At 39.7% G+C, this 144179-nt stretch overlaps 2 protein-coding genes and 2 long non-coding RNA genes across 10 annotated transcripts; 1 reads left to right on the top strand and 3 right to left on the bottom strand.

Moving 5' to 3' along the window:
- Window positions 1-8668: 8668 nt before the first annotated feature.
- On the top strand, window positions 8669-11256 carry LOC139078396 (uncharacterized). The gene is made up of 2 exons (XR_011531326.1): window positions 8669-8779; window positions 9075-11256. It is a non-coding gene; the product is annotated as an uncharacterized lncRNA (long non-coding RNA).
- A 16289-nt stretch (window positions 11257-27545) lies between these two features.
- LOC139078701 (uncharacterized) lies at window positions 27546-45808 on the bottom strand. Of its 3 annotated transcripts, none has more exons than XR_011531724.1 (6): window positions 45596-45808; window positions 36897-37016; window positions 35940-36039; window positions 34331-34566; window positions 31111-31236; window positions 27546-30992 (listed from the first exon to the last, which is right to left on the bottom strand). It is a non-coding gene; the product is annotated as an uncharacterized lncRNA (long non-coding RNA). The 3 variants fall into 3 exon arrangements; XR_011531726.1 differs by having other exon boundaries at window positions 45219-45704; XR_011531725.1 differs by lacking the exon at window positions 36897-37016 and having other exon boundaries at window positions 45596-45727.
- A 4251-nt stretch (window positions 45809-50059) lies between these two features.
- On the bottom strand, window positions 50060-82017 carry LOC103543573 (cyclin-dependent kinase inhibitor 2A-like). Of its 5 annotated transcripts, XM_070590522.1 has the most exons (4): window positions 81961-82017; window positions 78946-79141; window positions 52929-53235; window positions 50060-50322 (listed from the first exon to the last, which is right to left on the bottom strand). In XM_070590522.1, exons 3-4 carry the CDS (start codon window positions 53230-53232, stop codon window positions 50312-50314), a joined length of 315 nt encoding a protein of 104 aa, XP_070446623.1. In that variant the 5' UTR covers window positions 53233-53235; window positions 78946-79141; window positions 81961-82017; the 3' UTR covers window positions 50060-50311. The 5 variants fall into 5 exon arrangements, with proteins under 5 accessions (XP_070446623.1, XP_070446624.1, XP_070446621.1 ...); XM_070590523.1 differs by lacking the exons at window positions 78946-79141; window positions 81961-82017 and adding an exon at window positions 76599-76743; XM_070590520.1 differs by lacking the exons at window positions 78946-79141; window positions 81961-82017 and adding an exon at window positions 76224-76574.
- A 5122-nt stretch (window positions 82018-87139) lies between these two features.
- On the bottom strand, window positions 87140-91614 carry CDKN2B (cyclin dependent kinase inhibitor 2B). The gene is made up of 2 exons (XM_008510450.2): window positions 91118-91614; window positions 87140-88842 (listed from the first exon to the last, which is right to left on the bottom strand). The coding sequence occupies exons 1-2, from the start codon at window positions 91271-91273 to the stop codon at window positions 88582-88584; spliced, it is 417 nt and encodes a 138-aa protein (XP_008508672.1). The 5' UTR covers window positions 91274-91614; the 3' UTR covers window positions 87140-88581.
- Between the last annotated feature and the right edge of the window lie 52565 nt (window positions 91615-144179).

The following is a 144179-nucleotide window of genomic DNA, read 5'->3' on the forward strand; positions in this document are numbered from 1 at the left end:
ATATATACACGTTATAGTGTGCCAGATCTTTTTCAAATTAATATGACTTTTTTGGAGGTGATGTCAGGATCATGGCAGAGTGAGTTGTTCCCTTTGTCTCTTCCCTCTAAGTTACAACTAAATGGACGTTCATTAACCAGCAGAGCATTCCCTGCACAGCACAACAGGATGTCTGAAAGATCCACACAGCTGTGCATCTGAAGGTGAGGGGACTGAATCCCTGAGAGGCAGTGGAACTAGGTGAGCACACCCCTTCCTCTCCCCAGTGGCAGCAAGCCAGGTTGCAGATCCTCACACAGTGGCCGGGGCAACTGTAAGAGCAGGCAAAGGCAGCCTGGCCCATGCAAACACTTTCAGAGTTTTAGCCCAGCCTACAAGAGGACCCGCTATGCCATGGCAGGCCCACCAGTGGGAATGCTCTACACTGAGTGGTGGCAGCTCAGCCCCCATGAAGGTGCCTGCCTGCCACACTCAGCACAAGCAAGAAGGTACCCAACCAGTCAGAAGATGCCTCACCCTCAGAACACAGCAGCCATTGTGTAGGCACCTCTCCCACCTAGCATAGCAGCTCAGCTGGTCCTCTGCCAAGCACAGCAGCCCCACCCATACAAGAGTGACCTGCCTGCTCAGTGCAGAGGCTCAGCCCTTGTGAGTCCAACCTGCAGATTGGCTGGGGCCAGCCCTCATGAACACAGATCAGCCCTGCCCACACAACCTCCAGCAGATAGGGTGGGATCAGAAAACACTGTTCCTGCTACCTCCCATCAGGGGCAAGTGGAATCTGTGACCTGATACTACCACAAATGTGCTAGCAAAGGATCAGTTCATCAAACACTGTGAAGAACTACAGTAACACTTCAGAGCAGAAGGAAAATGACAAGTCTCCAGAAACCAATCCTGAACTCACAGAAATTTACAGTCTACATGACAGAGAATTCAAAATAGTTGTCATAAAGAAATTCAGCGATTTACAAGACAACCCAAAAAGACAGTTCCATGAGGTCAGGAATAAAATTAATGAGCAAGGAATACTTAGCCAAAGAGATTGAAACTCTAAAAAAAAACCAAACAGATTCTGGATGTGAAGAACACAATTAGTGAGATAAAAAATGATCTAGAAACCATGAAAAAAATAGAACTGATGTTACAGAGGACAGAATTAGTGAATTAGAGGACAGAAATATATAAATGCTTCAGGTAGGGGGGGAAAGGGAAGTAAGATTGAAAAAAAATGAAGAAATTCTTTGAGAAATATCTGACTCAATTAGGAAAAGCAATATAAGGATTATAGGTATTCCAGAGGGAGAAAGGAGCAGAGAGCTTCTTCAAACAAACAGCTGAGAACTTCTCAAACCTTGAAAAGGAACTGGACTTAGAAATACATAAAGACAATAGAACTCCTAATTACATCAATGCAAAAAGACCTTCTCCAAGGCATATATTAAAACTGGCAAAACTCAGTGACAAAGAAAAAATATTAAGGGCAGCAAGGCAGAAGAAAATAACCTACAAAGGAACCTCTATCAGGCTTTCAGCATATTTCTCAGCAGAAACCTTACAAGCTAGGAGAGAATGGAATGATATATTCAAAATATTGAAAGACAAATCTTTCAGCCAGACATACTCTATCCAGTGAAACTTTCCTTCAGATACAATGGAGAAATAAAAGCTTTCCCAGATAAACGAAAGCTGAAGGAGTTCATTGCCAATAGGCCTCCCTTACAAGAAATGATAAAGGAAGCCCTCTAACCTGTAGCAAAAAGGCAAAGGTTTACAAAGCTTTGAGTCAGGAGATAAATAGACAAAATCAGAAAATTGAAGCTCTCTATCAGAACAGGTTAGCAAATGCTTAACTTTAACATAAAAGATAAACATAAGGAAAGCATGAAAAGTAATTATAAACACTTTAATTTAGTCACCAACAACACAAAAAAGAACAATTTGTGACGATAATAACTCAGAAGGAGAAAAGGAAAGGGATTGAACCTGCTTAGGCTAATGGAGCTAAGATGCTGTCAGAAAATGGACTATCTCATTTATGAGATCTTATACAAACCTCATGGTAACCACTAAACGTAAAATCAGAGCAGACCCACAAATCATAAGTATCAAGAAAACTGAGAAAACCATTACAGAAACTCACCAAACTGAAATGGCAATCAGAAATACAAGAGAAAATAAACATTAGAAATATAGAATGCCTGGAAAACAAGATAAAATTACAGTAGTAAGCCCTCATGTATCAAAAATCACTCTAATTGTTAATGAGTGAATTCTCCAATCAAAAGACACAGAGTGACTCAATGGATTAAAAAACAAGAACCACAATACCCTGGCTCCAGGGAACACATTTCAGCTCTAAAGACAAATGTCAGCTCAGAGTGAAGGGATGAAGACAATACTCCAAGCAAATGTCAAGCAAAAGAAAGCCAAGGTGTTGCCTGAGATCAGGCAAAGCAGCCTTAAAGATAGAAAAGACAGTGAGAAACAAAGAGGGGCAGTATATAATGACAAGAGAGACATTCCTCCATAGGAAATAACACTTATGAATATATATGCACCTAACACAGGAGCACCAAAGTATATAAATCAACTACTAATAGACCTAAAGGGAGAAACTGATAGCAACGCAATAATAGTAGAGGACCTCAACACCCCATTTTCATCACTGGATAAATCATCCAGATAGAAAGTCAAAAAGGAAACAGTGGCCTTAAATGAATCACTATACCAGATGGACTTATTAGATATATATAGAACACTCCATCCCAAAACAGCAGAATACACATTTTTCTCAAGTGCACATGGAACATTCTCAAAGATAGACCATATGTTGGGAAACAAGGCAAGCCCCAATGAATTTAAGAAGATTGAAATATCACACATCTTTTCTGATCACAATGCTATGAAACTAGAAATCAACTACAAGAAAAAAGCTGGGAAAGGCACAAAGCACAAATATGTGGAGATTAAACAGGATGCTACTGAACAACCACTGGATCAATGAAGAAATCAAAGGAGAAATAAAAAAATACCTGGAACATGGAAGCAACCTAAGTGCCCATCGACTGATGATTGGATAAAGAAGATATGCTATATATACAATGGAATACTACTCAGCCATAAAAAAGGATAAAATTGTCCCATTCACAACAACATGGATGACCTTGAGGGTATTATGTTAAGTGAAGTAAGCCAGATAGAGAAAGACAATCTCTGTATGACTCCACTCATATGTGGAAGTTAAACATGTGGACAAGGAGAACAGGATTAGGGGTTACCAGAGGAAAGGGGGAGTGCGGGGTGGGCACAAAGGTTGAAGTGGTGCACCTCTAATGTGACTGACAAATAATAATGTACAGCTGAAATTTCACAAGTTGTAAGCTATCATTACCTCAATAAAAAATAAAATAGAAAAAAAGAACAAGAAAAAAAATACCTGGAGATGAATGAAAATGAAAACAATGTACCAACTCTTATGGGATGCAGCAAAACCAGTGCTAAGAGGTAAATTTATAGCAATACAGTCCTACTTCAACAAAGAAGAAAAATGTAAAATAAGCAATCTTTAACTACACCTAGCAGAACTAGAAAAAGAAAAAACAAACAAAGCCCAAAGTCAGCAGAAGGAGGAAAATAATAAAAATTAGAGCAGAATTAAATGAAATAGAGACTAAAAAAGCAATACAAAGGATCAATGAAACTAAGACCTGGTTCTTTGAGAAGGTAAAATTGACAAAGCTTAGCCAGATCCACCAACAAAAGAAGAGAGAAGGCACAAATAAATAAAATTAAAAATGCAAGAGGAGAAATTACAACAGATACCACAGAAATACAAGGCATTATAAGAGAATACTATGAAAAACTATATGCCCACAAATTTGATAACCCAGAAGAAATGGATGAATTCTTAGACTCATAAACCTCCCAAAACTGAACCAAGAAGAAATAGAGAATCTTCACAGACCAAAATAAAGAGATAGAAACAGCAATCAAAAACTTCCCAAAAAACGAAAGTCCAGGCCCAGATGGCTTTTCTGGAGAATTCTACCAAACATTCAAAGAAGAGTTAATACCTTTCCTTCTAATATTCTGAAAAATTGAAGTAGGTGGAACGTTTCCTAACTCATTCTGTGATGCCTACATCACCCTGACACCAAAACCAGACAAGGACAAATGAAGAGGGAGAATTACAGGCCAATATTGCTGATGAACATAGATGCAAAAATCCTCAGGAAAATACTGACAAATAGAGTACGGCAATACATTAAAAGGATCATACACCATGACCAAGTGGGATTTATACCAGGGACACAGGAATGGTTCAACATCTGCAAACCAAAGTGACATACCACATTAGCAAAATGGTGAATAAAAACCACATCACCATCTCAATAGATGCAGAGAAAGCATTTGACAAGATCCAACATCCATTTGTGATAAAAACTCCCAATAAAATTGGCATAGGAACAGAGTACCTCAACATAATAAAGGCCATATATGACAAACCCACAGCCAACATCAAACTTAATGGTGAAAAACTGACAGCCATCCATCTGAGAAAAGGAACAAGACAAGGGTGTCTACTCTCACCACTCCTGTTTGACATAGTACTGGAGGTTTTGGCTAGAGCAATTAGGTAAGACAAAGAAATAAAAGGTATTCAGTTGGAAACAAAGAAGTAAAACTCTCGCTTTTTGTGGACATCATGATTCTATACATAAAAAACCCTAAAGAATCCACCAGGAAACTATTAGATATAATCAATAACTACAGCAAAGTGGTGTGGTATAAAATCAACCTACAAAAATCAGTTGCATTTCTACACACTAGAAACAAACTAGCAGAAAGAGAAGTCAAGGATACAATCCCACTTACAATCACAACAAAAAGAATAAAATATCTAGGAAAAAATTTAACCAAGGAGGTGAAAGACCTTTGCACTGAAAACTATAAGACGTTATTGAAAGAAATTGAAGAAGACATAAAGAAATGGAAAGAAATTAGATATTCCAGTCCATATTCATGACTGGAAGAATAAACATAGTTAAACTGTCCATACTACGTAAAGCAATCTACAGATTCAATGCAATTCCAATCAGAGTCCCAATGACATTCTTCACAGAAATAGAACAAAGAATACTAGAATGTATATGGAACAACGAAAGACCCCAAATAAGCCAAAGCAATCCTGAGAAAAAAGAACAAAGCTGAAGACATCACAATCCCTGACTTCAAAATATACTACAAAGCTATTGTAACCAAAACAGCATGGTCCTGGCCAAAAAACAGACACACACAGATCAGTGGAACAGAACTGAAAGCCCAGGAATAAACCCACATATCTATGGGCAGCTACTCTTAGACAAAGGAGCCAGGAACATACAATGGAAAAAAGAAAGTCTCTTCAATAAATAGTGTTGGGAAAAGTGGACAGCCACATGCAAAAGAATGAAAGTAGACCATTGTCTTACACCATACGTAAAAATTATCTCAAAATGGATTAAAGCCTTGAATGTAAGACCTGAAACCACAAAACTCCTAGAAGAAAATATAGGCAGTACACTCTTTGACATCAGTCTTAGCAGCACCTTTTTGAATACCATGTCTACTCTGGCAAGGGAAACAAAAAATAAGCAAATGGAGCTACATCAGACTAAAAAGCTTCTGCAAGGCAAAGGAAACTATGAACAAATCAAAAAGACAACCCATCAACTGGGAGAAAATATTTGCAAGTATATATCGAACAATGGGTTAATTTCCAAAATATATAAAGAACTCATACAATTCAACAACAACAAAAAACCTGATCAAAAAATGGGCAGAGGATATGAAAAGACATTTTTCCAAAGAAGATACACAGAAGGCCAACAGGCACATGAAATATGTTCAACATCACTAATTATTAGGGAAATGCAAATCAAAACTACAATGATGAAGACAAAAAATAACAAGTGTTGGAGAGGATGTGGGGAAAAGGGAACCCTCATACACTGCTCATGGGAATGCAAACTGGTGCAGCCACTATGGAAAACAGTATGGAGATACTCAAAAACTTGAAAATAGAAATACCTCATGATCTAGCTATCCCACTACTGGGTATTTATCCAAAGACCACGAAATCAACAATACGAAGAGATTTATGCACTCCTATGTTCATTGCACCATTGTGCACAATAGCCAAGATGTGGAAGCAACCCAAGTACCCACTGACTGATGAATGGGTAAAGAAAGTGGTATTAATACATACAATGGAATACTACTTGGCCATAAAAAAGACCAAATTGTCCCATTTGCAACAACATGGATGGACCTTGAGGGTATGATGTTAGGTGAAATAAGCCAGACAGAGAAAGAGAAGAATGTTTATTTCACTCATATGTAGAAGATAAACACTGGGATAAAGAGAAGAGATTAGTGGTTACCAGAGGGGAGGGGGTGGGCAAAACAGGTAAATGGGCACATATGTATGATGACAGATAAAAAATAGACTATTCATGATGAGCACTATGTAGTCTATACAGAAACTGATATATAATAATGTAACCTGAAATTACACAATGTTATAAACCATTATGACCTCAATAGAATAATTTTTTAAATATTTGACTTTTGTTTCTACTGCTTTTTATGAATTGATGTATTATTTTACATGAGTTGGTAATTTTTGCCTTTAATAATGAAAATGGAAGCTAGCTTCTTAACTTTTTTACTGTTAATTTTATAGGAATGTGTTTTGTTTTCTATCACAGGGAGATTTTTTCCTCAGATAAATTATTACCTTTCATCGTGGTGTATTACTAGATCCTTTAGTGATTATCTCTTGTCTGTTTAAAGAGTCCATAAAGCCGATCTGTTTGTGTCTAGGGGGCTGTCTTCAAGATAATAAGCTGCTAATTGTAAACAGTAAAATAAACCAGTTACCCTCCAGCATTAATGTTCAGCTGTTTGCGTTGCATCTGATGTTGACTCTTGGATTCTCTGATGCAGTGGTTTCAGCTCTGGCTGCACATTAGAGATCCATTGATGCCCGAATGGATCTGAAGCCTGGGTTCTCTGGCTCTGTAACCGGTGATTTGTTTCACTGTGCTGTGATAGATACTATACCTTACTTTCCATCATTCTCAGTAGATGTCTGAGGATGTCAAGGCAAAATCATGTGAGCATTTTTCTTGTTGCCTTCAGAAAGCACAGATCTCCCCAACTTACAGAGGTTCTTTTCTTCATCCAGTTGCCTTTTAGCAACCTCATTTTCAGGCTTCTCAAATGGAGCATACTCCTGTTTTCTGTTATCCATCATTTGCTCTTTATATAAAGCTGATATAATTTTCCTCATGCCTCAGTCTTGAGGACCTTGCTGACCGTTTCTTCCTGGAATGCTTCTCACTTCTGTCATGCTTCACCACAGGGACTTTTTTTTTTAAGCTACAAAATTAAGTGAGCACTGTATTCAGTTTTGAGCATTTCAGAGTTTCCCCAGTGGATTATAGGCATAATGGAAAAGCTCTAGCTTAGTGACAGCCCCTTGGAAGAGTGCCAAGATATTGATTAGTGGATTTGCATCTGCCTAGAAATCTTTATTGGCATTATAAGGCCCTTATTTTTGTTTTGCATTGGTTTTCATTATTTTGAGGATGACACAACCAGAATAGTTCATATGCAGAGTGTTAACCAAAAGAGAGTGGAGAACATCTTGCAGCTACAGAATGACATTTCCTAATTTCATTTACCTACTTGGATACATTGCTTGTGGGATTTAAAGTGATTTATTTCAAATTTCCCATTGTTAACACTTTTCCCAGTTCTTAGTTGATTATAAGCATGCTGTCTTGTGGGCATATTGTGTGTGTGTTGGGTAGGGAGATGTATGCTTGTTTGTGTGTGTGTGCTGTGTGTAGTAAAAGTTAAAGTTTTGTTTTTCAAGAGTATGTGTTTTGTAAATTTAATTGTGTCTTTATCTTACTGTATTACTGTACCAAACACAGTCCTACTTGTAGTAAATGGAATGTATATTACCCTACATTGTGAAGATCATTGGTAAAATCAATATACAGTATCTTTTGAATTTGGTAGGTGAAAGATACATGCCATTGTTTTAATTGTTGTATTTTTATTTTTAGTAGTTGGAACTTCATTTAATAAACTTTAAAAACAAAAAAAAAGACTGGAGAAGAGTAGAATAGGAGGGTTGCAATTGAGACCTGACAATATTTTGCAATTAATATCAGTGCATCCTGGAGTTGTTTATAATAGGCAAAAGCTTACAAAGGGCTGAAATTCTCAGTGGTCAGGGGATGTCTAAGTAAAGTGCCTCAATTCAAATAAACAATGCATCTCTCTGCACCAGTATGGAACAATGTCTGTGATAAAGGTGGAAATCAGAAAAATACATACAGTAAAATAATGCAGTTTGTGTGGGTGCGTAGATAGCATATTTATGCTTTATGTTCATAGCAAGTTTCTGGAAGGAAGCTTAGTAATAACCTCTGAGGTATGACTCTGAGACCTACTACCTCATACCTTTATGTACTGTTTTAACTTTTTACCATAAGCATCTACTCTTTTAACTTATCATTTTAAGGCACGGAGACTAGAGGAGACTGGCTTTGCAGCAGTTCATGTAAAATGATAAAATAATGTCTTCCTTAACTCGACATTGAATTCTGTTAGGTCGTGTCTGGGACACTGTATCCAGTTCTGGGCTCAATGCCTTCAGGGGAACATGGACCATCTCAAAAGCACCAATGGAAAGATGTGGAGGCTGGGAACACCATGCCACGTAAGTAATGGTTAAAGGAATTGAGAGTATGTCTAACCATGTAAGAGACAACCCTGAGTGAGAATTTCAAATATTTAAAGGGCCGTCGTTCAGTTATGGACTTATCTATCTCCCTCACTATTCGATAAGCCTCCATAAAAGAGGAACCATGTCTTTTTTCACTTATCAGTATGGGATCCTCTGTTCCTTGTACTTAGCAGAAGTTCAGCAAATATTTGTGTAAATGAAAATATGATCATTCCTACTTAAAACCCTTTGTCAGCTCTTCAAACAACTTCTCCGTCTTCACTTTCAGCAGGTGGCTTCAATTCCTTCTTCACTGACAAAATTGAAGCATCGGCAAAGAACTTCCAAGGACATCTCCCCATTATCTTCCCCCAAACTCTGCAGCCATTTCCAACAATGCACGCCAGCATCACCCGGAGGACTTGTTAAAATAAGACCGCATGGCCCTGCCCCAGAGCTTTCTGGTTTTGTTTTTGTTTCTGTTTTTTATAAGTCATCAGTTTGGGGCATCTTAATCTGGGGTTCATGGCCATCTTGAAATTGTGTACACGTTTCTGAACTAGTGTCACAGTGCCCCTTTCTATGTCTTTGCATCTTCCAGCCTCTGTTAAGCTTGTTGATTTCTGCTCCCAGTATAACCCATATAACCCATTCCATTGGTGAACAGAGGGAATTCTTAGATCTTTTTTTTTTTTTTTTTTGATTTTGGATTAAAGTTAATCTTTCTGTAACTTTCATTTGTCTTTCTCTGGTCTTCTGGACCTACTAACAAGCCATCTGATCTCTTTTCCACACGATACAGTTCTAATATTTGATGGCAGTCTATCTGTTCCCCCAAGAAACCTTTTGCCTGAGCATCTTTAGCTTTTTCTTCTCCCAGTGTTATTGAGATAATTGACATACAACACTGTAAGTTTAAGGTTCACAACATAATGACAACATAAGTATAAATTCTGAAATGATTATCACAATAAGGTTAAACATCCATCACCTCATATAGTTACAGAAAAAAACTTTTTCTTGTGATGAGAACTTTTAGGATCTACCCTCTTAGCAAAACTTTCAAATATACCATACAGCACTGTTAACTTTAGTCACCATGCTGTACATTACAGCCCCACTGTTTATTTATCTTATGACTGAAAGTTTGTATGTTTGACCACCTTCGCCCAATTTCCCCATCCTCCACCCCCTGCCTCTGGGAACCACAAACCTGATCTCTGTTTCTTTGAGTTTAGTTTTTTTTTTTTTAGATCCCCCATATAGGTGGGAGTGTGTGTCTTTCTCTGTCTGACTTATTTCACTTAGCCATAATTCCCAGAAACTCCAAACATGTTGTCACAAATGGTGGGATTTTCTTCTTTTTTTATGGCTGAATAGTATTCCATTGCATATACACCACAACTTCTTTATCCATTCATCTGTTGATGGACACTTAGGTTGTTTTTATGTCTTGGCTATTGTAAATAATGCTGCAACGAACATAGGGTTGCAGATATCTCTTTGACATTGTGATTTTGTTTCCTTCAGATATATACCCAGAAGTAGAATTGCTGGATCATATGGTAGTTCTATTTTTAAATTTTGGAGGAACCTCCATACTGTCTCCCGTAATGGCCGTACCAACTTACATTCCCACCAACAGTGTACAAGGGTTCCCTTTTCTCTACATCATCACTGGCGTTTGTTATCTCTTGTCTTTTTGATGATAGCCATTCTAATAGGCATGAGGTGATACCTCACTGTGGTTTTGATTTGCATTTCCCTGATGATCGTGATATTGGGCACCTTTTCATGTACCTGTTGCCCAATTGAATATCTTCTTTGGAAAAATGTCTATTGGGGTCCTTTGCTCATTTTTAATGGATTATTTGGGTTTTTGCTCTTGAGTTGTATGAATTCTTTATATATTTGGATTTTAACCCCTTATCAGATAGATGATTTGCAAATATTTTCTCCCATGCCATAGGCTGCCTTTTCATTTTCTATAGGAGCTTTTAAGTTTGATGTAGTCCCACTTGTTTATTTTTTATTTTGATGCTTGTACTTTAGGTGTCATATACAAAAAATCATTGCCATGACCTATGTCAAGAAGCTTTTCCCCTATGCTTTCTTCTAGAAGTTTTATGATTTCAGGTCTTACATTGAAGTCTTTAATCCATTTCGAGTTAATTTTTGTGAGTGGTGTAGGTGTCAGACAATGTTTCAGAGTTTCTGATTCAGGAGGGGTGGTATGGGGCCTGATTATTTACATTTCTAAGTTCCACGTGATGCTGGAACCACACTTTAAAACTGCTATCATAGACGTTGCTCATCCACTTAGCACTGGATCCTGTAACTCTCACTTCGTCAAAGTCATCACCCTAAAAGCTACCCCTCTCTCCATAATCAAATTTTTCCTCATTATTGAATCATTTTTCTCAGTGCACAAATATGCTGTTTCTCCCATTAAACAATATTTCTTGACCACAGTTCTGTGTGCTATTTGTTTTATTGCTTTGCCTTTCATTGGAGTATAACTCCTCTTCTCACTGCCTCCAATTCCTCTTCATTCTTTCTTCAGCCCACTCCAATTCAGATTTTGCCAACACCGCACTTCCAACACCACCAAAATTATTCTCAAGGTTACTGCTTTACTAACTCTCCTGATCAATTCTCAGACTTCATCCTTTTGTTCCTGGCAGCAGCATTTGATACATTTCATCCCTCCCTCCTCTTTGATAAACTTTCTTCGTGGCCTCCATGGACACCACAGTCCATGTTCCTTCTCTCTCAGCGGTTGCTACTCAGTCTCCTTTGCTGGGTCCTCCTCTTCTCCCTGATCTCTTAACTTTACCTGCCACGGGGCTCGATCCTTGGACTTCTCTATCTTCCCCCATTCCTTTGTGACCGTTTCTCATCTTCTGCCCAAATCTTCCCTCCCAGCACTCTCCCATCTCAGTTGTTGGCTGTTCCATCCTTCCAGTTCCTCAGACCAAAAGCATGGAGTCATCCTTGACTCTTCAAAACCCACATTCACACCAGGAAACTTGTATTCACTCTACCATCAACATGCACCCAGAAACTAACTGTTCCTCATGGCCTTTGCTCTTGTCTGAGCTGCTCTCATTTCTTACCTGGATACTGCAATAACCTTCTACCTGTGCTTCCTGCTTTACTCTTTCCCTTACAGCAACCCAGGAGCCAGAATGATAAAGTCATTCCTCTGGTCAGAACTTCATTTCACTCAGAATAAGAGCCCGAATCCTCACAACAGCCCATGAATCCCCATGGGATCTGCACTTGTCCCTTATCTCTCTGACTTCCTCTCTCACTACTGTCCCTCTAACTCACTCTGCTCCGTACCACCTACCTTCTTGCTTTTCCTAGAACACACCAGATCCTCTCCTGCCTTTAACACTAGAGTATTTGCTTTGTGTTTCTTCTACCTGGAAAACTCTTCCCCCAGATAACCATCTGGCTCACTCTATCACCTCCTTCAAATCTGCTCAAAAATCACCTCAGTGGGTCAACCCTGGCCATCCTACTTTAACAGAAGGCATTGATCCTCACTGCACACCCCCAGCACTCCTGTGGACTCTTACCTGGCTCAACTTGTTTTCCCCACAGCTCTTAACACCTCCCAACATACTCTAGTATTTGTTTGCTAGTTTGTTTTATTATTGTGTCTGTTGTTTGTTGACCCCTCTGCTCCCTCTAAAATGTCAACTCCGCGAGGGCAGGAATCTTGTCATTCCCTGATGTATATCCCAAGTGGCCAGGATAGTGCCTGGCAATCGGTAGGATTTTAGCCAGCACTGTTTTGAATGTACAGCTTCCCACTCATCACAGCTTGCAAAGCCCTGCATGTTCTGACAGGCTCTGACTTATTCTAGCCTCTTCTCTCACCTCCCAAACCTCATGGCACCCTAGACCAGAGCTGTTCAATAGAAGTAAAATGCAAGCCGCTGTGTAATTTTAGATCTTCTAAGAACCACATTTAAAAAGTAAAAAGAAACAGGTGAAATTCACCATAATAATATATCTTACTTAACCTAATATATTCAAAATATTATGTCAATGTGAGATCAATATTTAAAGTTATAAAATTTTACACATTCTTTTTCAAATACTAAATCTTTGGGATCAGTTGTATATTTTACACTAACAGCACATTTCAATTCAGATACTAAATTTTCATCTGAAATATTTGATCTGTATTTCAATTTCATGAAATTCACTTTGGAAAAGTAGATTCACATACCCAAGTTGTTTCAAGTATATTGAAACAGATAGCAATTTTTGAATTTAAGTTCATTAAAATTAAGTAAAATTGTAGATTCAGTTTCTTGGTCTCATTACTACATTTCAAGTGTCAACAGCCACATGTGGCTCATGGCTACCATATTGGACAGAGCAGCTCTTAGACTCCAGCTCCAAGGAGGCTGGGGTCCCTTTTGCCTCTGGCCCCTTGTAGCTGTTGTCTCTCCCCCGGGAAGACTGTCCTGTTTGCTCCACCATCACCCGCCTTTATCTGATTCACTTGCTGTCTGTCCTTCCTCTGTGTTCTGCAAACACCCTGTTCTGTTATAGTACTTGTCACACTGTATTCTAATTGCCTGACTCACTGTCTACTTAGCAGAGTGACTGACACATTAGAGTTACTCTATGTATTTCTTAGATAAATGTATAAACCCATGACATTTCTGTCTATTGAAATTTCAGTCATCCTTCCATTTCCAGTTCAAATCACTTTTCTCTAGGAACCTTGCCAGGCCAGCCCACAGTAAATATTCCCACCTTTGCACTCCTGAACCACTTGAAGTTCACATTACTCACAAGCCACTTACTGTAATGATTTTACTTGTGTACATATTATAACTCCCCACCTAGATAATGAACACTGGAAGAGTGGGAAGACTGGCAAAGAAAATTACTTACCTGTTAGGTGTTCAATACAAATCTGATAAATTATTAAATGTATTGTCTGGTTTGCATCTTGTGTCTAGTGATTGCTTTTCCCTGGATAATCCAAGGAAACATTTTTTTCCTGTTTTAATTATGATGTTAAAACCTACCTTCTCTCAATCTTTTGATTAGATTTTAAAACCAGTATTTCATAAAAAAAGGAAAAGTGCTTTCTGAGTGACTCCATCTGCCTGTGTGTATATGTAGACAATCATTCATCAGAATGTCATATATATCCCAAACTTTTTCATTTCATTCAACTCTGACAAGCTAAATCCCTTCTTCCTAGGAACTGGTCAGACCTGATTCATCGTCTATTCTATTGGCACAGGGAATGTGTCCCTCTCTCTGAAGATATGCATAATGAATCACTCACCAAAGTGTTGTTACCTACCAACCTTATTCATTCCATTTATCACCTATGAGCTAGGTCCTAAACAATCATCTAAGAACAAAGCTTATTTTTCCCTTTTGCAAAGAGGTATCTTTCAATAGTCAAGCTAAAGGGGAAAATAGTAAATTGAACTGTAAACCTGCTGTCAAGTTCTGTTCTATGTAATTTACAGCATGCATTAAAAACCCTTTCTTTGTTTCTCTACCAGATTAGAAGAGACAAGAGATGAGTGGGCACAATTATTCTAGATACATCAGAGCTTCTTAGCCTCTCATATGTTTTATGAACATAGTCCTAATGATAAAGAACCCCAGAAGCAAAGTGGGACCTGCCTGTGGGTGGAGGTGAGCCTGGAGTCTGGCTCCTTGTAACAGTTCAATTCACAAGAAGGATCGTGGCTTGGCAGAAACCCAAGTCCACATTTTCTGAGAAGGGAATGAATACATTTACAGATATTATGTTGTTGCCTGAATTAATGTTACTAGAGCCCTCTTCCCTTCCTCTCCTATTTTCCCAATTCTTATTATCTCAGTAGAGGTGGGGGTTTACCATGATACAGTAGAACAATACCTAGAATACAGGGAATTAGGATTTCTGAGTACTGAATTTTGAGTTGGCAAAAAAAAAAAAAAAAAAAATCACATAAAATATGTTCTGTTGCCTTGACAATTATTTACATCTTTTTGTTGTTTATCTTATCATGTAATTTGTCTTCCCAAGGAGAACATAGTTTCTATAAATTGTGGACTGATTTAGGTGCCACTCCCAAGGGCCTGGCACATGCCCTTAATGAGCAGCCAATGAAAAGTTGTTGGTTTTGCCTCAGTCAGTAGTTTAAACTGAGCAGACATGGAAATTGCATGACTGTTCCTATCGATAGGAACCTGAGGAAATGGTTTTTGAAAAACTGCAAACACTGAAACACCTGTTTCAGAATTCAGTGTCTCGCTGAAAAAGAGATATGTGCTTGATTTCAAAGGCATTTTGTTGTGGAGTACATTATTTCAGCATAAAAAACAAAAGCATTTGATGATTTCATTTAAGGGAGGTTAACAGGAAGTTGTCAGTGTTTTCAAACTATGTCCTCGGTTTTATAGATGATTCAGGCTTAAAAAGTCTACACATCGGAATGTGATGATGTATTCGTTAACTGCTCTTTTTGACCTCACTTTAGTTTACAAATTCCCTCCCTATAAGAATCAAGATTACAAGGCTAAAGAAGTAATATGAAAGCCAATTCCAAATATATGCAAAAACACAAAGAACAGTGATGAGCCCTTACTCAACCCTCAGCTTCAAAAGTTATCAACTGATAGCCACTGTTTCTTTTATACTCCCACCCACTACCCTCTTCTCACGTTATTTTGAAGCATTTCACATAAGTCATATAATTTCATCTATGAATGTTTCAAAGTTACTTCTAAAAGATGAGTATTTTATGATAGACACAATACCATTAGCATGCATAAAAATCTTTAATGTCATCAAATATGCACTGAATATTCAAAAGTTCAAATGTCTCATAAATGCTATTTTTTTACACATTGTTTATTTGAATCAGGATCCAGTTAAAGTCCACACATTGCAATCAGTTGATATGTATTTTATGTTTCTTTTAATCTCTATGTTCACTCTCCCTTTCTTGCTAGCTCTTTCTCCTTTCTCCCCTCTCCCCATCTTTCATGTACACTCTCTCTCTCTCCTTACAGTTTATTTGGTGAAGAAACCCAGTTGTTTGTCCTCGAGAGTTTCGCATAATCCAGATTCTTGTAACTACATCCCCATAGTGTAGTTTGACATAATCCTCTGTCCTCTATTTCAACTCTATTTAAGTTGAATCTAGACAGATTTGTTTTTCAAGGCTACTTCAGAGGAAGTGGTGTGTTCCTTCATCAGGAAGCATATAATGTTTCATCTCTCTTGGATGTTAACAGCCATCAGCATTTAATGCCTCTATCCATTATATTAATATGAGTTTCAAAAAGAAATGGTATTCTACGGGGCCAGCCAGGTGGCGTACTGGTTAAGTTCATGTGCTCTGCTTTGGCAGCCTGGGGTTCACCAGTACAGATCCCGGGCATGGACCTATGCACCACTCATCAAGCCATGGTGTGGCAGGCATCACACATACAAAATAGAGGAAGATCAGCACAGATGTTAGCTCAGGGACAATCTTCCTCAGCAAAAAGAGAAGGATTGGCAGCAGATATTAGCTCAGGGCTAATCTTACTCAAAAAAAAAAAAAAAAAAAGATATTCTAATTCAAACTTACCTCCATTTAAAAATATGAGAAGTAAGGTGACAGCCTCCCTGTTTTAATTAAGATTGAAAAATTTTAATACACACAGAAAGAGTATTTCATAAAATTCAACAGTCATTCATGGCAAACAAGCTGTCAAAATTCCTTAGAATTTAAGACTAGATCAGATATATACATATTGAATAAATTATTAGGAACAAAGCAACCAGAAGAAAAAATGTAAGAAAACAATGAGATTACTTAAAATACTAGGCAGATTCTATAAAGAACTGAAGTACTGAAGGAAATTTAAAATATAGTTAATAAAATTAGAAACTCAAAAAAGAGTTATTCAGAACAATAGACAGAGTGGAAGAGAATATTGGTGAGGTGGATAATGAACTAAAGAAAAAACCCATGATGTATAGAGAAATAAAGAGTGGAAAATATGATAGAGAGCTCAAAACACAAAGTGTAGCAGAAGTTCTAACATAAATCTTATTAGAGAGAATACATGTTCCGGAAAGAGGAAATCAAGAAAAGGGGTGGTGTGACTCTGACTTTCACCATGACAGCATGAGGAACTCTGTGGACTTGCTCACCAGTAAAACTAGTGAAAATTATTTTAAATCAAACAGTTAAAATTTTTGGATATGGTTGAAGGACATACAGCAACTAAACAAACACACATTCAAGAAAATTTACGAGACGTCAGCAACATGATGGAGTGAGCTGTTCCCTTTGTCTCTTCCCCTTTTGAACTACAACTAAATGGACATTCACTGACCAATGGAGGAAGCTCACACAGCACAACAGGATGCCTGAGAGACACAGGCAGCCATACATCTGAGGGTGGATGGACTGGGCCCCCAGGAAGTGGCAGAGATAGGTGAGCATGCCCTGCTCTCTCCCAGTAGCCCTGTGCATGCACACAATTGCCTTCCAGCCTGGCACAAGTGCCCCGAAAGTGGGAACATGCACTGGGGCTACTGGAGGAGGAATTCATGGTAATCCTCAGCCCATGTTCATGATCAATCTCCCAACAGGGAGGGGGAGCCCCCCCATGCCCCTGTGCCACCAAGGAGTGGTCCTAGCTCAGTCCAGTGAGGAAGCCTCACCCACCATGTACAGTGGCCCTGCAGACCATAAACAGAGACTGCAGCAGATCTATACACTGGGGCAAGCACACCCCAGGCCCATGAGCATTCATAGTGTGCTGAGCCCCAAAAGAGGGAATGTGTCCTGGGTGGCTGTGGGAAGAGGCAGTAGTAGAATTGAGCCTGCTCAAGTTCACTTTCCTGGCAGGGAGAACTAGCCCATAGTGCCCCTGCAGCACCAAGGACTGCCCCTATCCTGGATCCCAGTGAGGAAGCCCCACCCACCAAGCACAGTGGTCCCACAGACCTCAAGGAGAGACTGCAGCAGATCTGTGCTGGGGCAAGCACACCTCAGGCCCACAGTGTGAGTGCTCATAGTGCCACTGAGCCCTGAAAGACAGAATGTGTCCAGTGGCTGTGGGAAGAGGCAGTGGCAGCTTTCAGTCCATGATGATCACTTTCCTGGTGGGGAGGGGGAGCTCATAGTACCCTTAAGGCACCAAACAGTGGCCCTAACTTGGTCCAGCAAGGAAGCCCCACACAAGCACCTGAATACACCCCAGGCTGGGGCAAACACCCATAATACCCCCACATCTTCCAGCAGACAGGGTGGGGCCAGAAACTCTGCTCCTGCTTCCCCCTAGTGGTAATAGGTGGAATCTGCGTCCTAATTATACCACAAACGCCCTGACAAAAGATTAGTTCATCAAACACCATGAGAAACTGCAGCAACATTTCAGACCAGGAGGAAAATGACAATTCTCCAGAAACCAACCCTGAAGACACAAATTTACAACCTAAATGAAAGAGAATTCAAAATAGCTTCCATAAGGACACCCAATGCCTCACAAGAAAACATGGAAAGCCAATTCATGGAGCTCAGCAATAAAATGAATCTCTTCACCAAAGAGATTGAAACTATTAAAAAAAATCAAGCAGAAATTCTGGATATTAAAAACACAATTAATGAAATAAAAAATAATCTAGAATCCTTAAGAAATAGAACAGATGTTATGGAGGAAAGAATTAGTGTTCTAGAGGATAAAAATGTAGAAATTCTACAGGTGGAGGAGGAGACAGAACTAAGATTTTTAAAAAATGAAGGAATTCTTTGAGAAATATCTGACTCAATTAGGAAAAGCAACATAAAGATTATAGGTATTCTGGAGGGAGAAGATAGGGAGAAAGGAGCAGAAAGCTCGTTCAAAGAAATAATTGCTGAGAACTTCCCAAACCTGGGGAAGGTTCCAGATTTACAAATAAATGAAGTTAATAGAACATCTAATTTCATCAATGCTAAAAGTCCTCCTCCAAGGCACATAATAGTAAAAATGGCAAAAGTCAATGATAAAGAAAAAATATTAGGAGCAGCAAGGCAGAAGAAAACAATCTACAAAGGAAACCCTATCAGGCTTTCAGCAGATTTCTTGGCAGAAACCCTACAGGCTAGGAGAGAATGGAATGATACATTGAAAATACTGAAAGACAAAAACTTTTAGCCAAGAATACTCTATCCAGCAAAATTTTCCTTCAGATACAATGGAGAAATAAAAGCTCTCCTAGATAAACAAAAGCTGAGGGAGTCCATCACCACTAGACCTCCCCTATAAGAAATAATTAAAGATGCCCTCACATCAGCAACAAAAAGGCAAAGGTCTGAAAAGCTCTGAGTAAGGATATAAACAGACAAACATGATCAGAAACCTGAAGCTCTCCACCAGAATAGGGAGGCAAAGACTCAATTACAACTTAAAATAGCAAAGGAAAGAAAGCATCAAAAGTAATGATAAACACTTCAACTTAGTCACAAACTCACAACATTAAAAACAGAACAATTTGTAACAACAATTACTCAGAAGGGGAGAGGAAAGGGAAGGAACCGGCTTAGGTTAATGGAGATAAGAGGCTATGAGAAAACAGACTATCTCATCTCCAATATCTTTCATACAATCCTCACGGTAACCAATAAACAAAAAATCAGAGCCGAGCCACTATTCACAAAAAGAGAGAAAACTGAGAAATCCCACTTAGAAAACTACTATAATGAAACAGCAGTCAGGAAAACAAAGGAAGAGGAACAATGGAAACATAGAACAACCAGAAAAGGAGATAAAATGGCAGTATTAAGCCCTCATATGTCAATAATCACTCTAAATGTAAATGGATCAAATTCTCCAATCAAAAGATACAGAGCAGCTGGATGGTTTAAAAAACAAGACTCAACAATATGCTGCCTCCAGAAGATGCATCTCAGTTCTAAAGACTTAGAGTGAAGGGATTGAAGACAATACTCCAAGCTTATGGTAAACAAAAGAAAGCAAGTGTTGCCATACTTTCATCAGACAAAGCAGACTTCAAGTTACAAAAGACAATGAGAGACAAAGAGGAGTAGTATATAATGATAAAAGAGACATTCCACCAAGAGGACATAACACTTATTAGTATATATGCACCTAACACAGGGGCACCAAAGTACATAAAGCAAATATTAACAGACATAAAGAGAGAAATTAACAGCAACACAATAATAGTCACAGACCTCAACACCCCACTCACATCAATGGACAGATCATCCAGATAAAAAGTTAACAAGGAAATAGCAGATTTAAATGAAACACTTGATCAGATGGACTTAATAGATATATAGAGAGCATTCTACCCAAAAACAGCAGAATACACATCCTTCTCCAGTGCACATGGATCATTTTCAAAGATAGACCATACGTTGGGAAACAAGGCAAGCCTCAATGACTTTAAGAAGATTGAAATCATCCCTACCATCTTTTCCGACCACAATGCTATGAAGCTAGAAATCAATCACAAGAAAAAAACTGGGAAAGTCAGAAATATGTGGAGACTAAACAAGATACTATTGAACAACCATTGGATCATTGAAGAAGTCAAAGGGGAAATTAAAAAATACCTTGAGACAAATGAAAATGAAAATACAACATACCAACTCTTATGGGATGCATCAAAAGTGATCATAAGAAGGAAATTCATAGCCATACAGGCCCACCTCAACAAGCAAGAAAAATCTCAAGTAAGTAATCTTAAAATGCACCTAACAGAGCTAGAAAAGAAGAACAAACAAAGCCCAAAGTCAGCAGAAGGAGGGAAATAATAAAAATCAGAGCAGAAATAAATGAAGTAGAGGCTTAAAAAACAGTAGAAAGGATTAATGAAACTAAGAGGTGGTTCTTTGAGAAGATAAAGAAAATCGACAAACCCTTAGCCAGACTCACCAAGAGAAAAAGAGAGAAGGTTCAAATAAATAAAATTAGAAATGAAAGAGGAGAAATTACAACAGATACTGAAGAAATACAAACGATTATAAGAGAACACTATGAAAAACTATATGCCCACAAATTTTGATAACCCAGAAGAAATGGATGAATTCCCAGACTCATACAACCTCCAAAAACTGAATGAAGAAGAAATAGAGAATCTGCATGAACCAATCACAAGTAAAGAGAGTGAAAAAGTAATTGAAAACCTCCTAAAAAACAAAAGTCTAGGACCAGATGGCTTCTCAGGAGAATTCTAGCAAGCATTCAAAGAAGATTTAATACCTATCTTTCTCGAACTATTCCAAAAAATTGAACAACATGGACTGCTTTCCAACACATTCTGAGGCCAACCTTACCCTGATACCAAAAGCAGGCAAGGACAACACTAAGGAAAACTACAGGCCAATATCACTGATGAACTTAGATGCAAAAATCCTGAACAAAATATTGGCAAACTGAATACAGCAATATATTAAAAGGATCATACACCACAATCAAGTGGGATTTATTCCAGGGATGCAGGGATGGTTCAACATGCACAAATCAATGAATGTGATACACCACATTAACAAACTGAGAAATAAGGATCACATGATCATCTCAATATATGCAGAGAAAGCATTTGACAAGATCCAACATCCATTTATGATAAAAAAAAAAAACCTCTCAATAAAATGGGTATGGAAGGAAAGTACCTTAACATAATAAAGGCCATATACAACAAACCCACAGCCAACATCATACCTAAGGGTGAAAAACCGAAAGCCATCCCTCTGAGAACAGTAACAAGACAAGGGTGCCTACTCTCACCACTTCTATTCAACATAATACTGGAGGTTTTGGCCAGAGAAATTAGGCAAGCAAAAGAAATAAAAGGAATCCAAATTGGAAAGGAAGAATTGAAACTTTTGCTATTTGAAGATGACATGCTTCTATATATAGAAAACCCTAAAGAATCCAACAGAAAACTATTAGAAATAATCAACAACTACAGCAAAGTTTCGGGGTACAAAATCAATTTTAAAAGATCAGTTGCATTCCTATATACTAACAATGAACTAACAGAAAGAGAAATCAAGAATACAATCTCATTTTCAATCACAACAAAAAGAATAAAATACCTAGGAATAAACTTAACCAAAGAGGTGAAAGACCTGTATACTGAAAACTATAAGACATTATTGAAAGAAGTTGAAGAAGACATAAAGAAATGGAAAGATATTCCATGTTCATGGGTTGAAAGAATAAACATAGTTAAAATGTCTATACTACCTAAAGCAATCTAAGGATTCAATGCAATTCCAATCAGAGTCCCAATGACATTCTTCACAGAAATAGAACAAAGAATCCAAAAATTTATATGGAAAAACAAAAGACCCCAAATAGCCAAAGCAATCCTGAGGAAACAGAGCAAAGCTGGAGGCATGACAATCCCTGACTTCAAAACATACTACAAAGTTATAGTAATCAAAACAGCCTGGTACTGGCACAAAAACAGACACACAGATCAACGGATCAGAATTGAAAGCCCAGAAATAAAACCACACATCTATGGACAGTTAATCTCCAACAAAGGAGCCAAGAAAATACAGTGTAGAAAGCAAAGTCTCTTCAATAAATGGTGTTGAGAAAATTGTACAGCTACATGCAAAAGAATGAAAGTAAACCATTATCTTGCACCATACGCAAAAATTAACTCTAAATAGATTAAAGATTTGAATGTTAAGACCTGAAACCATAAAACTCCTAGAAGAAAATATAGGCAGTACCCTCTTTGATATTAGACTTAGCAACATCTTTTCAAATACCATGTCTACTGAGGCAAAGGAAACAAAAGAAAAAGTTAACAAATGGGACTAGATCAGACTAAAAAGCTTCTGCAAAGTAAAGGAAACCATGGACAAAATGGAAAGACAACCCACCAACTGAAAATACTTGCAAATCATTTATCAGACAAGGGGTTGATCTCCAAAATATATAAAGAACTCATACAACTCAACAACAACAACAACAAAAAACCCAATAAAAAAATGGGCAGAGGATATGAACAGACGTTTTTCCAAGGAAAATAAACAGATGGCCACCAGACACCTGAAACGATGATCAACATCACTAATTATTAGGGAAATGCAAATCAAAACTACGATGAGATATCACCTTACACTGGCCAGAATGGCTATAATTACCAAGACAAAAAACAACAAATGTTGGAGAGGATGTGGAAAAAAAAGGGGAACATTCATACACTGCTCATGGGAATGCACACTGGTGCAGCCACTGTGGAAAACAGTATGGAGATTTCTCAAAAAATTAAAAATAGAAATACCATATGATCCAGCTATCTCACTACTGGGTATTTATCCAAAGAACTTGAAATCAAAGATCCAAAGAGATTGATGAACCCCTATATTCATTGCAGCATTATTCACAATAGCCAAGATGTGGAAGCAACCCATGTGCTCTTCTACAAATGAATGGATAAAGAAGATGTGGTATATGTATACAATGGAACACTACTCAGCCATAAAGAAAGACAAAATTGTCCCATTTGCAACATGGATGGACCTTGAGAGTTAAGCAAAATAAGCCAGGCAGAGATAAATACTGCCTGATTTCTCTCATATGTGGAAGATAACTAATACATAGATAAAGAGAACAGACTAGTGGTTACCAGAGAGGAAGGGAGTTGGGGGATGGGTGAAAAGGATAAAGGGGCACATATGTATGGTGATGGATAAAAATTAGACTACTGGGAGTGAGCACAATGAACTGTATTCAGAAATTGATAAACAATAATATACACTCGAAATTACAAAATGTTATAAATCATTATAATCCAAAAAAAATTACTTGAAAAAAATTTACTAAAATTTGTTAAGAACAATGAGAGTCTGTGGTATTTGAACTGAGATCTGCTTCCTCCTTCCTCCATCCCAACTCAGCAAGATGGAAACTTCCCTTCACACTGGTATAGCCAAGAACACAAGGCTCCATCTCCCCCAGTTCCCAGCTGGAGGGCTATCACCCCAGGAGGGGCAAGATGTCTGTATTTCTCACCCTGCCCCTACCTACCTGTTTCTGAGGCTAAATTATGGGCAAGTGTAGGTGACCGGTGCGGTCTCTCTTCTTCTGCCCAGCCCCCAAGTAAGCTCTACCCTGAGTTTGGTTCTGCTGAGAATATTGGAAATTGATAATACCTCCAATCGTCTTTCTCCCAGCTTATAAAGCAGTGGGAGAGCCAAACAAAAAAGAGCTGAAGGTACTGTCTCCCCATGCCCACCCCTACAACTGAGCACTCAGCTCCTTAACTGGGAGTGTCACTCAGAGAGAAGCATGCGATTGTTCCCACTTCCAGCTCCATAGCCATAACTCAAAGATTTTGCCTAGAGGTAGAGCAGGTCATAAACCAGAGGGCTCCTATTCTCTTTCTAAAGGAATTGACTTCATTTGCAACAGAGTGTAGAGACGTTCAAGCCTAAGGGTGCTCTCAAGAAAATGGTTGTAGTGAAGGGTAATTGGGATGATATTGGTGGAAAAATTGGACATATAAGCTAAACTGTAGGCTAGCTAGTTTGCATGAGAGAACCTGGAAAGGACATAGCTAGGAGGAGACTGTCTGGGGTCAGAACAAATCTCAATAACTGATTTCCAGAACTATCTCTTCAAAGGAGTCTGAATTTCCTTGGCTTAGTTGGTGAGCAGTTTATGCCCCAGGGCATCATTAAAAGTAATAAGGCAATTGCCCAGCAATTAGTAGAGTTTAACACTTGAGTATGGTCAAGGAAAGAGACATCCAAAGAAACCCCCCAAAAAAACACTGTTAACCAGGGTGACTGTGGGAAAACCCCATGGATATGCTCCCTGAGGAGCACTATCAGAAGCTTACCAGTGTAGTAGAGAAATAGACTCTACTAAAATAATCCAGCCAGTTACTAAACAAATAAACTTGCAAATAAAAATAACAAGCACCAGAGGGGAGGTACCAGTATCCAGAGTTGCTACAATATGTTATCTTAAATATTCAGTTTCCAACAAAAATTATTAGTCATGCAAGGAAACAGGAAAGTATGACCCATACCTTGGAAAAAAATCAAGCAGCATAAACTGGCTTTGAGAGAAACCAGATGTCAAATTTAACAAAGTCTTCAAAGTAGCTATTATAAATATGTTCAAAGAACTAAAGGGAGCCTTGATTAAGGAGTAAAAAAGGTGTGATGAAAATGTTGCAGCAAATAGAAAATATCAATAAAGAGATAGGGTTATAAAAAAGAACCAAATGGAAATTCTAGAGTTGAAAAGTACAATAACCGAAGTGAAAAAAAATCTTTAAAGGGGCTCAACAGTAGATTTGAATTAGCAGAAGTAATTAGCAAATTTGAAGAAAGATCAATAGAGATTATGCAACCTGAAGAACAGCGAGAAAAAAGAATGAAGAAAAATGAACAGAGCTTCAGAGAAATGTGGGACATTATTAAGCGCAGCAATATTTGAAGCAATAATGGCTGATAACTTCTCAAATTTATTGAGAACAATAATCTACACATCCAGGAAGCTGAGCAAACTGGAGACAGGAAAATAAAAAGAGGTCCACAAACAGAAACATCATAATAAAAATGCTGAAAGCCAAAGACAAGGAGACAATCTTGACAGAGCAAGAAAAAAATGACATCACTTACAAGGGAACCTCAATAAGCTTCAAAAAGAATAAAATGTTTAGGAATAAACCTAACTAATGAGGGGAAAGACTTGTATACTGAAAACTTTAAAACACAGATGAATGATATTAAAGAAGACACAAAATAATGGAAAGCCATCCTGTATTCATGGTTTGGAAGAATTAATATTGTTAAAATGTCCATACTACCCAAAGTGACATACCAATTCAGAGCAATCTCGATCAAAATCCCAATGGCACTTTTTTTCAGAAATAGAAAAAAATCCTAAAATTCATATGGAACTACAAGGGACACAGAATAGCCAAAACAATCTTGAGAAAGAAGAACAAAGCCAGAGACATCACATTTCTTGATCCCAAAATACATTACAAAACTACAATAATTAAAACAGTACTATACTGGCATAAAGACAGATGTATAAACCAATAAGCAGACTACAGAGCCCAGAAATAAACCCACATATATACAGTCAATTGATCTTCAACAGGGTGCCAAGAATACACAATGGGAAAAGGATAGTCTCTTCAATAAATGATGTTGGGAAAACTGGATATCCACATGCAAAAGAAAGAAGTTGGATCCTTACCTTACACCATCTACCAAAATTAACTCAAAATGGATTAAAGCCTTAAACATAAGACCTAAAACTATAATACTAGAAGAGAACACAGGGGAAAGACTTCATGACGTTAGATTTGGCAATGATTTCTTATATATGATACCAAAAGCACAGGCAACAAAAGTAAAAATTGACAAATGGAACAACATCAAACTTTTAAACTTCTGTGCATTAAAGGATATAATCAATAGAGTAAAAAAAGCAACCATGGAGCCGGTCCCGTGGAAGAGTGGTTAAGTTTGCGCTCTCTGCTTCAGTTGCCCAGGGTTTTGCTGGTTCAGATCCTGGGCGCAGACGTGGCACTGCTCATCAGACCACACTGAGGCAGCGTCCCACATGCCACAACTAGAAGGACCCACAACTAAAACATACAACTATATGCTGGGGGGCTTTGGGGAGAAGAAAAACAAAAGGAAGATTGGCAACAGTTGTTAGCTCAGGTGCCAATCTTTAAAAAAGCAAAAAACAAAAGCAACCATGGAATGGGAGAAAATATTAGCAAACCTTATATCTGATAAGGGCTTAATATTCCAGAATATATACAGAACTCCTACAACTCAACAACAAATAAACAAATAACCTAATTAAAATATGGGCAAAGGACTTGAATAGACATTTCTCCAAAGATGACACATAAATGTCCAACAAACACATGAAAAGATACTCAACATCAGTAATCATTAGAGAAATGTAAATCAGAAACACAAATGAGATATCACCTCACACCCATTAGGATGGCTACTATAAAAAACAAAACAGTAAATAACAAATGTTGCCATATGATACAGCAATTCCACTTTTGGGTATATAACCAAAAGAATTGAAAGCAGGATCTTGAAGAGCTATTCACACACCCATGTTCATAGCAGCTTTATTCACAAGAGCCAAGAGGCGAATGTACCCTATATGGCCATCAAGAGACAAATGGATAAACAAAATATGGTCTATACATACAACAGAATATTATTCAGCCTTAAAAAGGAAGGGACTCTGTCATGTGCTACAACACAGAAGAAACTTGAAGTGATTATGCTAACTGAAATAAGCCAGTCACAAAAATACAAATACTCTATGGTTCCACTTATACGAGGTATTTAAAGTAGTCAAATTTACAGAAACAGAAACAGAAATGGTGGTTGCCAGGTATTAGGGGGAAGGGGAAATGGAGAGTTGTTGTTTAATGGGTATAGAATTTTAACTTTGAAAAATGAAAAAGCTCTAGAGATCTGTGGCACAATAATGTAAATATGCTCAACACTACCAAACTTGTACATTTAAAAATGGTTAACATGGTAAATTTTATGTAGTGTATTTTTACCACAATTTAAAAAAATGTATACTATCAAAACTACAAAACATTGTTGAAAGGAATTAAAGATCTAAATGACTAGAAAAGCATCCCATGCTTATGGACTTAATATTATCGGGATGGCAATACTCCCCAAATTGATCTACAGAGTCAACACAGACTTATATGGAGAAATTTATAAAACCATAATCAGGTTGAAAGATTTTTATTTTTCTCTCTCAGTAATTGATGCATCAAATAGACAAAAAACTAATTTATACATAGAAGATTTAAACAACATAATTATCAAACTTGATTAAATAAACATTTCCAAATGTGACAATTAGAAATTACACATTTTTTTTCAAAAGCACATGTTACATTTACAGGAAATGATGACATTTTAGTGCACAAATCATGTCTCAACAAATTTTAAAGTAACTGTATCAAAGACTTTACCTTCTGACCACAATAAAAAAATGGAGTTTAATAAAAATAAAAAATAAAAAGCAAATCTTATCATTTATAAGTTTAAAAATACACTTCTAAATAATTCATATGTAAAAGAATAAAGTATAACAGGAAAACTTGATTACCTACCAAACTGTGAGATGCAGCTAAATCTTGTACTTAGAGGGAAATTTATAGCCTTTAAATGCTTATGCTTGAAAAGAAGAAAAACAAAAAATTGCAAGTAGAATCAATCAATCAGTGGTGTAAGGATTAAAAAGAAGACTCAAAACTATTATTAACAGAAGTAATGTAAAAATAGAAAGTTCAAGATTTAAAGACAAATTACTAGAACTATTGTGTGAATTTAGCAAGTTTACTGGATATAAGATTAATATTAAAAAATCTAATATAGCAGACTGGTGATTACCAGAGGAGAAGAGGGTGGGAGGAGGGCAAAAGGGGTAGAGGAGGACATTTGTATGGTGATGGATGGAAACTAGACTTTTGGTGGTGAACACGATGCAATGTATACAGAAGTCAAAATATAATGATGTACACCTGAAATTGATATAATGTTATAAACTACTGTTACCTCAATAAGAAAAATCTATTGTATCCCTATATGCAATCAAGAAACATTTTAAAATATACTTTAAAAAGATCATGTTTATAATAGCAACAAAAATAAGGTCTCTAGGAAAAAAGCTAAGAAAAAGTGTATAATAGATTTATGGAGAAAATATAAAAGTTTATTGAAAGACACTAAAGAAAACCTAAATAAATGGAGAGGTCTTCATGGATGGAAAGACTCACTGTTAGAAAATCATCAGTTTTCCTCAAGGTAAACTATCCAGTGCAATTCCATTAAAAATGTTTTTGGACAGAGTTGAGCTTTTGACAAAATTTTGTACTATTTCATAACAAAAACAATTTTAAGTTCAATATAGTAGAACGGAGTTTAGTGAAACATGAAAATTAAAAAGGAGACAGAGGCCTAAGAGCTCTTTGATTGACTATTTCAGACTCATACATCAAGCACACAAAATTGGCAGATTTTAGAATCTTGACTGTTTATAATTTGCTATAATTTTTCCTATTGTTATTCATTATAAAATCCTTCAATGAGCTTTTATTAGGAATCAAAGAGAAGAGAGTGAGCGGCTGAGGATGCTATGTCACCCCTTTGCCAGGTGTGTGGATGAAAAAAAAACAGGTATTCACAGCCACGAGGACAAGGACAAAGGATCAAGACCCAGAGGCCTGCCACAAGGAAGGAATGAGAATTTAGGGAACCCATGTGGGCTTGAAAAGACCTGTGGAGTTTTCTGATTGGCTACTTACAACCAATGACATCACAATACAAATAAAATTAATTTAAAAATGAGGGGAAAAAGCAAAAGTAAATAAGCTAATTGTACTAGTGGTAAGAGTTACTCTCTGTACTATGATCAAGTTCCAAATTAGATTCTGAGATTTCTAGCTGCCAGGAATAATAAAAAGGAAAGTATGACAAGTATTATGGTGCTTATTTCTAGAAATGAGAGAACACGCTAAGTCCATAATAAATCCCTAAGTGTATAAGAAATAACTGTCTGAATTCTTACATGCAAGAAACAGATGCCATCTCCAGCTAAATTAAGCAAAAGAGTAAGGCACTAAACAGATATTGGGCCAGCTCACAGAATTCACTGTAAGGGAGAGAGATACAGGCTCAAGGCTAAACCACCAGGGAAAAGGCATGGAAGCATGTTCTAAATTGGCGTAGAGATAAAACTGCTCCCTCCAGTGCTGCAGATACTGCCACTTCTACGTGCAGAGCAAGTGTAGCTGGAAAGTCAAATCCTGTCTGGCAGCTTCTGACTGGTAGAGCCTAGGTCACAGGGTCTGTGTCTTAGCCGCAAAAGAGGAAGGGAAAGTAACTATCTGGCATTTTAGCTCCTGTAGTGTACCCCTACCATACAAACCAAATAGTTTTAAGATTAGGAATTCTGCAAACATACATAAAAGATGGTTCTGCAGCTGGGCAGCCAAAACAGGATGACAAACGTCCTGACAATAACCATACATCTCCCACTTCAGAGTTTGTTGTATAATCAATGAAGTCCGTCCTGGGAGGGGCTTAAACTAAGATCACAAATTGTAACTTGTGGCCATATTGACTTACGGACCTAACAATTCTCAATTCAATGATGTATTTATAGCCCTGCATTTATCTACTGTTTTTAGTAGAGGCTCTTACATCCACATATGTAGCTTTCTTGGATCAACTTAACTTGATCCAAGAATAGAACCCAGAATGTCCAGAGGAGTGGATAGAAGAGCAAATCCTTTTTATTATCTCTAAGGGGTCTTAATAAAACTGAATTTATCAGTTAAAAAAGCAAATGATTAAGTTAAGAACAGAAATATCAATACACAATACCTGTTTACTTTAAAATGAAATTAGCAACTATATGAATAGATATAGAAATTCTCATCCAAAATATAAATTTCAAAAGTGACAGAGGTGCATATGAAGAATTGAAATTTGCAATAATTATTAAAAAACTACTGGGGAGAAGATTAATTCAACTACATACACAACCATCTCAAAACAGACTCTGTTGTGGGGCTGGCCCCGTGGCCGAGCGGTTAAGTTCGCGCGCTCCGCTGCAGGCGGCCCATTGTTTCGTTGGTTCGTATCCTGGGCGCGGACATGACACTGCTCGTCAAACCACGCTGAGGCAGCGTCCCACATGCCACAACTAGAAGGACCAACAACAAAGAATATACAACTATGTACCGGGGGACTTTGGGGAGAAAAAGGAAAAAATAAAATCTTTAAAAAAAAAACCAAAAAACAGACTCTGTTGTCTTCTCCCCAAGTACCGTGAGTGCAAATGAGGAAGGAGGATTCCATAATTGCCTAACTCCTTCTGTGGCACTGAGTGGATCCTGCTTGGTTAGGCGACTTCAACTGCAGGCTATCTCAGAAGGTGGATACAAGGGCAGTATATGTAGAGTATGGCTGCCAGTGAGCATGGGAGAGGCATGCTGAGGCTTGCTGCAGAATGATGATCCTTGGCTTGTATGGTCAAATTAGCCTGAAACACATAAACTAAGATGGCCAAAAAAACCCACAAAAATCACCAGGTCCAACTCTTAACCAGTATCTAAAACGTCCTCTACTGATAACATAATGTGTGGAATTAGAAGGAAATGCTCCTGGAAAGAGAAGAGATGGAAAATATGAAGCAGAGTCACTAGGAGAAGAAGAAAGCCCTTCTCAGCTGCTCACAGAGCTGCCATCTGTTCCAGGGGTGCTTTGGGCTTCTCTCCATACCTTCATCAAAACCACTTTTCTGTGCTCTTGTTCCATGAACCAGCCACCGCATGTGAGTCACTTTTACCAGCAATGCAGACAGGCTTTGGTAATTGTTGAACAGCATGAACAAACCATCCTGACTCACTGAAAAGAAAAAATATACATTAGACATCACAGCCACGAGGAAGCAGAAAAAATAATTCGAGCAGAAAGAAAGTTATCTGATGGTGAAAGAGATTATTTTGGTCGTTGTTGCTGTTAATTAATAAGGATTTATTTTTAATATCAGATTTTCAGCATATAATTGTCTCAACCCAATTAGAACATCTGAAGGGTCAGCATTGTTCAGATATTGTCATTTTATGGTGGAAAATGTAAAACTCCTTAGAAATAATAATATGAGATTTTGATCTACTTTTTATTCCTTAGTGACTAGAAGGCAATAAATTAAAGCCAACATACCTTCTAAAAAAGCTATTGTTCAGGTTGGTGATGTTTTTTCCCTCGACTTTCTGTTAATATTCCTAATTACCACACACACACACACAAAATCACTGCCTTTTCCAAGAATATGGAAGATTAGAAAATGTGAAAATCTTTCACCAGAGAAAGTTAGAAATGCTGGAAAAATGTAATGAACATTTTGTTCAGTGCATAGGTGAGGTTTCAACAGAGTGAAAGAATTTCCAAGGGCCCCAAAACAAGAGGGAACTGAAAAACAAAGCAGTAAGAGGATGGGGAGGGGAGCTTCTGATGTCAGTAATCAAGATTTGGCTTCAAATAGCCATTCACTGATGGAGACAAGACCTTAAGACTAAGAAAGCAAGAAATCAGAATTGAAATCTCCACACAGAATCAGATCTCTTGAAGAGCTATAAAATGATAGCTAGGAGGTCCTAGAAAATATTGCAAAGGGAGATAATGCACAAGATGGTGTCACTTGCTGCCATAAATGGCTTTGGATGGGGAGAAACATCTTGTAAGAAAGTCTGCCTTCAAATTGGATTGGTATTTATTTTAGTTGCATGGTCTGGGTACCTGCAAGCCAAGAAATTAACTAATTATAGGCTGGAAATATTCTTGTGAGGCCTGATAGAAACAAACAGAAGCAAAATGTTCTAGAGGGATGCACCTAAAACTCAGACTACACAAGATTTTTATGGATAAATTCCCACTTAAGATGAAGTCATTTTCCAAAATACAAAACTCAGAAGGCAGAAAATGTCACCAGATGAAGAGATAGCCAGATTAAATACCTAAGAACCTGAGATAATAGAGATATCAACTCAAATTGTCAAATAAGTATAAGATTTCAAAGAAGGAAATGAAAACATGATAAAAAGTAAAAATATAAAGGTGTTTTTAAATGTACTTTAGAAAACAAAAAATTACAGAAATGAAAAATACAGCGATTAAAAATAAAAATCATGGGGCTGGCCCCATGGCCAAGTGGTTAAGTTCAAGCGCTCTGCTGCAGGCGGCCCAGTGTTTCGTTGGTTCGAATCCTGGGCGCGGACATGGCACTGCTCATCAAACCACACTGGGGTGGCGTCCCACATGCCACAACTAGAAGGACCCACAATGAAGAATATACAACTATGTACCAGGGGGCTTTGGAGAGAAAAAGGAAAAAATAAAAAAAATAAAAAATAAAGTAAATAAAAATCATTGGAACAGTTAAATATCATGTAAACACAACTGAAGAGAGAGTTGGTAAACTGGATAATAGAGCTGAAGAAATTACCCAGAATGAGAAGGAGAGAAAGAGAGAATATGCAAGAGATGTTGAGAGACATGGAGTATAGGAGGACTAACATAAAATCTAATAGAAGCACCGGAAGGAAAGAACAGAGAGAATGAAAGAATGGAGGATTGATAGGCAATGTTTGAGGGAAAGATAAAAGCTGAAATGTTTACCAAAATTATAGAGAAACTCAAATACTTAGCTTCAGAAAACAAAATAAATTCCAAGCTGGAGAAATTAAATTCATACCTAGACACATGGTAGTGAAACTGCAGAATTCCAGATAGAGTAAAATTCTCAGAAGCAGCTAAAGATAAGAGATTACCTCCAAAAGAATACTCATCAGTATAACAGCAGATATGTCATCATCAGCAACAGAAGTCATAAATCAGTGGAAACAGTTACCAGAATATGCAGTGAACTATGCCCTTTGATTTCAAAAATGAATTCTTTTTGAGAAGAAGAAAAGAAGTTGAATCATCTCTTTTCCTGTCAAGGAATGCTTGGCAGTAAGCCAGGAAATCAGCAGGATAGCCTGGCAACTGGAAGCTGAATCCAGCAATTGAAACTAATGTTAAATTACAGGTATTTTCCACTGATTAAGGCTATGTCATTCTATGAAGGAATGTGGTTGGGTGAGGGTCAAGTGGGGAGTTGGAAATGCTTATTGAAGAAACAGTATGTGATAACCAAGCACAATGCCACATGTTGGGGTCAACTAATCAAGAGTTTGGCTATTAAGACAACAGAGACACAATGATAGTCAGCAGTGTTTAATTTGCATTAGGTTCTAATGCACTGACCTGTAAAGGATGTCATGTAATATTCTTAATGCTTAATAGTTTGTATATAATAAAACAAAGCTATCAGTGTATTTCAAATGGTTTAGTTAGATTTCAGGGCTATTCTTTCTCATAAATGATACTTTTACTTTTTTACTACAAAAGTAATTCCTGTGTGTTGCAGAAAACTTTAAAGACATATACAAGTTGCAAGAAAAAAAATTAAATTTCTTTTAATCTCATCACCCAAAGAAAACACTGATCAGCTTTTTAGAATATTTCAAGTGTATTTTGTTTTATTATTTTTTAATTAAACATTTTTATTTTGAGAGACTTACAGATTCACAATGCAATTCTAGGAAATAATACAGACAGATCCTGGGTACCCTCTATCCAATTTCCCCAAATGATAACATCTTGCAGAACTATACTATGATATCACAGCCAGGATATTAACATTAAAACAAAGTACAGAACATTTCCTTCACCAAAAGAATCCTTCATATTGCCCTTTAATGCAAAGCCTGAGAATTCCCTAGTTCTGTACTGAATAGCAAAACCATAAAAGAGTACTCCAGTATGACATGAATTTAATTCTATTGTGGATTATATTCATTCCCTCGCACTCTCTCTCAATATTGGACATTTCCATTATTCCTCAACATCAACAATAAAAATGGCTTCTACGTTTGTAAATAACTGATCGTCCTACCTTCACCCTTGGAGGGGGGAGAAGGATCCATGATAAGCATAAAAATACTATGTGGCGGGCTGGCCCCGTGGCCAAGTGGCTGGGTTCATGTGCTTTTCTTAAGTGGTCCAAGGTTTCGCCAGTTTGGGTCCCGGGTGCGGAGATGGCACTGCTCATCAGGCCATGCTGGGGTGGCATCCTGCATGCCACAGCTGGAGGGACCCACAACCTAAAATGCACAACTATGTACCGCGGGGCTTTGGGGAGAAAAAGGAAAAAACAAAAACCATGTGATAAGCATAAAAACAGCTAACATTCATTCATCACTTTCCATGTGCCAGACAGTATAATTGTCATTTAATAGGCATTAAATATTTTGATTCTCACAACACATATGTGAAGCAAATACTATTAAATTCCCCATTTCATAGATGAGGAAACTGAGGCTCAGTGATGTTAGGTAACTTGTCCAAGTCACACACAGTTAACAGTGGCTTCACAGTCAAATCCATATGGTCTGTCTCTAGATCCCAAGCTTTCAATGCTGTTTACCCTGTGCATGAGAGTGATGTCTTCTGCAGCATTACATTGTACCAGAGTGCTCTAAACCTTCCTGCCTGGCTCAGAAAAGGGACATCATGGGTGACTTTTAAGTATTCAAAAATGATATTTGTTTCTTTCATTCATTCATTTGCTACGTAGCAATTACCTTATATTCTCTTCATAAAGAGACTAACTGAAAGAACATATATAATCTTCATATATTTGAAAGGAAACCCATCATTTATTTATTGAAAGGTATGCATGAAATGTCTACCATGTGCCAGGCATTGTTACAAGTATTTAAGGTACATTAATTATCAAAACAGACAAAGATGGCTGCCTTTAAAAAGTTTACATTTTAGCATGAAGGAAGCAGAAAATAAACAGCTAAAATAAATAAGACATAAATGAATTATGTAGTATATTTGAAAGTAGAGGTACTAGGAGAGAAAGAAAAACTAGTGTAGGTGAGGGGAATCAACAGAGGGTTGTACAGCTTGCAAGCAATATTAAACAGGATGGTCAGCGTAAGAAAATGATACGTGATGTTGAGAGAATTAGTCTTTGGGGAAGAGGATTCCAAGTAGAGAGAACAGTTCTAAGACCCTAAGTTGGGACAGTGCCTGGCATGTGTGAAGAATGGCAAGGAGACTAGTGTGGCTGAAGCAAAATGATCCATTGGGACAATAGTAGTAGATGAGGGAAAAGAGACATGTACAGCCATGAAAGTCACTGAAAGATTTTTGGATTTTTTTGAGGGATGGTGGTGTCTTTGTTTGTTTTTAATAAAAGCTTTATTGTGATACAATTCACATCCCATAAAATTCACTTATAAAGTGTACAACTCAAAGGTTGACAGTATATTCACAGAGTTGTGCTACCATCATCACAATCTAACTCCAGAGTATTTTCATCACTCCAAAAAGAATCCTCATATCTTAGCATTGGCTCCTCATTTCTCTCTGTCCCTGGATACCACTAATTTACTTCCTGTCTTTATGGAATTGCCTATTCTTGACATTTCATTTAAAAAGAATCATACAGAGCCAGCCCTGATGCCCTAGTGGTTAAAGTTCGGTACTCTCACCACTTCGGCAGCTTGGTGTCGTTTCCCGGTCGTGGAACCACACAACCCATCTGTCAGCAGCTCACACGGAAGACCTAGGATATACAGCCATGCATCGGGACTTTGGGGAGGAAGAAAAAAGAGGAAGATTGGTAACAGATGTTAGCTCAGGGCAAATCTTTCCCTGCCAAAAAAAAAGGAAATCACCTACTTTAAAAAAAAAAAGAATCATGTAATGTGTGGCCTTTTGCATTTGGCTTCTTCTGCTTGGCATGATATTTTCAAGGTTCATCCACAGCATGTATCAGTACTTTGTTACTTTTTAGGGCTGAATGATACCACATTTTGTGTATCAATTTGTTATTTGGCTATACAAATGACAAATATGTTTTCTGGTTTATCATAAAGGATACACCTCAGAAACAGTCAAATGGAAGAGATGCATACAGTAAGGTATTAGGCATAGAGTGGGTGAGTATGTGTGGGGGAGTCATATAAAGATTCCATACCCTCTCCAGGCACACCACCTCCCAGAACCTCAATATGTTCACCAACTTGGAACCTCTTTGCACCCCATTGTTTGGGATTTGTATGGAGGTTTCCCTGCATAGATATAATTGATTAAATCACTGGCCATTTGTGATTGAATTCAATTTGCAGCCCTCCTCTCCTCCCCCGAGCTGGGGAGAGGGACTGAAAATTCCAACCTTCTTATCATGGCTTGATCTTTCCAGTGACTAGCCCCCAAAATGAAGCTATCTAGGAGCCCCAGCCATAAGTCATCTCATTAGTATGCAAAAGAAACTCATCACTGAGAAGATTCCAAAGGTTTTGGCAGCTTTGTGTCAGGAAGGGGGATGAGGGGACAAAGACCAGATATATTTCCTATTATACCACAATATCATATAGTAATATTTGATTGTTAAACCCTGCAAATATAACAGGTACTAAAATTTTAAATCAAATGCTAGAATGTACCAGTTTTGCAGCTGAATTCTGATATTTTCTTCTCTGGCTTTGTCTAGTATCTTAATCCACCATCATGTCTGAAATCCCTGCACAATATCTGCCATTCCAACTCCAACTGGGAAGATACACCTATAAAAAAAAATCCAAGAAGTACCTCATAGGTTGTCACTCCCATGTTTCTGCATTTATCCACAAAGCGCTGTCTGCCCCAAGCAGCATAATGGTGCATCCTTGGCTAACTTCAAGATAGCACTAGCTATCTGTGGCTACCATTTGAGAAAGAGCAAGTTACCTCTACCTGGGCTAAAAATAATGGGAAGCCATCAACCTCTTAATGTTCTAAAATTTTCATTAGAAAATAAACATAGTCAAACATAGGAATATGGCCAAGATGTCATGTAATGGCTACTAATTAAAACGTGGCAAACACTGCCAAGAAACTACCCCAAAAGTATCTGAGGCAACTGCTGCTAAAAGACTATGAAGAAGATTCTGGAGACCACAGGACTGTCAATGAAAAATTCAAATAAATAAGTCTCCCTCACACAGTCAATAAAATGTTGGTCAAAGTAGACAAAAGCAAGAAATAGGACTCAAAAAGAAGTCAAGTGTCATTTAGGAAGCAATTATCTGATAACACAAAACTCAGAGCCCTCTTAGGCCTAAGCTTCACGTACATATTAAATATTGGATGACTGATAAGGCTTGGTGGATTACATTTGCCAAAGGTCATTTGTATTTCAAAAAAGAATTAACTTCTAGAACAACAGAATGCTCTAATTCATTCAACAAATATTTACTGAGCATCTACTCCGGGGATATGGCCATACAGGCATATATGCTCCAAAAAGAAGGAAAATTATTCTGAGAGAGCTTATATTAAAGACTTTGATCACAGAAGTATCCTGGAGGAAATAATCATTAAACTGAGATCTGAAGGATGAATTGGGTTGAATGGTCTGAGCCTTAAAGTGAAATAGGGTTTTTACCAGAGGGTTGGTATATCAGTTTACTAGGGCTGCCATAAAAAAGTATCACAAACTGGGTGGCTTAAACAACAGAAATTTATTGTCTCACAGTTCTGAAGGCTAGAAGTCTGAGATCAAATCAATAACTGTGAGGCACCACATTAACAGAATATAGGACAAAAAAATCACATGATCATCTCAACAGAAGCAGAAAAAGCATTTGACAAAATTCAATATCATTTAGTGATTAAAAAAAAAACCTCTTAATAAACTAGGAATAGAAGGAAAGTACTTCAACATAAAGGCCATATAGGAAAAGTGCACTGCTAACATCACACTAAATGGTGAAAAACTGAAAGCTTTTGTCTAATATCAGGAACAAGACAAGGATGCCTGCCTTTGCCACTTCTATTCACCATAGTACTAGAAGTCATAGTTAGAGCAATTAGACAAGAAAAAGAAATAAAAGCCATCCAAATTGGAAAGGAAGAAGTAAAATTGTCCATGTTTCCAAATGACAAGATCTTATTTATAGAAGAGCCTAAAGACTCCACCAAAAATCTGTTGGAACTAATAAATTCAGTAAAGTTGCAGAATACAAAATCAATATACAAAAATCAGTTGCATTTCTATATACTAACAATGAACTATCTGAAAGAAAAATTAAGGAAACAATCTCATTTACAATAGCATAAAAAACAATAAGATACTTAGGAATAAAATTAACCAAGGAAGTGAAAGACCTGTACATTGAAAACTATAAGACGTTGATGAAAGAAACTGAAGAAGACATAAATAAATAGAAAGATATCCCATGTTCATGGATTGAAGAATTAATATTGTTAAAATATCCATACTACTCAAAGTGATCTACAGATTCAACACACCCTAACAAAATTCCAATGACGTTTTTCACATAAATAGAAAAAAGAATCCTAAAACTTACATGGAACCAACAAGGAACCCAAATAGCCAAAGCAATCTTGAGACAGAAAAACAAAGCTAGAGGCATCACACTTCCTGATTTCAAAATATATTACAAAGCTACAGTAATCAAAACAGTACTGTACTGGCATAAAAACAAATGGAACAGAATAGAGAGCCCAGAAATAAACCCATGCATATTTAGTCAACTGATCTTTGTCAAACGTACCAAGAATATACAATGGGGAAAGGACAGTCTCTTCAACAAATGGTGCTGGGAAAACTGGATACCCATATGCAAAAGAATGAAATTGGACCCTTACCTTGCACCGTACACAGAAGTCAACTCAAATGGATTAAGACTTAAAGAAAAGATCTGAAAGTGTAAAACTCTTTAAAAAAAAACATAGGGAAAAAGCATCATGATATTGGTCATGGCAATGATTTTTTGGCATATGACACCAATAGCCCAGGCAACAAAAGCAAAACAAGTCAAGTGCAACTACATGAAACTAAAAAGCTTCTGTACAGCAATGGAAACAATTAAGAGAGTGAAAAGGCAACATATGGAATGGGAGAAAATATTTGCAAACTGTAAATCTGATAATGGGTTAGGAGCAAAAATATAGAAGAAACTCCTACTATTCAATAGCAAAAAAACAAAACCTGATTTAAAAATGAGCTACGGATTTGAACAGACATTTCTCCAAAGAAGACATAAATGGCTATCAGGTATATGAAAAAATGCTCCAGGGGCCAGCCCGTGGCTAGGTTTGCACACTCTGCTTTGGTGGCCCAGGCCGGTTTGGATCCTGGGCGCAGACCTACACACCATTCATCAAGCCATGCTGTGGCAGAGGCCCACATAGAAGAACTAGAATGACTTACAACTAGGATATACAAGCATGTACTGAGGCTTTGGGAGAAAAATAAAAGAGGAAAAATAAGATGGTTGGCAACAGATATTAGCTCAGGGCCAATCTTCCTCATCAAAAAGTATACCTTTAAAAAAAAGAAAAAATGCTCCAACATTACTAATCATTAGGGAAATGCAAATCAAAACCATAATAAGATATCATCTCACACCTGTCAGGATGGCTACTGTCAAAAAAAACGAAAGAAACAAGTGTTAGTGAAGATGTGGAGAAAATGGAACCCTTGTACATTGTAGGTGGGAATGCAAAATGGTGTGCCATTGTGGTAAACAGTATGTAGGTTCCTCAAAAAATTAAAAATAGAACTACCCTATGATCCAGAATCTCACTACTGGGCATTTATCCAAAAGAATTGAAATCAGGATCTCCAAGAAATATTAGCACTCCCACGTTCTTTGCAGCACCATTCACAACAGCCAAGATGTGGAAACAACACAAACATCCATCAACAGTTGAAAAGATAAAGAAATCATGGTATACACATACAATGGAATATCATCCAGCCTTTAAAGAGAAAAAAATTCTGCAATATGCAACAACATGGATAAACCTTGGAGACATTATGCTAAGTGAAATAGCACAGTCACGAAAAGACAAACATTGCATGATTTCACTTACAGGGGTATCTAAAATAGTCAAATAGAATCAAAATATATAATGGTGGTTGGCAGGGGCTGGAGAGAGGGTGAAGTGTGAATTATTAATCAACAGGCACAAAGTTTCAGTTAAGCCAGATGAATAAATTCTAGAGATCTGCTGTACAATATTGTACCTATAGTCAACAATACTGTATTGTACACTTAAAACTTTGCTAAAAGGGTAAATCTCATGTTAAGTGTTCTTACTAAAGTTAAATCAAAATTTTTAAAAAGAATTCTAAGATGTGTCTCACTGGGTTAAAATCAATGTGTTAACATGGCTGTGTTCCTGTTCGAGGTTCTAGGGGATAATTAGTTTCTTGCTTTTTCCATCTCTAGAGGCTACCCACTTTCCCTGGCTTATTGTCCCTCCTTCCATTTTCAAAGCCAGCAACATCAGGCTGAGTCTTTTTCACACTGCCACCTCTCTGGTTCTCTTTGTTCCGCCTCCCTCTTCCACTTATAAGAATTATGATTATACTGGGCCCGTCTGCATAATCCAGGATAATCTCGCTATAAATGGTAGACTGAATAATGTCACCCAAAGATATCTAGGCCTGAATTCCTGGAACCTATGATTGTCACCTTATACGGAAAAAGTAAATTTGCATATGTAATTAAATTAAGGATCCTGAAATGGGGAGATTATTCTGGATTATCTAGGTGAGCTCTAAACATAAACACAAGTGTCCTTATAAGAGGGGGACTGAGGGAGATTTGATGACAGAGAGGTAAAGGAGATATGGTGACAGAAGCAGAGATTAGAGAGGTGTGCTTTGAAGATGGAGGGCCCCCAAACCAAGGAATGTAAGTGGCCACTAGAAGACCAAAAAAGCAAGGAAAGGGACTTTCCCCTCAAAGCCTCCAGAAAGAACCAGCCCTGCAAACATTTTGACTTTAGCCCAGTGAAACTGATTTCTCTCACAACTGTGAGAGAATAAATTTGTGTTTTAAGCCACTATTTGTGGTAATTTGTTACAGGTGCAATAGGAAACTGATGTGCTATCTCAAGGTCTGCTGATTACCAATCTTAATTCTATCTGCAACCGTAATTTCATTTTGCCTTTTCACCTAACATATTCACAGGTTTCAGGGAGCAGGATGTGGACATCTTGGGGGGAGGGACATTAAACTGCCTACCACAACTTCACACACACTGAAAACAAATACCAGGTCAATAAAATACACAAAAGCAAGTATTAACAGAAAATATAGGAGAATGCATATATAATCTTGGGGGTGTAAAAGACCTTAAACAAGACAACAAGGTTGTAAGACATCTTTTTAAAAGATTGTTACATTTATTTCTACCAGAATTTTAAAATTCTGTCAGTTGAATAATACTAGCTACAAAGTAATAATACAAACAAGCTGGCAGAATAATAATACAAGGTGGCAGAAAACATTTGTAACATATACAACCAAGGATTAATAGCCTAAGAGAAAAAAAGAGAGAAAAAAGGAACATTTGAATGTATGAAACACATATAACTATGTTCTTTAGGGCATGCTATACTAATAAAAACAGAAAACAACTTACATGCCCATCAAAGGGGGATGATTCAATAAATGGTACATTTATCCATACAATAGGCTACCTGCAGCAATTTAAAACAATGAGGAGGAATCTCTCTCACTTGCAAAGTTCTCCCAGACATATTGACATTTTAGCCAGTTATAGAATAGTGTGTACTGTATCATGCTATTTAAGGGGGGAACAATATGCCCCAAACAAAAGCATAAGTCATAAGGAATCCCCCTACTTGATGAGGATATCAGCAGTTACCTCTGGGGAGAAGAGTAGCAAGCACAGGGAAACATCACTTTTGTTCTGTATTATCTGAATGCAAGTGCATTCATGTATAAACTGCATAATATTTTTGAAAGCACAGTTTTGTCTTGCTCATCATTGTATCCATGCACTCAGGACATCCACAGGTAATGTTTGCTCAGTAATGAAGTCCAAGAGGATGGGACTTACTGCTAATGCTAAATCCTGTGCTGCTGAGAAGATGAGCTGGTTATGCCTAAATTCTTCCTGCTTCAAGCCAAGCTTGGTCTTTGTCTGGAAACTGCTTTGGAGAAACTAGAAGCCTGAGCCAGAGGTGTGTGTGTGTGTGTGTGTGTGTATGTGTGTGTGTTTGTACTAGTATGTATAACAATTTATACCCTTTATGTCGAACCAGACAACAACCCTCAAAGTAGTCACCCTCGTTCCCATTTTGCAAATGAGGAAACTAAGGCTGAGAGAAAAGATTAACTGAAACACTTACCCTGGTGTATTCTCTTTTTTCCTTCCTGTTAATGCAATTTTGACAGTTGCAGAATTCTTATGAAACAGAATGTGGTCAGTTCTAGGAAAACTTCCTTTCGCCAGTAATTGGCTTATTAGTTATTTCATTTGTATTAATAGTTCATACACTTGTTTTTGCACTGGTAGCAAATTGTATTCAGTACAAAGCAAATCTCCCTCCACACAACCCCCAGCCACCCACTTTCCTCCTCTGAGGAGTCAACAACTCTTGTGGGTCTTTCCAGAAATATTCCATGCATACGCAAGCACATATACAAATATTTCTAAAATTTAATTTGAAGTCTTTCACACACATTGTCCTGTACCTCTCTTTTTTCACTCAACAATGTCTCTTGGACATCATTACATATTTGCTAGATCTGCCACATTCTGTTTAATAGGTGTATATTATTAATTTTAGGGAAGCCTCATCATTTAATTAATCCCTCGTTTATGACCATTGAAAATGTTTCATATCTTTTGTTATCACAAAGCTACAGTGACTATTCTTATACATGGGCCGTGTTGCACATATGCAAATGTACCTGCAGAATAATTTCTAAAGGTGGAATTGCTGAATCAAAAAGACGTCCCTTGGGGTCGGCCATGGCCAAGTGGTTAAGTTCATGCACTCCCCTGCAGGCCAGGGCTCACCCGTTGGGAACCTGGGTGCACACCTACACATCCCTCATCAAGCCATGCTGACACAGCCTCCCACAAAGAACTAGAAGGACGCACAACCAGGATATGCAACAACAACAACAAAAAGAGAAAGATTGGCAACAGATGTTAGCTCAGCGTCAATCTTCCAAAAAAAAAAAAAAAAAAAAGACGTCCCTTTAAATTTTTCATAGATATTACAAATTTTCCTCTATAGATGTTATATAAATTAACTCCCCTCCACAATGTTTATCAGCACCCTTTCCAACTCTATGGGAACATTTTCTTGTACAAAAAGAAAAGAAAGAAAATAAATTGAGAAGAGAAGTCAATTTTACTTGCATATAGGCATATGCATAGCCTTGCCCAGTAACTGGCTTTGCATTCGCATCAAGCCCCCATTTCCTGGAACAGTGGTACCTTCCAGTTAAAACTGTGAAATCTCTCCCCTTCTCTTTTACCTTATATGTGATTGTTCTACTTCACGTAAGACTGGGCATGGAAATTTTTAATTCTGCTCTTTCATAGAAAAGACAACTCTGCCTTCAAGTTGATTGTCCGCTCACAACCCTGGGTCACTTTCTGATGGCACTTTCCAGAAGTATCCACCTTTGGTTCTGTGGCTGGCGGATCCAGGGGACTACTTCCCCTTCCTGAGAACTATTTACACAAGCAAAAAGAAACACACTCTCCCCATTTCTCTTCCCTCCTTTCATCAATCTCACCTCAAAGGTCCTTAGCCAAACACTTTGGTTATCATTTAGCTTTATGTAAACTAGTTTTCTCAGTTCCCCTTCTATAAAGATAGTCTCCTTGATTTCTAAGGTCAAATCTATCATGTCTTACTATGCCTATCGAAAGCTTAAAACTTTTTACATGTCAAAATAGCTTTAAAATTAAATAGCAATTACTCAGCCTTGGTAACTTAGAGGTTGGCAGGTAGAAGGATCCTGAGATTTACTTCTTGGGTTGCCAACGTCAATTTTCATCTGTAACAACAGTTTTCTCACCTAAGTCATTAACACCAACAACAAAAATCATTTCTTTAAATGGTCACAATGACTGGAGCACTATTTCCCTCTCCTCTCCTCCAATAAAGAAAAAATACTATCAATAGCTTCTTCTAGGTAGAGCTAACATGTTGATCTGTTCTCTTATTCATTAGGAAAACAAGCTTTTTGGCAATCTTCACCAAATCAAGAAGGCTCTGCTTGGTTAGGGAACAGATGAGGGTTCAGCCTGTTAATAAAATTTTCTTTCTGCCACGGGGAAGACTCTCAGGAGGCAGTTAGAACAGGACATTGGAAGATTTATGAACACCACCAGCACTTTCTGTTTTGTTTTCATCTTTCCTTTGAGATGGCAAGTCCTTTACTCCTATTGCTAGCACAGTGCCTGGCATACAGGAGGCACTCAATAATTACTTGAGTGACTTAATGAATGAGAAGATTACTTACAGAGTTAGAACTTGACTTCCCCCCAGATCTCACATGTCTTTTTCTAGTAAACGGGTGTAAAAAGGATCTGGTGCAGCTACATTATCCATCTGAATGGAGACAGAGGCTAGGGAATGATTTTTCCCAATTAGGTTCAGAAATACCTTAAAGATATTAACAAACAGAGGAGACAACTGAAATAATCTCAGATAGGAGCCCACAGACAGAAAAGCGAGATGTCCTCAGACTTGTTCTCGGCTGCAATCTCAAGAGAAACCATTCTCTAACACCAAACTGTCTGCAGAGAGAACTGGGACGGCACTCAATCACGATGTCAGCTAGTTGAGGAAAGGACAACTGAGAACTCAGAAAACGACTAAATTGCTGTAAGACAATTCAAAGAAAAATTCAAATAGAAAAAAACGGGAATAACAGTAAAAGATTTATTTTTTTTGAAACGTCTGCTTCTGTGCTCACCACGTGAACGTTCCTGCCCTAATGGAGCCCGTGGGTGTGCGAGGAGGCGCAGGGGCGAACCCTGCCCGCCGGCGCCCCGGGCTTCGCGGGGACCCGGGAGGGTCGCAGCCCGCGTCCGGTCCGGTGAAGCGTCCAGTCCAGGGCCGCCCTCGGGCCCGCGGGCTCACCGGGCGCCGCACGGGGGCCTCGTCCGAAGGAAGGCTGCGCGCCGGCTCTGCCCGCTCCGGGGGGCGGGCTCCGGGTTTTGGCCGTTACGGAGGGAAAGCCCCCGCCTCCGGGCACGGACCCCGCAGCCTGCTGCGCAGCCTCGGGCAACCGGCCGGACCGCCCGGAACCCCGCCCTCGGGCCTCTGCCTCCCTCCCTCCCTCTCGCTCACCCTTTTTCAAAGCAGACGCAATCGCCCGGGAATCCCCCGCCAACCCCGCAGCCCCAGGTCCGAGGCCGCGCTCCCCTCGAGCGGGCGGGAAGCCGGCGTGCGTGTGCTCGGGGAGCCCCGGCGCGCGCGCGCACGTGGAGGCCGGCGGGCGCCCTGCAGACGCGCGCCGCCGCCCAGACCCGGGGCCTCCAAGCAGGCGCCTGCACCCTCCCCGAGGAGCAACCCCCCGCGCGGCGGAGCCCGCTGGCAAGGGGTGTGGGAGTGCGCGCGCGCGCGCGCGTGTGTAGGAGGAGAGTCCAGAACAGGAGAAGAGCGAGCTCCTACAGTGGGGAGGAGAGCGGAGAGCGGAGGGCGGTGGAGAGAATTTGGAGGGAGACGGCTGGAGCTAGAGCTGTTCGGGGAAATGCTGGGGGTCTCACTCCGATGCCCAGAAGTGGGAAGGCCGGGCGTGAGGCACTGAGTCCCAGTCACGGGGGTGTACGGAGGAGGGAACTTGGCACATCAGAGGCATTTGGCCAATCTGCTCTAAAACAAAAAATAGAAGTGACATCAGTGAAAATGGCAGAGTAGGAAGCTCCAAGGGCCCATCCCCACACAGAGACCAAAAAGATAAGCGTCAGAATTGACTTTGGGGACTCTGGAAAACAGTCAAAGGTGTAGCAAGCAAGTGAATGCTCAATCAAGAAGGTGACTGAAATACAGTATAATAGGGACATTACTAGCCACCTTAAGGGAATAAAAAGGATAAGAGAAAACTATGAACAATGTACACTACAAATTAGGTAATCTAGATGAAATGGACAAATGCCTAGAAACACACAAACTACCAAAACTGACTCAAGAAAAAAAAATCTAAACAGACTCATAATAAGAAATTGAATCAGTAGTCACAAGCCTCCTGACAAAGAAAAGGCCAGGACCAGATGGTTTCACTAGTGAATCCAATCCAAGGTTTAAAGAACAATTAACACTGGTCCTTCCAATAGTCTTTTAAGAAATAGAAGGGTAGTGAACAGTTCCTAACTCCTTCGATGGTGCCAACACTACCCTGATACCAAAACCAGAAAAAGACATCACAAGAAAATTACAGACCAATATCCCCTATGAATATAGATGCAAAAAATCCTCAACAAAATCCTTGCAACCGAATCCAGCAGAATGTTAAAAGAATTAAACACCATGACCAAGTGAGATTTATCCCAGTAATGCAAGGGGTTCAGCATAGGAAAATCAACTTATGTAATATACCCTATGAACAGAATGAAAGAAAAAAACATGATCATCTCAATTGATGTAGAAAAAGAATTTGACAAAGTCCAACAGTCTTTCATGATAAAAACATTCAACAAACTAGGAATAAAGAGAACTTCCTCAATCTGATTAAGGGCATTTATGAAAAAACTATAGCTAAAATCATAATGATTGGCGAAAGACAGAAAGATTTCCCACTAAGATCAGGTACTAGAAAAGAATGCCTGCTTTTGCTCCTTCTATTCAAAATTGTCCAGGCAACATTGTCTTCAAAGTTCTAACCTGAGCAATTAGGCAAGAAAAAAGGAATACAAGGCATCCAAATTGGAAAGGAACAAGTGAAACTATCCATCTTTGCAGATGATGTGATCTTACATATAGAAAATCCTAAAGAATTGACAAAAACTGTTAGGACTAATAAATTCAGTGAAGCTGTACAATGAAAGGTCAACATGCAAAAATCAGTTGTATTTCTATACACTAGCAATGAACAATCCCAAAAAGAAGTTAAGAAAACAATTCCATTTTCAATGGCATCAAAAAGAATAAAACGCTTTGGAATCAATTTAACCAAGTAGGTGCAATACTTGTACACTGAAAACTACAAAACATTGCTGGAATTAAAGACCTAAATGGATGGAAAGACATCCTGTGTTCATGGATTGGAAAACTTAATATTGTCAAGATGGCAATAGTACCCAAAGTGATCCACATATCTAATGCAATCTCCATGAAAATCCAATGGCCTTTTTTGGGGCAGAAATGGAAAAGCTAATCCTAAAATTTATATAGAATTATAACAGACCCCAGATACAAGATTGAAACAGATCAAAATAATTTTGAAAAATAAGAACAAAGTTGTAGTACTCACACGTCCCAATTTCAAACCATCCTACAAAGCTACAGTAATCAAAATGGTGTGGACCAGACAGAAAGATAGACACATATCTCAGTGGATAGAATTGAGAGTCCAGAAATAAACCAATACATCTATAGTCAACTGATTTTGACAAGGATCCCAGACTATTCAATTGACAGGGAATAGTCTCTTTAACAAATGGTGCTGGGACGATTGGATATCTACATGCAAAAGAATAAAGTTAGAACTCTACCTTATACAATATGCAAAAAAATAATTCAAGTGGATCAAAGACCTAAGTGCAAGATATAAAACTATAAAAGTCATAGAAGAAAACATAGAAGTAAATCTTTATGAACGTGAATTTGGCAATGGATTCTTAGAGATGACACCAAAGCACAAGCAATAAAAGAAAAACAAGATTAATTAGACTTCATCAAAATTAAAATCTTTTGTGCATCAAAAGACACTATCAAGAAAGTGAAGTGATAGCACACAGAATGAGAGAAAATATTTATAAATCATATATGTGATAAGGGCCTAGTATCCACAATATGCGAAGAACTCTTACAATGTAACAACAAAAAGAAAAATAACCCAATTTAAAAATGGGTAAATGACTTGAAAAGTCATTTCCCCTAAGAAACTATACAAATGATCAATAAACACATGAAAAGACGCTCAACATCTGTAGTCATTAAGGAAATGCAAATCAAACCTACAATTAGCTACCACTTCATACTCACTAGGAAATAACAGGTGTTATTGAGGTCGTGGAGATATTGAAACCCTTGTACATTGACAGTGGGAATGTTTAATGGTGCAGCTGCTGTGGAAAAGTTTGGCAGTTCCTCAAAAAGTTAAACGTGGAATTATATGACCTAGCAATTCCATTCCTAAGTATATACCCTGAATAATTGAAAATAAATATTCAGACAAATACTTGTATATAAATGTTCACAGCACTATTCCCAATAGTCAAAAGGTGGAAACAACCCAAATGTTCATCACCAGATGAAGAGCTAAACAATGGAGTATTATTCAGCCATAAAAAGGAATGAAGCACTGACACATGCTACAACATGGATGAAGCTCAGAAACATTATGCTAAGTGAAAACAAGCCAGACACAAAACACAATATATTGTATGATTACAGTTATACGAAATGTCTAGAATAGGTAAATCCATAGAGACAAAAGGAGATTGGTGATTGCCAGGGCCTGGAAGGAAGGATTTAATGAGTATGCTTAACAGGTATAGGGTGTCCTTTGGAAGTGACGAAAATGTTTTGGAACTAAATGGTGATAGCTGCACAACATTGTGAGCATACTAAGTGCTACTAAATTGTACAGTTTAAAATCGTTAATATTATTTTACATGAATTGCACTTCAATAAAAATTAAATAAGTAATGCAGGTGTGGTACCCAGGCCTGGGCGGAGGCAGCGTGGCCTCCTGGCCCCAGCTGAAGTTGGAGCCATGCTCCTGCAGCATCCCTGCTCTGGCAGAGAAGTGGGGAGCAGCTTTGGTTTAGGTGACAGTCAACAGCAACTTCACAGACCCCTGGAGCCACTGCTGGCGGGTCTCAGAGTGCTGGGCCCGGCACTGGGCGGGGGGCCAGCTCAGGAAGACCCCCAACAGGCTGCAGGGCCGCACTCAATGGTTGTGGGCCATGCTCTGTGGGCTTGTCACCTGCTGGATGTGGGGCCTTGGGCAAAACACCCAAAAACTTCTGGGGCTGGGTCCTGGAGCAGCATAAGTAACAGAATGCCAGGTGGAAGAGAGTCTGTCCATCTGAGATCTCCCTCGAGTTTCCATTCATCACTTGCTACAGCATTTCATAGATCCTAAGACCCAGCTTTTGATATATCATCTGAGATCCGGAAGTGTCTTATAATCCATTTTGTGTACTTACTGCATGGATTTCTAACAGATACATGAAACAAGGAGGAGTCTAGGAAACAAGGCTGTCTTTAATTCAATGAAATTGGCGTTAAAATTTTTAGTCATGTCTTTGTGTGTTTATTAGTTGAGGTCTGTTTCCCTCCCACAATACCCCTGGCACGGTGTTATAATAATTGCTCAATAACTGTTGACTGAATAAAATGAGTAAGCGAAAGAACACATTTTTTTTTAAAAAAATTGAGCCTTGGCTCTGCCATTCGCTGGCAGTTTGACGCAAGAAAGGCCACGTAACCCATTTAAGCTTCGTTTTCCTGATTCACAAAACGGCTGTAAGAGCAACAGCACCTGGCTTTGCGAGGCTTGAAAGAGGAAGTGCCCGCATAGATGTGTTCTCAGAGGTGGGTTCTCCCTCCTGAAAACTCCAACCCAATGAAAAGGCAGAAGCAGTGTTGGTTTTTTTACTTTTTATAACAACATATAAATGGGGCTTTAGGGGAAGAATCCATGCGAAGAAGCAGCATACAAAAAAAGCATTTTTTTAAAAAGCATTTTTTAAAAAAGTATTTTAAAAAGCTCTATTTGATAAATTGGAACTAAGCAGGGAACAACTGGGTGGGGCGGGATAGTTCTTATCTTCAAACTTCGACGATTGAAGATCCAAATGTGTCGAAGTGTCTCCGGATATCAATGATTGTTTAAAATCACTTAACGTCTGCAGATGACAGAAATTAAAAAGGACATTAGAATCCAGAAGTCAAAGATGTGCGACCCCTCCCCCTCCTCTCTCATAGTCCCCCACTGGGTGCTCAAATTTATAGACAAGGTTCGCGGATGGCTTCGCCTGCATGGACACCTCCTCTCAGTATCCGTCAACCACAGCACAGGGTCGGTCCATGAGTCTGGACCCCGTCCGCCGCCTCCGCACTCCGGGGCCTCGCTCACCTCGCAGCGCGTGCCCTGCACGGCTCGCTGCTCCGGGCTCGCCGGCCGCTCTCGAGCTCTGGGCTCGCCTGGGCGAGGGCAAGGAGAACGCGGGCGCAAGACCCCGCGCGGTGGCGAGAGGAAAACGGGTACATACATAAGGAGTGCCCAGTGCCTGCCACACACAACGCCAGGCGCAAAGACCTGAAGACGTCGCGTCGCCCTTTGCGCGTCACCGGACATCTCTTGCATCTCACGCCACTCAGCGAACTCGCGTAACCAGAGGGAACCTCTAGCTCAGGCGCGACTCCGCAGTTTGTGAAACTTCGGTTCTAGTCCCATCGTCTCCCTCCCCAGACCCCTTCTCCCAAACCTGCTAATGGCTTCCTAACGTTTCTAGAACAAAATCCATGTACTGACCTAACATCCTTTCTTTGACCCACAAGGCCCTCGCATCATCCGCCCTCTGCCCTCCTCTCTGATCGCGTTGTGTACACGCTCCAGCCCGCCTTTCCGTCCTCCTAACCCGCCACTGTCATTCCCGCAGCAATCTTTGCACTTGAGATTTCTCTGCCTCCAGTGGCTAATCTCTTCCACTCTTTCTAAGATAGCCTCCCCTCCTAGTTACACTTCACTCTTGTCCATCACGTTGGTTTTACAGACTCACTCTCTGAAAATACACTGTTATATTTCTTAAAGTCTATTTCCCAGAATGTAAGCTCTATGAGGGCAGGACTCCTGTTTTGTCTCGTTCACGTTTGTGTCCCGCCTAGAACGGGGCACATGGTGTAGTAGGATTCTAATTAAAGAGAAAGAAGGAAGGATGGAAGGAAGGAAGGGAGGGAGGGAGGGAGGGAGGGAAGGAGCAAGGGAGGGAGGAAGGCAGGCAAGATGTGAACTTGGGTTAAACATCTTAGGTTTGGTTTTAAAGGGTTTCAGTTTATTCTTTGGCTCCTCCCAGTTCTTGCTCCGCCCAACAGCCCTGTGACTGGGCCCTCGTCCTATGCTGCATCCCTGACGCACGCTTCAACTGGAGGAGGAAGAGGGTGGGCAGGCTCAAGGAGATCGCGCTTCTCAGACCCAAGGCGCCGCACTCGCCGCGCCTCCCAGCCGAGCGCCCATAGCGTGTCTCAGCAGTCTATCCTCCCAGGCTCCCCTAAGGCCCATGGAACCTAGTGCCCCAATTCTGAGCTAAAATAGGATAGATTTCAGCATCTTCAAAGTCGAGGTTTACCTTAAATATTCGTGTTAATATCGTATATTGCTTCAAATATATATATTTTGATAATAAAATGGCTGCCCTTCAGAAAAAAAGAGTAAAGTTGGTAATTTAGGCAAGCAGGAGTGCAGTGCGGGGGGGGGGGGGGAGGGGGGAGGGGGAGGGTGGAGAAGAAGGCCTTGTGATCGTAGAAGGAGAAGGCAAGGAGGACCACATATCCATCTCCCTGTCTCAGCGATCTCGGAGAAACGGAAAGCTTAAGAGAGGGTCTCTGTTCCCCGGAGCACGCAGCAAATTCCGGTGTGTAGACTGCGAGGGTTGGAGAGGTCTCCATCCCACATCCCTCAGAAGCCCCAGGAGCGCTCTGGAAAACTCCACCGCATAGAGCGGCGAATCGGATTTAGCAGAATTTTGCAATGGAGCCAGGTATGACAGATCTCTGCCACATGATGCCACACACAAGTGGCTCTGGAAATCGCAGGACTGGTCCAATGACCCACGTAGGCGAGTGGAGAGGCTAAGGGCAGCCGAATGGATGCAGTTAGCCAGCCAGTTGGGAAGCAGGGCCGCTAGACCTCTAGCCTCGAGTCTTCAATGCTCCACAGTCTAGGCCTTGAGCTGCGGGCAGGGGAGTGTTTGGGGGTTGGGGGGCACGGTTTATGGGATGGGCTTTAGCGCGGGGACGCCCTTCTCAGGCTATTTCCTGTCCTCAGCCCTGGCGAGGCTGGAGACTGGGACTGTCCCACGGGGTGGCAGTGTGTGAGCTGAGGCAAGAGACAAGACCCTGCTCTCCCAGGACAAAAGTTCTCTTCTGAGAAGGAGCGCGCTGGGCTTTGGAAGCTGAGTTCAAATGCTTTCCTTTTTTAAATAATCTTGAGCAGAGGATTTTATTTTTTTAATTAATTTTTTTTGAGGAAGATTAGCCCTGAGCTAACATCTGCTGCCAATCCTCCTGTTTTTTGCTGAGGAAGACTGGCCCTGAGCTAACATCCATGCCCATCTTCCTCTACTTTGTATGTGGGACGCCTGCCACAGCACGGCTTGCCAAGCTGCGTCATGTCCACACCCGGGATCCGCCGAACCGGCGAATCCCGCCCCGCCAAAGCAGAACGTGTGCACTTAACCGCTGTGCCACCGGGCAGACCCCTGAGTTCAAATTCTTAAATCGGCCACCTCACCTGCGGGGCCTTCCGCGGGGTCGGTACCAGCGTGGCCACCGCCCTCTGTGCCTCCTGTGGCCGCGCGCAGATACCGGGCAACCTCCCGGTGGCCCCGCTCCTCAGCCAGGTCCACGGGCAGGCGGCCCCAGGCGTCGCGCACGTCCAGCCGCGCCCCGGCCCGGTGCAGCGCCACCAGCGTGTCCAGGAAGCCCTCCCGGGCCGCGTCGTGCACGGGTCGGGTGAGGGTGACGGGGTCGGCGCGGTTGGGGTCGGCGCCGTGGAGCAGCAGCAGCTCGGCCACGCGGACGCTGCCCATCATCATGACCTGCGGGGGAGAGCAGAGTGGTGAGGACGATGGCAGGTGGCAGGGGCAGGATGAATTTCAAGGAAGGATTCACGAAGCCCCCACCCTGCGCAGACACCGGTACAAGCCAGAGGGTATCTGGTTACTCTTTTATTTGCTTTCAGTTACCAACTCTCTTAGCCAGTTCTCCTACCCATTTCACTTTTCTGTACACAGTAAATTCCATTATATTCTCCAACCTATGCGGAGTTCCACCCACACACACAGCACTGCCAGAGGCATGACAACAGTGAAGGGATGAGGGACAAACTGGCTTTTGCTACAGCCTAACCTGTATTTTCCCCTCATTTTGATATAAAATTACATAAGGCCCAGAGATTTTGTATGGTTCATTGTTGTATATTCAAGCCCAGAATGTGGAAATTGTTAAAAAGTGAAAATGGGAAAAAAAACCCAAAATCTCAATTCTTGCAAAACTTTTAAGGTACCTTTAGCTTCCCAGCATGTTGAACTTGAATTTTTTAAAGACAAAATGAGAAGGTTTGTGTAACCAGCCCTAGAATTCCTTCCTATGGTAACTAAATAATGCCCCCCCCAAAGATGTCTACTTCCTAACACTCGAAAACTGAATATATTACCTTGCATGGCAAAAGGGACTTTGCAGACATGATTAAAGTAAGGATTTTGAGGGAGATTAACTGGATTGTCAGGGTGAGCCCAATGTAGTCAGAAGTTTCCTTAGAAGAAGGTTACAGTCAGAGAGAAGACATAAGAATGGAAACAGAGGTCAGAGAGAAGAAGCAGGGGCCATTAGCCAAGGAATGTTGATGGTCGCTAAAAGCTGGACAAGGCAAGGAAATGGATTCTACCTTAGAACTTCCAAAAGGAATGCAGGCCTGTGGATCCATTTCAGATTCCTGACCTCCAGAACTGTAACATAATAAATTTATCTTGGTTTAAGCCACTAAATTCGTGGCAATTTGTTACAGCAGAAATAGGAAATTAAGACACTTCCAAAGTTTACACCTTGGAAGTTCATTAAACTGGAGGTGCTCACCTCATTTAGTTCCTAAATCATCTTTGAGACAAAGCCATCACCAAAGAGGAATTTTTAAATAGTGTCCACAGCAACCTTGCAATTTAAGTGTTGCAAGGTGGGTGGTGGTGGTAAAAAATTCTTTGTTAGGATAACCATTATTTGGTTATATTGGCTGGTTGATAGTGACTGAATAAAGAGAGATTACTTATTTTTAGTTGCAGTCTGTATTAAACATGAATTGCTTAATTTGTCCAAACCAAGGAACCATAATAAATCATACTATGGCTGTTGATTCTTGTCCTGGAGAAAGTGAAACTGATTTAACTTTCAAAAAGACACAGAGAGCAAGAGAGAGAAAAAAAGACAAGATATAAATAAAGCAAATTACAGCTACAGAAAGAAAGAAAAACTATTGCAGTGCATTAGAACAATGTACTGTTTTAAAAGAAAAACTGGGAAAACTTTCACAGTATTATTAACTACTTATTTACACCAGATTTCTAATAGATTATGGAATCAATAATCTTTTGGGAGCATTATTGTAAGTGCCAGAGCTAATATATACATGTCTAAAACCATGTCTATACAACCTCCATATCTCTATATAGTGCAGGTGAATATAATAGATGAAAATAGGATAAACAGAATATTTATACAATGAAGTCCTACATCTTGGACATAAAACTGCTTTTAAAAGTTTTTATTATATTTTACAGTATTAAAGACTGAAAAGTAATGCAATGTTATAAACCAATATGACCTCAATAAAATAATTGAAAAAAAGACTGAAAAGTAACCTAACATTTAAATATTTAAATCATAATAGCAGCCCAAAGCAAAAAGAAAATGAATCAGTTAAAGGAATATTTATAGGGTACTTAAATCCATTTGATAAGACATTAAATTTAATTTAGTAATTTAAAATAAACTATTAATAAAATATAATAATACATAGTAGCAATTTCCATAAACTAAGTATTTTTACAGTAAACACAAATTTGGTTGGGGTCCTAAACCAAAATCATGCCTCTTTTTCCCTAGGCTCTTATGGTTCCTATTTTAAAAATTGTGAAAACTAATTATCCAACTTTCTTTTTTCCTTTTGTATTTAAACCAATGAGGTCTCTTCTAACACATTCCAGAACTGCAAGTCCCAACTCCCAATGTCCATGCTGCTGGCAGAATGTTTGAGATCAAATTCTGAACCATGCTTTCATTACCTCTAAAGGACTCATGTCAATCTTCTACCCTCACGAGACCTCTCTGGTCTCAACACCTCTTCACACTTCAAATCCCAAATAATCTCAAGTTTTAAGGCATTTTGGTTTTATTTTTCTATCTGTATTTTAAAGTGTATGGAATCTATCCTATGTAGCATAGTTCTAAGAAAGGAAGATTCACTTTCGAAATTTCTGAGGTTCCAAGTGGACAAACTTTCCTTTGTCTTGTTATACTGGAGTTTTTGCAATGTGCCTTTGTTTCCCACAACTTTTATTTTTCAGAATCAGAAATGATTATCGACGCTGGGAATAAAACTAGGGTAGCGACTACCAAGAAAAATTCGTTTTTAGCCTGAGATTTAGGAAGCTAGTGAGGGCGAACAACAAAAAAGAACACACGACCGCTCCCCCTCCCCCCCTGGAATGGGGGGGGGAGAACCGACATTTCTCAAAATTGAGGAATTGAGAACTCTATCCCACACAAATTTATCTCTCTCAAATAAGCTAAAAATAGCCAAAAAATAGGAGATACCTCCAAAATGGCAATTAAATTGATATTACTTCAGGCCAGGTCAAGCTGTTTTTCTTCATATACGTCTGTCTGTATTTCCTAATTTCTCACACGCCTATATTTTCCCTAGTCAGTTAAAATAAAAGTAAACACAATATGTAGTTGCTTCTGAATAATTTCAATCGACATTTATTCCAACATATATAGTAGTAGATTTCCACTGAAATCTCCCCCTCGGAAGGAAGACGATCAGCTGCATTCAGGAGTCTGTGAGTTCGGAGCTAAGGCGTCCCAGAAATCTCACATTTCTTTAAAATCTTGCGTTTTATTTGAAACGTTCGTACATTTTATGCCTGATAAAGAACACATCTCAGTCTATATTAACACAAATAGGCTCTCCCCTCCAGCTCTTCCCGCTGTTATAGAGCTCTGCACCCCACGTGCCTCCTCATTCCTCCCGTGGCTTCCTGAGCCCCCGCGGCGTCGCCGTGGAGTCCCCGACTCCAACCATCTGAAAACGGCCCAGGAAGACTCCCCTTCACTGGGAATCTAAACGTTTATCTGGCTCCGACTCCCTTGCAAACCTCGTCCTCTAAAGCCGCCCCCATCTCCTCCTCCCGCGCGGCCGACCGGCCGACCCACCTGAATCGGGCTCCGACCGAGACGGTTCAGCGCGTTGGGTGAGGTCCCGGCCTCGAGCAGCGCCTGCACCAGCTCGACCCGGCCCCGGGCGGCGGCGGTGCACAGCATGTCGGCCAAGAGCTCCGTGCTGCTCCCCATCGCTCGCCCCTCGCTCTCTCCCCTCCTCCCGCCGCCGTGGAGAGCCAGCGGCCCGCCCCAGCCTCTCGTGACCAGCCCGCCCCTGCGCTCTCCTCCGACGGAAGCGGCCCCCAGACTCGGCCTCTCGACTCCCCCGGCGGCAGCGCCGTTCATGTGTTCTCCGAGGAGGCACCCTAGGCTCGGCACGCGCTGCAGATGTCACCCCCCCGTGAAGTCGCCCCTCGTGGGGCCTGTGCTGTCACGGCTGGGTAGCTCACCTGGGGGAACCGGCCAGAAGCAATCCGCGCCGGGAGCCCGAGGAGGTGGAGGGGGGAGGGGGGAGGGAGCCCTGGCCCCCCCTCGTCCCCCGCCCCGCGTCCCCGCCGCCCCTCCTCCCCGCGCTGCGCTCCCCACCCCCAGAACAGGCGCACGCGGGGCTCGCGCGAGTTGACTTCACTAAGGCGCAATTTCTCCCTTGTTTCCTTCCTCCCCTGTACAACCCCCTCGCATTAGAAAGCTGCACGGGATTTCTAACTGCCATCTTCGAACCAGGGGGTTTGAACTTATAGGCAAAGTATTGCTTCCTCTTTTAATCGGAAGAAACGGCCGAGGATCGGTATCACGGTGATTCTGAGGCTTCCCTTCTTTTCAAGGACACACTCCTTCTTCACCCCTCGATACTTGGTTTCTCCCGCCGGGTCCACTACGTCTGAAATGCGAACTCAAATGCGTTCCTTTTGGAAAGTCTGCCCGCCTGCAGCCTGTCCCCTCCCCCTGCCCACACACGTGTGAAACATGTCCGGAGAGAGTGTTTTCTAGACTCGTGCAATGGTTGGTACTAGTGCCTGGTATAAGGGCTGGCCCAAGAAGATGAGGTCTAATTAACAGGGATGGTGGAGATTTCTGCCCATAAGCAGATAGGAAAGTGGAAAATGGGTCACTGGGCTGGTAATCGCCACTCTTTTTTTTTTTTTTGACGTGTAATTGACATACAACATTATATTAGTCTTAGATGTGCAACATAAGGATTCAACATTTGTATACATTGTGAAATGATCACAATAAGTCTAGTTCCCATCTATTACCATATAAAATTATACAAAAACCTTTCTTCTAAGAACTTTTAAGATTTACTTTCTTAGAAACTTTCAAATTTGCAATATTACAATATTATTGACTATAGTCACCATGTTATACATTACATCCCCATGACTGACACTTTTTAACTGGGAGTTTGTACCTCTGGGTCTCCTTCACTCCGTTTGCCCACCCCTAAACCTCCCTCCGCTCTGGAGACCATCAGTCTGTTCTCTGTATCTATGACTTTTGTTTTGTTTGCTTGTTTGTTTTGTTCTTATACTCCACATATGAGAGAAATCATACAGTATTTGTCTTTGTCTGACTTACTTCACTTAGCACAATACCCTCAAGGTCCATCCATGTTGGTGCAAATGGCAAGATTTCATTTTTTTTCTTTTCTTTTTTAAGATTGGCACCTGAGCTAACATCTATTGCCAATCTTCTTTTTTTTTTTTTTTTACCTTCTTCTTCTCTCCAAAGCCCCCCAGTACATAGTCGTTTATTCTAGTTGTGTGTGCCTCTGGTTGTGCTATGTGAGACACCACCTCAGCATGGCTTGATGAGCAGTGCCATGTCCGTGCCCAGGATCCAAACCAGGGAAACCCTGAGCCACCTAAGTGGAGCACATGAACTTAACCACTCAGCCATGGCGCAGCCCCAAGATTTTATTCTTTTTTATGGCTGAGTAGTATTCCATCGTATATATACCACATCATCTTTATCCATTCATCCGTGAATGGGCACTTAGGTTGTTTCCATATCTTGGCTATTGTAAATAATGCTCCAATGAACATAGGGGTGCATATATCTTCTTGAATTAGTGGGGTTTTTTTTCCTTTGGATAAATACCCAGAAGTGGAATTGCTGGATCATATGGTAGTTCTATTCTTAATTTTTTGAGGAACCTCCATACTGTTTTCCAAAGTGGCTGCACCATTTACATGCCCACCAACAGTGCACGAGGGTTCCCTTTTCTCAGCATCCTCACCAACACCTGTCATTTCTTGTCCTTTTGATAAAAGCCATTCTGGCAGGTGTGAAGTGGTATCCCATTGTGATTGTGATTTGCATTTCCCTGATGATTAGTGATGTTTAGCATCTTTTCATGTGCCTGTTGGCCATCTGTATGTCCTCTTTGGAAAAATGTCTATTCAAATCCTCTGGCCACTTTTTAATTGGGTTGTTTGATTTGTTGTTATTGAGTAGTATGAGTTCTTATATATTTTGGATATTAACCCCTTATTGGATATATGATTTGTAAATGTCTTCTCCCATTCAGTAGGTTGTCTTTTTATCTTGTTGATAGTTTCTTTCACTGTGTAGAAGCTTTTTATTTTGATGTAGTCCCACTTATTTATTTTTGCTTTTGTTGCCATTGCCTTTGGAATCAGATCAAAAGAGAAATTCCAAGAGCAATGTCAAGGGGCTTACTGCTCCTTGTTTTATTCCAGGAGTGTTATAGTTTCTGGTCTTATATCACATAGACTCCATTCTTAATAAATAATTCATCCTAGACCAGAAAAAGTGCTCAACACTCTAGAGGCAGAGTTGCATAGTGATCAGAGACCAGGCTCACACACTGTCCTGGGGCCACTCCTCCCCATCCCCCTATACCTCTCCTTCCTACTGGAAAGATCTTACAATTTTCTTAGTTATAAAACAGGGGGCTATGGGCTGGCCCAGTGGCCTAGTGGTTAAGTTTGCATGCTCCACTTCAGAGGCCTGGGGTTCCTGGGTTCAAATCCTGGGCACAGACCTACACACCGCTCATCAAGCCATGCTGTGGCAGTGTGCCACATACAAAAAATAGAGGAAGACTGGCACAGATGTGTCAGCTCAGGGCTAATATTCCTTACCAAAAACAAAACAAAACAAACAAACAAACAAAACACCAGGGAGCTGAGTGGTCCCTACTTCGTGGGACTGTCGTGAGCTTTAAAGGAATTGATGTACATATAAGCATTTAGAACAGTGTCACACATCCTAAGCTAATACCTGTTAGCTCTTACACTATCCATTTGGAGGATTCTCTTGCAATCTTGTTGTGGGGCACAGAGAAGAAAATGCTTTGGATAGAATTATTGATAGTATATAAAAGGGAAGGCCAGAAGAACTGGATCACTGAAAAGATGATGGACACCTCCACCACCCTCAGATGTAATGAAAAGTTAAACAGAACTCAAAGCATAACAAGTGAAAGAAAATCCAATAAGGTTCTAAATTCTTCCTGTGGTTATGACTTTTACACTCTTAAAAAATATATACTATTTTTTTAAAAAATGGATCACTCAGGCTTTGCTGATGCCTTAAGCATATGCTTAGTCTGCCTACTAGATAACCGAGCTCTATTTAAAAGGTATGTTTCAATTCCTGGTTAACTTCTCTTGAAGATCCAGGATACCTGAGTTTACTTTCAGTTGCTGTTAACTCAGGCAAAATATGAAGTTTTAAAATGATGCCAATTAAAACACTGATGGGATATCAAATCTGTTATAAAAAGGTGCTGTGCATTGCTGTACTATCTATATTTTCCTCTAGATACCTTTTAATTATTGGGACAACAGTGGCATGGAAGATTCCAACTGTGGTAGAGAACATAAAATTCTTTTAATGGAGCTTAAGCTATTGATAGGAAGGAGGGAACAGATTTTCCTTCTAATACGTCTGGCTTTTGGATCAATATCAAAATTAGCTTCCATCACTAAAATAATTGTTCTTAATTTTGGGGCAGGGGCAGTAGGCCCCTTTGGGAATCTGTGGAAAGCTATAGATCCTCTCCTCAAAAAATAAAGTATGCAGTAATTTTTAAAAAAATGTGTTCACTTGCACATGTATTTCTGAATATAACCTACAGGGAATTCAGAAATTCATCTAAAACTCCACTATGGATCCCTATATCAAGAACTCTTTAAACTCTCATGCAATATATTGGACTGTTCTTGAAGGACAATGATGGGCAATAGGACCATTTAAAAACATCCCTTGGGTGCCTTATATACAGACATAGACTTGGCTTCTCCCAAGAACAGGTTTTAGACATGTGTACCTTACCAGCTCCAGCACTTGCAGTAGTTTCCAAAACATTATGGTGTCCTTGGGTGTGGCCTCTTTGTTGTGGAAATTGACCCAATACTCCATTAGAAATATTGCATGAAAAGTAGTTAATTAAGAGTGTGAAAGCTTTCCTAGTTTTGCTCTTAAAGAATCTACCATACTCCCAATTTACCCATCCATATCAGCTCATACCTGAGGCGCAAAACCTCAGAAGAAATAAAATATAAAGCCCAGGATCCCAGTGCTGGTTATGCCAGCCTCAGAAGTCCTCGCATGTAAAATGGAATCATAATATGTTTCATGGGTTGATAAATAAGATGATGTATGTCAAAGAGATTTTTAAATTTTAAATTTTGTGGGTTATTATCATCCCCAAACTCACTTTTCTTCTTCTCTGAGAAGGTCGTGGCCTTATTTAGGTTTGTACTGAGTTGGGAATTTTGAAAATCTATACTATGAAATTTAAACTTGTCTCACTTCTGATCAGTCTTTTAAGAAAAAAGATCACCATTGTTCATTCATTCAACAGGCTAAGAGGCTAAGGGTGGAGCAGGGGGCAGGGTAGGTATTCAGTGTGTGGGCTCTGGATTGGACTGCCTGGATTCAAACCTAGACTTTTCATTTAATTGCTCTACAACTTTGAACAAAGTTACTTAATGTATCCGGGCCTCAGTTTTCTCATCTGTATAATTGGAATAATAATAGTACTTGCTTCAAATAGTTGTTGTAGGGATTAAATGAGGCATTACATATAATATTTGTGGAAGAGCAAAAAGAAGCAGAGGGTAACAGAAGAAAATGAAAGGGAACCAAACTCATTCTGGTGGCTTAGCCTTCATGGATGCTGAAGGGTGACGCTGGTCTTGAAGAAAGATGTAGGAGTATAGAGCTGCAAAAGAAGGAGAAGGATGTTACAGACAGAGGTGAGAGCATGTTCAAAGACACAGAAGTGTGGGAACACTGTGTGAATTACTTCCCAAGTAATTCACTGGGATGTATGGTGTATGGTGAAAAGCTGGAAAAACAAACTCTGGAAGAAGAGCCTGCAAGGGCTGCCCAGATTGTCAGAAGGAAAACCAGGAGTGAATAGGATGGCAAAGAAGTGGGGGACACTGTGTGTAAACTACTCTTTCACAGCTTAACTGTGGTAGTTCAAGGTGACACATGGTAAATGGAGGCAGAGGGAAGGAGGAAGAGACCTGAGCACACACATACCTTGAAGGAAAACTGCCAGGTAAAGAGAAGGAAAGCTAGAAGAGAAAAAAGTGTAATTGAGGTCACAGGCAAGATAGGGTATTTATTTATTTTTTTCCTACCCTGGTCACTCTCTGGCATCTTAGGACCCAGGCACAGCTGTCCAGAAGGCCCTGGTGTGGGGCAGATGCCCAGCCCTCGGTTTGGAACCAGGAAAATGCCCCCTTACATGACAGCTTAGGTGGAGCAGATCATGCCAGGGTCTATTCATCATGTCTGCCTGCAGTGGCCTCCACTGAGTGCCAGGGCTGTCTGTTCGTCTTGTTGGCTGTCTTGTGGGCTGGGGTGGGGTGATGGTCTGGGAGTGTGTGTGTGCATGTGTGCTTGGTTGTGTAATTCTGCATTATAGACCTAAGAGTCTGAGTTTCTCTGTCTATGAGTATATAGATTATGCACATGAGTTTTCCCTGTGTGTCTATGTATATTTTAAGTGATGTATTTCTTTTTTTTTTTAATTGAGTTAATGATAGGTTACAATCTTGTGAAATTTCAGTTGTACATTAACGTTTGTCATTTGTATTGTAGGTGCACCACTTCACCCGTTGTGCCCACCCCCTACCCCACCTTTCAAGATAGGGTATTTCTGAGGACCTGTGGTCCCTAAAAAGTCAGGAAGAAATGGAATGCAAGGCACAGGGAATGGTCATAAATTTGGACACAGGAGATACAGCTAGATTTGAGAAGGGAGAAAAAGTCAGGGCAGGGAGGAAGTTGAAGTACTTCCTTCCATGAATGAAGAGGCTGGCTTGTTTGCAGTGGGGATAAGATGGTGAGTAAGGAAGTGAGAGTGGTGAGTGTTTAGAAGAATATCTGTGATGAGGAGAGAAGGATGGGCCGAGCAGGACTTAGAAGTCTGAAGAACCCAGATGAGGGGGGAGATCATGGCACTATGTGACCACCTGACTATTTCATTTAAACTAAAGAAAGCCTTGCAATGGTGCTACTTCAGAAACTCTACAAATCAGAGTAATTCTAGATATGACTATTAATTCAACACCAGAAAGAGACAGACAGATATTGAGAAGGTAGTATTCTGCAAACACGTTCTGGTTCTGCTATGGCATTGCAGGATTGGCAAGTTATGATATGCATGATATGCAAATATATTACATGATAAGCAACCTTACTTCATTGGGAAAACAAGAGGTATTGGAGAAATAGCTCTGGATTGGGACAAACTGACAGTCCTGATGTATCTAATGAACTGCATTTTGACCGTGAAATCTTTTGAGACTATTTTTAGCTTCAATGTCCATATCTTTAAAATGGGCTCTATCCTGCTCTATCCCTTATACCTCATGAGGTTATTATATCAAGTGAGACACACACAAAAGCTGTCTTAAAAGCATACATCTCTTTAACATATTCAATATTAGTATTGTTATTAAACAATGGTTCAAAATATCGTTTGAGGTTAAAAATAAAATATACATACATAGACTATCTCTGGAGAGATACAGAAAAGTCTGTTAACTGTGGGGAGAGGAAATGTGGAACTGAACCCAGTTCACTGAACTGAACCCTGAGACTTTCTTGTCACATTCTGCAACTTGTATTTCACATGCTGCAAGATTTGTTTGAATTTTGTACTATGTGCACATATTAGTCATCCTAATTAACTAAACATAATAAATTTCTTAGACAAGAGTTGCTTTTCTGGAAACCATCATTCATAACTTTATTTGACAAAGAGTGACTGGGAACATACCATATGTCAGGCACTTGACTTTAAGTTGTGGATACAAAAAAGGAAGGGGCCTCAGTCAAGAGGGTGTATTGGTAACAACCATCAACATGTATGCCTCTCTGGAGGAGGCGGGTGGTCTTGAATTGGGATGCGCTCTTGAGGGGGGGCCTACATTAACAGTATGGAAGGGGGAAGATGCATTCTGATAACTGACACCTCAGACCTGTGTTACCAGGAAAAAGATGCTGTATTCCAGGGTCTGGAGAGGATCCCATAATTAAGGAGAGTTCCTTAGGAAATAGGTTATCAGAGCAAGGTATGCAGCCAGTAATGGAACTTCTGGACATAGCTGGGTGAAGCGTGAACAGATGGGCTCTAGGATAGAATGCTGGGTGCAGTAGAGGATTATTTGAAGACTGAGGCAATGGAAGAATAATTTCATGCCCGCCTTTGAATTTGGAAAGAGTTAATAACATAAGGAAGACAGGGCCCCAGGCCTAACCCCACCACCTATCACCCTGAGCAAGTGATACTTTATTCTAATTTCAATATTCCCATCCACAAAGTGGGCACAATAACAATTGTGCATCAGGAGGCTGTTGTTCAGCCAAGAAACGTGCCCCTCGAAGTGCCCCTGGGTAAGAATTCTGACGGCTCAGTGTCCAACCTGGGCATTTTAAGTGAGAAAGAAGGACTTTCTTAGGTGAAACATGGCAAAGAATGCAAGGTATTCCTTAGTTATTTATTTTTGCACAAGGAGAAAAGGTAGCTTCAGCATGAAAGGAAGATCTCTGAGAAATCAGAGCAGACCTCCGAGCGGGTTTGTTGAGAAAAGGGAATGTGTCCCCAAGATTAGATCTATGGGAAATTCAAGATGGATGATGTTTCCTTGTTCCTTTTACTATTCTCTAAATTCAATTCAATACAGCACAATTATTGAGGGTTTGCTATGAATAAGGCACTCTTTTAGGGACTCTGTGACATCTCTGTTCACTTAGAATTATTGGAAAATTTCTCTTCCTGCATAAACAGGACTTTGGCAAGGAGCACAAAACTCAGAATGCCTCAATATACTATAAACCTGATGCATAATTATAGGCAAGTTACAATTTCTGGATCTCAGTTTCCAAAATATTACCTAGGTATAGAATCTGCAATACCTATCATCATCTTCTCAAGATCACTTTGAGGATAACTTAGAAGGGTATTACATGTTATATAGCAGATGTCTTTTCTAAATTGTGTGCCAAACAAATATAATTTTAAATCTATAAAAGAGTTTACTATTAAAAGTATCTCTAGAGTGGACTCTCGTGAAATGAGCAATCTTTGCACCTCATGAAAACAATCAGTCATCTAACTCAACCGTTTTGTAAATGTCTGCTTTTGTGTATCGAGAAGTATCTTATGGTGAGTCACTTAAATCTATTTTGTGGCTATTTGGCCAGTTGATAAAACTAATGATTAGCACAGTATGTGTGTGTATGTGTATATATTTATGGTATGTATTTGTGTATGTATGTGTATAATTTGTTTATATGTACACATATTGAGAATGAACCTCATCCTGAGGCTCACAATAAGTAATAAGGCATATAATTAGAAGAGACAGACAGACAGAAATAGAGACAATAGGAAATTCATTCAAAGTTGCTAAGAAAATCATAATGGCTACCATTTATGTGACAAGCATTAAGCAGCTTTACATACATCATTTCTAACCCAACAACTGTCCTGTGGGATAGAGAGTATTACCTTTCCTTCATAAATCAGAAGAAAAAAAAAGCCCAGAGTGCTTAAGTGACAGTGAACAAGGAGATGGAATTCACACCCAAGGTTCTCAGTTCTGTTTTGAGTGTGAGGTCCACACTGTCTTCCTGTTGAGTGATGCACAGTGCATGGGGGACAGCTCAGCACTGCTTCCTTTTCTTGAGAAGTGTGCCCTCAAGCAGATCGCAAATCCTGGACCAAGGTGACAGGAGCTCTACTTTCAGGAACTACAGTACTTCTGTGTGATTATTCTTGGGTAATAATACCCATAGTGATAGAAATTTGGATCTTAAAGTTCCCTCAAAGTCACTTAATCCAGTCCCATAATTTTTGAATGATTTTTAAAAATTATAGTTCACATATGTATAAAAATTTTAAGGAATGAGCTGCATAAAGAAAATGAAAAATTATATTACCCACAAGCAATAACTGTTAACATTTTGAAATATTTCTTGTCTTTTTTCTTGCTCAGGTCTTGTGGATCTAATACAATTTTGAAATGAGTTTTTCCTCTCACTTATCATTAGAGCATTTTCCCAAATTCTTCAAAATCACATCATAAATACTACTTTTAACAGCTGTAACACATTCCACTGAAAAAATGTTATAATTTACTTAATAATGCCCGTTGTCAGATATGTAAGGTGTTTCTAATTGCTACAATTGATAGTATTGCAGTTTTTCAGAGTATAAGGCTCTTGACACATATTGGAAAACTGCTTTTCAAAAAGCTACCCCTTTGATTTATAGATAAGAAAATGGAGGTACATTGCCATGGTTACCCAGTTAATACATGTTTACCGCAGATGTTGAACTCAGTCCTCTCTCCACATTCAGTCTGTGGTCACAGCTGACTTGGACTCTGACTTGGAGAGGTGTGGTTGCTGAGAATGTCAACCATATCCTTAATAATAATCTTGGAGGAAACACAAATGCAGCATGGGTAATGGGAACATCCCAGTCTTTACACTCAGACCTAATCCTTCATGTTCCAGCTCTGGGGGCTTAAATAAATTATGGAAACTTTCTGAGCCTCCATTTCCCCACCTCTCAAAGGGAGGGGTCACCTCTCATAGGGTTACTATAAGGAATTAAGAAAGTCAGATATATAAAAATCTAGGCACGTAGTAGGCTCTCCATAAATAAATTTAGTTTTTTTGATAATAAACATGACATTTACTAACATGTTATTCATTTAGGTCATCAAAGTCATTCCTCTTGGGTATTTTTTTGATTATGACTGTACATTCTGGCAGGTATCTGTGGTTTGAACCAGCAAACTCCCTCCCAAAAGGTGTGATTAGTTCTGTCTTCTTTGAATTCTAACCCCCTGAAAACAGAGCTTCTTTGTAATAAACTTGACTGTGTTATAGCAAGAGAACTTCCGCAAAAATCTTCATTAAATCATGGGAAGTGACAATGGAGTGTGTCACTGTTCAATGTTTCCTCTGCATTCATTGCCACCCACCACCACCCTTTGGTGTGCAGTTCAAGTAGGAGGTATAATGGGGAAACTATAGGCAAAATTGAGGGACTGTAAAGTTTACCTGCTCTAAACCTCTATTCCCAACTTCCCTCTTTTTCCTCCTTGCTGGGATAGATTTTCTCCTTTCAAATACATGTTGCCTTCTAAATTGCTAGCCATGAAGACATATAATATTTCATTTCTGCTTATGCTGCTGACACATGTTTGTGCTATGAGAATGCAGATACTGTTGAAACTCACGTAGAAGTGATATTGTATTCAGTTTTCACTCTTGGGGTTGGGGGTTGACTGTTCATGGTTGACTGAATGGCTTTAATGATGATTTAGGATAGCATAATTTCAGGGGAATCATCTATGTTGAGGCTTTCCTCTTCAGATGGAGAACTGGTTGCCTCCCTTCCCACAACTATCCTTTAAAGTAGCCTGACTTCTTGGGGCTCTCTAGTTTTACTGATATATTCAGTTTTTCCTTTTTTTTTTTTTTTTTCCCCCTGCCTTTCCTGGACTTCTGAGAGTTCTGAAGCCAAACTCTCCTCTGATGTTGTAAAAGATCATAAGAAAAGTTTCTTGTTTTGGACCACTCTTCCTCAGGTCCATTCTTCACCTAATATGGGATTAACTTCCCCTGGAAGGAATCAACTTCATGATGAATATACACCAACCCTGAATAAATCAGGAAATGCTTCCTATTCATGTTTTAGCACTTTCACTTACAGAGTTAACATTTCCACTCGTGTTTTCATTTGAGTCTCTGGGTTGAGGGTATAGTTTCATGTTTTTCTGTCTTTGGTTAAGATTATAACTTCCATACTTCATTTTTTTAAAGGCAATGATAACAGAATACACTTTATGTTTACTCTGCACCAATTGTATACACCCAAGTCAATTTTGCCTTAAGGAAGTGTACTTAATATACTTTGTCTCTTTCATATCCTACTAAATGTGAGTAAGAATAATTGAAGGTCACCTTCCAAGGCAGACAAGGTTTTAAGGAAGACTTTAATGTTTCTGTCTCTCCTTCCATCACACACACACACACACAATTTTTTATAGTAAAGAACTTTTAGAAAATTCTGTGTTGAAAGTATTGATTTAGATGTTAAGTCTGCAGTAACCATTCAGGAATTAAGAGACCATTACCTGAGTGCTCCCTCCAGAAATTATTATTCTGGGTTATTGAATTTTTTGATAAATTGAAGACAAGTTAATAACATTTTTTTCAGTTTTTTAAAAACTAATTTGATTTCTTATTTTCAAAAACAGAGGTTCATGAATATTGTTTGACGTCTATTTAATGACTGTGATACTAAAAGAGTTTAGAGTCACACTGTAAAGGCCATCATATAGGGCTTCTGGACAGATGCGGGCAACAAGGTAGGCAAATTTACATCGACTCTACAAGACACCTTGGGATACGCCAGGGATTTAAGTAGGTGAATATATTTCTATTGTGATAGTATATTCTTTAAAATGGAGCTCAAGAATTTCCAGGTACTCTGAATAATTAAATTCTAATTAAGTAGGTATTTACTATAAAAGTGAACTAATGTGCTTTTAAGGTCACAGTTTAATTAGGCACTTCAACAATAAATGACAAATGTGTGCCAATTGAAAGTTTATCTTTACATATATATCTTTACATATACTTTTTTATCTAGTTCTCATTAGATAAATACTATAGGGTACCATCTCAGTTTTACAGATGAGCAAATGGAAACACTGAGTGTTTTAGGCACTTAGTCCCAACACCACACAGCTCATCGTAAGTAAAGGACACAGAATCTGTATTCCCCAGATCATGTATGCCAAGAAAGAGAATTTTCTACTTCATGTTTGAAGTGATTCATAGGTTTCCCATTTATTGCTCTTAAATCATAGTGGGAATAAGTTATTTATATTTAATTTACAAGGGAGTTTTGAATTACTTTTATTCTGGGCAAGAAACAAAGTTAATATCTTTGTTTCATTATGAGATCAATGGCTTTTAGAGCCCATGAGGACACTTACATTATTATTACACTGCCTTATTTTTCAGAACTTTTTCATTCACTCAATCAATATATATTTATTGGGACACATGTGTCTGATGCTGAGTAAAACAGAGATCCAAAGGAGTTAAGCAACTTACAAACAGGAAGAGATGAAACTAAAACTCAAGTGGCAGTTATAAAGTGGTAAATGAGAGCATCTGGGGCATGAAGCACACCCAGTTCAATTATACACAGATCACTAGTCAAGGATTTTTCAGAGACAATGCAACAACTTATCTAAGCCTCAGTCTCCAGTCTATGAAATGAGAGAATAAAGTTCCTAAGACATAAGGATAATCTGACAATGAAATGGGATAATGTGAGTTGACAGACGCTACTACTGTTAAGCTCCACATAATTATTTTGGGGTAAGAGAGAAAGCAAATTTGACCATATGCTTTAGGAAAAAAGTTTCAATAAACTTCTTTAGAAAATCTTACATGACATAAAAAATATTCAACTTCAGCTATGCAGCATGTAAACTGAATGGAGTAAAATTCAAAGTGGCCCATGTTATTTAGATATTTAACAATCATTTCAAAGTTAAAAGGTACAATTTGTTGTACAGGGTGGGAGAGATCTGCAATGGGTAGGGGGAGTCACTATTCTTTGGATAGCTGCTGTTTCTTTAAATTGGTTGAAAGAGTTGTACAATTGCTGAGTCAGAAGATCTGGCAGCCTGAAAGATTCAGAGCAAGAAAATGGTGGCACTCAAAAGAAAAAAGAAAGCAAAACATAAGCTTTTTTCTCTAATACACTAGCAAAGTAATTGGTGGGACATTAGACAAATGGTAGTTTAAAAGTAGAAAAATTATGATTATAATTTGGAAGGCATAATATTTTAGTTTCTCTTATAATTGCAAATTATTTTTTAGCTTGCATTATTCATATATATTTCCTCTCTCATCAACGTGCTTTTACAGAGGCACAAAGACCCATCATTTTGTCCATAAGTGCTTTATTTCTGCTATGGCTACATTGTACTACGATTTTGCCTTGGTGTTAAATAAACATAATTTAAACCTGTGAAACACTTCTATGTTTTGTTTTTCCTCTCTTACATAATTTTAGGTTGTCATGTTGACCGACCTGGTTTCTGTTTTGGATAATAAAATGAAATGAAAGAAATTCCTTATTACTTATCCCTTTATCTATCTGTCTACCTGTCTAGCACCATTCACCCTATGTAAACAGGGGTAAGTGTACATAGTGTTTCAAAAAGATAAGATATCATAAATGTCTAATGTAGAAATTTTCTGTCTGGTGCTACAAGGTTTAACACACAAGTATATCCTGTTACATCCTTCCCCCTAAAATGTGTTCTGATCAAAAAAAATCTGGCATCTAAGAGATAATCCTTTCTAATTCAGATAAAAGATCACATAATAACAAAAGATTTCCTCATTTGGTAAAATAGCTTCTCCCCTGATTACTCAGACTCTTGGTGTCCTTCCTGGGACCCAAACTGTGATTGACTGACTGTAAAATTTTAAATCTTACCTAAAAGACTGGATCTCAACTTAAAAAAAATAAGGAAAAATAAGGTTAAAAAAGCAACATTGGCCATATTTGTTAAATGATGTCCCTACAAGCCACCTGTAACAGAATCCCCCTCAAATACTTATTTAAAATGCAGATTATTGGGACCTACAAGGAATCTACCAAATCAGATTTTCTGGAAGTGAGATGTGTATTTTAAACAGCAGCCCAAGTAATGATGCTCTGCTTTACTTCTTTGACTTCTCATTTCCCTCATGCTTAAATTAAGAAGGTAAAGCCATATTTATTTACATCACTCTGATTGCACGATTTTATTAGTTTCAATTTGCCTAAGACTTTATATATCTTTTTTCATATAGTTCTGAACGTCTACAAAACCTTTCTTCATTTAAAAAAAAAATCTCTACCGGCTTTGCAACTATTTAAATAAATTCTGAGATTTTTCTTTTTTGAAGATGGAGGGGAAAACAAAGCTAGATGAAGAATTAAAGTCATTTGTGATAGAATATATCTTCATGAAGAAAGCCCTTATGTTACTTATAATACAAAAAAAATCAACTTATTCTTTTTCAAAGAACCTCTGATGCATTGAAAATTTAAATCTTGTAGTTGGTGGTTTTCGGGTTTTCCCTTTTCTTACTTCTTTGTGATTATGTAGTTCTGCCTAGCTGCAACAATCATTCCAGGGCTCATGGAATAAACAACAGCGCTGACAAGCAGAGATTTTCTTCAATCCTCCCTTCTTTAAAAAATAAATGCTATTGACACCTAGGAAGTTCAACAATTGTAAATACACGTGGGATTGCTGAATACACATCGAAATAGCATGAATTAGGATATGGTGAATCTGCTGAGGTCCTAAATGGGTGGGCGTTTTCTAGGATGGAGCAGAGCCTTTAAAAGGACCTTCCTTCCCCTTACTGAACAAAGTATTTATTCCCAAGGTTGTCTCCATCAGGCTTGGCTTACTGTCATAGAGTTTGATCTTGTTTCAATACTTACTGAGGTTTTTTCATTCTAATAAATGATTTCATTTGAATGTTTTAACTGACCGGGACAGTTCTCAAACCTGAGGAAAGCCGCAGTATAAGAAGAAAACAGTTGAGAGGCAACATCACTGGAGAAAGACTATGGGCCATTCTCCATACCATCTTGCAGCCCAGACAGAAACAAAGAGGCTGAGGCCTTTCAACACTCTGGTCGCCACCTGGCGTGGAAGGGAATGGAATGGAATAGACGCCATCTTGAAAGTGCACTTTCCCCACCGTCCCTCGGAGTGAACCTGACCCACTTCGCCCCCCCCCCCCCTCTAGAAAAAAGGCCTAGCCAGTTCCAAGCTGGGGAGGCGACTTAGAGATGTCCCCTGTCATACCTTGCACCCCTCCCAAATCCACGAGGCCCACTCAGACTCCGCGTGCCCCCACCCCTTCTCCACCCATCAGAGCCCCAGTCCTGCTCTATGCATAACCCCTGGTCTGCAGTTACTGTTACTCTGATCAAGTCCTACTTGCAGAAATAGTTGGGGTGAGGGGCGAGGACCAGGGAAGGCTAAAAGTAGAAGGGGTGCGTTCGCGGAGTGGGGCGATACGCGGGATCGCGTCTAAACTCTTGCTGGAGGGTCCTACCGCAGGTGCTAGTGAAATCTCCGGGATGCGCTGCGTCTCTAGGAATTAAGAGGGCGGGGAGATAAGGTTCCAGGAGGAAGGTCTGAGCTGGGAGGTGGGGAGGAATGTCCGAGAAGCTTTGAGTCTCACCTCCTACCTGTGGGCTCTCTCTGGGGTCCTGGGGGCGGCGAACCCCAGCCTGATGGCTTTGGGAGAGGACTTGTGAGAAGGGATCCCGAGAAGGGGGCACGTGCTGTGACCAGAGGCCTACCACTCAGGCGTCTGGGAAACAAACAGGAAGAGCTACGCATTTATCGTTGATTTACCGTTTACTTTAAAACCAACTACGTTGCGCACAGGCGCAGCGTGCGAGAGTCTGAAGTCAGAACCCTCTCGTGCTTTCCCCAGACCTTAAAGCCACCTTCTTATACATGATCCCTGCACAACTCAGGTTCCTCACCCTCTCTCATTCCCTCCCCATCTGATGCTTAGCAAGCTCCCCTTTCATCAGTAATGTTGCCATTCCTTTCAGTGGCAAAGGCTTTGAAAATAACACATTTTTTATTGGTGATTTTCATAGCACTTTGGAAAACTCAAAGGTATAACGAAGAAATTAAAGATCACCAGCCCCCATCCCTCCACCCTGAGGAAACCACTATAAATATTTTGGAACTTAAAATGTGTGTGTGCGCGCGGGTGTGTGTAGAGAGAGGAAAAGAGGAAAAGCTAGAAAAATAATTGTTTACTGTTTTGAATCTTGCTTTTTAAAAAAATCACCTAACTTTATAATGTACTTATTCTTACATTCTATTAAATATGCTTCAAAAACATGATGATCATCTGTAATATTCCAGAGTTTTGAATATTCCAGACCATAATTCCAGAGTATAGTTGTACCACAGTTTAACAACTCCTCATTGCTGGAATTTTAGGCAATTTTCAATTTCTTGCTACTATTTACCTGTCTTTATTGATCTCTGTCAGAATCTCTCTTTCCTTAGGATGGTGCCTACATATAGAAAAACTGGATTAAAGTGTATGAATAGTTTAGGACTCCTTGATACATACTGTAAAAATGTCCTCGCCAGTGAGGCATTTAAGAAATGCATTACTCTCTTCAATCAATAAATAGACACAACATTAGTGATCAAGTATGTGAGAATCAGAATATAGAGAACTGTAGAGTTTTTTTTAAAGCTATTCAATACTACAATTTAATATTTACAAAATGAAACTATACTTATTGCTTGCATAATTTAAACTGTAGAAATAAAGCATCACAAAAACTTTTTATCAGGTTTGATTTTGCTGCAGACAGAAGGATTCCCTGGCCAGGGTGTGGGGGTGGGGGGGAGGTGTGGGGGTGGGGAGTGAGGTTGTTATGCTTCTCAAGAAGGTTTTAAAAGAGTAAAAACACTGGGCCAAATGTTTAGCCTTCCTTTAAGAAAGTATTTTTGAGATGACATGGACCGCTTAGTAACAGGAGTCATTCATATGTTGGGAAAATGGTTTAGCTTAACTCTGCCATGGTAGCTACTAGTGACAAACTAACATGTAATTAGCAGACCTGTAAAATATTATGGACATAGACAGCAATAGGCTATGTTATAGCTACCTTAGGATGACAATGGACTTTTCAAAATTCAAGAGCCCCCAAAGAAGTAAATGAATATTAAGTCTTGATTTCATAATACAAGCTAGGTATCATGTACACATTAGGAATAATGATTTATGCTAACTGTACAGTGCTTACCTTGAGGGGACACTATGCTGTTAAAGGGGGAATAAAACCCTAAGAGTTCCCAAACAGCAGTAAACCAATAAATATATTAAGTTCATAAAAATGTGACCTTTTTGTGAACATACTAACATAGAAGTAACAAATCAATTAATGTAATTCATCAGGCACGTGTGGATAAGAAACTAGCAATGTGGAATTTTATTATATATATTTTCCAGTCATATAAAAACAGAAAGTCATAATGAACATATTTGCAGAAACTTTAAAAATACGTTAAAATAATAACACCTTACATATTGCATTAATATTAAATAATCCATACAAGTTATTTTTCAGCACTATGGCTCTCAAGGAATTGTATGAGTCCCAACGTAATTACCATCCACATGTATTCTTAAGTCAGTATAAGCATAGATTTAATATATATTAATGTGAAATATATAATTAATATAATTTATAATTAATATTTCCAGATGTTTACATATGTGTATAATTTCACATATGAAGTTAGAGAACTGCACATATTATCAAGACATATTCTATTCTATCCAAGTTATATATTCTGTCTTCAGATAACTACTGAAAAATGGGCTTTTTGTAAGGTCAATGCATTTTTAAATAACTTTACACATGATTCCTGAAAATTAATTCCTAGCTAAATAACAAGAAATAAATGCCTACTTTCAATGAACCTATCCGTTTTATATTTTTGACATTTTATACAATAAATATACTATAAAATGAATATTTTCTCTAACTTAAAGTAATCACAATATTATACTGAATAAATCCTAAAATAGAAAACACATAATTATAGTATTTAATAGGTTAAAAATTTCTACCTTGTTACTATAGATTTCTGGAAGCAGCCCAATAATTTAAATAAAATAGCTTTATACAGAGAGTAATATTAACAACTCCGATTCTCAAAAAAATAGCTAAACGATTGCTAGTATGAATAAAGCTCCATTAAAAAAAAACAGCATCTGGTTAATGTTTTAAAATGAACTAAAATCAAGTCCAGCAACACGCCATGAAATCTTTTACAAGCTCCTTCTACTAATTCTTTTAAAAATTGAACTTTCATAATAATATGAAACAGAAAATGTGTATTTACTCTGTAAATGGTTTGTAGATTTTCGCCAATAAAATCTGAATAGAAACTAAACACCAGTAGTTATAACAGTTTGTATTCATGTGTAAAAAAGCCTATTGCCATTACAATAAAAAATAATTCCCCTTCCGCCGGCCTTTGCTTTTTCAAAACGTATATACCCGGGGAAATGAAGCCACAAGGAAGGTCACAAAATGAAGCCTCATTAAATTGTTTTTAGACTTATTATCCAAGTTCTAATTAGGATGCTGCACGTTGTAACTATATAAATTTTTTCAATTATTCTGGTCATAGGAAATTACACCAATGGTGTAAAGATTTATCTGATATGAGAACAAAACTATCTAGGATTTTGTTTTTAAGAAGTAGGCCTCATTTAAAACAATGGTAATTGTGGCCTGAGATGATTAAAATATGATCAGTCTTTACTTGTCAGACTCATCACTGTAGTTGTAGCTAAACTTATGAGCTTTGTCCGGAGCAGTTGCAATGTGTGGCTGCCAAATAAGAAACTATGAAACAAGTCACTGTGAAAGTCCATCTCTCTATTGACTGCAAAAGCTCCTCGTCACAATTACTGTTCTTGGGATCAATGTTACTATTTCGAGAAGTCAAACCATGTGTGAGCCTCCACCCTCGCATGTCCTCCACTACTGGAAGGAGGGAGGGTATACCCGGCAGGAAGGCTGGGGAGAAAAACGCGGCCTCCAGAAAACTAGGACCGTTAGTAACACTTTCCTCCAGGGCGAATAAGGTGCCCTAGAAATACACCTTGTGTATTTCACAGTGTGTGTGTGTGTGTGTGTGTGTATGTGTGTGTGTGTTTACCGACTCCCACCCAGGAAATTCAGGAGTGATTGACTTCTACGGTGGGTTTAGAATCTCCAGGTTCCCCCCCAAAGTTTCACCGGATTGACGAGGTGTGTGAAGGCGGGTCCGGGCTCAACAAATTGGGAGAATCGCACCTCTGAGTAACTGTAACCCGAAGCGGGAAAGGGGGAAAGAGCCTACACGCCCCCCCCAATACACACCACCCCCCCCGCCCGGTAACCTCCTCCTCATAACCTCGTCCGGAAGATGATTTATCTGTATATTAAATCACACCAAACAAAACCATCCAAGGAACGATTGCACCCGGGACTTGTCGAGGCCTTTCATACCTGGTATTCCAGGATGCGGCTGCTGCGCTCTGCGCTGGTTCCTCAGTAGCATCAGCACGAGGGCCGCAAGGGCCCGCACGCTCGGCGCCGCGCACTCCGCCGCCGGCCGCACGATTCGCACCACGAAAACCCTCTCTCGCGGCCGGCCCCACGCGCGCGGAGTTCGCACGGTCACTAGGAACCTGGCGCGCACCATTTCTTGCCGCCGCCACCTCCGCCGAGCTCCGCGGCCGCTGCGCCGCCTTTTGGTACCGGTGGTAGCCAGCGCCGCGCCCGCCCCCCGATCGCAAAAGGAGACCCACGCGCCGCCCCCCGCCCATCCCCGCCCCGTAGGCGCGCCCCCGCGCCCCCTGCGCGTGCCCGCCCGCCCCCTACCTCCCCAGATCGCAGAACCGTTCAGCGCCCAGCGCGCGCGGGAAAGGCCGGCCGAAGCGCCGGGGGTGGGGGGGGGGGCGGGGGCGCGGCGCGCGCGCGGGCGGCTAGCGCCCAAGGTTCCTCTCCTCTTTCCCGCCCGATACGCGCTCCCTCCCCCCGCCCGCCGCCTTCTCAGCCTCCGCGCGGGCGCCTCACGCCGTGACAGCCCGAGAACACAACGCCGGAACGCATCTCTAGGCAGCCCGCCCCCACGCGACATCCGTCACCTGACACGGCCAAACCAGGAACCGCCGCGGCCCGGCGGCTCCCAGTCCCGCTCGCGTCCCCGCTGCCCTGGACCCCTGCCTTTATTTCTCACGCCCCTCGCCGAGGGGCTTCCAGTGCTGCAAATCGGAGAGAGAAAAGGAAAAGGAAAGCAAGGTCATCTCGTCGCTCTATCCGCCATTCAGTTTGAAAGAAATGGCGCTCCGCTCCGCTTCTACATTTGGGAGACCGGCGAAATTAAGGGAAGCCGCTGCGTGCGGCCGACGCGACATCTGGACACTGCGTGGCGCTGGCGCCGCTGGAGCGGCGGGCCGGCCGCCTGATCAGGTAGGCGGAGCCGAACCCCAACCCCGGGGTCGCTGCGGGGTGCAGGCGCCCCTTCCCCTCCCGGCTGTCGCTGTTGCCGAGGGCGCCGGGCTGGGCCTAGAACCCAGTCCGCTCACCCGGGCCGTTTTTATTTTCGGTTTTAACTTAAGAGACGCGCGGAGCATCTGAACGCTTCTTCCTCTTTCGTCCTTGTGCGGCGCTCCCCGCCCCCACCGGCTGCTCCCCGCGTTCACCGGCCGCCGGCCGCAGCCTCCTCCCAGCCCGGCGTCCGGACACCCTTACGTCTCGCCGCCTGCCTTCGCAGCGTGGTCCCTCTCCCCCCACCTCCCCTCTTTCCTCTTCCCCCCTCTTTTCTCCCACATCACTGATCCTTTCTTTCTGGACACCCTCCCTCCCCCTTCCCCGCCGTGGTCCACTCAGAACAGGAAAAGCGGGGGAAGGAAAGGAAGGAGCAACATAAAGGAGGGGTGAGTCCAGGACACGGAGGCGGCCCGAGGACATGGAGGAGCCCGGTTCCAGAGCGCTGTCTGGCGGGTCCCGGCTCTCGGGTTGGATGGAGCTCGGACGCGGGCTCGCCGGTCCCCGAAGGCGGGAAGTCGAGCCCAGGACGCCGCTTTCAGGCGGGCGGCGCTGAGCCAGTGTCCCCACCTCCGGGGCCTGCGGGCAGTCTCGATCGGTCCAGCGCCTCGCGGGCTGGAGGCACGGCCTGGACAGCCGCGCGTGTAAAAGAGAATGTGGGACCAGGCCCGGCTTCGGAGCCCGAGAGGTGGCCCGCCCCACAGCGGCGTCTTCCACATGTGCCCGGGCCTAGTGGCCTAGCTGCAGAAGTGGATCCACAGCGGGAGAGCTGAAACGGCCTTATCGATCCGACACCCAGACCCTCACTCCTTGGAGGAGGAAAGGGAGGCTCGGGGATTGTCTCAGCCGCCGGTACTGTCACTGAGAGGCCAGGTCTAGCGGCAGGCTTCTTCCACTTCTGCATCACATGACTCGCGATTGGATGAAATGAGGCTTAGGACCACTTTTCAATAGGCACTCTAAATACGTACTTAGATCTTTACAAATGCACCCCTCCTCTCCTGGTAGGATTCACTCAGAGTTTACCGAACAGAACATCGTGCCCCGTGCTGAGGCTGCTTGCCACTCCTCTGCCTAGAATACATGCTCTTTCTAGCTCTTCACAAAGCTAGCTCCTTCTCCTTCACGTCTCTTCTCAGGGATCCCTGCTCAGAGACTTCCTCTTTCAGGCGCCATCATATCACGATGTTTGTACATATATAGCACTTAGCATACAGAAATTATCTTATGAAACTGTTTACTTGTTTCTCACAGTGGTATGTAAACTCCCTGGGAGCCAGACCCTGCTCTGTACTGAACTACACCGATGACTCCCTCTCTCCCTTAACAGAATCCTTATAGGAGCAATGGACTAGTAAAAACGAACGATTGTACCGAGGGATTTCATTTTATGGCCAGTAGAGGAGGGGCCCTTTAGAGGGTGGGTAGTTCAAAGAAGGCATCCTGGAGGAAAAATGCTGCCCACTTCCAGCATAGAATCGTTTAAGGACCCTGGGGGAATGGAAGAGTGAAGGGTTTCCTGGGCCCAGGCAAGGTGATTAGCTGTGGCAATAAATAATGGTGGGTGAGGGTGAGTAGACCTGTATTACACATCTCTTGAAATTATTAGAGGTCTCCGGGGAAACAGAACCAATAGAATGTGTGTGTGTGTATGATTTATTGTAAGGAATTTTCTTACCTGATTGTGGGGGGTGGCAAATCTGAAATCTGCAAGACAGGCAGGCAGGCTGGAGATGCAGGGAAGAGTTGATGTTGTAGTTTTGAGTCCGAAGGCGGCCTGTAGACACAATTCCTTCTTCCTTGGGGAACTTCAATCTTTTCTCTTAAGGCCTTCGACTGATTGGATAAGGCCCACACTCATTATGGAGGATAATCTGCTTTATTCAAAGTTGTGGATTTAAATGTTAATTATAACTTAAAAAAAAATACCTTCACAGCAAGGTCTAGACTGCTGTTTGACCAAACAATTGGGTACCATAGCCTAGCCAAGTTGATACATAAAATTAAACATCACATTATCCCATTATGCCTGAGGGGTCTGCCGAGCCTCAGTTTCCCAGCCAAGTTTAAATCCGGGGATCTGTCTGTATTATTGGGCCTGTATAGCTTAACCAATAACCATTTCCTCTCCACCCAAACTTGTTCTGCAGCTAAGGGGAGTCATCCACTTCAGAGAAATGCCATTTGAGTAAGAGCACTGAATAAGATCATTATACAGACAGCTCTGTATTCAATGAAGATAAATTTTAAAATTCAGACTTTAAATTCCATCTTGGATTTCCCCTGCTGCCCAACACCTGTGTTTTGTTAGTTGTGGTATGCAGGGGAATTCTATCTAATTTTAATATTAGACTAAGCAAAATATAATTATGCAGATGAACCTGTAGCAAAACAACTAATTTGTGGCATTCCAAAGGCTTTTGGAATTCCAAGCGACTTTTTGCTATGTGCTCTTCCAAAAAGTGTATGATCAAGAATGGAGCAGTATTATGTGCATGGCCTTTCACTTATGTTACTTATTTTATTCTCACAGTGGCCCTTTGAATCTGGGATTACTACCCCTACTTTACAGGTAAGAACAGTGAGGCCCAAAGGGCTCAAATCTTGGACACTTTATGGCCCGCAAGTGCCAGGGCTGCAAGCATCACGAAGGTCTTTGGACTACAGGCCCTGTGCTCTTTCTGCTGCACTAAAGGCTGGAGTTGATAGGTGTGAGCCGTCTGTGGGTCATCTGTGCAGAGAGAGAATCACTGAATGTTGGAGTTTTTCTTTGCTCTCTTCCGTGGCCTAAAAAACTGACTCTGCAGATGTCTCGGAGTTTTTGAGTGGAGGATAATGATTTTCTATTTTGGATCAGCAAATTTATCCACAGGCAGATAGGAGAGGGCACTTAACATACTTTGTCTTGTGCCACCTTCTCCTGCCCCGCGATCTCCCAGGACACTAGCTTTTTCCCGCAGGTGACTCTTGATTATCAAAATTCCAGGAGAAACTTTGCTAATATTGTACACACTCAAATTGAAAACCCCAAAGATGTAAGACAAAAGACATCATAAGCAAGATTTAAAAACTATTATTTGAACGTTTATGTCAAAAAGTTAACTTCCAGAATATATAAATAAATACATAAATGAGTAAAAAGATAACCCAGTAGAAAAATGAGCAAAGAAAATAATGGGCAGTTTATAGTAGAGGATATACAAATAGTCAAAAAATATATGAAAAGATACTCAGTTTTACTCATTAGTAAAGAAATGTAACAGAACAATGACATATACCTATAGTTGTGGCAAAAATAAAAAAGAGTGATAACTTTGGCAAAGTTGTCAAGAAACTCACTCTTACACAGTATTGTAACTTGGCGCAATTGTTTTGGGAGGCAATTTTACACTATTTAACAAAATTGTATGGGCATATGTGGGCATATGATAGAGTTATCACATATGGATCTATTCCATGATTTCAGGAGCCTCTAGATCTGTTTAAATCCCACCATAAACAGAAGAATTTAAGTTCATTCTCTTTATAAAGAAAAATTAAATGGCATTTTATTTGACATTCACCCCCAGGTATATATTATGTCTGTATAATGACCGTGCTGTCCCCACCAGTCATTTGAGACCAACAGATAGGGAAGTGGTTCTCAGCCTGGCTTCATATCAGAATCACCCATGGATGTTCTAAAATCTAGATTTGCTGGCCAATTTCAGGTCTAAGAATTAGCATCTCTAGGTTTGGGGCCTCAAATTTCTGTGGTGGTTACTTTAAAACAGTACAGAAAATAAACCGAATTAGGTAAAAATCTCCTGAAATCTCCCTACCCGCCATTCTCACTACCCAGGAGTAACCACTTTTTTTAAAAATGTTTAACCTTCCAGAAATATGGATACATATAATTGTAAACACCCCTCCCCCAACACACACATTTCGAAAATGTAAATGGGATCATGCTATTCTGCAACGTGTTGTGTTTGATCAGTAACAGATCTTGGACAACTTCCATTTTCAGGACATATATATGCACTTCATATTTTTATGGCTGCATAGTTTTGTATTTTATGGATGAACCAAAATTTTTTAAAACCAGTCTCCTGTTGACAAACATGTAAATTGCGTCCTTTTTCCTGTCCTGCTTTTCCTTTCCTTTGCTTTTTCCTTCCACATACATGAACAGACACCTTGTGTGTGTGTGTAAAATCTTTCCATACTTATATGTGTGTGTATATATATGTGTTTCTTTATATCTTTAATATTTACATAGATGTGTATATATATACTTATATATGTTTTTCATACTTATATGAGTTATAGCAGTGGAATTGCTGAGTCAAAGGATACATATATCTTTATATATGTATATGTACATGCACATTTCTTTCTTTCCACAGACACACACTACATATATAGTATATATATTTCCATACATATATTTACGTATGTGTCTTTGCATATTTATATAAGTTATAGGAGTGGAATTGCTGTGTCAAAGGCAGCCCAGAGATTAGACAGTAATAGAGGATGAGAAAATATTTTAGGCAAGGTTATAGTTTATAACTCCAGGTGGCATGTTGAGAGGGGACACAGAGGACTGGAAAGGGGACTGCTGTACATTAGGAAAGGTGATAGAGCTTAGTAACTCATAACCTACAGATGGAATGAGGAGCCATTGAGTATAAATATTTCCAACACTCACCCTTCAGAAGAGAACTCCATGTGTTGTCAATAATCTGTTGACCTATCTGTGGGTTTGTGAACAGAATAAATTGCTTACTATTTTATGTTTATATGTTATTTCTTATAAACATATAATAAAATATGTAATAACATACAGAAGTTATTTACAGCTTAATCCGATAAAGAAAACAAAATGCAATTATTCATACTAAGAGATGAGTGAGATCTGAATAACAATGGATAATGCTTATGTATTGGGTTTGAGATTATGTTGAAAGCCACTCAAACAGCAGACACTCATTACTGGCCCTGACTCCCCCTCTGTATTCACAGTCCAGTACCCAGTATCTGGTGCGGAAGGAAGTGGGATTCTCAGGGAGACCTAGTTTTCAGCTAAGGCAAGGAGATACCGAAATTTGTGAAGGGATAAGAAGGTAGAGGGGAGTTTGCTTAAAGTGAAATGGAAACCCAGAGGTCACATCAGAAAGAGTTCAAAGGAAGTAGCACCAACCCTATCATAACAGGTTATTTGAATGAGAGGATAGATAAATAGAAGATTATACATTTTGGTAGGAAGCCAAATATGAAAGGGAAATGAGGCATAGTTTAATTACTGTAATTGGTCTTAAAGTTTTGACTTTAACTCTGTTGTAAAACATTTTCTGTGCCAGCACTGACTCTATATATCTCCTGGAGGTCTACCGCCAGGGGCTTCTAAGTGGCAAGAGGATTCATAGGTGTTTCGGCTTCCTTTATAAACTTCCAGGATAATGTAGATCGCTGTGAAATAGCATATCATCTGCATACATCTCACATAGTTTTTTTTTTCCAGAGCAAAATCTTTGGTTTATATTTCTTTCACACTTCAAATTAGTAAATCAGAGTTGAGTGCTCAGTTTTGATGTACAGCTTGATTTATATCACTGTGCTTAATATGTAATTCACACCAGTTACATTGTTTCATTAGCAGCACTGGCTTCAAAGTAAGTTTTCCTTTATTACATAACTAATAAAGGGATGATATATAAAAGTCACTGTTACCATGAACAAAGTACTTTTTTTCCTTATGCAAGGAATGATATTAAAATCTTCCAAGTGGGGGATGCAGGAGGCAAGAAAGGAGTCGTCCCTTTGTAATAGGTGAACTTGAGAAAAGTGTTATAGAAAATCAAGATAGGGAGGAAGGAGCAGATTCCCATTATTTTGGGCCTGTAAATATTTCTCAAATTCCATCAGCATGTACACCATACACAGTTTGGTTTGATTTGATTATTTCTGTTCAACTATTGACCCGTCTTCCACAAACCACTACCAGGCTGCTCCTCCTTCTGTTCCTTTTGTTGTTTTCTTTTCTTCTCACTCTCTGCCCTCAAATGGCCGATATGTACATATTTAGGTGACACAGAACTCTTCCCTAACCTGCTGGTTCCTACTATCACCCAGGCAAAATTTAAGGACTTAAAGGTTCAGGGAATCTAATGAGAACAAACAAGAAAGTACAGAACCTTAAAAATTGGTCTGTAAAGTACATGCCAATTGTTTACAGAGAGTTACTCATCTTCTTATGACTTCTCCCGTGTGCTTTAGCCTTTTCTGCGCTTTGCACTTTCTGTTTCTTCTAATATCCTCAACCTTTTCTTTTGGTTTTAACTCCTACACCAACCCCATTTAGGTCAGAGTCCCTTGTTATATGCTCATTTAAAAACCACTTTTTCTTTCCAAGCACTTAGATTAGTTTGTAAACACCTACTTCAGCATTATTTTATAAATCTACTGGGTCTCCTTGCTAATCTCACTTTAAGAAACTAATTCTTCTACTGGCTCTGAGTGGCATGAGAGAAATGCAAAAAAGAACAGGAAAAATCAGAGGTAAGATGACATGGGAAAGATCTTAAAATTAAACTAGTTATTTTGCAAAGCATCTTTTCTGTCCTAGATCCCACAAACTTGTCTGTAATTTTTCAGCTAACTGGTGGAGGTGGTGTTTATAAAGATATTTCCCCCTCTAGGGCTCCAGAATTTTAAAATGTGTGTCTCCTCTCTATTCCTCTCTATATCTTTCCTTGGCACATACCATGGCACAATTATTACTAATAAAATATAAGACTCCAGTACAGTCGTGTGCAACAAACTCATAAAAGGATAAAACTTCAGTGATTGTAGGCAACTTAGAAGTAATCTAGTCCACCTTTTATAGGTGAGGAACATTGAGGCTAATCAAAGTTACATGGCTTAGTAAGTCATACATTGAATTAGTTGAAGAAACGACACTGGAACCCAGGTCTTGCATCTTCCAATCAAGTCCTAATTTCTCCTTCCTCCATTCTGACTCTCCCCTGGGGTTATAAATGGAACAGGAGGAGATATTGAAAGTAACGTGATTCAACTCTTGTTGCTCCTTCAAATAACTTTTAAAATTAAAATAATCTATCTCTATGTATTGATTTGTAGCTTAGTAATTGAACAGTGTGAGATTACATCCACCTAAAAATTACTGTTCAAGTTTTCACAAAATAACTAGTTTGTTAATAGTGAAAACCTACTAATCATGTTAGAATTTGGTTATGATTAGCTGCTGACATAAACATGAAAGCATGCCTCTTGTACTTTGCATTTGCTTTGGAAGGTAGTCCACAAGATGATTTCTTTCAATGGTTTCTTTCACTTTTCTTGATCACTAATTCTACTTGCTCTTCTTTTGGTAGAGTGACAACGTCTTGAACACTGGAAAGATTATACTTTACCATAAAAATAATCAGCCCCTGATAAGCATAAAAGGAAAAGAAGCATGTCTTTTGCTTTTTTGAAACAACTGAGGGGTAATTATAGACGTGGTGAAAAAAAAATCGCTATTGACTATTAGATATTAACACCCAAGTAGTTTGTTTTTAACATTTCCCATAAGGGAAGGGCAATATAGAATCTCAATGTCAGTTAAATTAGTGGTATTTATTTGCTGAAGGCCAGTTACCTAGCTTCATAAGATGAATTATTTGGGCCAGGAGTCATAGTGTGTTTGCCATAATACAGAAATAAAATATGATAAAAGCATTCCTATGTAAACACTTTCTCAAAGCTGTTTGGAATTTTATGGATCATGAGCTCTCCTTTTGAATCTGTTTCATTCCCTAGATCTGAAATTACTAATTTTAGCCATTAGAACACAAGAAACTTCAAAGAAATTTTGCTTTCATGGCAAATCATCCTTGTTTCTTCATCCATCCATTCAGCTGAAAAAGGAAATATAAAAATGAGGCCAAATGAATAAATCAATGAATTCTGAACTTATTTCACTTCTAGATCTTGGAATGAAGCTCAGGTAGTAAGATTTGTACAAACCTTGGTAATATTTTAGATTTAGATACAGAAATTAACAAACATATTTTTCTGTAATTTCTCAATGGAGCCAGAAGCAGGGCTCGTGGATGTAGAGCTACATTTGTTTGCATGTATCCTTCCAAGTGTAGTCTTTAACAAATTTAACAGTGTATACCTACTTGTGCTGCTGATAAAACACACCAGCCAAACCCATCTACCAGGTGGCTTTTGAAAACCGAATTACTTTTACATGCATTAATAAATTACTATTTCAGTGCAACCAGGTGGTACTTGATTTTCAATAATGTTTTAGTGTGTGTATATATATATATATATACACACAATATATATGTTCATATATGAATATGTATATATATATTCATAAAACAAAAACAATGTAAAATGGTACTGTGAGATCCACAACCATATTTTCTTGTTTTAGTTTCCCGTAATATCAGGTTGTCATTGGGTTCCACAATTTCTTTAAATTTGGAATGAAATCACATGTTGCATTATGTATTTCAAGGGATTATTTTCATTACTCAGCCTCATACAACTAACAAATTTGAATGTCTCGGAACTTAGGAAGTAGAGGACAAAATAAGGGATTTCATAAATCAAATGGAAGATTTTAAATGATCATTTGGCTTCTTTTATGCAGAATGCTTCTTAGTAATTGTAAAACAATATAAACTTTAAAAATACTATTCTTATAGTCAGTAATGATCGGGTGCTTAGGTGATAACTAGAATTGTATTTTCTGTCCTTATGGCTTAATTTGAAAGTGGGGATTCCATTACCTTTGTTCCAAAAGTGTCTTTTAGGCTTTTCTTTTGGGGCTATTCTCCATACTGTTGACATTTTAAAATAGATTTAAAACAATCTGTTCAGATTTATTAGATGCTATAGAAAGAAAAAGTATCCTAGGAACTTACAAGGGAGGCCTTTGTGTACTGCTTTTTCTTTTTCAAAGTATTTGACTTTATGCCTATCATTAATAATTTTGGAGAACAGGATGGAGCAGTGGGAAAACAAAACAACACAAAATCTTAAGCTTTGGTGCCAGATAGACTTACTTTGTACAATCATGGAATGAATATCTTGTGACCTTTGACAAGTTACTTGATATTTCTCTGTCTCATTGTCCTTATTTGGGAAGCAATATGTATCTCACAGGTTTGTTTTAAGTGTTAAATGAACAAACGTATTTTAAAGCATGCTTGGCACAAGTTGTGTGTCAATAAATGTTTATATATTTTTTCCAATGAGATATTCTCTGATTCCTTTTTTTAAAGATTGGCACTTGAGCTAACATCTGTTGCCAATTGTCTTTTTTTCCTTCTTCTTCTCCCCAAAGCCCCCCAGTACATAGTTGTATATTATAGTTGTAGGTCCCTCTGGTTGTGCTATGTGGGACACCACCTCAGCATGGCTTGATGAGCAGTTCTAGGTCCGTGCCCAGGATCCTAACAGGCAATAACCCTAGGCCGCTAAAGCAGTACGTGCAAACTTAACCACTTAGCCACCAGGCTGGCCCCTGCTCTGATTCTTAACTCAGCTTCCCCAGTAATGTATTCATTTGGAGAATAAAGAAGTGATGGAGAAGTAAAGATGTGTTTATTTAGCTCAAAGGAATCCCTTCTTTAAATCTCTCAAATTCTTTTTTTCTGTTCCCTTGTCTCTGTCTGTCTGTCTCTCACACACACACACCATGTATAAATCTTTCTATGGCAAGTGTAAGAAGTTTTTATAAATTGTTGTTGGTATCACTTATCAACAATTATTTCAAAGAGTGAAATAAGTGAACCCCTCTGAATCTTTAATATCTCTCAGGAGTGAGTGGTAAATCCATGGACATACATTAAACCACATTTCCCACATTTTGGAGTCCAATCTCTGTTTTTTCTTTATTAAAGGAGTGAAGTATCAGTTGTTCCAATGCAGTAAGGAATGAAGCAACACTGGAAATTAAATTCCAAAGCAATGCACCTTTAGTTTGTCAGACATATTAAGACATCCCATGAGCCGTCATACATTTTCAAGAGTTTTATACTCAGTCTACTCTTTCAGCAACTCTTTGGGAAATATCCCAAGATAATTTACTGGGTAAGTGCTTCGATCTTCTAAAAGACATTTGGAATATTTCATAGTTTGACCCCCTGAGACACTCTAGTAAAGGAAACAGAAAATTTAACAAAGAAATAAATAGGTTAAGGATGCAAGTAATCTAGTCGTTGCCACTATCCCATAGCTTCATTTAAGAGCTGTAGGTGTTCCTCACCTCTTTACCACGGGCCATGAGTTACTTTGTTATTTAAAGTCTCCCCATTAAGTAAGACTGTTACTGAAGAACAACTTAGAAGTACAAAATATCAGGCAATCTTTTCAAGCGGCAATTCACAGGGGGGTTTCTGTATCCTATCGTATAGAGATGAAGCAAATCGTTACCGTTAACGGCTACAGCTGCTCTCGCTACAATCCACCACTTCATTCCGCGCGTTGATAGCAGAAACGCCGCACGAATCTCGCCTCGACTGAATGACACACAGCAAGCGCCAGCCCCTTTCTGAGAGCTGTCCTGCACCGTCTTGATCCGGGCATTTTAAAACATGCGTGCAAATTCGTGGCGGCTTCCGCATGCTCTCTTCCCCGTCACTATCCCGTGGAGCTGGGCATGACTCTTAGGGCTTCCAGTAAGTATGGTTGTGCACGTGACTTGCAGCACGGCACGGCGTGTAAAGCGTCGGGCGCCTCCTGACGCCCGCATCCACCGCGTCCTCCGGTCCTCCGTCTTCAGCTTTGTTCTCGTAGCCTTCAGAGCCTAACGCCGGAAGTGGGGTCTTACCGGAGCTCCTTCAAGGTCACTGGGGCGAACGCATCACCAGCCTCCCACCCGAACGCCAATCACCGCCTCCTCCCACTCGGTCCCCAGCGTCTTGCCTGGGAAGATCCGCAGGTACCCGGGGTCGTTCGAGGATCTCTTCCGATGCCGCTTTTTGCCGAAAAACCCTGAAAAGTAAACGACACCTGGGAACTTCAGATTCCTCTCCGAAATCTCGCTGGAAATCCATTTGCCTCACCTCTCTGCGTTTGGCTTCACGGTGAGTGTCGACAGCGGGATCCAGAACAAAAAAAGAAAAAAGAAAAAAACCCCAAACAACTTATTCCCGGTCTGCCCCTCCTTCCCCGCGGGGAGTGAGTCGTCCTGGAAGGCTGTCAGGCTTCTGCCGCTCCACGTTTGCAGCCTTCACTGAACTAAGTTGGGGTGGGGATCTGGGGAAGAAAAGGAAGGGTCCTTGTGGGCGGCTGGGTGTCCCCGCCATCAGTCTCCCGCGGCCGCGCGCAGATAGCGGGCAATCTCGCGGTGGCCCCGCTCCTCAGCCAAGTCCACGGGCAGGCGGCCCCAGGCGTCGCGCACGTCCAGCCGCGCCCCGGCCCGGTGCAGCGCCACCAGCGTGTCCAGGAAGCCCTCCCGGGCCGCGTCGTGCACGGGTCGGGTGAGGGTGTCGGGGTCCGCGCGGTTGGGGTCGGCGCCGTGGAGCAGTAGCAGCTCGGCCACGTGGACGCTGCCCATCATCATGACCTGCGGGGGAGAGGAGAGCGGTGAGGACGAGGGTGCAGGCCTCGAGATGCAGGCCTGGGCAGGGACAGGTAGAGCCATTTCAAAGAAACTCCTATTCAGGAAGCTTCCACCTCTTGCCGAGGCGCTTCCCAGCCTCGAGTTCAGTTATGCTCTGTTTGCAATACTCCCCCCCCTCCCCCCAGCCAGTTACTCTCTGTACTCAGCACTGAGTACCATTTTCTTTTTTCAAACGTGCTAGACAAGAAAGAGCTGATGATAAAAGTGCTTATCGTCGTTGTGGGGAAAAAAATTCTTTTTGATTTCCACCAGAACATGGGAATCTATTTTGTTAAATGATTTATGGCAGAGTTAAGTTTAAAAGCTGTTGAAGTCTTAAATTATTTCCCTTCCTCTCCCCCTACCCCAGCCATAATCTGGGTTTAAAAATATTTATTAAGCAGTCAGTTGATATATATTTTTTACAAGTTAAAGCAATGCTTTAGGGGAGAAAATAAGAAACAACTAAGTTTAAAATAAGGTTGACTTTGTTTAGTCCTCGTAGTAAATCTCCTGTGGAAGACTTTACTTTTCACTGTTAAATATGTCTGTGCTCATAAATGGAATCTAGTCCACAATTTGAGCCAAAATTGGAGATAGAGGGGAAAAAGTAAATAAAGTTATGCAGTCTTATAAAATGATGAAAACAAATTGTTTTTAATGAATGGTTTACCATTTTTAACATTTTAAGTTAATGTAAATAAGGGCTAAAGCTTAGAAGATAATATATTTAATCTAACGTAAAATAAAGACTATATTTACATTGTACAGGATTTTATAATGTGCTAGGATTTTATAATCTTAAATAGTAAATATTTTACTATATAAAAAAGAGCTTGGATGTTAGCAGTCCAATCAGAGCAATGCATAACTTAGCAATGCAGTAATCTTATAGTATCCATTTGTGTAAATGTACATTATGCAAGCATTTACTTTCTTATTTTAACAATAAAACAATTTTTGATAACTAAGTATCCAAAATGGAGCATTTGTTTTTGTGAGTCTATATGTTTTAAAATGTACCATGTAATTGAAAGTACACTTTTTTGTTTCATGAATATTAAAAACATCCATTTCCTCCCTTAAAAAGCATGAAATATTTCTAGTAGTGATATAAAGGGTATTTTTACATACAGAGAAGAGGGGAAAAAAGTGGTTCTTAATATCTCAAAAAATGGCAAGTTAAAACTATAAATAAAACCTCTTTTTACAACTATTAATATAATTTGAGGTCTTTAAGAACTACTTTACAATATTTTTGCTGCTTTAAACTATCCCTCATTTCTTATAACACTTTCTAAGAAGTCAAAAGGAATGAACATATTTTCTCTAAAATTTACACGATTAACAGGTTTCCTTAACAATAGCTTGGTTCTGGAAGGTGACAGTGAGATGAATAATAAATATGACCATAATAGTCAACAGTAAAGCACAAAACATTATTTTAGATTTTAAAGGATTTAAAAAAATATATTAGTACTAATCAAAGCAGGATTAATAGTTAAACCAATTGAATAATGGATTTTAGCAATGAAGAGGCCAATTATTTCTGACGACCCCTTGCCATTTAAAAAGGACCTAACAGTTGCTGCAGAAATGCTCTTGTAATCCAAGCATTCAGTATAATTAAATAAAAATCTACAGAAGCATATTTTTTCTTATGTAACACAGAAGAGACACTGCTAACAAAAAAAGGAATTAAGCACTGTGGTTAATGAATTCTGCCTTATTCCTTTGTATTTAATTCGTCTCTATGAGGAAAGAATACAAAGAATTTCATATCGCAGCTTAAAAGGTCACCGTAAATTTTTCAAGTGCTATGATTTTGTACGATTCCTTAAATCCAATCCAGACTGTATAATTTGTAATTTAATTATCTCTGCCGTTGAAAGTTGATCGCTGTTTGTTGAAAGACGGACAAAACAGTCCTTCCCAAATAACTTCTTTTCCCCTTTCCTCCCCAAATGAATCTATCCCTTGCATCTCTGATCGTGAGACGGGAGAGGGAATATTGATATTTTTTCCACCATTAAAAAGAAAACTAAACTGAAGTACTCGGTTTTTCAATCCCTTTAGGACTTTTGGTGGGTGAAAAGCTGCTTTTCACCTGGGCTTCACATCTCCAGCAAGGGGGACGCAGTCTAGGTCGGTGGAGATCTAGGTTCCAGCCGCGGCCCACGGAGGCCGCGCCCCCGCGTTCGTGCGCCCCCTGCCGGCGAGGCCCCGGGGCCCCAGCTACCTGGATCGGGCGCCTCCCGAAGCCGTTGACTCCGTTGGGATCCGCACCGGCTTCCAGGAGCTGCCGCACCGTCTCCACTTGCCCCCGCGCCGCGGCAGTGGCCAGGCCCGCATCGCCGCCGCCACCACCGAGCATGCCCTTGTCCTCCTCGCGCATTTCGCAGCCCCAAGACGCAAACTGGCCCGGATAATCCACCGCTGGACGTGAGCTTCGCGACGCTTCCCTCCCTCCCCACCTCGCCCTGGCGCGCTCGCCCCTCCCCGGGAGAGCTCAGCTCAGCCTCAGTCCCCGTTCGCCGTCCTTCGGCGCTTGGGGGCCCGGGCAGGGGCCGGGGGGCCCGGGCAGAGGCCGAGCGGCCCGTGGGTTGGCCGGGCTTTTCCCGGCTCGCTCCCAGGCAAAGGCGCCTCGCGCGGCCGCAGCCGAGCGCGCAGCGGCTCCGACCGCAGAATGCGGGTGCGTCGCAGCGGCCTCACTGCCCAGCTACGCTCGCGCGGAGTGGGGAGCCGGCTGGGAAGGAATCCGTTTCCAGCTGGGCGGCGGGGCCCGTCTCTCCCCACCCCCTTAGGCTCCGCCCCTGGCCGGCCGGCGGGCGCGGGCTCCTCCCACCCACTGGCGAGAAGGCCGGGCCCACAGACTACGTCACAGCCCACGAGGATAGGGGCGGGGGGGGAGCCAGCCCAGGCGGCCTGGGGCGCATGCGCCAGAAGCAGGCGCGCTGAGCCGGCAGCGCTGCTCCTGGCGTCCAGCAAGGCCTTGGCTAAGCTTTTGGAAATGTCGAATCAAGGCGCTCAGCACCTAATCCCCTCCCTCCAGCAGGCGGAGCAGAGGATTTCTTTTCCTTCAGCCCCGGGCCAGCTGGTTTCACTCTGGAGACGTTAGGCGTCCCGTCTGTAATCGAATGGCTGAGAGAAAGGCGTTGAAAATAACTCCATCTCTCTCTTAAGATGTCTGAAAGTGACAGCTCTGCACCTGTCATACAGGTTAAATTCATCCCAGGGCAGTCCTTGAACTTCACTAGCTTCACGTCTTGCATCACCCTTAGCAATTTTCTTTTGGGTGTGCCCTCCTGTTGAATCAGCCAAAAATCAGTCGCGGTGAAAAATCCTGAGGTTGCTGTTTTGAATGTGCTTTTTATTCTTTTCATCTTTGAATTATGGATACAATCCTAAAACAAAAAACAAGACCAAAAATACTAGTTGGAGATTGAGTGGCAACCTGGTACACGTAAGACCCTTAAAAAATCTAAATGTGAATTTTGAGAATCTGAGACCCCAGTTTCATGATGTTTGAACAGTAAATTTTTGTTTGCACTCTTACCTATTTAAACCCACCTCAGCAAGTATTTGACTTTTATCTACCATGAGTAATAAAGGAAATTTATGCAGCAATAATGAAACATAATAAAACTGGGGTGTGGTGCTGGGCCTGTCATTAAACAGGTTGAACCTGTCATTAAATCCTCTTCTGAAGATTTAAAGGCCAAGTGCTTTTCTTTTCTTCCTAATCTTACTAGGTCAGTTTGACTTAACATAAGCATGGCTTTAAAGAATTAAAAAATTACAGCTGATGCTCAGTTGAAATAGGAAGAGAACCACAAGTTATGTATCTGTTGCCTGAAAACTTTTGTGAGGAATTACATGAGAGTGGGCCTGTCTTAACACTGCACAGCTCCTGTTTACAACATCATTTTTGGTTCAGAGTGCTGAAGAAGATAGTCTTAAAGGGACAGAAATTGCTTGCTTAGTTACAAAAGCGACTCTACAAGTTTCTTCTAGTATATCTTAGCTTTGACTCCCTCGCCCTAGTCTACTGTAGAATGAGAAAGAGCTTTTAAAGACAGGGGGCCCATAGAAGTGATGGTTAGGGCTGAAGATCTACTGACTGAGCCTCAGCAGAGTTGAAATCCACCTGGATGGGGAAGGAAAGGAGGCTGCGTTCATAACAGTCTTTTCTCTCTCTCTCACCCCACCCCATCTCTTTGTTTTCAGTTTCTTAATTTCTCTACCTTTCACTTTTATTTGAACCTCTGCTCTTATCTGGGGAAAAAATGGTCCTTTTATTTGTTGATGGCAGCTCCATTCCATGGTCTGGCCAGAGGAATAGAAATCCACTTCTGGGTGAAAAGCATGGATGAGCTGTTTTTGTCTAGTCTTTGGGGCTAGTCCCCATGCACAGTGTATTGGAGATTATAAGTATGTAGGTAGAATGGGGGAAGAAAGAGGAAAGACAGACAGTGGGAAGTCAGAGTCTTTGAAATGAGTGGCATTGGTTCTTTGCCAGTCATCTTGAGAGGCTGCGTCACTAGACTGATCACTGGTGGTTGTGGTGGCAGGTGGGCTCAGTCCAGAATATGTTCATCAGAATGCCTTAGTTACTCTGAAATTTAGTGCCCAGCAAAATGTAGCAAGGCAGGTTGCCTTTTACAAGAGTCTTGTAGGGACCTTCCTTAAATGGATCCAATAGTTAAATTTAGGTCAATAAAACTTAATTCAGCATGTCCTACGTTCCAGAAGTCCTCAATTAAATAAGATATAGGTTCTAGATTTTAAGAAAATCTCCCTAATGGCACTCAAAACTAACAAATAGTCTCAGATTCAATGCAATCTCTATCAACATTCCAATGGCATTTTTCAAAGAAATAGAACAGATAATTCTAAAATTTGTGTGGAACTACAGAAAACCTCAAATAGCCAAAGCAAACTTAAGAGAAAAGAACAAAGCTGGAGGCATCACATTTCGTGATTTCAAATTATATTACAAAACTATGGTAATTAAAATGGTATGGTACTGGCACATAGATCAATGGAACAGAATCAAGAATGCAGAAATAAACTCGTGCATAAGTTCAATTAATTTATGACGAAAGACCCAAGAATATACAATGGGGAAAGGAGGTAGGGAGTGAGAGAAATGGATCAATTGTTTTCTTCGTTTAGTTTAAATAAATTTTTTTTAAAAAAAGAAATGCATTTCCCAGTTTTATCATAACAACTACCTCCTCTTTCTCAGCTCTATAATTTCTCCTTTGGTTTATCCTCATGTTTGAAGTCTAGTTCACTGCTGGAGCAAGTCTGAATACTTATGAAGGCTAGTGGAGCAAACTACAACCCCTGCTGCTACAGCTGGTTGCAAGGCCACTACCAATACTCATTGTCTCCCTCTTCAACCACCCATTCTTGATTCCTTCATTCTTAGCACATCTAGTGGTCTGTATGTTTAACTTGCTAAGTGAAATAGACCCCCATTCCTAAGAGTTGTGAGCTGGTCATCATGCTCTCCTCAGACCATGGCTGATGTCACTTTTACTATCATGATTGGGCAGAGAAATATCAAGAGATATTCCAATGGATTATCTGGATATCAATACATTTTTCCCTTCTTAGATTCAAAAGCCCTCCCTTCTCCTGATGAACATGCTCAATTCCTCCCTTTAGAAAAGATGACTCCTTTAGTTACTAACTGATCTCTTAACATGAAGAGCCTGAAGTGACTGGGGAGCATCTAGAGCTTAAATGGGACTCTTACAATGTCCCACAGTGAAATTGCTCTCTCTATATGAACTAGAATTTCCAGGCCCACAGATATTAAAATTGTAAGGGTGGAAAATCTTCACATGGGTTAGAAAATATGATAAATATAACCACTTCTGCTTCTATACTTTAATTCTCAGACTCACATATTCTTCCAATTGAGGACATACCACTATATACTGCTTGGTAGTTTAGGGTGTAGAACACATTCTGGAAAAGGTGCCCCATTCTTACAGAGAAAGCAGAGTGCCTTAATATGTTCTGTTATGGATTAACATCAATTGCCAGGGATTGTTACTGGTGTAGTGGGATTGACAGAAGGTATATCTGGCAAGAGTCAGAGAGGTAGAAATGTCTGGGTTCTAGAGGACCATCTAGGGTGAAATAGAACCTCAATTCATGAAAAGAAAAGCAGAGGAAATCTAGGCAAAGTTTTGGGGTTCCAAATCAAAATGAGTTCAGGATAGAGGCTATTCTCCTTAGAGTTCTGTATTATGACAAGGAACTGGAGAAGCATTAGGATTGAGGAATTGAAGGAAAGGCTACTAAAGATGAGTATCAAGGTACTCAAGAACTCGGTGTAGAACAACAGATTACTTGCAGATTTCCTTTATTGAAAAGGTAGATGCAGAGATGACAATAGTGCTTGAATATACTACTACTATGATATAAGTATGCAACTTTAACTCCATTCTAAATGGATACTTTTATGACTGCATAAAAAATATGACTCTTCGGGGGCTGGCCCTGTGGCCGAGTGGTTAAGTTTGCGCCCTCTGCTGCAGGCGGCCCAGTGTTTCGTCGGTTCGAATCCTGGGCGCGGACATGGAACTGCTCATCAGACCACGCTGAGGTGGCATCCCACATGCCACAACTAGAAGGACCCACAACAAAAAATATAAAACTATGTACCGGGGGGCTTTGGGGAGAAAAAGGAAAAAACTAAAATCTTTAAAAAAAAAATGACTGTTCGAATTCCAAACCTGGTTGAGCATGAAAGCTAATGTCGTGAATTTTTCTGAAACAAAATGAACCTCGCTGGCCTAGTTTTCTGAAACTGCATGCTTCATATGCATGGGTAGACATGGCAGGCTATAGAAGAGTGGAGTTAGTACAAGCTGGCTAGTGTAAAAAAAAATGATAAGGGTCTTAGATTTTAAGAAACTCTCCTTAGTGACAGTCAAAAATAACAAGTAGAGGGCTTCAATTTAATGTGATAACTTTACTGAGAAATGTATCTATAGGGTGCTTTGGGAGTAAGGAAGAGGGAAACCTACCTCAAGATGGAGAGGCAGGGGAAGTTTCTTAGAGGTGTTTTCAGCTAAAGAGAGTCTTCAAAGAATGCATCAGAAATTAACTGTTTCCTGTGTTCACGCTTTGTGCCTTGGATTTCTCTGAAACAACAAAAAGTGCAGGAAAAGATAACCCGAACTAATTTTTGAGCCACCTTCTTAAGTGGCAGGCATGGCCAAAGTGGTTGAAAACAGTAACTATTTGAAGTTGATAAGGAGATGGAAGAGAATTGCTTTTTGTTGAAGGGGACATAGATAAAGAGTGGTAAGGTAGGGAAAAAGCCAAGGAGCAGAATGACTGAAAATCTTCCGCTAGGCAAATATGTGAGCTTCGCGAAGCAAGTCGACTGGCAAAGAACTTTGGCGGGGGACGTGTTGCCAGGGGTATGCGCGATTGCTAGTACCACGGACAGCGCTTCCCTATTAAGCACGTCTGGGTGGTCCTAAGCCAATCCAGACAGAATTCCGCAGGAAGCTTCAAACTTGATTCTCCCAGAGGAAACCTTATGGAAGCTCAATGGACTTCTTTACCAAACCAACCTACTCAACTTGATTTCCAAATATTATCGGATTGTCTAATAATATTCTCTATTCTCTCTTTTTTTAGAAGGACATGGAGCCGGGGGAGCAGAGGGGAAAGGATAAAAGTGAGTAAGCCCATGTTCCTTAATAAAGAATATTATATATCCTCTATATTTAAAAGAAGAGAGGAGAAATTACACTTATGGTCTACTCTTTTCCAAGTGTGTTACAAGTATTATTTCATTTAACCCTCATAAAACTCCTATGCAACGTGCATTAGTATCTCAATTTTGCAGGTAGGACAAAAGAGAAATTGAATAGCTTGCATACTAGCTAATCATTGTTGGAGGTAGTGTCTAACCTCTGTGGCTTCAGAGCTTCTACCCTTTAGACTACATAGTATTTTTAGCAGCTGTCATGGTAGGCTTAACTGGAAAAGATGTGCAAAAACTGGCTTATAATTTTGCTCCAGTCTACACTGTGTTTTCCAGATGGCTCACTTCACAGCACACCCTTAATAGACTTCAAAGATGACATTTCACACATAATGCAATAGCACATTTGTCTTGGACAATAGAGTGAGATCGTGAAACATATTACTTTTCCCCGAAACCCCGCTGTCTCTAGTATGAAACACAACCTGTTGTTAATGCTTTAAATACGTTTAAGAGATGAAATGGATGGGAACATAGTGGGCAGCTAAAATTTGTAATTGCCCCAGCTCTGCCTTTTAATAGGATGTATAATTTATAAGTGAGAAGAGAGAGAGAATGTACATGGTAAATTGGCATAGAATTTTGGGGGTAAATAGAAGGGAATGAGTAAAATCAGTTCCAATAGCATAAATAATGCAGATCCCCAGTGATAATGTTTATATTCTAGTTGGTGAAACTATACATGAACTCACTATAAAAGTGTGAATAGAATCAGTTGAGTGACCAGGAGCAGTAGTGACATAACAATGTTCTCACTTGCATGTTCTTTGCATGTAATTGGATTCTAAGACAGTGTTTCTAAGAGAGGAGAGAAGGAAATTCAGAATTATTTTTGTGGCTTGGCTTTTTAAAACTATATATGACCCACCTCCCACCAGGAGGCTTGATTTTATCAGTTGAGATTTATTGCTCCAGGATCCACAATATATCTTCCTTTTATCCTCATATGTGTTTCTTCAGTTGAATTGAATGGTGAAAATATTTATCGTTTTAACATCTGTATTAGTTTGCTAGGGCTGCCATAACAAAATGCCACAGACTGGGTGGCTTAAACAACAGAATTTTTTTCCTCACAGTTTTGGTTTCTCCTGAGGCCTCTCTCTTTGGCAGCAGATGGTCACTCTCCTGCTGCTTCCTCACATAGTTCTCCTGTGCACACCCAAGTCCGGTATTTCTTTTGTGTGTCCAAATTTCCTCTTCTTGTAAGGACACTATCAGATTGGATTAGGGCCCATCCCAACAGCCTCGTTTTAACTTAATCACCCCTTTAAATGCCCTGTCTTCAGATACAGTCACACTAGGAGACACTGGGGGTTAGAGATTTAACATATGAATCTTGAGGATACACAATTCAGTCCGTAACAGGGTCTCTTCCAATTTTTACACATATTGCTGTTCATTTCTTTTAAATTGTTGTTAATATTTTATTTATTTGAATAAAGATGAAAATAAGATCAACATATTGGAATGGATACTAGTCTTTTGTGTCTCTTTTAATCTGTATGTTCTCTTCTTTCTCTCTTTTTTCCTTTTCTTTTAAATTTTTTTGCTGCAGGAATTGGGTCGTTCTGTACTTTCCTGAAGTCTGGACTTTGCAGAATGCTTCTTCATGATGACATTTAACATTTTTTTCTGTCACCTGTAGTTCTTGTAATTTGTTATTTAGATCTAGAGTCTGGATGTGCTTCAGGTTTGATATTTTTGCAAAAATGTTTCATATGTAGTGTTATAAACTTCCACGAAGAGACATGTAATCAGGTTTCTCTCTTTCTGTGATTCCAGCGGTTAGGGTTAGGGTTAGGGTTAGGGTTAGGGTTAGGGTTAGGGTTAGGGTTAGATCTATTATTTCCTTAGAGGTTTCAAAATCTAATCTTACCACCTGTTCTTCATTTACTAGCAGGAATACTTCTGTAAAGAGAAAGTTTTCATTATTATCTACTTGGCTGCCCTTAGGTACATGTAAGAAAGTCAGGATAAATACTTTGTTTTCAAATTTGTCCATAAGTTTTCAAAACAATGAATTGAGTTGCTAGCATCTTCCAAAGGTGATTAATCGATGTGTTTCAATCCACTATAATTATCATTCCTATTGATGCTCAAATTCTGTCTTCAACCAGTGGGAGCTTCTGCAAGTTGGTTCCTGAGTCTTTTCAACATGACATTGGTAGTCTTTGACAGAATCCTTGATTTCTGGTATGACAATATATTCTAGTTTTATCTTGTACATTTTATATACTATACCTAGTATCAAACATTCTCAAAAGAGCACTGATTCTTTTTGTGGGAATGGTATTTAAAAAGCACAACCTGGGTGCTGGGGACCTTATTGCTACCCAATTGGGCGTTATACTTCTAGGCCTTTATGTTTGTATATAAAACATAGCTGGTTTCTTAGCTCGGAATATTTGCATGTATTTTCAACCACATGAATGTCTAGGGGATTGTTAAAAATTCAATGGTCTCAGCCTTTTGGTCCATCTTTGAGCCAGGAGGACCTCAAATCATTGTTACAAGCAAAAACTGTTACACAAAACCCCCAAGTCATTGAAGAATATCCAAAATGTCCTCATAGAGTGGCTCCCTTTGAAAAATCACTGATTAAATGACCCATGGATAGAGATGAGATCAAAGGGATGACTTAATTACAGCATCGGAAATCCCCTGCCTTTATGGGTCATCTATCTCCCTTCCACACACCCCCACTGAATGCAGACTTTGTGTGCTAGGCAAGTTTGAATTTTTTCAGGTGTACACAAAGGGATATACTGCACTGAGTTCAATACAATAGTTTATTTCCTCCTTTTGTTAAATTCTATCCTCTCATTGAAGCTTGTTCTAGAACAAAGTTATCATACATTGTCCAATCACAGCAGAGGCCCCTTTTTAAAAAATTCAGCCAATCTTGGCTTGTGCATCTTATAATGTCAGTTAATGTACAGTTCCTGTTTGCTGGAAATTTCATGATGAACAACATACCTAAATTATCGAGTTAGTGGATTCTGCTGAGGTATCAGTGTATGTTCCTTAGCTTACAGATCTTTGTATGTGTGTGAGGAAGATTGTCTCTGAGCTAACATCTGTTGCCAATCTTCCTCTTTTTGCTTGAGGAAGATTGTTGCTGAGCTAACATCTGTGCCAATATTCCTCTATTTTATGTGTGATCCTGCCACAGCATGGCTTGATGAGTGGTACTAGGTCCAGGCCGGGATCCATGCCCCTGAACCCTGGACTGCCTAAGCAGAGCATGCAAACTTAATCACTATGCCACCGGGCTGGGCCCAAATTATAGGTATTTTCAAAACAAAAGAACTGTCTCAAGTTGAAGAGAATTTAATAGGCTATTGCATGCAAAGGGGTGCTGCATCGGTACTCAAACTACTACGGAAATGACTTTATGCTCAAGTTAGACATGTTGAATAACACAGTAATATAAAGGTCAGTGATTAGTTGTGTAATTAAGTTGTGTATCCAGACTTCTCTCTCTTTCTGTCTTTTATTTTGGATATCTAGTATTAATATTAGGATCTAGTGCATTTTATTACTGTTACTATTGTAACAGTAACTATTACTATTAATATTACTGTTACTATTGTTGATGGAATAGCAGGAGGGGGAGTGAAAGTGAGTTAGCTGAAAAAAATTTTCTCAAAGTAGAGATGGTTGTTTAATTTCTTCAAAAATATGCTAAAAAGAACAACTAATTGAGAATTTTAGTTTAATTTTCTTTTGGAGATTGTTGTTTAGCGTAAATTACATACTTAATTTGCTTTTTTCCCTAAGAAATGTGTTATTTCTGAACTATGTTTAATAATCTTCCATTAGGGATAATTCGTACATTTCTGATGAAGTATATTCTCCTTCCAGAGCGCTTGCACAAAACCCACTCTATAAAATGTAGTGATTTTTAAAAATTTTTTTAATCTGAGGAGGCTTCTTTGCTAAAAAAAAAATGCATGTTCACACACGCACAAACACGTATACACATATCTCAGCAAAATCAATTGGCTTGAAGATTTGATTAATCTGATACGCTGTGGATCCAGTCCTACATTCAAGCTTCCAACTTCACGAGCCATTGTGAATTAGAACCTGTTTTTTTTGGCCCATCTGAAATTGTTGCCCTTGTGTAGATCCAATCACACAGCACAGACACAGTCAAATAATTAAATTTTGCATTGCTAGAGAAACCACATGTTCAGAATTTAAGATTCTTAGAAGGGGAATTTTATCTCCATTCCTGTTCACTCCTCAGTCTTCTGTCATCTGGCTTTCACTCAGAATCCAGGTAACCAATTGCCAAGGTAGCCAGTGACTTTCTTGTTGCTAGAACCAATAATCTCAGTCTTCCTCTCTGCAGTTTCTCTTCGGCAGCTTTGGGTCCTGATGAAATCTGTCCTCTTGTTGCTCTTAACTTTCTTGCCTCTCATAAAGCCATCTTCTCATTTATTACTGATAACGTATGTCATGGATGTGATGTAAAGAATACCAACATGTTTACATCCTCCTAAAAATATATTCTTAATCTACATTTAGTTCATCCATATTTTTAGTAACAATGCTAAAATAAAATCTTGAATTACTAGCTATCTGTATAATATCTACTAATCCATTAAAAGATTGGATATTGAGTCCCTACTCAATATCACATGCTATGTGCTAGGTACAAGTGATAAGCAAATCAGGGAATATTAATTACAAAACATGGCGACTCCCATGAAATAAAAGTCCTGAATGCTATGCGAATGCGTAATGAAAGAGCTGGTCTAGTCTGGTGGTCAAGGAAATCAAGGGATATTTGAGTGGAGGTTTGCAGGCTTATGTTGGTATTAACTATTCAAAGGAATGAGGCAGTAATTGCAAGAAGGAACATTTCAGGCTGAAGGAAGTGCATGTTGCAAGCTTTGAGGTGGGAGGGAGCCTGGGCATATTGAAAAAAATATAGTTGGAGCATAGAGATGGAGGAGGAGAGTATGGCTATTTGTAGTTGGAGAAAAAGCGCAGCAAACCTTGTAGGGCTGTACAGGCCATGTTAAGAATTTTTACCTTTATCTTAAGAAAAGGAGAAGCCATTGTGTGTTTCAGCAAAGACATGATGTGATCAGATTTTTCAGCTAAATTAAAAAAAAAAAATCACTTTAGATGCTCTTTGGAGAATGGTTTGGAGGAGAAGCAAGAGTGCATACTGGTATTCCAGTAGTTCAGAGGGTAGATTATGGTAGTTTGGACTAAAATGTTTGTACCCAAGATGGAGAGAGGGAGAATGCTTTAAGATATATTTAAGGAATAACCTCAATAGAGCTTAGCGACAAACTTGAGTTGGCAGATGAGGGAGAGGAAGGTGTTAGGCAGGATTGTACCACTGAAGAGGTTGGTGATCGTGGTCACCAAAATAGGGAACACTGGATGCGGATGCTTTTTGAGGTGAAGATCATGAGTTCAGGGTCAGAGCACTTGAACCTGAGACATGGTGATACACTGAATTGGAGATGTCCAATGTTAGAAAGATGGTTCTGGAACTCAGAGTGGAGTGCATATTCCTAATTTAAACTAGTTGATACTAGTAAATGTAGAAATGAAATTTTCTGTCACAAATTTTGGCATAGAAGATTAGTTTATTTTTCAGAAAAAATAGTATAAGTTATAGTATTTAATCCGAGGAATTAATTCTAAGACTTTCCTAGTAAAAAAATATTTGATAATGTATGTTGATAGCACCTCTTCTGTATCTAAATTTGCTTAATCATTCTGAAGACATTTTTCATATTTCTTTACATTGTTAATGCTTTTTTCTTTTAAAAATTGTAGGCTCAGTGTTTTCTTTGATTACTTATATATAAGGACCAGTTTCCAAGATGCAAATATAATTTAAATTCAGACTTAGAATAATCTATTGAAAAAAATTCAGAGAACTACCCAAAAAACATTCAGAAACAATGCCAAGAGAAGCCAATTACTGCATAATATCCTCATAAGAGTTTCTTCTGAAATTTCTCTCTATTCATTCTTACTGATGGAAAAAAGGTGAGCAAAACAATATTATTAGAAAATCACCTAAAAATAATATCCTTTCTGAATGAGAAATGGTTTTTTTATGGTTTCCCTTTTCGGTGTACAAACCTGTGTTGATTGTTCAATTCACCTAATAGCCATTCAACAAATATTTATTGGGTGTCTATTATGTACCAGGCACTCTTGTAGGCCCTTAAGATGCATCATTGACAAAATGGTAAAAAGTCCCTGTCCTCATGGCTCTTGCATTCTAGCAGGGGCAGCAATTTCTGTTGTAAAGTTAATCATATCATAGAAATAACACTTAAAAGAGGTTATTTTATATTGAATATGCTTCATGTTTCATACTATATCATCAAACATTCAAGGCATGGCTCAGAAGAAATCAATACCTACATCAGAAAAGACTTTCAAAATAATATGTGTTCTATGAGTGAATCGATAATAAAACCATTTCCTCAATGATCATAAACTGAAAGCAAACTGATTTTTCATCTCAGAGGAACCTTGGCAGAATTAAAATAAAAGTTTCAAGAAACAGACCTTGGTACCAAAATACATCAAATCAGGTTTAGGTTTTTAATTTTGCTATTCCCATATTAAATGAGTACTCATAATTCAGTGTTGAAAAATGGATATGGTTATAAATCAAGGCACAGTTGAAATGAAAGTTAAAAAAAGTATCATAAGCCAAAATTCAGTATTACTATGATGGCGGTTTTAGGATTTTAATTTTGACACACTAGTCTCAAATTGTATTTGATGTGGTTACAAACCTAGGCAGTGCTGAAATGAAAGTTTCAAAATAAATTAAAATCAGGAGTTAGCGAAAACATAATCAATATAAAGCCAATTTTAGGATTTTTAGTTTGAGATATAATCTCAAATTAGCACTTGAAATTTAACAGTGAAGCATTAGATATGTTTATAATACAATGTTACTGATTTTGTGAAATATTTTGTAATCACATGTAGTATCACTTAGGAAACCTATGCCATGAAAACTTGAATTGATTAAAGATATCCAGCTCCTTTCCCTGGCATGATACAAATAAGTTACCAAAGAATAGCAACAGTGATGTGTGTAAATGACAGCATCACCATGTACCTGTGAACCTCTTACAGATTGCTTGATTATGGCATAATAAAATTTTAGCATTGCCATATTTTTCAAAATAAACTTTTTTCTCTAACTGGCTTAATTTGAGACAATTTGAGCATCAAAGAGAGTGCTGATGTTGAGACTGGCCTGGTGGCAGAGCAGTTAAGTTTGTGCTCTACTTTGGTGGCCTAAGGTTTGCCAGTTCGGATCCCGGGTGCGGACCTATGCACCACTTATCAAGCTATGCTGTGGCAGGAGTCCCACATATAAAGTAGGGGAAAATGGGCATGGATGTTAACTCAGGGCCAGTCTTCCTCAGCAAAAAGAGGAGGATTGGTGGCAGATGTTAGCTCAGGGCTAATCGTCCTCAAAAAAGGAAGAAAGAAAGAAAGGATGATGATGCAATTTAAACCACACTAAATTTAAAAAATAATTGATGGGGGGTAAGTTTCTCTTTCTAGAGGATGGCAGCTAATAAATATAGAATGAATCCTAGAATTAGAAAATCACCATATTGTGACCCTGAGGGATCACAATAGACCGTGTTTGGGAATAGAATAGTCTCATGGTCTCACTCCACCAATGTATTTATTAATTACATAGGGAAAAGTACTTTTCAAGAGAGAGAGAGAGATCTGGTAGTTATCACTGTAACTGAATGAGAGAACCTGACCCCGTGCAAATGAACCTCCCATCATCTGAGTGGGGTTCCTGGTGGAATGTTTGATACAAATGTAATCACAGAGGAGCCAGTCTAACAACTCCAGATTCTTGGATGTTCTGCAGGAGTACTGACCAAGATTCTTTAAAGGATTCCAAGAAGAGAGAACGTTGGTGATCAGGCTATGATGGCTTCTCATGTCTGGTCTCTGATCCGGTCTCCATGACTCTTTGTGGTGGTCAGGGTGGTATACACCATTGAGGCACATACCTACTGCTGTTTGTGGTTATCTCCCAGGGCTGTGTGGAAGAGAGGAGAAATGGGAAAACAGCTTTTGTAAATTTAGTCTGTACATTATTAAAAATAGTTCAATGATCTGTTTTCAAATATTTGCCTATAATTTTCCATTTTTATGTATTTACTTCTGATGTTGTATTTTAACAAGTTTATTTTACCTTGTATTTGTAATCACTAAGGTCTGAGTATTTTGATATTAATATCCCATGATTCAAATGAGCAAAAACTTGCTTTCTGTTACAAAATGAAGAGTGAGTAAGCTGAGTGTAGAAAGTAATATTTCCTGTATGGGACCATTCCACTCTCTGCAATCTCTTGAATTCTAGTTCCCACTGGTTAGTGAGCTATAACTTTAGCAATCAGTTTTCTTAAAATAGATTTTCAAGTCTATATTTTTAGATCTAAAGACGTAAAGATTAAAGCTCTTCTTGAGAGAGAACTAAACGCATTTCAGTTACTCTTATCATTTGGAATATGCGGTTTCAGTCAAAATTACATGTCATGTTGAAAAAGCAAAAATGAGACGTTGTCTTTTCGTGAGGAGAGACTTCCTTGCGATTAAATGCTCACCAGGTGTTTGGAGCCCATGGATAATGTGCTTTTTTCTTGCTTATAGAATTGTCCTTTGTTCGGAGGTCATACAGGGGAAGTGGTGAATACCAACATCTCTGCCTGGGAGAAGCCCTAGAAAGTGTCTCAACTTTCTTTTTGTTTGCTCCTCTGCCCTTGGGAGTGAGTAAGGTGAAAGAGTTTGGACCAGGAAGCAATTGCTTCTCTTATTCTATTTAGTGTGTATGTCCTGTCTGAGTATTTGGCAAAAAAATGACTCATTCTCTGACCTTGTTTTGAATGCCCAGGTGTTGATATGTTATCTCACATTCCAGAGGAAAAAATATTGCATTGTCAATATGTAAAAGTGTAAGAAGTAAAAAAAATATTGGTGTGGTCATAGTAAGTGTAAGTTCAGTCCTTTAAGACTTTACTGGTAGAGGAGCATTAACACAAGCTTTGGACTTAGATGGGCTTGAGTTTAAATTCTAGCTCTGCTACTTTCTCGCTGAGGGATTTTGGCCAAGTTATTTGTGTAATCCCCTGCACTTGACTAACTGCTTTCCAACCAAAGAATATGGCAACTTAGAGAGGGTGTCACTTCCCTGATTAGTTGACAAAAGATTATGACTTCTATCTTACCAGAAGACTCTCTCTCCCTTGCTGATTTTGGTGAAGCAAGCTGCCATAGGAGGGAAGCTCTTCTGCCATAGGAAAGAGGACCTGAGGGCAGGCTCTAGCCAAAGCTAGCAGGGAACTGAAACCTTCAGTTAAACATCCCTCAGTGAAATCAATCCAGCCAACAATCATGTGTGTTAGCTTGGACGCAGATCCTTCTCTAGGCGAGCCTTCAGATAACATCCCAACTTTGACAGATGTCCTGACTGCAGCCTTGTGAGAGACCATGAAGTAGAGGATCCAGTTAAGCCATCCCTAGAACCTTGACCCACAGGTGGTTTTTTTGGGGGTGGGACGGGAGGAGTTAATTGGTTATTCAGCAATATGTAACACAAGTCCACAGGAGTCATTACCAGAAGTGATTCAGTGGAGGTGGAATCAAGTGAACACTGTTGTGCATGGACCCCAAGTGCTTCCAGTTCTAATGGACGTTGATATCTAACACCGAACACTTTTCATTTCTCTTTTATTCTCCCATTCTTTCCTCCCTTCTCTCTCTCTTTCTCTCCTTCCTTTCTTTCCTTCTACTCTTTCCCATACTTTTAATTAATAAAGCAATTGGAAATAAAGTCAATAGCAACACAAAAGAAAACCCCTGCATCTGTAAAACATTATGATTTGCACGTTTCCATAATGGCCTGCCCCGGGCTTCATATATAGGCTTCCAGTGCATGTGTAACAAAGGTTTGGCTGTTGGTATTACTGAATTATCATGGAGTTGCATCATTGCTGTCCATTCCATTTTGTTTTCCTTTTTTTTTTTTTAATTTATAGAAGTGTCTTTATTCTTGTATGGGATTTGTGTACTCATGTTCTCTCTCTCTTTTCTTCTGTAGGCAATTTACAGCAAGGATCTCTCAGTATCACTTGCTGACTTCAATTTGAAGATGATTTTTTTTGGGGCCGGCCCGGTGGTGCAGCGGTTAAGTGCCCACGTTCCGCTTCGGGCAGCCTGGGGTTCACCGGTTTGGATCCCTGGTGTGGACATGGCACCGCTTGTCAAGCCATGCTGTGGTAGGTGTCCCACCTATAAAGTAGAGGAAGATGGGCACAGATGTTAGCTCAGGGCCAGTCTTCCTCAGCAAAAAGAGGAGGATTGGCTGCAGATGTTAGCTCAGGGCTGATCTTCCTCAAAAAAAAAAAAAAAACATGATTTTTTTCTGCAGGTACTCTCTCTACAAAATTAAAAACTTTGAGCATGTGGAAATAACACCCATGTTGTACATTGTCTTACTGATTTCCCCTATCCTTTTCATCTACAACAATACCAGAAAGATTGTCACTTTTGAGCAGTCTTTGCTTCTATTTTGTCTGCACAAGTCGCTAAAGGAATTAGGCAAGGACCATTTCAAGTGAGTCCATCTGTATAAAACCTTGAAAATAATGTGAAGCCAGCCCTTGATAAATGGGGATGGGGTCGGGTATGTGAAGGGATAGAGTGGGGGGTGGGGAACTTGTATATATGAACAAACGTGAATCAGAAATGCCTCACGATATGCCAGCCAAATTTAATAATAGCACTCCTAAACACACACACACATGTAAATGACTCACACTATAAAAACTTTTAACAAGTGCTGGTAAGTCAGATGGCAGACTCACCCCGAAACCTGTCTCTCCAATAAAAACCTCGTAATTAAAAACAAGGCTGTCCATAAATCATAACATATAATAACAATTATATGGAACTGGTACAAGACTTGATTAGAAAATTAACATTTAGCTTTCTCAGGTGAAAACTGAGTGGATTTCCCTCAGAGTGAAAATACCTCTACCGGATGCGGCCAGCGAGTTATCAGCTACACTTGAACTGTGAGATGCTACTTGGTCCAACTGTCAACACTTACTGACTGTGATCCAAGAGGAGGCTGACACGATGCAGTTGTAGTTGTCTTTTAAGAAGAGTACTAGTGTTTGCCGTGTTTTGAGAGAGTGCCTACTATGTGCTAGGTACTTTGTTAGGCACTGAATGTGCTGCCGCATTTCATCATCTTTACACCCAAGGAACACTTAACTATATTTTATTTATATAAAACTGAAGCTTAAAGTGGTTCACTGACTTTCTACATTTACACAAGTAGTAAGTGACCAAGGCAGGGATTGAACCCAAGTCTGCCTGATTCCCCAAATGTGCTCTTTCCATCAAAAGTGTGGCCTTGATAAAGGACATGAGAGTAATGAATACACAGAAGATGGTGAATAGGATACAGTTGTGGACTTGAACCAGATCCCGTGGAATGTTTGGTAGAATGGATAAGAGAAGCCTCTTCTCTGTTGCTACCTCTTTAACCCTGGACAAGTCACCCAACTTTGCTGTGTTCTTGTGTTTTTGTTTTTGTTTTTTTTGATTGACAAACCGAATCATTTCAATTGGTTATTACCTGATGTGCCTTCTGTAGTGAAATTCTGTTATTCTAGTCTATAAATGCATCCACCCAGGCTTGCACCAATCTGACAAGCCTAAACTAAGTAAACCCTGAGATCCGGCATGTTTCCTTCAGAGTCCTCCTGGGGCAGGTGGTCAGGGTCTGAAAATGGAATTTTCATGGAAGTTCCATGAAGCTACAGCATTACTTTTTCACTGTATTCCTCTCCCTCTTTGGTGCCTAGTTTGATGAGATGTCCTGTGAGAACTTGAGATGAGGAAAAGCTGGAGATAGGACTGGGGAGGAGATGAAAGAATTAGTCAGTAAAATTCAGATTCCTGTTTTCTGAAGCACAAATATTCTTTCCCCAACTGAATTTTAAGGAGTGGACGAAAGCTCTATGTGTGGCAGAATGTCATAAGGTAGCTGTTAACAAAGAAATTGATTTCAGTGAGCTTACATTTCTTAAAATTTCATAACTCTCTGAAAGTATTTATTATACTCAACCTTTTAAAAATTCTTAATGGCATATTACAGAGCAGAATTCATCAAGCTTTTTCTCTAACGGGCCAGATAGTAAATTATTTCGCTTTTGTGAGCTATGTGGTTTCTATCACAACTATTCAACTCTGCTGTTGTAGCACCAAGCAGCCATAGATAATACAGAAATGAATGAGAATGTCTGAGTTCCAATACCACTTTATTTACAAAAGCAGGCGGCGGGACAGATTTGACACAAGTATCATAGTTTTGCTAACCCCTGGTATAGGGGAAAGGGTTCAGTTGGAGTTTCATCATGACTTGTTCTCTCCTAGCTAGGTATTCTTGACTAAGATAATTAATTTAGATTTGATGTAGTTTTCTTATCTGTAAAATGGGGACAATAAAACCTACTTTCCAAGACTGTTTTGAAGATTCAGCTATGTACCTAAATATAGTAAACTGTCTGGCACCTAATAGGTGCTTAATAAATGGTAACTATATTAATTATCCTCATTACGGTATTATTGTTTTGATTTCTCTCAGATTTTTGGTGGGGGGAGGTTGTTTGTGGTCTAACTAATAATGTAACAAACTTATTGGCTGAGTCAGCTGTTGAGGGCAACTGGCATTGTAGGTTTTGCTGGTTCATCTTTGAAGATTCCTCTACTGGAATTAGAAAGTTGCTTTAGAGCGCGTCGGTGCTAATTTCATACTTATTGAGCTAATACCATTCTCTCTTAGTTCTAGTTTCTGTACTTCAAGTCCTTTTCAAAAGAATTGTATAGATACAAGTGCATGTGTTTACTATGCTTCTTTATTTTCCTTGCTGGGTGCATATATTGATTGGCGTCAGATAGCTCTCACCTATGCCCATGGCAATAAGCTTCTATTGACTTGAATTCAGACCAGCCGTAGTGGCCCTGTGAGTGAGAAAGTCTGGGTGTGTCTAGATTGGGCTATGGCACCAGGAGGGGGTGGATGCACCTGTTCTACTTGTGTAATGTTGGCACCAATGTGCTTTCTCCTTCTCTATGTATTTGCCTTTGTCTTCTTTGTGAAAGGTCACCGGCTGATTTGAGCTGCATGGCTGAGCCCCACGTCCTGCGCATGCCATACTGGCTTTCTTTCTGTGGCATGCTGCCTCATTTCTAGAGGCGAATTTGGCTTATAAAAATGAGACTGGTTTTACCTTTATGAATTTCCCTAGAAGGAGTGAAGGCTATGATCACATCTGAGGGTCCTGAGTCATTGTAGACAGGAACTTACTCAAAGACAATGCTTTTTATTAAGGAGAAAATTGTACCAATTATAATACAGCAGATGCCACAGAACGGGGCCTCGTTTGGCTACTTACTGTAAATGAGAGGGCTACACTCAACAGACAACTTTCAATTCCTGCTAGTAGAAGAGATGCTCAGTCCATTTCTCCTTTCTTTTCTGGAGCCCCTTTCTCTCCTCTCCTTTTCTTTCTCCTTTCTTATAATGAAGAGTAAAGAAAATTATATCAGATCAGCTTTGGGCTGATATGAAGGCAGGATATCCACTTCATAACAGAAGTTGGGTCAAAGTTCACTTTTCCCTTTTCAGAATGAAATTATAGTGTGCATGGGCTAATTAGATTGAAGTCTTTAAACATGAAGATAAAGCTTGCAAAAGGAAAAGATTTAAAGAGAAAGGGTCTAAAACAAACTAGTAATATTTAGGGACAGTGTTCAAATCTCCACACACTGCACTTCAAGACAAAATATTTTTTTGGGAGGTAAAATAACCAATCCAAACACCGAAAAACTTTTTATAAAAAGTTCACTTAAATCGTTATAATTATGGAAGTATAACGTAGTAGTGATAAAGAGTACACTATATTTCATACTATTTTACTTATTTGTGCCATTTTCTGCTTTTTCCTAACCTTGGGAAAAAGTGTTTAAGTTGCATCAAATAACAAGGCATGTTTATAGCCTGAATGTTTTCCTCTTGCCTGTTTTCTTTCACTTCTATACGTATGGAGATGTTTCTATGCTAAGATGCCTCATTCTTTTAAAATTACTGTTTGAGATATTCTATAATTTACTTACACTCCCCTATTAATGGATGTTTAGCTTGTGTCTTAGTTTAATTCAAAAGGTTTATAGTTGTGTGCTCATGACAAAGTTAAGAATCATACATTAATTTAATGGATGGTGTTTTCTTCCATAACTCCTGTCTTCTTGCATATCTTTGAAAATGATCTTATGAAACAAGACCAAAATGCTTTTGGGAAGGTATTATAGATGTTTATGCCTACCTCAGATCGATTTCCATGATTTAGCTGCATCAGAGTCAGCAGTGTAGGTTTCATTTGAATCCAGCAAAGACAAATACTGTGGTTGGATTCTGGTCACCAACCCAGCTGTGGGATGGGATTTAAAGGCGATTCGTTCACACTCTCACATCAATACACCAATTTGGCCTTAGCTCCTTTCTTTCTCTCCTTCTCCCTTGATTACTATCATATAATTATTTGCATACTTGTCTGGCTTCCTTGCTGCTTTGAGGGTAGGGACCATGCCTTATTCATTCAAGGCTTCTACCACAAGGCCTGGCCCTTGAGTGGTTACTCAAGAAATGTGTGTTAGAGAAATAATTATACATAAGCTATAAATTCTCATTCAGATTCCCATATCTGAACAACTGGCTTTCAGCTTTTTGGGTGGAATAAAAAGGAAATATGGGTTTTAGGTTCATACGATACTTCAACATAGAATTGAAGAGCTGCCACACCAGTTCAGAATCCTCTGTGGTTTTCTAGTGTTAACCTCACTTCTATCACTTGCCATGTCTCAATGTTCGGTGACTATTATCATGGCATGTTGTGGCAGGAAAGAACTCTTTACCTGGTTTGCCTAACCTACGTTGGCTTCTAGTTTCAACAAGAATTGTTGACATGCATTTAATTTTAGCTCTTGGGCCATAAGATGTCATTGTTCTTTTTACTCATCTCCTCCCCTTGCCTTTGGAAACAGGACAGGCATCTTCAATTCTTGCTGTTCCTGTTCGGTGTACTCTTGGGTGGGTTTTAGCTTTGCCCTTCAGCTTTCACGGTGCTCTAAAATATTTTCCAGTCATATTTCCTGTATAACAAAATATAGACTGTGTCATCATAAAGGGAAGTGGAGATTGGGGGCATTATTTAAATCATTCAGGGAACTCATATCCTGGCTTGAAGGAAAATTAAAACAAGGTATTTGGATTAATTTATCTCATTTGACTGTTCTTTTGTATTCAATTTAAAGGATAATGCATTCAGCTCTTATTCAGTTTTGTCTGTTCTTGTCACAGTGAATCTGGAAGGAAAAAAAGTCTTTGAGGTTTAGTTAAAAAAAATCATGATTAGTAGAATTACTTTTATTTTTTTCATATTTAGGGGAAAATGAATACCCTAGGAAAATAATGAACTTTGGGCAAAAGAACATTTTCCTAAGAGCTGCCCATGAAAATTGAAAGTCTTCAAAGCAGCCTTGCACAAGTGTTTTGAAAAAGTCTCTTGCACAATTCTATTTCTTTATAGTAGTTACACAATCATATTTCTTAATGATTTTCTCTAAACAATTTTTTTGACAAGAAGCTTAAAGATGTAAAAACAAAGAGATAACTTTGGGAGAAAATGCATTTATGGTTGTTTACTTCTTCATGAGGACAGGCAAAAGTATGGATTTTTTTAGTACAATTTTCGTGTCAATTGTGGAAGAGACAGGAAGTGCAATACTACGTTGTAGGAGGTAACAGTTCGCCACCTAGAGGAGAGACGTAAAATTCAATATTTCTCCAAACCTAACCAGTATAATTCACTCATCCATTCATTTGATTATTTACTCCTTTAATTATTAAAAAATAATTAAGTTCCTACTAGGCTTAATTATTGCGCCAGTGTAGACTTAACAATCTAATCAAGAGCTATGAGCTCAACAAAACCACAAAGTGTATTTTTAATTGCACAGCTGCCTCTCTTTAAAATCTTTTATTTTTTATTTATTTATTTTTGGTTAGGAAGATTGACCCTAACGTCTGTTGCCAATTTTCCTCTTTTTTTCCCTCCCCAAAGCCCCAGTACATATATCCTCATTGTAGGTCATTCTAGTTCTTCTGTGTGGGATGCTGCCACAGCATGGCTTGGTGAGCAGTGTGTAGATCTGCACCCAGGGTATTAACCAGCAAATGCTGGGCTGCTGAAGCCGAGAATGTGAACTTAACCACTCAGCCACATGGCTGGCCCTTAAAATATTTTATTTTTAGGAGATCTTAACTCAAATATATGGACAATCCTAAATATGCATATTTGTGTTGTATATTACTTTTAACTCTTGGATTATAATAAAGTTTTATTGTTTTTTATTCATCCCATCCCTTTACAGTGTAGATATTAGTGCCTTCTCTATACAAATTAGGAAATGGAGTCTCAGAGAAATTAAAGAACAAGTTTAAGGTGTCACAGCTCTTTCATTATAGTGCCAGTGTCTGAGCCCAAGCCAATCGACCCCAGAGTGACATCACCCCATTCAATTCTAGTCTGATCCAGATGCTCACAAGCAACCAGACTGCAGCTGGGGTATGGGCAGTGCTTATGGGTTGAAAAGGAGATCATGGCCAGTATCAGACTGTCAATAAAGCAGGTTGGGAGAAGCTTTATGAAGCCAACCAACTAGACAGAGTATACTAAAAATGGTAAGATTGTTCATTTGTATGGATTTCTTGTACCCTGAAGAATGAACTCCTACCTATCCCTGAGTTAGTCCAGTCTGGGCAAGAAGGCTGGGGACAGTTGGCATGTGTGAGTGTCTCCTTTGCAGCAGAGCATCTAACATCATCAACAACCACATCTCATGTGATACAGAGAGATACAATTTGTAAATTAATGCAACATAAAACTATCCTGCAGTCTGGTTCAATTGTCTTGTCGTTTCTGTTTAGTGGACAGGACCAGTATTAGTACGCTAATTATGTAGATAAGGAAACTGAAATGCTCAAGAAGTTCCCTGAATTCCAAGGTCACAAGGTGATCCTTGGTGCCAGAACCAGTCCCTTGGTTGTCTGATTTCCATTCAGCATTCCTTCTATCATTTTTCACTGCCCATAGAATGAGCTTTGCTTTCTCTGACTTTTCTTAATCGCTGCTGTGGGTTTCGTACCACTCCCTCCCTCTCACTAAATAACTCTCTGCCAAGGCAGAAATTCCCATGAAAACACAAAACAAATGTACCAGAGAGGTTGATGGTATAAGAGATAAAACAGAGATAAGGAGAAGGCATGTTGCAAAGCAATGCCTGTCAGTGCAAAAGAGGAACGGGATTTAATGGGAGGAAAGGAAAGGAGAGAAAATTAAACGCCATGAGTCTGCTCTGAGGTGGTGAGGAGACCCAACGTTACATGTGTACCTGAACCTCTTCAACAGGATGATCCTGAGAAATTGTATATAGGGCGAGTAAAAGTGGAATGCACACTGGAAATTGTCTAGCTGTTGGGATCCTACTATGAACCATTTTCCAAAGTGAAGAAAACGCCCATGAACCTCTAGTTTGTTTATGGAGAGGACTTTGGCCAGCTGTACCCACAAAGCTTGAGAATATCACGTAAGTGTAACCCTGAGACAATTTTTGTTTACCAGGAAAAGTCGCTTAAAAAGGAACATTAAAACTTGTTTAATTCCACCTCACAGACGTGTGATAATGTGCATAGTGACCTTCTATTGTAAATTTGAAAGACTTAACCTTTCTGCATCTATTGCTGAGTGAAGAAGAACATTTTCTTAGGGCTTTAAACTACTTCTCTTGAAATCTGCCTGAAAAAGGCAGCATCAAAGACTGTATCTTACTCATTTTGTATCTTTCTTTGTGCTTAACATTATTTTTTGATGATTAATAAAGGGTGCTGCATTTTATTTAGATTCCAGATATTTCTCACTAAATTTAAATTATTTTAAGGAAGATATTTGAAGACAGTTTACATTCAAAAACTGAACCAATTTGACTTAACGTTTCTCTCTGGAGAAGAAAACTCAGACTCCAAAGCAACTGTTTCCTTTTGACAAAAAATTCAAAAATACCCAGAAGCCACAGGGAGTGGCCCAGTCCTGTGCTTTTGTTTATGTGAGGCTAAAGTTCAAATTTCTCAACTATCATAATCTCAGTGTAACTGGCCAAATTCCACGGTGGATAATTAGATCTGGCTTTCCGGGACAGATTTGGATGGAGAGAGAAGCCACACTGTACTTCTGGGAATCTATTAGCCAAGTTTACTGTTTGACATGAGTGGCAGGACTCACCTTGCTCATTGACTCGACTAGCCCAGCAGGTTCTCCGGGTGAGATCACTGCTTGGCTCTCTCGGTGCTGGGCTGGGCAGGCAGAAGAGGCCATGAAATAAGTGGGTCTCAGAAGTTCTCTTTCCTATTTTCTCTCAAATCCCTTCTTCTGCCAACTATCTAGGGACTAAAGCATTCATTTATAAATTCATTTATTCAAAAAATATTTACTGAATACCTATAATGTGTCAGACACTGACCTGGGCTCTGGAAATACAATGAACCAGACATTTCCTGCATTCAAGAATGTATAAATGCATAATTATAATACTCAGTGAAAAATGTTCCAATCCACAGAGCTCAGTAATCCAAATCTTTATTATTTCTGTCTTTGAAAAGCAGAAAGTGCACACGTGCTCTCTGGAAAGGTATGGCATAGAAATGTATTTAGAGATTTCAACACATGAAATTAATGAATGCGTCAAGACCAGTTCGTCAGTTTCACTGTGAGTTCAGAGTCAACCCCACCCTCCCTGTGGTAGACCGACTCCACCCTGCCCAACGGCCACCACTGCAGGGCTGCTGCTGGAGGCAGAGCTCTCCAGGGGCTCAATCCACACCGTCTTTGAGTGTCTACAAGACGTTGTCTCACAAGTACTCAGACCCAGTATTAAGATAAAAAAACTTGACCATAATATTCACCTTGGCCTTATCATTAAAGAAAACAAGACAGATGTCACTGAGCTTACTTCTCAAAAAGCCCCTGTATTTCAGCAAAAGTCCCTGAATTCTGACTCTTTTGTCACACAAGCATACAAGAATGACTATGCTTAAACTCTCCTGATCACTTACATCTTTAATATATATGGTTAGGTAATGTGTTGCCTTGCTTATGAAATGTATACATGCTTTGAACATCTATTTACAATACAGTTTTATGACATTTCTATTAATAAGCCATCATTGTAACACTGTTACAACACTGTTTGTACAGGAACGGTAGTTCCATCTGTTTCTTTTAATTTTTAGCTCCCTTCCCCCCACAATTGTAAGGGGCTATCAGATCTACACTTTAAGAGATCATGAAGCTTTAGGTTGTTTGTAGGTATAATATCCACATCAATTATTCATTTAACAAAAATTTATTGAGTGCTAAATTGTGCTTGACTTTTCCAATGTTGTGAAGGGTGATTGTCTAAATGTTTCCCCACAAACATTAATAATTTGAGAGTTTTTTGTTTTTAATTCATGCATTTTAAACACTGGTAAAGATAGCCTCATATTTATAGGTTTTCCTCTATAGTAAGAAATCATTGGTGTTGAATAGGGTATGAATTACAATTTAAGCCTTTTCCATATTCACTGCCTTTATAAGATTTTTTTTTCTTCATCAAGAACTCTCTGGATAAGGGAAATATTCTGATTGAAGACTTTCACACCTACACACACACACACACACACACACACACACGCATTGTTTTGATGATCTTCGAATCAGTTGTTGAGCTTGCATGAATATATTGACCTTGATGAAGACTGAGTTTTCCCTGAAGGAATTTATATGTAAGCTAGTAGGTGAGAGAGTTGCCTCTTTCAAAATGTGACGCCACTTCCCCACTCCTTAGATGGTGAAAGTAGCTGTTTATGCTTTATTTAATTGTTCCCCAAACTTCAGCTGTTCATGTACCATCTTCATCATTTTTCCTATATTTACATGCCACCTGTACTGTTGTGCTTCTGTAAATATACTGCTATTTTTAACTTAAATTTATTTAATAACAATAGTATCTGTTGAATCACCAGGTTGATATGCTAGGTATACAATTTTCAAATATATTTTAATTTAAATATATGACTACTAAGTTAAATGTTTTTTTGGTCTGTTTGCATCCCCAGATCTTCTCAAGTGCTCTCAGCACAACACATACCATACTTTGGGAAGCTTTACATGTAGGACCCACCTTTGAGAGTGAGGAATGGCAGAAAAAGTAAAATGCATAAATAATGTTCGTAATCATAGCAATGGTAACAAGAGCTATTATTTACTGAATGGCTTTACATGTGTCACTTAATCTTACCTTATTTAATCTTTGCAACTCTCCCAGGTCTGCATATCACAGAAATGTGAGGCCAAGTGACAGGAAAGAAGGTACGTTAAAAGTGAAACTTCATTTCGCCTAGGGCAGCCGTAACTAATACATGCCATAATGTTTTACTATGTATTTTTCTCTTTAGTTAACTGAGATTTCATACCTAATCACTTTATGAAAATTGGAGTGTGATGGTGACAACTTACAAAACTTTTATCAAATGTATTTGATACATTTGTTAGTCAAACAAAATAATAATCCCAGAAAAAGGATGTTAGTATCAATCATGCCCATTCTAGGTATGCAAGATCAACCAGGAGAAATCAGATTAAAAGCCACTTTCTTTTTTTTAGCTAATGATTTTCTGCTTTCTCAGATGCTAATCAGTGAGACTATCTTTGTCCTACTGAACCAAGGCATTTGTTCAAAAGCTTTTGCCTTCTCTGGCAAAAGTACCTAACTTATTAAAGACAAAAGTCTTCCAGCTCTCTGCTAAAAAAAAGTGAAATAAGTATTTTTATAAGCTTATTATCACAAAATATTAAATTTAGAAGAGACCTAAAGGACTAAGACAACTCTCTCACTTTACAGAGGAAAAATAGTGAAACCCAGCAATAATTAGGAATTTTCCTGTGTTTCCATAACTGGTATGTCCATCATAAAGTTTATGATACACAATTGTTTTCATTAGTGTGCCTGAATCTTGCTTCCAGTATATGGTGAACTCCAGGTACACTTGGTTTCTCACCCTGCATTTTTAGCAGAATGCCTTGTACTTCGTTGGTGCTGAATAATCATTTTTTAACTAACTAAATGGTGTGATATACCCCATATCTTTTAATTCTTCTTTGACATCGACTTTCTAGATACTCAGCCCTCATTTCATCATTTATCTTCCCTATAAAAGTGTTAAAGACAGTGTATTTGAGAGATACTTTGGTGAATAATAAAGACTGTAGATAGCTGGAACAATATGCTGTCCGTTGTCACTTTTGTGCATTCTGGGCATAGGTAATGTATTTCAGAATAGTCAAAACAAGAAGGGTGAAAAATCTAAAGTTGTATGGACTATGGTGATTAAATATTTTCATTGGACATTTACAAAAATCGCAGGAGCTGTAAGAAATAGTGAATCTATCTTTAGCAATTATTATGGAATAAATTAGCTAAAACTTGTAAGATGCTTTGAAAAAGATTAAAATATGCTAGTTGTTTCATATTATTAAATTATCAAATAATTACTCTGGTTATTTTTCTTTTTTTCCCTAGCTTTATTGGGATATAAGTGGTATACAAAAGCTGCACATAATTAATGTATAAAATTTGATGAGTTTGGGCATACACATGCACTTGTGTAATCACACTCTGATTATTTTTGGCAGTAGTCCAATTAAAGTAGAACTTTGGGTCTGTTAGTATATTTGAAGGTGAATATTTTACCCTTGACACTCTTGCATAGGTTGGCATATATTTTTTGTTACTATCTTGTAGACAATTGTAAAAAAATACTGAATTATAGCACAGTAGTTCTGTAAAAAACCACTTTGGTTCTTAACACTCTTTGGTGTGAAGTGTATTTTAAGAAGTGGTGTATTTCCTGGGCCCTGATTTTAGCTGTGAAGGTCAAGGCATCCTCCTTGTTAATCCTCGGGATTGGTTTTTCTATAACTTGATGGAATATGACATGCTCCTCCTACTTTCCCCTCCTCCTTCCTGTGCCTTTTTCCTCCGTTTTTTTTGTTTTTTTTTGTAATTCCTCTTGGCATCTGGACTTCTTTTCCTGCCAAATGAGTCAGTTAGAGTGGAAATATTGAACCCACATTTTTCATCTTGGCTGGGAAAGGAGGTTTGGAGGCAAAGGTGCCTGACTATGTTTCATCAGGACACTCCTACAACCCTCCTAAGGACACCACGCTTTTTCAGGTTAGAAAGTACCAATCATCGACCACCACACATACATTTCACAAGATCAAAACTTATTTTAGAAATGTTTTATTTGAAGAAAGAAATAGAAAGATATTATGTCCTTATTTGTGTGTGGTTTTTTTTTTTCCCTAATACCTAGTCTTCCTTCCACAAAGAATGCAAGGAGGTTTTATAAACACAAGTAGGATTGAGAATGAAAAGGAAAAATATATAGATTTTTAAAGAAGAGGAAACAGCAATAGGGGTGGAATTATAAGGTGAAAATGAATTGTTTGTATCCTAGCATAGAGTAGCTACTGTCTGTTGAGTGTTTTTATATATCAGACACAACACTATCTAATCAAAAGATATAAGCTAAGCTAATGAAATTCACTGTTTTTAATCTGTTTAGATTTTGTAGATGTAGAAATTGAGGCCTAGAGAGGTTAATTCATTCAACTCCACTCTGCTAATTAGCAGTGGAAGTGGGATTTGAAGTCTCCTGTAGTCTCACCTAGAGTCACCGCTGTATCCTCTATAGCTTGCTTTTTGGCACAGGTATTTCATCTTCATGGTAATTCACAGTACTGTCTCAGCAGATGTATGAATAACTTAACTTCATTAAGTTCGTCAATTTTCTTTTCGACTGTCAATGCTTAAGAAGTGGAACAGATTGGTGGGGGCAGTAATAGGTTGGGTGCAGGTGGTAGTTGTGCTTTTGACAGAGGAAATAGTGAAACACACAGGCTGTCCACGCTCTTTGCTACAGTGCAGGACAAAGAGTAGATCATTTAAAGTTTAAAGTTATTCTTGAAGGTTGTACTCTTCACCAAGATCTCGGTGTTAAATAAATCCTATAGATTCAGCAATGTGCTGTAAAAGTGTAGCTATAACACTATAAAATTCTACCATGGTGTAAATTTCTCAAAATTGGGGTCCAAACTCTTTAAAATCCTCATAAATCACCTTGCACATTCATTAAACAATATTTTATATATGCATCTGACGATACAATACCACACTGAAGTATCACAAAATGGACCTAAAATGAATTTATTGGCTATATTGCATACTAAATATTCAACAGTATTTAATAGGCTGCAATTTTGTTTGTACTGGACTTAGGACATAGGAAAAAAATTGGGGACAACCTGAACAGCTCAGGTCTCTTGAGAAAACTCTCAGCTGTTTTGAACAGCTTCTTTTCCTCTAGATAAATGTCCCTGTAGCAAATGGAAGCCATCAGAATGATTCCGTAGACCTTCAAGCTACCTCAAAGTACTGTAATTTGTCTACTTGACAGTTCATTGAGCTAGATCAAAGCAATAATTCAAGGAAAATATACTGTCATTCTGTCTTAGGCATCATGCTAGGAACTTTATGCATACCATTTTGTTTAATTTTCATACCAACTGCATGAGATATTATTATCCCCATTTTAGAGATTAAGAAACCACAAAAAGATCAGAGAAGTAAACTAACTTGCCCTTCCAAGGCCACATAAATGATGGAGCCTGAACTTGAACCCAGATGCGATGCCAAAGCCCTTGTATTTAACTACTAGACTGTCCACTTGCCCCCTCAAGGAACTGCTAAGCTTGTCACAGAGACTTGACTCTGTAGAGATAGTTGCTTCAAGAGAGGAAAAAGGCAGGAGGATCTGATGTGTATGTTTTAACATTTAGCACAGGCATCTATGCTGAAATGAAAAGGTGGAACTACTGTATTCTATTTGTTGAGTAGCGGTATACCGTATTCAATGTATTTGCCCACTCCACACACTGTCCAAGGTGATGGAGGGGTCTAGGAAAGGGGATTAGGAAATAGGTGCTATGTTTAGCTCATAGCCAAATCACAGGATTCTCATCTGCCTCTTCCGTCTCCTACATCCAGTCTCTCTTTGGATGCGAAGAAGAATAAATGTCATTCTGGTTCAATGGTAGAGATCACTGATAAGACTTCTGTCTTCTTGCCACCAGATACACTTTATCTAAACCTAAACAATTAAAGTGCACATCAAAGAAGTGTTCTCTTGGCAAGAGAGGTAATAAGATGGGATGAAAGAGAACGAGTGTTTTTAAAATCATGGAGACCTAGGATCAAGTCCTGGGGTTGACACTTTTTAGTAGTATAAGCTTACTTCACTTCTTCGAGCATAGATTTCCTTTTCTTCTTTTTTTTTTTTTGAGGAAGATTAGCCCTGAGCTAACTACTGCCAATCCTCCTCTTTTTTCTGAGGAAGGCTGGCCCTGAGCTAACATCCGTGCCCATCTTCCTCTACTTTATATGTGGGACGCCTACCACAGCATGGCATGCTATGCAGTGCCATGTCCGCAGCTGGGATCCGAACCGGTGAACCCCGGGCCAAGTAGAAGCGGAATGTGCGAACTTAACCGCTGCCCCACTGGGCTGGCCCCTAGATTTCCTTTTCTGAGAAGTGAGGGCGATTCAGATTACCTCCAGAGTTATAATAAAGACATAATGTATGCAACACAGGCAAACTCATGACACTAATAGACATAAAACAAATGAAAAGTCTTTTCGAATCCTGTCTTTGACCAAGCTCTCCTCTCCCTTCTTCTCCTTTCCTCTCCTTTTCTTCCTTTTTCTTCTTGTCCCATATTTCTTCGGTACCCAGAAGGTTTTCACAAGCCCTAGAGTTTTGTATATGTATATTGTTGCAGCAACTATGTATAAAGGAGACACTGATTCTTTGCAGCCATCTATGTGCTGATATACGTATTTCATCCTCACAAATTTTAGAGGGAAAGTCTGGATGCCAGTGAATTGGTGGTAAAGAAGCAGTTATTTCTGAGGTTTGACTTGACTTGGGCATTGAAGACACACTCCTTCACCCCTGTTGCAACTCCATGCTTTTAAGAGCTAGTGAGCTGAAGAACTTACTGCTTGTGCTGGATTCATCAAGCGAAAAGTATGAAATGGGCAGAGCAGTCTATAACACTATACCACATAGTATATTGTGATAATGAATATTTATTATGATTCTTATAGCTCAAGTTTATATTATTGTACAAAATTCCTTATATTATTCCATGATTCATGCTGTCTCTTTTAAAGAAAATATATTGTAAAACATAGCTAATTAACAACAACAAAAAAGAAACAAGGACCAACTCCTTGTACAACTCCTTCCTAAATATTTTCTCTTCAGGGAGATTTTGAGATCTAGCTTTTCTATGGTTAGATAGTGGATGAGAAAATACTAAGTTGGAAACCCCAGGGATGATGTAACTAATTGGGTGCATTTTAGAGGTGGATGTCATTAACAACCACCTTGTCACTGTCATCTTGTAAATGTCTTTCTGTGCTAACCCCATTGCTCCAGGCAGCTGTGTGCCTCTAAGGTTGATGCTGGTCTGAAATCTTTCAGCTGGGGCATGCTCTTGGAGGGAGGGAGCCAGCCAAAGGGTGCATATCAACCAAAGCTCCTCACTATGTTGGACTAAGTCTCCTGATCATGCATTTCCCAACAAAAATGTCTCATTCTCCTTCTCTTTTGCATAACTCTAGCGGAATAATTTCCATTGAATTGCATGGAAGAGTCTGTTTATGGGGCTAGTCTGGAAGTTAGGGTTCTCCACTGGAGTTTTAGCTTCATAATCCATTTCATAATTTGCATATACCCTTTTCTTTGAGTCATAGTTCATTCTCAGGTCCTTTTAAACTAAATATCTTTAATTGCTTCTTTTAAGGTTTTATTGGGGGTTTTTTTCTGGATAATTTTATGGGCTATACTTACATGGACTATACTCATATTTCATGAGTCACCAATCCATGTCAGGGAAGCAGCAGGACAAAAGAATGGATTTTTGAACCACCTTGGGTGATGGAATAGATATCTGAGAGAACACTGGAAAAGTGAGGTGCCCAAAGAGGGGGATATGTGAAAATGTTTCATTATTCTTGCCCACTGTACCCTCCTTTGTCATTTTGGTGGCCATTCTGACAATGAGAAATATTGGTGGCAAACCTAGTCTTCTTATTTGAAAATGGGAATCATAACAGTGCTTACCTCGTAGGGATATTGCAAAATTCAAATGAAATAATTTGTGTAAGAGGTGTGGCACTATGCTTTCCATTCTGTTAGGACTCAACAAATATTAGCTATTCAGCTATTATTATTACTCTCAATTCTGAAATTCTATGTTGAACTCTTTTCCAGTTGGTGTTTCTAAATAACATCTAATAACTGGGCGAATATGCTATGTGGTTCTTCTAGGGTTCAAGCTTTGTGCTGAAGCATATTAGCACCTTTTCCTGAGTCAGTATTGCTTTATAGGACAAAATTGGGACACCTATTTGGAGCGTATCTAATTCCAAAGAAACTGTTTGAGGGAGGTAACAGGTGAGGGGTTGGAAACAGCAACCTTTTAGACATTAGTCCTAATTGAATAAAATTTCTCATTGCCACATCTGATGAATAGCTTTAGTCTAAGTGGAATGAGCAGAGAATATAGGAAAAAACCCCTTCCTGTTCTGTCTAAACACAAACTTCTGTGGTATTTACCCAAGACATGCAGCCCTTCAGAGCTGAGTAGAGTCCCACAGAGCTTCAGTCATGAAGCTTCTTCACCCTCTCCTTTTAGAACTCTTCCCTCACACCACTTCCTCCGTGTCACCCTCCAGTAGCCATCTCCTCTTCCATGAGGGACCATGCAGGGTCTGGCCCAAAGGACAGCCAGAGCACATGGGCCAACTTTTAATAGCAAAGCAAAAATGCTAAAGCCTCCAGCAGAGGCAAAAGAGAAACATGATTTTCTTCACAGAGCTAGAATGGCTCTGACTGAGATCAAGGGCCCTGAAGTCAGACAGACGTGAGTTTGAATATCAGTTCAAACATTACATTTATTCATAAACTTAGGCATAATGTATATTGTTATTAAATAATACATACTTATGGGATTGTAACGAAGAGAAAGAGAAATAGTATCTGTAAAGTGCTTCAGAGATTGGCCAGCATATAGTAAGCATTTAATGATCAGTAGCTATTACTATTTTTTCCTCAAAATCTTTTGTCTCTGGCCTCTGCAATCAGTCTCGTATAGATTCCATGACTAGGATCTGGAGAAGAAAAGTGGTCTGAACAATTTAGACAACTGTCTTTTCCCCTAAAACCAAGGGAGGCATTTTTGTTCTAAAATATCAAGATTTTCCGTATCACTCAATTTACCTAGGTACTTGTCAAATCTACACTTTACTTGTATTCAATTGGAAAACATTTAAAAAGCTGTATGTATACACACACACACACGTAAGTATGTACACATGGATACGTTCTGTAACAGTTTGCCCATCTGTTCTCTCCTGTGGCTTTCTCTACAACCCTGTGAGAGTGGTTTCATATGATCCTGTTTTATGACTAAAGGAAAAAGGAACACAGAGAAGCAACTTGGCTGGGCCAAAGACCTTGTAGCTGATTAGGGGTAGAGCTGGGGTGTCTTGACCTCTTTCTGCTTTTCCTTCCTTCAAGCTGCTTTGATGACAGTAGAGGTGAAATGCACTAGAACTTGGCTGCTAAAGAAGCCCCAGCTGAGAGGTCACCAAAGGAAACAGCCTGGCTAAAATCTAATGAAAAGTTAAAATCCCGCTGGGCAATTTCTTCTTAGTGGACAATAGGAATCGCTGTCACTGCCCTGTCTAGCCACTTTGCAAACAGCAGGGAAGTTACCAAGAGCTCACATGAACGGTGAATGTTTCCTAAGAGAACAGTGATTGCTTTGGCTGGATTCTACTGTAGCAGTTTTCTGGCGATGAACAGGCTGTAGTCAGACAATCAGAGGCGGTAACCATCTTCTAATAACTACCCCCCCGGCTTTTGGCACCTCATTTTCTGGCACTGTCTAGGGAAGCTCTCTATGCTGCACCATGCTACTTGTCAAGTCTAGCTGCTTGTCTAATTTTGCTGAGAAATCTGACACTGCCCATCAAATCGCTCACCTCTGTGGGATCCAGTGTGTGCCCTGTGAGGCGCTCAGAGAGGGTTCTGATCATCTCTGGCAAGCAAACAGCAGAGAGAGGTTTTAAAAAATGGCCTGTTGCACAGCTTTTCCATCCGTGGTTCCATGGTGCTTGAAATCAGGATGTGGTCCTGAGTTAATGACACAAGGAAACACTTTGATGCCTGTACTGCCTGCTTGGTTTTCTTGAACCTCACATGGACTGGCTTCATCCTGTCCCGAAGTCCATAGCACTCTATCTTCCTCTCCGCTTCCTGTGCAGGCCTTCCTCTGGTTTGTGGGCTGTGGACTTCTCTTGCTCCTTCAAGGCTCACACTGAGCCACTGGTCAAATAGAGTTTTTTGTGGGTGGCTTCTGCTACCTGCTTCTCCCAGTTTCAGGTTTTCTTCCTTCCATTTTAAACCTGACATAGCTCTTTTCCCATTTGTCTATAGCTTTCTCTTTCAATTCTCCCTCTTCTCGTCATAGTAATTAAGCAGGACTTATGCTCCTTTCCCAAACCTTATTTTGTTAATACCTTTATTCCTAAACAGTTATGTTTACAAGACTAACCTAAATGTGTTAAACTTGGTACTGATTTGATGACTTCATAAACCCTAGATTCCTTGCCAGTTTTTTGTGAAAGAGCTTGCTTAAAATCTCTGCTAATCTACCTGAATTTCCTTCTAAAGGCAGTTACATATAATGCCCCTTAAAACTAATTCTCTAAATTTGCAGCTTGGCAACCTCCTGCCAGGACTCTGCAGGGTTAATAAGTCATAGGGATGAGGTCTTCATATGGGCAGTGTGAAAGCTCCAGTGTAGGTAAATACTACTTAAGAAGACCCTGCATTTCAGGGAACGTTGGAGAATTTTTGGAGACCCATAAAATACTCCCTTTATATCAGTTGCTGCAGTAAACTTTCTCCCTCTGGTTTATGTATTCACAGTGGATCATTCCAGGGATTTTGTTTTTAGTCCGCATACACCATATATGTTTCTGGTCTGAGTGGATAAGCCGGCCTTACAGATTAAAGGAGATTACATCAGCTGCTGCTGGGCAGTTGTTCTTGAGTTAGTTAAGAACCTGTGAAACTAGTCATTGACATTTGCTAGCTGCAGTTTGGAATAAAATCTACTTTGGCTCTAGGGTTATGTGGTGACCGTGGTCCTCACAGCGTGGTGAGAGACCCTGGTGGCCAGATAAAGGGAAACCCCTTATTCTTATTTCTGACTTCCCTACAGACTTATGTTGTGACCTTAATTGAAGGGTTTATTGCCTTTCTCACTAAAAAAATGCAAATTTTAATACTTTCCTCTAACCAAAAATAAAATTATAAGATTATATTACTCTTCCAGTACCTTTGAAGTTGTCAAGACCGGCCTGGGGGCTTCCTGAGGGCATGGACTGTATCTGACTCAGTCACTGTCGTGTCCACAGAGCCTTACACGGTAACTGGAGCGTGTAGAAGGCACTCAGTGAATGAATGAAAAGATAGAACCCAAGTCAGATTTTAGTGGCCTAACTATATATTTTCAGGGTAATGTAGCATTTAAAAAGGGACAGTGGTAACACATGTCTAAAAGGAGACGGAATTCAGCTTCTATCACTTGACCTAGGTTTGCAATTACAGAAGCTGAATACGGGTGAATCTTTATGGCAAGTTGAAGGCCCAGGCTGCTCTTGTGGACATCAATACTCCCATGGAGCACTTTCCATGAAGAAAAGTGTGGGCTTGCTGTCTTTTCATCAAAACTCCTAGAATTTGGCTGACAGCCTAGTTTATCCCAGGACATTAGTCAGCCCACAAATCCCACATTTGTTTATTCAGCCTGGAGCAAGTGAATACTGCCATTCTCCCATCTCCTTTGTTGGCAAATGCTTTGTTAACCTGAATTGAGTTCTGCAGCACAAAATGAAGTGACTAATCTCTTGGGGGTTTTCCCCTCCCAGGTTCTCGTATGAGCAACTAGATCTATAGACCACAAAGCCCCACACTGTCGTTTTCCCTCATACTGCCCTTTTATTGTGACAGTTCCACATCGTACTTAACGAAACCAATACCTTCCAGAGTGTGGTTGAACTGGCGCCACCATTAAGAAAAGGAGGTTACTGGACTTTTTATTGTTGTGAGAATATGTTAGCGGTAAAGGGATGTTGGGTTAATTATTTATACTCACGCAGTCTACTACTGGCCATTTGTAACAGTTGTCACCTTGTAGTCTCAGAAAGTTTTCCAGCTCTGAATACATGGGTCTGAAAGTGTAAAAAGTGGGAATCTTAACTCAAAACAACCAGCTCAGATGAGTACACGGTTAATGTGTGGTAGATCTGAAATATGAAACTGAAAATAATGTATATCCTTATGCACTAGGCTGTTTGTCTATCTACAAATATCTGTAAAGGCTTAAATTTTTTAGTAAAAGTCTGAGGCTCTAATCTGCTGAATTGCCATTGACCATGAAAGAGTGGTTAGTTTTGGAAGACAACTGTGATGCAACATGGTACAAAACAGAGGAAAGGATAAAGGAAATCATAAAGATAAACCTTCTTGCTGTAAGCCTGAGGTATTTTTAAAGCATGGTGCACATAGCAGCTGGGCAAACAATTCTTGTTGATCATTGGGCCTGTAGAAATTCTATTCGGTTCATAAAGCTTTGATTCTGTGTTTACCATTGATAATCTGTTTTTCTCTCTCCTCTTCCTCCAACTCTTAGCCAAAACTACCTTCCAGATGACTTCTTCCTACCACACTCCTCCTCCTTAGAGTAAGAGAATGTGAGTACCTGCTGATGTTGAATCAAGAACGCTGAAGGACTGCTGCCTGACTTCTAACCCAAGGCTTGGATTAGTTCAGTCTTTTTAGCTTTTTAGTGTGAAGTTCAGGGATCGCATAGGTTGTTTCATCCATGGACTTTTGCAGCTTGTTATTTTCATCCTAAGATCTAGGGGAAAGATGAGTCTAAATGGTTTTTAAAACAGCCATTAGCTTAGGAGATATGCAGCCACGGCATGTGACAGGAGCTTTACTCACACTACCCTCAGTTTTTTCTTTTCTGTCACATAGTCTTTAAAAAAAGATGCCTTTAAAAAAACTTTGTTTTCTGGGAATGCTCACTCCCACTATTTTTCTAAAAAGGATGAGGAAAATGTATAAATAATCCGGACTTGGGTGCAGATGATGTACATGCTGGCAAACAGAAATCTAAAGTGATAGAAGGGATCGTTCTTTGCAGATACTTTTCCAGGCTTGGGTTCTATATTTTTGGATTTGACTCGGTGAAAGTCTTCATTGAGCTCCTAAAGCAGGCCAAACATTCTGCTACCTTATGAGGGTTGGCAGCCGGTACTACAGTCCAGTTGGGATATAGAAAGGATGAAGAGAGAATACATATAATGACAGCACAAAGCAGAATAAAGTATAGTATGCAATGGGCTATTGGATATTATGGAAGAAGAAAGCATATTTTATTAGTGGAGCTAGGAAATGTGTTACCAAGGTGATAGCATTCTTGGTGGGTCGTGGTGGATAGACAGGATTTTGGCAAGTGAGGAGGCCTCTAACACAAGAGTGTAATAAGCACAAAAGCATAGTGATCCGTTTAGGGAAGAGGTGGGGAAATAAAGGAGGGCTGGGTTTGTATCATGAATACTGAGCCACATGCACACAGTTGACTATGCCCTGCTCCTTGAACCACTGTGAATTCCAGAGTCACCCCCTTGCTCGGTCATTTTTCCTGGCTGCTCTTCCTCAGTCTCAGCTCTGGAAGGGCTTTAGCATCAGTGTTTCAGCTCTCTTCTCCCAAGTTGCTGTCATTTAAATATGAAATATTTAACATCTACATGCCAGTGACCTCAAAATCATGATCTCAAGTCCCATGCCCTAACCTCTAGGCTGTCTATCCAGTTGTCTACTCAGTGTCTTCCTTTTTGATGTCTAAATTTCTAGGTCCAAATCAGAACTCTTGATTCTTTGCTTTCCCTTCTGCTGGAAAGCCTGTCCTTCCACCAGTTTTCTCCATCTTCGTTAACTCATCTGTCACCCATCTAGTTGCTTAGGCCCCAATCTAGGAGTTATTCTAGAAATAGCCTTTTCCTTCACCTTTCCCACATAATAACAAGTATTTTGAGTCCACCTCTACCCCACCCGAAACAAGTGACTGTTATTTTTTGTTATAAGCCTTATGGTAGTAAGATTTGCCTGCAAAGGTACGTAAATTACTTTGATAGGAATAAAGATTAAACTAAAATGGGTAATTTTGCAGAGACTGTTTCTTGATTTCTTTCCAGAAGTTAATTCATAAGTTGTCCAGAAGAGCCATCTGTTCTTCAGTTGGCGTGTATGTCGGAATTTGTTTCTCCCATCTTCTAATAGAGCCTTCTCATTCTCTTGCCTTTCAGATCCAGCTTCTATGGATTAGATAGACAAACACTGTCAGTGAATATCTGTTACTTAGTGACAATAACAATAACCATAAAAATGATAGTTTTACTATGACTACTAGTACCTAGCACCTATAAGCCCTGCCTCACGCTGCAATAACACTGTACATTCACCTATGGCTTAAACCTAACAACGATCCTATGGGATGGACACTTATAGTCCTCATTTTAGACCTTCCCAACCTTTCACAGCTGGGAATTGGCAAAGAACCAGTGCAAAAACCTATTTTTGCAGACTCCAAAGCCCATGGTTTTAACCAAAAGTAACGTAAAATTCTGAGTTGCTGAGTAGAGGTAGAGGCAACTTCTAGTGTAAAGAATATTTTGGCTGGTCATATTCAGGGAGACATAAAGATATAGCTCTAGAAAGATAATAGAGTATAAAAAAGCCCCTATTTATATCAGCTTTCCAGAGGCCTAATGGTCTATTCTTATGTAATTTTCAAGGCAATTTCACTTTGAGGGATTCTGAAAAATTACCGTTCATTTATTTTTACCCCTTAACATTCATTTCTTCTCAGTCCCTCCAATGGACACCTTCACTCACATTAGAAGTGTAAAGAGAGAAACCAGGAAGGTACGTGAACCTAACAAGAGGGTAAATAGAATTATTAGAAAAATTTTCTCGGAGAAGGACAGTACTTTGCAGCCCTTTCAATCTTTATTTCTTTCTGGATTTGATAGCGAGGTATCACATAAGCCTGAAGGAAAAAAGAAAGAAAGGGAGCCAGTCAGGATCAACCAGGTTACACTGTGGTAAAAAACAACCTCAAAATCTCAGTGGCTTAAAAAGCAAAGGATTTTTCTCGCTCATGGCGCATGCTCATCAGTGGTCACATTCCATGATGTATTCTCTTTCTATTCAGTAGCCGTTTGTGTCCTATCTCTTCATTCTGTGCATAAAGGCTATTTTTTGGCTTCAGTAGAAACTGCCTCAGGAGCACCCCCTGGACATAGATGTACTTTGAACAATCCTTGATTTTATTCGAGGCTTTAAATGCTTTCCTGGAAGGCTGATTACCCCCAGTGCCTTCCTTGCTTGGGTTTTGGGCCATACTGCAGTTCAAATAGTCTAATGGAGAGATCTTTGGCTCTGAGAGCTCCTCCAAGTGGGACAGTACTTTCTAATTTCAAGCACAAGCTTTGGAAGCAGATGGGAGTCTGAGTCGGCTCGGTCACCTACTAGTTGTGTGACATTGTGCAACGTCTTAACATCTCTCAGCTTTAGTTTTCTTATCTGAACAGGGTTGTTCATTATTTGAACAGGGAAAAGTGATTGGACTTGAGAGAAGGCTAGGAGGTAATATTAGTAGAAATTGTTGATGAACTGGGTGAGGCAGAGGGAGGAGGCAAGGATGACTACTAGGTTTCTATGTCAAACAACTGGGTGGTGATGACTTTTACTGAGGAGATAAGAGAAGCAATGTGTGTGTGAGAGAGACAGAGACAGAGACAGAGTCAGAGAGAGACAGAGATAGAGAAAGAATAATTTTGGACATGAGGATTTGAGGTGTTTTCTAGACATATAACTGGAAATGTTGAGTTGAAGTTCTAATGATGCATAGGATAATGGTCTGGACTAAACATAGAGATTTCAAAGTCCTTTACGTGAAGAAGATAATTGAAGCTATAAGAGTAGATGAGATAGACCTCTGAACATGAGGAGGGAAGAGAGCCTGGAGTGAGCCCTGAGAACTTTTCTATTTAATAGTCTCATAGAGATGGTAGAGGATTTTCAAAAAAAAGTTCACTTTTATGACACCACACTCCCTCCTTTTCGTCTTACCTCTGACGATGCAATGTTTTTTTCAGTGAAGAAAAAGACTATGTTGTCTACTTAGAGTGAAGTGCGTGGGCTTTGATAAGATTCCTCAACAGGGACTATGGGTTTAAAATAATTACTAAGGAAAGTAGGAAGGAGAGTTTATCAAATGAAAGGATTGAGGAAGTGTATTGACATCCTAAGATCACAGACCACATATTTATTATGACAATAATATGAATGTTTATAACATTTTACTTAAGAGTGCTCAGCCTTCTAGGTCCCAAGATGACATTGATCCTGTCTTGGGAGTTTGCCTGATGAATATAATATAGGGAGAGACAGGCCTGCATTTGAGAGTACTGGTGGTGAGCAGTTCAGACAGCCAATTACCTGTAATCTGCTTAGGGGAAGGCTGATGGACTATGAGGAAATGAAGACCCAGGAGCTAGAGGGCTCAATGAATTTGAAGAGCAAGTGTGTGCAAGCGAGGGTCCTGAGAGCACTAGAGGAAAGACAGCTGGGCCAGAGAATGTGATATTTGCAGTTAAGATTTTGGGTGTGGAACCATTCTTGGTGACAACAAGTTTCAAGATGTATCACTGGCAGTGCTAGGGAGTCTAAGTTGAGTAGAGGTGAGATTTGTTATTTTGCATTTGAGGTCAAGAAATGGGGCCAGCCCCATGGCCGAGTGCTTAAGTTCGTGCACGCTCTGCTCTGGCTGGCCCAGGGTTTCTCTGGTTCGGATCCTGGGCGCGGACATGGCACCGCTCGTCAGACCACGTTGAGGCGGCATCCCACATGCCACAACTAGAACCACCTGCAAGTAAGATATACAACTATGTACCAGGGGAATTTGGGGAGATAAAGCAGAAAAAAAAAAAAAAAAAGAAGAAATGTGTGAAGGTCTTGGGTGGATTGCCTACAAAGACACTGAAGTTTTCTAGAATGAGGACAGAGGTTGGGGTTGAGGGGAGAAGAGAAGGGTTATGTCTTGAAGATGTGACCAGGAGGTCAGTAGATGGTAAAAAGGTAGAAGAGTGCACGGTGGTATAGTCAGATGGCATGGGTACCAGGGTGGAAGTGTGGTGGTTCTAAGGTGGCATTAAGGAGCCAATAAATTTTCACTGCTACCCTTAGTTCTATGGTAGGTGAAATACGCAGTATAAGTTGGGGAGATGTTGTGCTTATAGGTTTTTTTTCCTTTTCCATAAAGGAAGGAGATTCCAGAGGGCATAGTGGTTTGAGGAGAGAAGCCAAAGAAAGGAAGTACAGAGCATTAAGGGGTTAAGAGGAGATAACTTGACTCTCTTTTGGCATGCGAGGATCATAGGAATGGAAGCCTTAAGTGGAGTTAATTGACCACAGATATTCCAAAGACGGAGTGAGTCATTTGGCGACAAAGATGTCTGAGGGTCTGAGGAGGGATCTGGCCCAGTCATCTGTGGGCAGGCTCACTGTGTGGGGACTGGTGCCATGAAGGATCTGAACGTGGGCTGCCTCCTGCGTGCAGGGTGGAGGGATCAGGTCTCTTCTCCCCGGGGAGGTCTGATGATGTCCTGAGTGGCCACACGCAAGATAGTTTTCATTTAACATCTCATTTCTAGCCTGACAATAAGGCTGAAAGGTGGGCACAGCAATCATGATAATAAACTATCTTTCTTTCATCCCTGGAGTTGTGAAGATTCAATGCAATCATTTGTGGGAAAGCACTTCAATAACTGTAATCGCTGGAAGTATGCTAAATTTTATTGTTACCCACACCTTTGATGTATTTCTCTTTGTGCTCATCCATTTATCTGTAACATGTTCCCCAGGATAACAAGGGCTTCCCTTTGACAAAGCCAAGATTCTTTATTTATAGTCTTAGGCTGGCACCTGGGCCAATTCTCTTTAGTGCTTATGTAGTCTTGATGTGGACTGGCATCTTTCCCTGAAGTTTGAGCATCTCTCTCAGCAGCTTCCCATGGCCAGTAGCTCCATCTCTGTGTCTTTCTCTTACACAGCCTAGACTCCCTTCTAGGCCACCCACCAAGTTCTTTGCTCAGTCTTCAGGACGCCTCCAGCTCCTGGCTCATTTGCAGAACATAGTTGACTGACACGCCTTAAGCAAAGGTTGCCAATCTAGTCTAGTCTTCCAGGTTCCCCTTGATGATTTGACAGGAGAGTATCAACAGGGAAGTGGTGTTAGACTCTGAGAATTGCAGTTTTATGATGTCCAAAGTCTGTTAGACTTTCATGGAGAGAGGCAGATATGACTCTAACCAGGAAAAAAGCATTCCTTTATTAACACCCCCTATCTCCCTTTGAAATTTAACTAGTCTGTACTTGAGATTTTAGATTAGATTTTCTTGGAAGGGGAAAGGGAGCTTCCATGATGGAATAGACTTTTTAGGGCAATTCCCAAGCAGGTTCATTAGCTTCATTCTATCATCACTTTTCTACTGACAGTGATTTTTCCTTTCATGGACTGAGAACATGGAAACTGTTCTTCTGCAGAAACCACATACCTTGGAGGAATGGGGTGTACCCGCCTCATTGTTCGGTGAAGTGCAACACACTTGGTCAACTATTAAGAAGTGTGCATGTTATTTTTAATAAAATGTGATTCAGTCTTGAGAGAAAGAACTATGCTATACATTTCCCTGTACTCAGTTTACAACATTCCGTGATGTATCGTCTCCTTCTTCAGCATCTGTTTGTACCCCTATCCCTTCATTCTAGGCATGAAGACCATTTTTTGGCTACATGTAGTAACTGCCTCAGGAGTACTCCCCGGACACAGACATCTTTGAACTATCCTTGATTTTGTTTAAGGCTTTAAATACTTCCGTGCAAGGCTGATTACCCTCAGTGCCTTCTTTCTCTGAGAGCTCATACTGAATTCTCTCCAGTTCTCTGATTTTATCCATTTGAATTACCCTCAACTTCCCTTACATCTCTAGAATTAGCATCATCTGGGTGATGAAGAATTGACATCTACTAGTAAACATTAACTTCTTGAAATTCTTGTCCAGCTTACATTTTCTCACTTGGTAATGCCACTTTCCTGGCTTCTTGAGAACTTCCAAAACCCTATGCTTATCCTTTACCACGTCACTCTAGACTCTATGAGGCATCCCCATCAAAGCATGGGGATTTGGGAGGAGAGGATTTTCGTTATAGTCTCCTCTCTCTAGAACCAGCATCTGGAAGGAAAACCTCAATTGCCAAGGATAAACAAATTTTTTGATCATCCTCCTTTTTGTAGGCCAGTGAAAATTTAATATATGAGTGTTCTTGTAGAATTGCACAGGCTCTAATATTCAGATGGAGACTAGCGTGATTTTTCTTACTGGAAGAAAACAAATCCATTATGTATTCTTTATTTAGGAGACTGGACTTAATCATTGTTATCTTCAGAACTTAGTGGTGCTGCCAAGGCAGTGTGGTTAGAATGAGGGTGGGATGTCAAATAAATGAAGCTTCCGAGAACATGAGCTGGGCTGAGTCATGTAAGCAACTGTCTCACCTACCACAGGAGCAAAATGTGTGACGGTGATTACAGAGTACTGATTTAAAATGAAAATGCAAAGGATAAACACACTTACGAGCAGCTGTGTGTCTAGGAAGGATGTGGAGAGCTGAGATAGGCGGGCAGGATACAGCATCTTCTGTAAAGCACACAGCCTATTAGCTGTGTTAGCACAGGGCTGGCCACATAGCAGGGGTTCCATGTTTGTTGATTGAACTGGTTTTTTTTTTTTTAATTTAACAACTGTTTTTAGTTTTATTGAGATATAATTGACATATAGCACTGTATAATTTTGAGGTGTGCAGCATAATATGAAATGATTACATATAATGTGAAATGATTACCACAATAAGGTTAGTTAACATCCATCATCTCATATAGATTAAAAAAGGGAAAACAAAAAAATTTTTTTACCTTGTGATGAAAACTCTTAGGATTTACTCTCTTAACAACTTCAAATAAAGTACAGCAGTTTTAACTACAGTCATCATGTTGTACATTACACACTCAGTACTTATTTATCTTATAACTAGAAGTTTGTACCTTTTGACTACCTTATCCAATTCCCTCACCCTCAGTCCCCACCTCTGGTAACCACAAATTTGATCTATTTTTCCATAAGTTTTGCTTTGTTTTGTTTTTAGATTCCACATATAAGTGAGATCATACAGTATTTATCTTTCTCTGTCTGACTTATTTCACTTAGCATAATGTCCTCAAGGTCCGTCCATGTTGTCGCAAATGGCAGAATTTCCTTCTTTTTTATGGCTGAAAGATATTGCCGTGTGTTTTAACAACTGTTTATCAAAAACCTGTTACTGTAGGTAAAGCCACTGTTCCTAGGTCTTAGAGCTGAATGATTGAACTGTTTTTGAAAGAATACAATGGTGTGTAAAGCAAAGAGCCCAAAATGTCTTTATAAGTCTTAAGAAGAAGGCCTTTAAGTTCAATATTCAGCTGCAAAATGCGAATCAGACAGCAGATGGTACGTTGGAATGCAAGTAAAGAAGGGAAAAGGAGTCAATGAAATTGGCAAGTGTTCAAAGTCTGTCTTTTCTCCCCAGTTCGTCTTTCTCTCATTTCCCTCTTCCTATTTAAGGATGCAGGGAGGTATAATTGAATCCAGGAGATCATGGGAGGTATCCCGGGGAATTGAGAGCTGAGGGAAAATAAGGTTTGACTGGATGATGTTGGGAGCTCAGGCAGGCAGTGGGAGAAGGGTATACCAGGCAGATGAGAGAGTATGCACCAAGCCTGGATCTAAGCATGAGCAAGGCTCATTCAAGGAGCCTGAAAGATGGAGTCTCCAAGGCAGGAGCGTGAGGGTGTAACTCTTAAGAGGCCTCTATTGGGCCCTTTTCTGGTGGTGTAGTGTGTGGTCTCTGAGTGGGTCTGCAATGACAATAACGTTAGTATTGCAATACTGAATGTGTTCTTTGAGTAAACATAGATACATGCTTTCTGAATTTATTTGTTTATTTGTTTTTTTCCAAATCATGGACAATGAGTCAAGCAAATGAAACGTCATCAAGCTAGGATAATATCTCCCACTAAGTTCCTTGGTCTAAATTCTTGGTTCCTTAAGTTCCCAGACTGGCAGTAAACTGGTGGTCAACCTATTAATTAAGCTTTAACAAATAGTAGCCACACCCACATCAGTAGCAGCCTATCCGGCTGAGCTTTTCCTGGGCTACAGTGAATCACGGAAATTATCCCAGGGACCCATGGTTTGGGGTTCCTGGCTGGTAGCTGTACATGTCAACAGAAGTTGGTTTATACATTCCTGTAACCAAGACAAGGGCAATGACCTCATTGCATGTTATCTTTCTTTTTCTTTTCTAGGTTTTTTTGGATGCCTCTTTTAAATTTGAATCTCCCTATATAAAAATAATGAAATGGGATACAAGATGGGGTACACAGAGTGACAACCCCACACCCAAGCCTCTGTCCTGCAGCTCCATAAGCAGGGTTTTGCACTCTACACTCTTCTGGCATAATAACCTCTGACTAGCCCATGTGTAATGGAGCACAAACAGGAATTTTATTAGTTAACAGGTTCCCGAGCACACAGGCTTTTTTCTTGAATTCACCACCATAGCTGAGGACTATTGATGGGCAACATAAATTGTACACTCAATAAGCTCCATTAAAAGTGTTCCATCAGAAAAAAAAAAAAGAGGGGGCTGGCCCGGTGGCACAGAGGTTAAGTTAGCACGTTCTGCTTCTCAGTGGCCCGGGGTTTGCCGGTTCGGATCCCAGGTGCAGACATGGCACCACGTGGCACACCATGCTGTGGTAGGCATCCCACAAATAAAGTAGAGGAAGATGGGCATGGATGTTAGCTCAGGGCCAGGCTTCCTCAGCAAAAAGAGGAGGACTGGCAGTAGTTAGCTCAGGGCTAATCTTCCTCAAAAAAAAAAAAAAAAAAGTGTTCCAATACTCTCATCAAAGAATTCCTAGGATAGTGAAACATTGAGATATATATGATTGTACAGGTATTGGGGTGAACATTCTCTAATGTCCAGATGCCTCAGATTTAGTGGTGGTAGAATCTCATTCATTTTATGAGAACCAAATAAACTGTCTGTCCTGACAATGGTTAGAAAGCAGGATCAACTCTGCTTTATGAACATATAAGACTGTAAAGCCATTCATTACAGTTAGGGCATTGGAGTGGGGTGTGGGATAGAGATGCATTATTTTTCATTGTGATTTAGGTGACAGAATGGGAGTCAGTAACATTCTAGTTTGGAGGAACTAGAGTTTATTGATTCATTGATTGATTCATCAAAATTTATTGAATGATTTCTATGTTTTAGGCACTGTATTTGGTGCTGGGGACAAAAAGATGAATAAAGCATGGTTCCCGCCCTCTAAATGCCAATAGCCCTTAGAGAAGACATGTAAACAAAAAACTACTATACAATATACGCATTCCAATCAAGGTAGGTAGGAAGGTCTAAGCACAATTGAGTGGTCAATTTCAGTTGCGGAGAGGGCTGTAACAGGGAAGATTTCCCAGGGAATGGGATGTTTGGCTCAATGAGTAAGCATTCTTCAGAGAGACAAGGAAGAATAAGGGCATCCTGGACAGAGGGAGGAGTGTGTACAAAGGAAAAGTGACATGTGACAATAGAATACACGGAGGAAACTACAATCAGGCAGAGCTGAGGTGTGCGGCACGTGGTGAAGTGCTATTTACGTCATGGCCGTGGCGGTAGAAATGTAGCAAATGCCTGCTGCTGGGGCACAGAGATGGACTAGGTTTCCTCAAAACAGTTCATATATTCTTATAAGCTAAGATAGGTATAAACAGGAGCTCACAGAACCAGAAACCGATGCACCAGTAAGTGACCTAAAATGGCATTTTGTCCAGGGTGGTTGTAGATTTCGCCTGACCCAGAAGATCTGAATTTGGGAGGTAGACCTAGCGTAGCTGGCAGCTGTCTTGTGACACATGGGGTCTGAAAGCAGAGCCAATGTAGAAGGACATAGCAGACAGATGGGAGAAGATTAGATCCTGGTGACTAGCCCGGATCAAGCCCCTGGATTAAGCCACCCCTGAAAAATGTCTATTTCTGGACTCTTTATTTACAAGTGATAAGTCAGTTTGAATTTTTTGATCACGTCAGTTTGATTCTTTTATTTATTTTTTGTCAATTGAAACCTGACAGATACATCTGGCCTCTTCATTTTACAGTTCAGATGCTAATATCCAGTATGACAGAGTGACTCACTGTCAAGTGGCTAGTTAAAAACTGAGACTAGAACCCAGGCCTCTTGACTCCAGCGTTTTTAAAGCACCTGCATGGAAGGGCCTAAATATATACGTACCTAGAAATCTGTTTTGCAGTAACCACATACTTGAGAGTGTGATTGAATTTAGTTCAAAAATTTCATTCCTAAGTAACAATGTTGTGGAAAGAGCATTCAACCAACAGTCTGGCATTATTGGTTCATGGCCTGCTTTTGCCACTAATGATCTTTGTGACCTTGGGCATGTCTCTCCTGGCCTCAATTGTTCGTGGGATGTGATTATCTCCAAATCGTCTTTCATTTCTGTGATTCTAAGCATAAGTGCACTCAATTTTCAATTATCTATTGTGGATCTTACATATTTCTACATACTCTGGGGAAATCTTCGTTCTCGATTGTTTTTTATATTATTGAATAAATCCTATTACAACCATTTACCGAACACGGATGATTGGCTTGGTGTCGCGAAAGTGAATAGTCATTTCTAGTCTGTATTGCTTACTTAATTTGCCTTCTCAGACACAGTTCGATATTATTTGTAGCCCCAAAGTATTAAACCATGCCTTCTAATCCAGGGAATGTGTAATCCCAGAGAAGAGCAGGATCAGAGACTGTTCCTGTGCATCAGTGGGAGCGGTGACGACATGAGTGTCCAGCTGTCAGAGGGAGGGGTAGAGCAGAGTCCTGAAAAGCGCAGGCAGACTGGGAGCCAAATGTGTGGACAAAGGCGCTTGCCTGCCCAAATAGAGTTGGCGTTGGATCATAAGTCTCTGGAAGATCCTCCTCACAGTCATCACTGTGGATAACTTTGGGTCCTTTCAGAGTGGTCGCCTTGGAGGTTAATAACAACTTGTTAACATTTTTCTTGGTATGATGTTAGGAAGCACTTAATTGCTCGAAGGATTCTTTTGGATGATATTTTTGTAATATCGCACTTAATTGGATTCACCGAACTAAGTTTCCAGCTTGTGTAAAGATCAGCCTGGTCTGTTTCTCAGCCTGTCTACATTTGAACAGTTCCACTGGCTGGAAAGTGACCCTGGTACTCTGCAAACCCACTTGGGGAGTTTTGGGGAGGGGCTAAGATAGCAGCTCTGCAGTTTGCTAGAACCAGATTCCATTTCCTCTCTAATCATTTTTGCCTGTGTGACCCTCTATACATAACTTAAATTCTCTAAGCTTTAGTTTTGTCATTAGTAAAATGGGAATAACAGTATCTTCCTCAAAGGATTGCCTAACCCAGTGATTATTTATCGCATAAGCCTAAGTAAATGTTATTAGACAATATAGTATTAGTGAGGTTTTCTTTAGACTGTGCTCAAGTGATGTATTAGGTTCCAAAGAAGAAAAATGACAGGAACACAAGACAATCTAACTTATAACGCGGGTACACAATATGGAGACTCTCCACAGTTTGGTCATTTCGTTTGAAAGATAAAGTGGTAGGATTTGTCTTGTTAATTACTCCCTTGCTTTGAAACTTTGGGGAAATTATTTGACCTCTCTACACTTCTATTTATTCATAGTTAAATTGAGGATAATATTGCTATCTTATTTCATAGAAGCTGAAAGGAGATAATGAATATGAAAGTCTTTATGAGAGTAGAAAACATGAATGTGAAAGTTCATGCTAATATGGTACAATTAACATTAAAGTTAATATTATCACAGACCATTCTTTTTTTGCATGGTACAAATATATACCTATACTGGCCCCTGACACTTATTAAAATATTATTTTCTCTGCTTATCAATTTCTGTGAGGCTAATACTGCCTTCACACTTTATAAAGGGACCTAGAAAAGCAATATTTTGTCAGATATTTCAGGCAAAAGAATAAAAAGAGAACAGTTATAACTGTGGAAATTAGGTAGCTATTGTCAATATTTTTTTCTGCCAAGAAAATAGTCTTTTCCCTCCCAAGAACTATTAATTTTGAGGGAAATATTTTCACTATTCAAAAAGATTAGCTGGAACATGTGTCAAACTATTACTTACCTCTGCAAAATATTTCTAAGGGCATCTGTGTATGCAAAAATCCCCCAGCATTTTCACATCAAGCCACGTGTATTTAATATACACCACCTCAAAGTGGAACAATGCTGTAGTGAGGAAAAAACAGAGGGATTTCTAAGAATATATGGGTGTAATTTTCTGTTAACTGAGAGTGATTGACAGTTCGTGGAAATCTACCTCCAAAATAACCTGCTTGCAGCACCCTTAGTTTTAGTTGGTATGAAGGAAGCTGCTTGCTGCTTATCCATTTAGCTTCCAGAAACTCTCTTTTCCATCCTAATTGCTTAAATCTCTATGGACATATGTAAAAATCTCTGTTTATTTAATGTAGTTTTTTTTAAACTGGTGTTTTTTCTATTTTTATTTGAGAGTTGTTGAAATAATATCGTGTATGTAGAAGTACAATGTAGTCTAGATCTAAAGTCATTATACATAAATAGAGAGTTTTAATAAAATTTGAGGGCCTAGAATTTTCAGATCCTGTTTTCCAAGGAAGGAGTTTGGTTTCATCCCATGTGCATGGACAAAGAGCAACTGTATTGTACTGTAAAAATAGGAGTTTCCAAGTAAGAAAGAGGACTTAGAAGAAAAGGTCAAGTCAAAATTACCTTATTTGCAGAACTTGGTTTAAGGGGGGTTATGAAACTATGACTAAATAATGTCTTTGATGAAGGAGGTGGGGGGAGGGGGAGAAGCCCCACAGAGACGAACGTGGTCGCTTTGAGATACAAAGCACACTGTAAGGAAACTGCAGGCTTCATATATGTTTCCTTTTGCCTCCCAGTTAAAATCCTCGTGCACGCCGACACTCTCAGCATGTTGCTCGCTCAGAAGTCACAGCTGGGAGCTGGGAGCTAGGAGTGGAGTAGGCTGGGGAATGAGTTTCTTGGGATCATTTTGCTTTTCTTTCTTTTCTTTTCTTTTCTTTTTTTTGTGAGGAAGATTGGCCCTGAACTAACATCTGTGCCAATCTTCCTCTATTTTGTATGTGGGATGACACCACAGTGTGCCTTGATGAGCAGTGTGTACGCTGGCACTCAGGATCTGAACCCACCTGGCCTATGGAAGCCGCTGGAACTTAAACACTAGGCCACGAGGCTGGCGCTTGTTATGTATATTTAATGCATATAAAAGTATTAGTTTTCCATCTATGGCAGTGACATAAAGTTTCTTATTTAAATACTTTACTTAAATTAAAAGTGTGAGATTTAAAGACAAGTATTAATAAGAGTTCTGGAAAAACAGGTATGGCAAAAAACATGAAGTGGCATGTGAACAGTCGAGAGTTTAGGAAGCTCCCGTTATAGACTCCAGTCTATCTCCTCCCTTATCCCTGGGCCCGTAAACTCGTTAGACTCTCAAGAGTCAGGATGTCCTTTCTATGTTGGCCTTTACCCTAAGAATGCCAGGCATGGGCCGGCCTGGTGGCGCAGTGGTTAAGCATGCACGTGCAGCTTTCACGGCCCTCGTTCATCGGTTCAGATCATGGGTGTGGACATGGCACTGGGTGGCAAGCCATGCTGTGCTAGGCATCCCACATATAAAGTAGAGGAAGATGGGCACGGATGTTAGCTCAGGGCCAGTCTTCCTCAGAAAAAAGAGGAGGATTGGCAGATGTTAGCTCAGGGCTAATCTTCCTTGGGAAAAAAAGAAAGAAAGAAAAAAAAGAAAAAGAATGTCAGGCAATGATGAGGAAACACACCTCAGGAGATTCTAGGCGATCTTTAAGCTAGAGAGTTGTGATGAATACAAAAGAAGGAGGCACAGGGTATGACTGAAGTAGAGAAAAGGACATTGAGACTCAGCAGTTGGGATCTGAGAGCAGAAGCTAGCCAAGTGAAGAAGAAGAAAGGAATGACGTATTCCAAGCTCATTTATTAAACCGCAGCTCCAAGTTGTGAGCTTTGGGGGGGTCTTAATTTGGGGGAGGTGGGAAGGACTAGGCTATCTGTAACTTCGTTCCTCACACAGGCTCTCAAGGGTATGTAGCTTCTGTTACTGCTTCCCCTGCAAAGGACGGAAGGAACAAGGTGATGGTCTCCCCTCTGACCCCACCCAAGGACCAATGGGGCAACAGCAAAAGAGGTGGACCACCTAAGGGACCACTACCCACCTAAAATAAAGGAGTGGGAACGAGAAGGAATTTCTCCTTTATTTAATACATTGCAGACATGTTTCATTTTATTGTCTGGGGGGTGTCTTAGAGCAGGGAAACTGCGTTTCTAAGAATGGGGCTCTGTGCAAACTTCTGCAATACTGGGAGGGGTGAGGCGAGGGAGCGATGCTGGAAATCTTGCTCCTCTCCGAAGGGTTGGCGGCTTTCCTTCTTAAGTCAGGCGCGTTTGATAGAAAGGTGAACTGCTGGCAGCCTCAGCTTGGAGACGTTTGAGTTCCTTTCCGAACATAAACAAATAAAAATAATACCCTCTTTCAGAATAACATAGAACAGGGCTGTCTAATAGAAATATAAGGTGTGCCGCATATATCATTAAACATTTTTAGTAGACAACATTATAAAAGGAAAAGAAACAGGTGAAGTTGATTTTAATAATATATTTCATTTAACTCATATCTAAAATATTTTAACATGTAATAAATACATAAAATACTGAAATATTTTGCTTTCTTTTGTGTAAATATTTGATATCTGGGGTATATTTTCTACCAACAGCACATGTCAATTAGGATGTTAAATTGTCACTGGAAATAATGTTTAGATTTTATAACATTTGCCGTTGAAAAAGTAGATTCATATATGCAAAATGTTTCACACAAGCTTAAAGTTTTCCTGTAACTGAATTACATATCAGCTTAATATAAATAATTATATTTATTATTTCAATTAACTTCAAGTTAAATGAAAATGAAATTTTATTTCTTTAGTTCCGTTAACCATGTTCCAGGTGCACACGGTCACAAAAGGCTAGTGGCCACTGTACTGGATCATGGGATAGAAGAAAAAAATCAAAATCCTTTTTCTTGGCCACTTTTAGGCCCTTTTCTTCTCTAACGACTATCAGGGTAGGAATTTCATAGGAAACTGAATGATTGGACAAAGACTCAGAAGGGCTCATTCTAGACCAGGCTCCATCTCTGATCATGTTTTTCTTTCCTGTCATTCAAAGAGAATGGCACCTGCTTCTCTGCTTTGTTGGTTTTTGCAGAAGATTCTTTGAAGGGCCAATAAAGTCCATAAATAATGGACTTCTGGGGTTTGAATGGTTCTCAAGTACCTTATTCTTGTAAGTCTTTATTTACTTATTTATTTTTATTGAGGTCACATTGGTTTATAACACTATATCAATTTAAGGTATTCATCATTATATTTTACTTCTGCATAGACTGCATTGAGTTCATCACCAAAGTCGAGTTACCATTTGTTTGAATATCTTAACCAATGCTTCTCAAATGCTTGTCCATAGACCAAGTGTTTTTTCTCATATTACATTTGTTCATATTTTTAAGCTTTTTTTCACCAAATCTTTTCTTAAATAGGTTTAACAACTCCAAATGCTCCCCAAATCCCTCCCTCGCCAGTCATGGCTTCAGTTGTACTCTCCTGGTCCCTCCCTCCTGAGCATGCTCTTGTTTGTCTCTATCCTTCTTAACTGTGATGTCTTGAACTGAATGCACTTAAG

The sequence above is a fragment of the Equus przewalskii genome, chromosome 22 (genome assembly GCF_037783145.1).
Source record: "Equus przewalskii isolate Varuska chromosome 22, EquPr2, whole genome shotgun sequence".
Taxonomy (NCBI): domain Eukaryota; kingdom Metazoa; phylum Chordata; class Mammalia; order Perissodactyla; family Equidae; genus Equus; species Equus przewalskii.

Excerpts from the sequence above, each read along its gene's own strand:
- CDKN2B (XM_008510450.2), bottom strand. The coding sequence starts at position 91,273 with ATGCGCGAGGAGGACAAGGGCATGCTCGGTGGTGGCGGCGGCGATGCG. Across the intron at positions 88,843-91,117 it reads TCGGGAGGCGCCCGATCCAG|GTCATGATGATGGGCAGCGT; the intron begins GTAGCTGGGGCC and ends TCTCCCCCGCAG.
- LOC103543573 (XM_070590519.1), bottom strand. The coding sequence starts at position 56,917 with ATGAACGGCGCTGCCGCCGGGGGAGTCGAGAGGCCGAGTCTGGGGGCC. Across the intron at positions 53,236-56,626 it reads TCGGTCGGAGCCCGATTCAG|GTCATGATGATGGGCAGCGT; the intron begins GTGGGTCGGCCG and ends TCTCCCCCGCAG.